The sequence below is a fragment of the Sorex araneus genome, chromosome X (genome assembly GCF_027595985.1).
Source record: "Sorex araneus isolate mSorAra2 chromosome X, mSorAra2.pri, whole genome shotgun sequence".
In the NCBI taxonomy this organism is placed as follows: Eukaryota; Metazoa; Chordata; class Mammalia; order Eulipotyphla; family Soricidae; genus Sorex; species Sorex araneus.
The window spans coordinates 240,565,020-240,709,198 of NC_073313.1; the positions used below are offsets into that span (position 1 = coordinate 240,565,020).

General features: G+C 41.9%; 2 protein-coding genes across 8 annotated transcripts; one reads left to right on the plus strand and one right to left on the minus strand.

Moving 5' to 3' along the window:
* Positions 1-32,482: 32,482 nt before the first annotated feature.
* CREB1 (cAMP responsive element binding protein 1) lies at positions 32,483-95,211 on the plus strand. Of its 4 annotated transcripts, XR_008627200.1 has the most exons (10): positions 32,520-32,688; positions 56,589-56,710; positions 65,207-65,353; positions 66,174-66,215; positions 72,939-73,039; positions 75,547-75,689; positions 80,209-80,391; positions 82,274-82,424; positions 89,009-89,578; positions 90,827-95,211. XR_008627200.1 is itself a non-coding variant. In XM_055119984.1 (9 exons), exons 2-9 carry the CDS (start codon positions 56,597-56,599, stop codon positions 89,151-89,153), a joined length of 1,026 nt encoding a protein of 341 aa, XP_054975959.1. In that variant the 5' UTR covers positions 32,483-32,572; positions 56,589-56,596; the 3' UTR covers positions 89,154-95,211. The 4 variants fall into 4 exon arrangements, 3 of the variants coding, with proteins under 3 accessions (XP_054975959.1, XP_004601367.1, XP_004601368.1); XM_055119984.1 differs by having other exon boundaries at positions 32,483-32,572; positions 89,009-95,211; XM_004601310.2 differs by having other exon boundaries at positions 89,009-95,211.
* On the minus strand, positions 82,435-106,465 carry METTL21A (methyltransferase 21A, HSPA lysine). 4 transcript variants are annotated; one of them, XM_055119987.1, is made up of 4 exons: positions 106,349-106,465; positions 105,530-105,714; positions 104,027-104,138; positions 82,435-84,126 (listed from the first exon to the last, which is right to left on the minus strand). In XM_055119987.1, exons 2-4 carry the CDS (start codon positions 105,674-105,676, stop codon positions 84,059-84,061), a joined length of 327 nt encoding a protein of 108 aa, XP_054975962.1. In that variant the 5' UTR covers positions 105,677-105,714; positions 106,349-106,465; the 3' UTR covers positions 82,435-84,058. The 4 variants fall into 4 exon arrangements, with proteins under 4 accessions (XP_054975962.1, XP_004601369.2, XP_054975961.1 ...); XM_004601312.2 differs by lacking the exon at positions 82,435-84,126 and adding an exon at positions 100,286-100,885; XM_055119986.1 differs by lacking the exon at positions 82,435-84,126 and adding an exon at positions 100,286-100,885 and having other exon boundaries at positions 106,344-106,436.
* Positions 106,466-144,179: the final 37,714 nt, after the last annotated feature.

The window sequence follows — 144,179 nt, forward strand, 5'->3', positions numbered from 1 at the left end:
ACTGACCCTTACAAAACTGTTCATGATTAGGTTTCAGCCATACAGTGTTCCGACACCCATCCCTACATCAGTGTACATTTCTCTCTCTCTCTTTTCTCTTTCTCTCATTTTGGGCATTGTGGTTTACAATACAAATACTGAAAGGTTCTTGTGTAAATCTTTTTACTTATTTTTAACACTCAGCTCTTGTCCAGCATTATTATTTACAATTATTATTGTCATAGTGGTTCTTTCTCTATCTTTCCTCACACGCAGTTATGGTAGGTTCTAATCACTGACCAGTCCTACTAGCCCTTGTTTTCCCTGGCCTTTAATATTAGTCTTCTACTATATATTTTATATACCACAAATGAATGCAGTCATTTAATATCTCTCCCTCTCCTTCTGACTCATTTCACTCAGCATTATACTCTCCATGTTCATCAATTTACAAGCAAACTTTATTACTTCATTTTCCCTAACAGCTGCATAGTATTCCATTGCATAGATGTACCATAGTTTTTTTTATCCCTTTGTCTCTTCTCAAGCGGGCTGGAGTGATAGCACAGTGGGTAGGGCATTTGCCTTGCACTCGGCCAACCTGTGTTCAATTCCTCCATCCCTCTCTGAGAGCCCGGCAAGCTACTGAGAGTATCCTGCCTGCATGGCAGAGCCTGGCAAGCTCCCCATGGCATATGCAATATGCCACAAACAGTAACAAATCTCACAATGGAGACTGGTGCCCGCTCGAGCAAATTGATGAGCTACAGTGCTCTTCTCAAGCATTCAAGTTATTTCCAGATTCTGGCTACTGTGAATCATACTGCACTGAACATAGAAGTGCAGATGCTGTTTCTATTGGGCATTTTTGGGGCCCCAGGGTATATCCCCAAAGTGATATTGCTGGGTCAAATAGGAGCTTAATTTCTATTTTTTTGAGCTATGTCTATATTGTTTCCAAAAAAGGCTCAATCAGTCAGCATTCCCACCAACAATGAAGGAAAGTACCTTTCTCCCCACATTCGAGCCAGTACTGGTTGCTCTTGTTCTTTTGGATATGTGCCAGTGTCTGTGGTTTGAGATGATATCTCATTTACATTTTGATTTGCATCTCCTTAATGATTCATTATGAAAGGCATTTCTTCATGTGCCTTTTGGCCACTTGAATTCCTTCTTTGAGGAAGTCCTGTTCATTTCTTTTCCCCATTTTTGGATGGGGTTGGATGTTTTTTTCTTGTAAAGTTCTACCAGTGCCTTGCATATCTTTGATATTAACCCCTTATCAGAAGGGTATTAGATGAATAACCTTTCCCATTCCATAGGCTGTCTTTGTATCTTGGTCACTGTTTCTTTTGAGGAGCTGAAGCTTCTTCTTAGTTTAATGCAGTCCCATTTGCTTATCTTTGATTCCACTTGCTTGGTCAGTGGTATTTCATCTTTGAAGATAACCTTTAGCTACAATATCATGGAGGGTTTTACCTACATTTTCTTCCATGTACCTTATGGATTAGGGTCTGATGTTGAGGTCTTTAATTAATTTTGATCTGACTTGTACATGTCGTTAGATAGAAATCTGAGTCCTTTTTTTTTTTTTTGCATGAAGCTGTCCAGTTTTCCCAGGACCACTTGTTAAAGAGCCTTTACTTGCTCCACTTCACGTTTCTTTCTCCCTTATAAAAGATTAAATGATCCTATATTTGAGGGTGTGTGTCAAGATATTCAACTCTATTTTATTGGTCTGTGGGTCTGTTTCTACTCCAATACTATGTTGTTTTAAGTACTACTGTTTTGTAATACAGTTTGAAGTTGGGAAAGCTAATGCCTCCCATATATTTTTTTCAAGCATTCTTTATTTATTTGTGGGGGTTTATTCTTCCATATGAATTTCAGGAGTCTTCTGTCTATTTCTTTGAAAAATGTCATAGGTATTCTTACAGGGACCGCATTGAATCTGTATAATACTTTGGGGACTATTGCTGTTTTGACAAAGTTCATGTTCCCAATCCATAAGCAGGGGATGTGTCTCTATTTTCTCATGTCCTCTTTTATTTCACGAAGCAGCATTTTGTAGTTTTCTTTATACAAGTGCTTTGGCTCTTTAGCTAAGCTGATTCTGTGGTATTTGATTTTTTGAGGCATGATTGTGATTGAGACTTTTTTTTAGTATCCCTTTCTTTTCTTTCATTATCTGCGTATAGGAAAGCCATGGACTTTTTGGTATTGATTCTGTAAGATGCCACTCTACTATACAAACCTATTGTTTCTAGGAGCTTTTTAATAGAGGCTTTACAGTTCTCTAAGCATAGCATTATGTCATCTGCAAATAGTGAGAGCTTGACTAGGAGCTTTAATGGTAGGTCCTGGAGACAGAACTTCCTGGCAGAAGAAAAAGCTAGAACTCATAAGCAGGAGCATGCCTGGATTGGAAATACACCAGGAGAGTAAGGAGCTTGGAGCAAAAAATTCCTGAAGAGAATGGGAGGGGAAGAAAGCAGTGAAGTAGGAAGCTAGAATCAACTATTTAAGTCCTGGAGGTCAGTACCAACATATTTGGCTGTTCCTCTGACTGGAATGGGTGCTAGGACCTGTATTTGATAGACCAGAAATATGATTTGGCTTATTTGTGCAAGATTCACACAGGCCATTAAGTTGAGAATAGATTTGCAATGGGCCCCGTGATAGAAGTTGAAAAACCTGTTAGGAGGTAATTATAGGTGAGAGATGATGAGGCCTCAGGCTAGAGAGCAGCTGTGGAGACGAGCAGCCAGAGTCAAGTCTGGATTTGGAATTTTGGCTCCCTGGACATGTGGGGTATAAGAGACAGCAGAGCATCAAGGGAGGTGTCAGGGATTCTGTCCTGAACGGCGGTGTTAGCACGCTTTAATGAGGCAAGACCATAAAATAAGCAGGTTGGGATGTAAAGAGGGGGAATTCAGGAAAGAATAAGAATTGGGCTATTGCCTGAAAATATTCTCTTGACACTTTCTGTTAAGATAGAACAAGCACAAGGCGAGTGGGTGTCTGTGGTTTGAAAGAAAATCTGGGATCCAGCAGAGGGGCACAGTTTGGAAGTGCTGCATTTCTGATTTCCAACACTTGATATCACAGACAGTATTGTGAGAAGGAGGGGGAAAAAAAAACCACCACACAGAAATCAATATCTCTGAGTCCAAAGGTGGTTCTGGAGAATAGGACTGAACATTAAAACATTTTTGGAATACCAACCATCTGTTTACATTTACCTTTGCACATATGGGCTGAGAATAAAACAAGACTTTTTAAAATCCTTCAAATAAAATCTAAACATTTTCATCTAAATAAGTTTGGTGAAGAAATCATCGTGTAATAGTTCTGTGGTCAAATTATTACTGAGTTATACAAACTCATCTTTTGACTAGTTGCAATGAAATATAATGATGCTACCTAACACTTCCTGATCACTGTGTGGAAAAATACACATGCATCTTTTTCTTTCACTGTCACAACAATCCTATGAAGCTGTCACACCTCTTTTTGGAGAAAGCTCAAAACAGCAAGGAAAACTTTTGTCTCTTCTCTATGTCTCACATAATTTTGGTACTTGTCTGTTTTCCCCCCTTGGGATAAAAAGGCATCATCCTCTTCTTTACTAATTCTCATCTTTATGAGTTTTAAGAGGATACAGGGAGATAGTGAAGGAGGTCAGATACTTACCTTTGCATGTGGCTATAAGCCCTGAGCATAGGGACAAAAGTGTCCCCTGAGCATTGTCAGTGTGGCCCAGTCCTCACTTTCCCTTTTCCTCAAAAAACAAATTTTTTGTTTTGTTTTTGGTTTGTGGGGGGAGAGAAGGGGCAGTGGTTACTCTTAGCTCTGCACTCAGGAATTACTCCTGACAGTGCTCAGGGGACCATATGGGATGCTGAGGATTGAACCCAGGTTGGTTGCATGCAAGGTAGTTGTACTATCGCTCAGGGCCCACAAAAAAAAGAGTTTTAAGATCAATTGGCAGGACCCGAGCTATAGTAAAACAGACAGGGCACTTGCCTTGTACACAACCAACGCAGGTTTGATCATCCCATATAGTCCCTGGAGCACCACCAGGATTTATTCCTGAATGCAGAACCAGAAGTAACCCTTGAGTATTGCCAGATGTGGCCCCCCAAACAGAACAAACAAAAAGAACGATTGACCTGAGCTATCCATGCCTGCTCCGTATATTGCTCCATGCATAGCTGCTTTCCTGCTCCACCTAGCCCTCTTCTTTCAGTCTCTCCCGTACTGAGTTAGGTTCCCCTGCTCAGGTCAAACAAAGGTGGAGAAGGCTGTGCTAGGCTCAAGGCATGACTCAAGCTTTGGTTTTGGCCAGGAGGCACCAAGAGTCCTCTGGGTCAGGAAAAAATGCTTATAATAGAGCACAGGCTCTCTCCTGTGTGTACTGCAAGCTCTGACAGTGAGGGACAACTTAGGGCAAGCCCTAATGGAAAGAGAGGGTGTTTGAGTCACGCTGGTATGGCTGTTCCAATAAACAGTCCTGTGCTACAGCAGCTACTTTGGGAGTGTTTCCGCTGAAACCCATTTACACCTTATATCATGTAACCCTCAAGAGCAAACAGTATCTGCTTAGTCTTGGACTAAAACTGAGAAGCTCAGTTATATAAAAGTCCTGAAAATGATTCAGTTCCAGCTTTCTGGAAGAAGTACAAGAAATTCTGACACACAATTACAAAAGCATTCTGCCAGCTCTGCTCAAAAACTAGTCACAAAAACTATTCAGCACTGTGCCCTACAGTAGATTTTGGACAGAAACACTCATGAAGGTTCAGAGAGTAACATTTGGATATTAACATTTCCACAGTCGGGGGGGGGGGGGCGGTGGGGGAAGGATGGTGTGTTCTCTTCCGGAAGACCAGTCTGGTTGAGAGACCCCCTAACAAGGCTCAAATAAGAAGTGAATAAAAAATAATAAACCTCAAGAATAAGCCACCCGATCAAATTCTAGCAAATCTAGCTTCATTTTACTGACATTATCACCCCCATGTACAATTTGAGATTAATGTATGAAGGGAACCGCTTTGGAGAACTGTAAAGAACTGTATGAATCAGTGCATTAAGATTGTTCTGATCTTAAAGATACGAATAATAAACTGTCTGGCAAGGTAGCCCGAGGCAAGGGAATGTGCCTCCTCTAGGTGCTGTTGGCAAAAAGATGGTTCCTGGAGGAATCCACACTGCAGCTGCCGCAGCAGACAAAAACACACACCAAGACACTGTCGTTTTGACAGACCCCTCTGAAGAAAAAAAAAAGACCACCCAACATGTCAGATACCAAAATGGAAGATTTCTAGCTGACAGGGCTAGATTGCTTGCTAAGAAAAGTCTACATAGAAAAGAGACATTTGCTATCACGACAGTGAACATTTTTAAAGCATTATATTAATTCTCTTTTGCAGTCTAGGATGCATGGAGATGAAAAGATTTACTCCCACTTTCTCCAGCGTTCTGATATATCAATCCAGAGGGGAAGGAGAGGAAGTCTTGGTAGAAGAGTTTCCTTTTTTTTAATTTAAACATCTAGTCTCTCCGCCCAAATCCATTTGTGGATGCTATTGATGGGATGTATTGCGTGCGTGCGGAGAGAGGAAAAAAAAATCTGAGACCCTTTCATTAAGTATCTGAACACACAAGTCAGGTTCTTGGAGGGAGTTCATTTTAGTGACACACTTAAGTTCTACCTCATAAGTGAAGCCATGTTTTGATCCCTTTCTCTACCCCAACATGGAATGTTTCCTAGGGCGTGGGTTGCCAAACTGTAACCCACAACTGAGCTTAAGTGGTGATGATTCCCGTTAGGGCATGAGTCAGTTGCATTGTTTGCCACTATCACCACGACAACATTCATGGCAGAACCACAATTAACACTGAGGCCAGAAAATATTTTTTTCCAGGTTTATGGGAATGGCATTCAGATGAACCAGATCACTGAATTCTTCATCCTCATTACTCTCAAACTGAAAGATAGAATTCTGGAGAAGAAATATGCTTTGATACTTTTGAAATACATCCTCCTATTAGATATAGCTGCTAACTTTAACACAGTAAAGCATTTATCCTGAGGCCCCCCAAAAACATTTAATATTGAATGCTTTCTTTGCTGTCCTTTAATAAGTATCTAATAGTAGATATATAAAGTTTGAAAGGAAAGAATCTAATAAGACAGTTTAAAAGGCAAGATAATCCTTATCTCTTTATATTATTATGATGATGACTTTCCAATTATTTGGCTATTAACACTAGTAAGAGAGTAGTACCTTCAAAAATGCAAAACTTGCAAAAACAATAACCAGCTATCCTTAGAAAGCCAAATGTCTCTGTCTTCGCAGGGTTACTAATGCTGCTTTTCCCATGGCTTCTTGGAATACACCACTGTTTTCTTTGGGTTCCTTCCAAAAGCTTTATTGAAGGGGCAAGATGGAGGAAGAGAAGAATGTCGTAAACAACTTTATTAAGGAAGGACAGAGAGTGCTGACCTCAATATGCTTCTGTTCTTTCTATACAAAAGCTCACAAATGTAATTGTGGAGGGAAAAAGGATAGACAGGAAACGTAGCATTGGCTGATTGCTGATTGGTGTAGTACAATAGCTCTCAAGTATTTTCACCCTTTACCTTAATTTTATTCCCTTAATTGATTGCTTCTAAAACTCTGGTGAAGGAGCAAATTTTCTTCCGTTTGTTTGCTTTTTGGTTTTGGCAGGGCTAAGGGGTTACTCTTTACTCAGGGCTCTGTATTCAGGAATTACTCCTGGCTGTGCTCAGGGGACCATGTGTGGTGCCAGGGGGAAAATCCAGGTTGGCTGTGAGGAAGTCAAGCACTTTACCCACTCTACTATCTCTCCAGAACTGCATTTCTTTTAAATGTTCCATCTCCAGCAGTCTTTTATACAATACAGCAAAAATGGAATGACTACAAACTTTAAAAACAAAATACAAAATTTAAGAGCACAACATTTGAATTCTTGATTTCAACAGATAGAAAATATTCTGGAGAATCACATTGAAAGTGTGTAAACATTTTTTTTCCCTTTTGTTTTAACTTAACCTCATGGTAAAAGGGAAACAAATCAAATTCCCAGCTAGTTCAAGAAGAACCACACTAATCACACATGTATACACAAACCCAGGATACATAACAGTAGCACATTCACAAACACATCAAGGCACAGCTCAATTTCTCTTTGTTTAAGAGCCATGCATGGCTTGGTGACAAAAGCACCTGCCTTTGCAAGTGTGAGTCCATCAGTTTGATCTCCGCTGCTACCCATGAGTGCCCAATGTGGTCCACGAAGCTCCATTACCTGTGCTCTCTGTGAGCTCAACATCTATAGCATCACAGCTACAGAAGTGCAAGTGCTATTATTGGTTGGCCAGGGGGCAAGCATCCTTGGGCCCATGCACGCACATACTGCAGGGAGTCCCAGAAAACCTGATAGTGAGGATGTGAGCAAAGGTAACCAAAAGAGAGCAAGCCTTGGGCCGGAGTGACAGCACAGTGGGTAGGGTGTTTTGCCTTGCACACAGCACATCCCATAAAGTCTCTCCAGCCTGCCAGGAGTGATCACTGAGCACAGAGCCAATAGTAACCCTTGAGCACTTCTGGCTGTGGCCCGAAAACCAAAAAGAGAAACAGAGAAAGAAAGGAAAAAAGAGAGCAAGCCTGGGCCAATATAACACTGACCAGAGGATAATAAGAGGGTGTAACAACAAAGGAAGAGAAAAACAAAATAAATTTACATGTATATCAAATTATTATATTAAAAAAAACTCATTTTGTACCTAAAAAGCTAGTTTGTGGTCCAGAGAGATAGCAGAGGGGTTCAGATGCTTGATGTGTATGTGGCTGACCCTGACTCAATCCCCAGGACCAAATATAGTCCCTTGAGCACCACTAGGAGTGATCCCTGAGCAAAGTCAGGAGTAAGTCCTCAGCAATACCAGGTGTGCTCCCCTAAACAAACAAAAATAAAAGCTGATATAAAAATAGCAAACTTCTACCCACAACCCTCACCTTTTCAGTGCCCACCGATGGAGGTAAGAAAAACTAGCCACCTAAGGAACTTTCAGTTAGGAATATCAACCTCTACTCTCCAAATCAACCTTCCTCCAGGAACTGTCCTCTTCTTTCTCAAAACTGCTCTCCTAGGATCCCTTTATAGATAGTGTTGTTGTTCCCATGTTCTCTGCTCCTGCATTGGGATCGATTGAACCTCCTCATCCCACCAACATGAAGCTTGGGTATGACTTCTGATGGCCTATTCCCTGGAAAGATTTTACATCTCTGCAAGGTTAAACTCAGATGCAACAACTATGGTGACTTGCTTTGGCCAATGACAGTTCCACTTCGAAGGGGGAAATATGAGCCCCATTTATCAGCATTCTCTTTTCTCACTGCCATGAAGACTAGCAGTGTGATAGAGGCCACTCCCGGGTCTTTTACAGAGGTGAAAAGGAGCAGAACTTCCTGGCAGACATCCAGGGCAAACAATACTGTTATGAATTGAGGAGAGCGTGGTGACTGTGTCATAGCCTAAGCTGACGAACACACCCTGGTTCCCTTTTTCTTCTTTTAATCTTTAACCTTTTTTAATTAAAGAACTGTGATTTTGAAAGTTATTGATAATTGATCTTTAGGCATTATAATATTTCAACACCAATCCCACCACCAGTGTCAACTTCCCTCCAAAATTGTTCCCATATTCTCTTCCCACCCCAATCCCACCCGTCAACTTGACAGGTACATTGCAAAGTCTCGTGGTTGCAGCTTAGATCTCATGTTTTCAGTTTTGTTGAGTCTGTTTTGGATATACAGCTATACCACGCACTCATATTATGAGTATAACTGATGCCTGTTCACTCATAACTTTGCATTTTCTTCTTCCCCTCTTGATTTCTTTCCTTTTCTGTCCTTCTTTTCTCTAAACACTGGGGTAAATAGTGATCTAGGCATCCCCCTTTTATTACAATGCATGTCCTCAAGTAATATTTTATATACCATGGATAATTAAGATCATCCTGCATTTGTCTTTCTTCATCTGATTTACTTCACTCAACATGTTATATTCCAGTTTCGACCATGATGCAGCAAATTATATGGTTCCATCATTCCTTGCAGCTGTATAATATTCATTGTGTATCTATACCAGATCTTCATAAGCCATTTATCTGTCATTAGATACCTAGGTTGATTCTGTTCTTACCCATTATACTGAGTGTAGCAATGAGTAATGCTGTGCATCTGTCCTTTTGAGAGTCTTTTCATGCCCTGGAGGTAGATACCCAAAAGTGGAGTTGCCGGGTCATATGCAATTCAATTCTAAATTTATTGAAAACTCTCCATACTGTTTTCCACAGTAGTTATACCAGACAACATTTTCACCAGAAGTGGGTGAGAGTTCTTTTTTTCACCACATCCCTGACAACACAGATAGTTCTTACTATCTTTGATATATGCTATTCTCACTGGTGTGATATGTCATCCCTGAGTTTTTTTTTTCTTTGGTGCTCAGGGATTACTCCTGGCTCAGGTGTTACTCCAGTGGCTCTTGAGGGACCCTGTAGTGCTGGTGGTTGAAACTGGGTCTCCCATGTGCAAAGCATGTCCTCATCCTATTGAGCTATGTCTTCAGTCTTATGGATATTTTTTCTGCACGGATGTTCTGATTCTAGTAATGAGTATCTTCAGGAGTTTCCTGAGAAAGTACTCATGACAAAGTCCTTGCAAGACTGAAAAATAATATAATATTGAATTTGAAATATTTCCACCTCAAAATTAGAGACCACTGGGGCTGGAGTGATAGCACAGCGGGTAGGGCGTTTGCCTTGCACGCGGCCGACCCGGGTTCGAATCCCAGCATCCCATATGGTCCCCTGAGCACCGCCAGGGGTGATTCCTGAGTGCATGAGCCAGGAGTGACCCCTGTGCATCGCCAGGTGTGACCCAAAAAGCAAAAAAAAAAAAAAATTAGAGACCACTGCTATGCCTTTTTATCCTAGGCTCTAGTTTCCAATGATACTGTTGACAGGTCCGTGTTACTAATTATTTGTGTGCCTTCAATCCTTCCCAGAAGTTCCCCAACTCCCAGCCACTTCCCTTTATTGCTGTAGCAATAAATGGTGCTTATACACTTAGTCACGTGCATACCACATTTCTTCAGTTGTGCTGCTTACACACATTCTGGTTTGGGGGCTCACTGGCAGCTGCTATGGTGCTCACACACCAGCTCTCCAGGGGTCACAGTCCTGGTAACACCCACACCTGCATGAAGAGCAGCAGATCCTGAACATGCTGTTGTAGGCCTGGGGGTCCCAGACCGGAGCAACTGGAGCTCCTGGCACATGGGGACATGTGCCAGGGATCAGATCTGTGATTTCAGGCTTACAAAGCAGGCACATTTAGTTGCCAAGTCACACCCACCATTCTTCCCAGATGCTTTTAACTCATCTAACAGGTATATTAGATATTCATGGTCACATTCTTTTATAGAGGCTCTTTTCAAGAGATTTGAACAGCTCACCGAAATTTCATACTTCCTTTTTTTGTTGTTGTTGCTGTTGTTGCAATGACTGGAGAGTAGGAGAGTCACACAGAACTTGGCTGGGATCCTCCCACTGGTTGAGGCACTCCCTGGAGTTCATGTACTTTAACTGTAGTACTTGCACGCATACTCACCAGTTATCAGACCCCTTTAGCAGAGATGCATATTCTGGTTGTAGTACTTGCTGGGCACACTGGAGCGCCCACATATATGCTGTCCAGGAGGCATACTCCAGATTGCGACATGAATGCAGCTTTTTTGTTGTTGTTCTTGGGGAACTAGAGTGATAGCACAGTGGGTAGGGCATTTGCCTTGCACATGGCCAACACAGGTTCGATTCCTCCATCCCTCTCAGAGAGCCCAGCAAGCTACTGAGAGTATCCCGCCCACATGGCAGAGCCTGGCAGGCTACCTATGGCGTATTTGATATGCCAAAAACAGTAACAACAAGTCTCACAATGGAGACGTTACTAGTGCCTGCTCGAGCAACTCGATGATCAACGGCACAACAGTGTTATAGTGCTACAGTGATTCTTGGGCCACACCCGGCCAGTGCTCAGGGTCAGCTTTCACCTAGCCTGGCTCTGCACTCAGGAAATCCTAATGGTGGTGCTCAAAGGATCATAAGGGATGCTGGAGATTAAAACCAGGTAGGCCACATGCAAAGCCAGTGCCCTACTCCCTGTGCTATCACTCCAGCCCTTTGTGTGGTTTTAGAAGTGGTAATCACACATGCCTCAATGAAGTGCATCGGAGATCACATACTCTCTTATGGTGCCAGGGGTCCAGATAGCAGAGCATAAATGGCGGCCACTGAGAATCAAATTCATGGCCTTAGGCTTGTGGGGCAGGCAAATGTAGTCACCAAGTCATACCTCCTCTTTCTTTTTTTTCTTTAATTTTGCTTTTTGGGTCACACCCAGCAATACACAGGGGTTACTCCTGGCTCTGCACTCAGGAATCACTCCTGGCAGTGCTAGGGGACCATATGGGATGCTGGGAATCGAACCCAGGTTGGCTGTGTGCAAGACAAACACCCTACCAACTGTGCTATCACTCCAGCCCCTATACCTTCTCTTTAATTATGAACACTCATGCTTTTTAAATACATAAAAGTTTATTCCCAACCCCCTTTTCTATGATATTTTTTATTTTTTTCAAAAAAACCCCAGAATTTAGTTTTTTGTTTGGGATCATACCTGGTGGTACTCATGGCATACTCCTGGCTCTGTGCTCAGGGATCACTACTGGTGAGCTTGGGGGACCATATACGCTTCTGGGAGATAAAACCCAGGTCTAATGCACACAAGGCAAGCTTCCTAACCACTGCCCTATCTCTCTGACCACCCCCAAGTACCAACATCTGAGTACAGAGTCAGGAATGGCTCCCAAACACCACTGGATATGGCCCAACCCTCTCCTTGCTTCCATAAATGAATTTAGTTTTCATCAAGATTAAACAGACCCAGGTGAAGAATCCGGGCCGGCAGGCACCGCAAGCTGGAGAATGCTCTGGACCCCAGACGGAGCCAATAACACTGGAGTGCCATACAGAGAAGGTACAGCGTCCCTGCCTTCTCCAGATGGAGTACCGGTGACACTGAGCTTCTACTAACATGGCTCCAGTATGTGGGACTGGGATATTTCTCCAAACTGCGGGGCCACTTATGCGGCCACGCGACCTTTTCTGATATTTAAAAAATAAAATAAAATAAAACGCTCAGGAATGGCTCCGCCACCCCTGAGCGGCCATTATCCTAGAGGCACAGAAACCAATCTTGGAACGCAGCGGCTGCTGGCAGATATACTCCTAGACTGTGTACTAAGCTACGGCCCTGTGCCGCCCCAGGAGGGAAAGAGTTTCCATCCCTCGGCCTTTTCCCCTTTGCGGCAGCATGGCGACCGCCACCGTTCAGAGCCAATTGGACAGAGAGGTAGGAGCTTGCAGTGATGGGATGCATGGGGGAATCTCGAGATGGGGACACATAACCGGCCCTGCCACCTGCCCAAATGAGACCTCAAGTGGCCACCCATGAACAGCTCCTCTGTTCCTGAACAGCCATGATCCCAGAGGCACACAAACCAATCTCAGAATGCAGCGGCTACTGGCAGAAATACCTCTGGATTTAATACCAGGATCCCAAAACTGGCCAGCTGCTTTCGCGACTGTGCAACATCATATGCTCTTTGTTATCGACAATAGAATAATGATGCCATTCTGACAGGTCTGACTGTTGGGGGAAAAACTCCAAATAATGATAGTGAGTTTTCTGTCGAAAATTGAATGTAATCAAAGTAAGCAGAGAGTAAAGTGAAAAATCATCTGCCACACAGGCAGAGGGGGACCGGGGCAGGGGGTCAGTGTATGCTGGGATTCTTGGTGGTGGAACATGTGCACTGGTGAAGGGATGGGTGTTTGGTCATAAAATGACTGAGACTTGATCCTGAAAAAAAAAATATTAAACAAACCTACAGCTTAAGCTTTGTTTGTTTGGGGGAGGGGCACACCCAGCAATACTCAGGGTCTACTCCTGGTTCTGGGTTCAGGATTCAGTTCTGTCACTTCTGCCAGTGCTCAGGCCATATGGGGTGCTGGTGCTTGAGGGGCTCAAACCCAGGAAGGCTGCATGCAAGGCAAGTTATTTACCCACTCTACTGTTTCTCTGGACCATCAGGCTCATAGTTTGAAAAGCCAACTGCCGTCCCAGTGGATATTTACTTTCTTGGGAATAGCCTCTGTGAATTTCTTAGCGGAGTCTTTGGAAGTGATCTCCATGTCCCTATATAACATGTTTTAAGTGTGATTAACCTTATATTTGATGTTTCTGCGTTAGGCCCTGTTAGATAGATTTGGGCTGTATAATAACAATGATCACTTTTTCTTTTTTCTCTAGCTTTTTGTTTTCCCTGGAATGAATAACTGTATTGTTCTTTTCACTTACTTGGTTTTCTAAGCACATATCACTAATTAGAATCTCTCCACCAATGGTTTAAATATCATCTCAATACATGCACACACATCAGACTTTCTGTGTGGTTGGTTGGCCAGATTATTGGTTGCTCTCTTTTTCATACTCAGTAATATTCTTAATATTCTTATGTGGAGCACCCCAAATAGAGGTCAGGTCTCAAGATTGAAAGAGAGAGGCTATTTTGTTAACATTTGGCTTGCAGCATTCTAAACAGAGGATCTGTCCAGTGATCTCTAGGTTTCCCCTTGGACTCTTTCCCTGGACTTTGCATATGGGATGAAGCAAGACCTTCTAATTTATGAATCTTTTCTCTGGAGGACAAAATATTTTCTTTCTTATAGGTATCCTTCCTACAGGCACCCAAGTTTCTGTTTCTCTAACTCTGCTAAGTCCTTTCTTCCATCCATCCTGTCTTCTAAACATGAGTTGAATTCTGCCAACTGCTACTCTCCCTTTCCTGTTCTTTTTGTCTTTGGCAGGGATAGTGAGGGTTGCAGTTGCTTCTTACTATTGCGTCTTACAATTTGTTATTGCTGTAACAAATGATCACAAATGTCACAGTTTTATACAGTACAATCTTACTACCTTTATGTTCTGGAGGTCTGAATTCCAAAATCAGCCTCAGTAAGCAAACATCAAGATGTTGGTAGGATTTAATTGCTGCCGGAATTTCTAGAAGAGAATATGTTCCTTTGCCTTTTCTTGTTACTGGAGGCTGTTTGTATTCTGTGGTTCATGACCTTTTCTTCTATCTCAAAAGGCCAGCAGAGCATCCACTGATTCCTCCCTTTTCCCTCCCTTCCTCCCTAGCTGCCAGTTCTCCACCTCTGCCTCCTGTCTCTGTCTGCCCATTATAGAGAAATTTGCAGTGACATTAGGCCACCCAAATTATGCACAACAATATCCTCAACTCAAAGCCCTTAATTTAATCATATCTTTAAAGTCCTTTTGCTGTGTAGGTAATAAACTAATAGGTTCTAGGACATGAATATCCATGGTGGAGGCAGGGTGGTGGTGTCATTATTCTGTCTAACATTAGGATTTAATGTTTTTCTCACTTTATTGTATATATCAAAAAAAAAAGAGCAAAAGCATGTGTTCAATCACCTTGATTGATCAGGAGTATAAAGATATATATGTACCCTACATCAGATTCTCGGGACTCTTCTCACATCTATTTTTGAAACAGATATAATGACAGGATAGGAAAAGGAACAATAATCAAGTATCATGAAGTCTGTTCATAAACAGATTTTAGGATATTAGGACAGGCTCCAGAAATACTGTAGGGGAGAAAAATTGGTTGTTCCTGGTGGAAATGGGAAGAAAACAAATACAAATGGGAAAAGAGAACCCAGGTGTAGGGTAGAGGTGTGGGTGGGGTTTAAAGGAAATGCACATGGTGAGAACTGCTTTTCACTCAGTATTAGAATGCTACCCATGGACTAGTAGACAAGATTCAGGAAAATGAGAAAGAAGAAAATATTGTATGTAGTAAAAAAGAAAATTCAATTTAAAAACTGACAATTCTGAATTCAATCCCCAATTCTCCAACCGATGACTGGCCTTGCACAAGTTAGTAAGGGAGCTTGATTATGTAGCTGTGGCTGCATGAACTTAGAGCAGAGATCTCAACTTAAATAGGCACATCTCCATGAAAGAGCCTAGTCAGATATCACATAGGTATGAACAGGTAGTTGAATCTGAGGACAAGACTCTGACTGAGAACTACTAGCACTGTGACTCAGACAATACGATGAAAACTGTACAGGTGAAGGCAGATTAAAAGAAAATTACCTTCCATAGCTAAAAAAGATGCTCAAGCCTGACCACAATAAATTTCACCTTAATGCATGGACATGATTACAGATTTTGATTGCTCATTGATTTGCCCGAGCGGGCACCAGTAACGTCTCTCATTGAGAGACTTATTGTTACTGTTTTTGGCATATCCAATACGTACGGGTAGCTTGCCAGGCTCTGCCGTGCAGGCTCCATACTCTTGGTAGCTTGCCGGGCTCTCCGAGAGGGCCAGAGGAACCGAACACGGGTCGGCCGCATGAAAGGCGAACACCCAACCGCTGTGCTATCGCTCCAGTCCATGATTACAGATAGTCTAAATAAATGCCACTTCTCTTCACTGAAAAATGCCTAAGTGGCTGAAGAGGATAGTACAATGTACTGTACAGCCTTGCAGGCAGTCTCTCTGGGTTTGACCACTGGCACTGAATATGGTCCTCCTGCGTAACGCAAAGAGTGATCCCAAATTCAGAGCCAGCAGTAAGTACTCAGCACAGCTGGGTGTGGCCCCCAAATTAAAACCAAAACCAAACTGAGGGACCAGAGATAGTACAGCTGGTAGGATGCTGTTTGTATTCCATTGACCTGTGTTTGGTTTTCAGCACCCTATATGCTCCCCCAAGCCCTGGCAGGCATGGTCCCTGAGCACAGAGCCAGGAGGAAGCATTAAGCACACATGGGGATGCCCAATCCCTGCTCTAAGGGAAAAAAAAACATCAAAACAAAACCAAATCCTGAACTCCCTGAACTATTGAATGTGTAAAACAATATATAAAGCATGTAGTAAATATATGGCAATGAATAAAGCATATGCAATCTCTGTCTCCCAGAGATTTTAGACTAGTGGGTAACTAAATCTTCAAACAATGGCAACCAAGTATGACAGCAACCCAGAGGAAAGCAAAATCAGAGTTCAGGCACCTATCCCAGACTAGGTTTTTGGTATGAGGAAGTTGGGTAGACACTCAGAGTCAATGGCATCTGATATGCTTTCAGAATTTAAAGAACAGCGATGCAAAGCTGGAGTGGAGAGATTACACGGATTTTCAAGGAGCCTTACTTCTCTGTTTAAGAATGCTAGTGAGTCTGGTTGTTATATCATGCCTGAAATGGCAATAGCACTGAGGCCAGAAGAAAGTGCCTGGGTTACTCTGGTGCTTTCAGAGTGACAGTTATACTGATTAAATTATAATGACTGCTTTCTTTTTCATGCAATGTTACATCCTCTTTTCATTCTACAGCCAGGCAATAGGGTTACAATTGTTAACCAAGCAGGCTATGGGGAGTGCTGACTCGGGCAGTACTGTTTATCAGTGCTAAGTCCTTAGAGACATTTCCTTTATCCCCTGTGTATTATCTTACTAATCTATAAATTTTTCCTGATATTATTATTTCTCTCATTGAGTTTCTATGAGCATTAAATTAGTTACACATCAAAACAGTATCTGACACAAGGGAAGTCACAGTAAATCATCAGCTGCTACTACTACTAGTTTTAATTGCTGGTCACTGGTTATTTTGCAATTTCCGAAAAGAAATGGAGGGACTGTAGAGATAGTACAATGGATAAGGCCCTTTCTTTGCACACAGTCAACCCAGGTTGATCCCTGGAATCCTATACCTAACCCTGAGCACTCCCAGAAGTAATTTCTGAGTGCAGAGCAAGAAGTAATCCCTGAGCACTGCCTGTATGGCCCAAAAACAAAAAGAAAAAAAAAGAGAAAAATAAAGACATCAGACTCTGACTTCAAACCATATTACACACACATAAAAATAACTAAAACAGTATAGTACTGCAATAAAACGGGCACACAGACCAGTGTAATAAAATATAGAGCTTGGAAAGAAATCCATATAATGTATCTGATCTACAATATAGGAGGCAAAACTACATAGTGGAAAAAGGAAAGTCTCTTCAATATATTGTGCTGTGAAAATGAAACTAGATCACTGACACTATACACTAATATTAACTCAAAGTGAATTAAAGACTTGTACTTATTACTCTACATTATAAAATACATAGAAAAATACGTAAGTGATAAGATTCTAGAACCTTGGAATCAGGGATGTGTTTGGAAACTCAATTGGAAAGAGAGATGAAAGTGAGAATAAATAAATAAGACTCTATCAAATTAAAAGGTTTTACACAGCAAAATAAATTACCACAAAGGCGAGAAGGAAAAAACTGTGGATGAGCTTTTGATTGAACAGCTTCATTTCCAGTGATTACTTAGTCTCGCTAATTTTAACTTGATACTGTTAATTTCATGTCTCTACTTCTCCCCCACAAGCTGGCCCATTTTCAAAATTTAATCCTGAGTTACATATTACAATGCAAAAAATCTTGCCACAGGCTGAAATTCATGGCATCTACTTTCAGCTCATTAATCTCAGTGCCTCAAAATGAATAAAATGAAAGCACACAGGCAAACCCCCCCCAAAAAAAAAGAAAATGGGGGCTGGAGCAATAGCATAGCGGGTAGGGCATTTGCCTTGCACGCAGCCAACCCAGGTTCGATTCCCAGCTTCCCATATGGTCCCCTGAGCATCGCCAGGGGTAATTCCTGAGTGCAGAGCCAGGAGTAACCCCTGTGCATCGCCGGGTGTGACCCAAAAAGCAAAACAGAAAAAAAAAAGAAAATGGAGCAATTGGTAGAAGACAACTGCACATCATACATCTGGAAAAGAGTTAAGATACAAAAAATATAAAGAATTCACACAGCAGAATAGCAAGCTAGCAAACAATGGGCAAGAGCTAGAGGTAGAGTTCAGCAGTAGAGCACTCCCTTGTCTCACACGTGTGAGGCTTTGGGTTTGGTTTCTAGCCTAGGGGTGAAGTATGAAAAAGAGGGTTGGGGGAGAGGGGCAAAACCACTAAATAAAATTCCTCCAACAAAGAAAGATCAATCACATAAAAAAAAATGTTCAACAGTTTATACTGCTGAAAAAATGCCAATCAAAGCCACAATGAGGTTCTACTTCATATCTGTGAGAATGTCCTATATTTAAAAAAAACATCAGGAACTACCAGTATTGGTTAGGATTTGGAGTAAAAGAAACTCTGCTATATAGTGAAGGGGCTATGAGCTGGAGCTCCTTTGGGAATTAAAATGGGAGGGGCAAGGATGTAGAACAACAAGAGCACACTTGCCTGGCATATGTCAGGTCCTGCGTTTGATCCATGCCTCCATAAAATAAAACAAACAAAACAAAACACATAAGGAATTTTTTTAAAAAAAGGAAATCCTGCATGTCATAATACTACTCCTTTAGGTGTCAAAGAAGACACAAATTTGAAAGTATATTTGCACCTCTAAGTAAACAGCAGTATTACTAATAACAGCTCAAACACTGACTCCACCTAAATGTCCATCAAGAGATGATTAGAAGGCCGGAGGGATAGTACAGCAGCAAAGGCAGCTGCTTGCATGCAGATAACTTTGGTTCGGCCCCTTGCACCTCATACAGTTCCCTGAGGACCTCCAGGAATGATCCCTGAACACAAACTCAGAACTAAGCCCTGAGCACAACTGGGTGTGGCCCCAAATCCCCCTCTCAAAAAGGATCAAATTGTGCCCATTGGGACAAAATGGATGTATCTTGATGTGATTATGGTACTCAAATGAGCAAGGAAGACAATTAATTTTTGGCTTTATTTACACGTGCGAGATGAATTACTAATGTAAGTAAACTGATAAAACCTAGCAAAATGAACAACTAACTTGGTGAAAACTATGGTCTCTACTAGAGGAAAAGGGTAAAGGAGTAGGATGAAACTGACTGTTACTGATATGGTAAGTACCAGATACACAGAGCAGTATGAAGCAAAAATCCTCAACTTCTGTAATGTTGTGAACCACTGATAAATCAATAAGAAAATAAAGGATAAGAGACTATTTGATTTTGTTTATGTAGCATTGCTTTTGGTCACAAGGAAGATGAGAATGCAGCTATATGATGCTTGCCATTTGTTACTCAAAATAGAAATGAAAGCAAACAGAATTTTGCTGATCAGCTCTTCAGTCCTGACTCAGTGAGCATGGGAAGATCTGAAAGCTTCAAAGAAGCCTGTGTCTCTTTCATGTCACCCGAAACCAAGCAGACAAGACAGTAGAGATCGTGGCCATGCTGAAATCAGACTCCAGCAGAAGGCAGTATCTTAGTGGAACCACCATTGCTCAGACTGTAATACACAAACTCAATATGGATTTAGAGTAACAAGGCTTAGGGGAATCTGTTCATGCTAACCAAAAATTAGATAATAAAAATCACTGGTGATATGGGCTATTTCTCCACACAGGTTTTGAGAGTCCTTTGAACCTTTCCAAACCCCAGAGTACCAAGGAACCAAGGTTGAAATGAAGTTTCCTATCAGTCAGATGAGAGATTCAAATAAAAAACAAAGCTGAGACAAAGTAAAATTAAAATTGCTATATCCCCAAGTTTGTGAATGGAAAACCACATCCTCTGGGAAATAAGAAAAAACTAGTGTATTAAAGTGGCAGAATCAGATAAACCAAGCCACTCTAAAACACAGTGTAAGAATCAGAAATGAATGATGGCTAATTTAAAATCAAAAGTTGGGGGCAGTAACGGTGCTGCTCTCTGCCCAGATGTGATTCGAGCGGCCACACATATGCGGCCCCTCCATTGCTGAACACCCATGATCTCAGAGGCCATCTTGGCACCAGCAGCTTCTTGCAGAAATGCCTCTAGACTGTGAACTAAGCCATGGCCCCATGCCACCCCAGGAGGGGAAAGGTTTTTCTCTCTCGGCTTTTCCTTCCTGGGGGGGGGGCGGCGTGGTGACCGCCATCTTATAAGGCCCACTAAACAGAGATATGAGCTTGCAATGATGCAATTTATGGCAGAAATTTCCCTGGACTTAGTTACTAAAATACAGAAATCCAAAACTGCACGGCCGCGATAGACCTCATATCTCTTCATTCTCAGCAAGGGAAAACAAATTATCAAATGCTGCCTTTTCAGCAGGTTTGATTTTGGGGGGGAAATTCCAAATAATGATAGTGAGTTTTATGCTGAAATATTGAATATAATCAAAGTGAAAAGAAAGTAAAGTGAAAATTATCAGCTACACAGGTGGGGGGGGCGGTGGGAGGTATACTGGGGTTCTTGGTGGTGGAACATGGGCACTGGTGAAGGGATGGGTGTTTGAGACTTAAGTCTGAAATCTTTGTAACTTTTCACATGATGATTCAATAAAAAAAATTTAAGAAAAATAAAATCAAATCAAAAGTCATTGAATGTCTATTTAAAACTACAATACAAGGAGCTGGAGCAATAGCACAGCGGGTAGGGCATTTGCCTTGCACTCGGCCGACCCAGTTCGATTCCCAGCATCCCATATGGTCCCCTGAGCACCACTAGAAGTAATTCCTGAGTGCAGAGCCAGGAGTAACCCCTGAGCATCACCGGGTGTCACCCAAAAAGCAATAAATAAATAAATAAAAATACAATACAAAGCAAACAATGTCAATTGAATGATAACTTTTTCAAAATGGTGCCAGGGAACAAACCAGAGCTTTATGCATGCAAAGCATTTACCATGAGCCACAACTCTGTTTCTGAAAGGATAGCTTTTTAATTACAAATATATTTTTTACAAAGTTGTTAGAGGAAGAACACTCTGCAATAGAAATATGACTTACAGCATAAAACAACAGTGTATAGCAAAAGAAATAAAGTTCTAAAATCTATGTTTAGTATGGCTGAAATTAATGAAGTAGAATTTGAAACACCTGAAAAATTAGTTTTTCCTTGTTCAAGTAATACTGACAATAATATTTTAGTCGAAAGAATCATGATAATGTTCATTAAAAATTTACTGAGCTTTTCCTAGTCACCAGATACTATTCCAAGTATTTTACATGAATCAATTTACTTAACCATCACAAAATTCTTGGGGTTAATTTTTAATTACTACCCTCTGTGGCTTAACATTAATGAATGCAGATATATTTGTCCATGCACTGCTGGATTTAAGTACTTAGAACAGTGCCTAGCTAACAGAGTATCTATATTCTGCTATATACTGAGTATACAAACTTTTATTGATTGAATACTTTTTAATTTTATCTAGAAGAAAATGAAGTACAGGGAAATTAGGAGTACTGCTTCAAAGAAACTTAGCTAACAGTGGCTGAGTTGGCCGTAAGTATCAAAATAATCTTTTAACTTACCAGTAATGCAACAGACATACTTAGGAACACAAAGATGTACCTGGGATTATATACTCATGTGTTATATGTGTTGACAAAAAAAAAAATGAACAAATGTAAGTGTTCATCCATGGGCTGAATAAATTAAGATACTCTGCTATATTGTACTGTTTTTCAATTTAAAAAATTGATGATAAATTAAATGATAAATATGAAATCTAGAATTTGGGACTCGATATGTGTATTTACATATTTATATACTGCTGTAGCGATAGCACAGCAGTTGGGCGTTCGCCTTTCACACGGCCAACCCGTGTTCGATTTCTCCGCCCCTCTCGGAGAGCCCGGCAAGCTATCGAGAGTACCGAGCCCAAGCGGCAGAGCCTGGAAAGATACCTGTGCGTATTGGATATGCCAAAAACCATAACAATAAGTCTCTCAATAAGAGACGTTACTGGTTCCCGCTCGAACAAATCAATGAGCAACGGGATGACAGTGACAGTGATGTATTCACTATAGAGTACATACCTCTCATGCTGAGGGCCCTGGATCTGGCACTACAAAATAAATAAGTTATAAATTTTTTATAATTTTGACTACTTGTGCAACACACATTTTATTGTAAAGCACCGTTGTAGATTTTAATACAGAAATCAAAAGAGACAGAAGTTTCTGCCCTAGAGTAGTCAGACAGTAAACTAAGTAGAACAGAGAGTTAATCAGCTGAATAAGGGTAACTTCCCCTCAATCAGTGCTGAAGAAACTCCAAACATTCATTCATTCTTTCAATCAGGAACCATTATTGATTACCTATTATATATCAGTCAGCAAAACACAACTGTGCTGTAAGGAATTTATGGTTCAATAAAGGATCCAATAAATGGTGAAAATATACTAAGTGTTAAAAGAGACAATGCACATATATGAGGCAAATTAAATAGTAAATTAGGATCTTCTGTTGTTGTTACAGAGAAACAAAGAATTTCAATTGCTTCCTGATCCAGAAATTTTTGATGATATCTTTTGAGATTACAATACATCTTACCAAATAAGGACACTCGTTATGTAACTCATTTGCACTAAAAATAAATAAACCAATATAATAAACTGGAATAGTAACCACCTAATACTGAAGTCAGGCAAGTTGAAAATTTACTCGTCAAGAGTAAATTTTCTCTTGGAGAGCTGGAGAGATAGTACAACAAGACCCAGATTCCATCCTCAGTGCTGTATATAGTGTCCCAAGTTCAGCCAAGAATGATCTCTGGGGGCTAGAGCTATAGTACAGTGGGTAGGGCATTTGCCTTGCACACTGCCGACCAGGGTTCAATCTTCAGCATCCCATATCATTCCCTGAGAACCACCAGAAGTAATTCCTGAGTGAGTGCAGAGCCAGGAGTAACCCCTGTGCAACGCCTGGTGTGATGCAAAAAGGAAAAAAAAAAGATCTCTGAACATAGCCAAGAATTAAGCCCTGAGCATGGCCAGGTATGGCCCAAAAACCAAAGGATAAGAGGAAAAGCATATCAAGAGATCTGGGAAATAGTTCAAAGGACCGAAGTACATTCTTTGCATGCAGGGTGTCCAAGTTCAATCCCCAGAAACACAATTCTCTAAGTATCACAATGTGTGACCAATGCACCCCCACCCCCCACCAACAAATGAAAAAATAAATATTTATTGAGCACCTATTGAATGTGAGAGAATAGTTGAAGACGTATGAATAAACAACAACAAAAAAAAAGATACAGGGTTTTTATTTTTATTTATTTTTTGTTTTCTAATATTGTGTTGGAGAAGGAAGCCAGTCCACAAAAATAGTAAAATAGAGACTATCCTTAAAAGTAAAAATTGGCATAAAAAATAACTATAAAGATAAGAAAATTTGGGGCTAGAGGGAAGGCACAGCGGGTAAGGTGGCCGACCCAGGTTCGATTCCCAGCATCCCATATGGTCCCCCCAGCACTGCCAGTAGTAATTCCTTAGGGCAGAGCCAGGAGTAATCCCTTGTGTATTGCCAGGTGTGACCCAAAAAGCACTTGTATCACTTGTCACTTGTCATCCCATTGGTCTTTGATTTGCTCTAGTGGTGCCAGTAACATCTCCATTTGTCCCTATTGCGTGCTAGTGTAGCCCAATGATATCTGCTCGCTCCAGGAACAGGAAGAGCCTCAAATCGTTCATTCAGGGGTTTGAAGATGTCTGACCATTTTGTTGGTGGGCGGCCACGTAGTCTTTTGATGTCCCGTGGAATCCAGTCAGTAACAGCTCTAGTCCAGTGGTCATCTCTGAATCGCATTATGTGTCCAGCCCATCTGATTTTTAATGCCTTGGCAAACTAGACAGCTTTCCTGATTCTTGACCATCGACAGAGGTCAGAACTCCAGGTTCCTTCTTTCACTTGAGAGAAACGTGATACTCCTAGCATGGCTCTTTCGATTCCTCTTCCTGTTTGCATAGGGCTGAGGTCTCTGAGCCATATGTTGGTGCAGGAAGAACGGTGGAGTCGAAAAGATGTGCCCAAAGCCGGAGTTTCTTCATCCTCTTAACCACTTCTTCGATGCTCTTGAAGGTGATCCATGCTGCGCTCTTCCTCCTGCACATGTCTAGCACCAGGTCATTCCTCATGTTGAGTTCTCAACCCAGGTACACATAGCTGCTGCATTCAGAGATGTTCATTCCATTGAGAGCAAATGGAACGTCAGGAACTAGTTTGTTTTTCATGAACATTGTTTTGCTGAGATTCAGCTGCAGTCCAACCTTTCCACACTCACAGTCAAAGTCGGCCAGCATTTGTGACGCTTGGCTAATGTTTGGTGTTCTAAGAACAATGTCGTCAGCGAAGCAGAGGTAGTGTAGTTGCCAACCGTCTATCTTCACTCCCATTCCTTCCCATTCCAGTCGTCGCATGATGTTCTTGAGAGTGACACTGAAGAGTTTTGGTGAAATGGTATCACTCTTTACATCAATGATCACTTCCTTGTAGAATAGTGAGATCCTGGTGGTGAATCTGCAATACAGCTTGCGGAGGATCTTGATGTACTGAGTTTGAACACCCTGTTTGGCTAGGGCTTCGATGACCGCTTCAGTCTCAACAGAATCGAAGGCCTTCTTTAAATCGATGAACAGCAGACAGAGCGGCATCTTGAACTCTCGAGAAACTTCAATGAGTTTGTTCACTGTGTGGATATGATCGGTCGTGCTGAATCCTTTTCGAAACCCGGCTTGCTCGCATGGTTGTCCTTCGTCTGGTGTTCTGCCTATTCTATTCAGGATGACTCAAGTGAACAACTTGTAGACGACAAATAACAGGCAGATTCAGCGATAGTTGCCGATATCATGGATGTCTCCCTTCTTGTACAACAGAATGGTCCTTCTGGTTTTCCAATGGGATGAAAACTTGCATTTAGACAGGTAGCATATGAAGAGCCGAGCCAGTATATTGACGAGTACTGGTGGCAGATTCTCCAGGTGTTCCAGTCTGACCTTGTCTGGACCGGGTGCTCTACCCATCTTTACCAAAGAAATGGAGTGTCAGATTTCGAAAGGGAGGACGTTGGGAACGACATATCCATCCTGCGGAATTTGGTATGTGGGCAGGTGCACGTGGCTGTTGAAGAGATCTGAGTAGAAGTCATGAATAATCCTCTCCATTGACCTTCTGGAAGATGTGATAGATCCATCAGGATGTCAGAGGGTAGTCATCTTGGTCTTGTAGTTGGTGAAGGACAGGCGAATGTTGCGAATACTTTTTCTGGCTTCTGCCACATCAGCCAACACTGCTGCTCTTCTCTCTTTGAGGTCTTTCTTCCTTTATCGCTTCTCTGCACAGCGTTGTGAGCTCGGACGTTAGCTTGTGATTGCCTGAGGTTGGTGCCAAACCACGTTGGCGAATGAGCTCAAGAGTTTGATTGCGAGAAAAATGCTGAGAGTGGGAAAGCCACAAACACACCTATCTTCAGAAACTTTTGAGCTCATTCGCCAATGTGGTTTGACCCAAAGAGCAAAAATATAAATAAATAAATAAATAAATAAAATAAGGAAAATTCCAGGAGATTGGGATGTATATTGGGTGGCTGAGGTGGGTATCACACTACAATTGTGTGTGAGTGTGTGTATTTGTATGTAGTGTCAGCGATGGAGCCCAGGGTTTCACATTGGCCAGACATATGTTCTACCATGAGCTATTTACAGGATCTCATGTTGTCAAGTTAAATAGTAGCTAAGGTCTCATTGAGAAAGTGACATTTCCCTTTCTGTGTCTACCCTCATTTCCTCAGGATTGGAGTCCCTAATGAGATGAGAGAATAGCACTTCTGCCTCATATCCTCCTTTCTAGGAAAAATAGAAGACAATCCAAATGCAATAGTGAGTATGGTATTGTTTAAATGGGCCTCAAGTTCAGGAGAGTGATTTGGGGAGAAAATCTAGTCTTGAGAATTGTCAGCACAGTACTTTCAACCACAAGACTGGAGCACAATGGAATGAACAAAAAAGAGAAAGGGAGAGGGGAGACTGAAGAATTTTAGCATATTTGAGAGCAGAAACAATGCATTGCTACATCCCCCATTTCTAGAAGAGCACATGGCACAAAGTAGGTGTCTAAGAGCTATTTTTACAATAAATGTCACAAATACGTCACAATGAATGTCACACGTACTTTTACAAACATGCCATATTGACTTTAGGTTAGGTAGCACTGCACTGTAGCACTGTCGTCCCGTTATTCATTAATTTGCTCCAGCAAGTACCAGTAACGTCTCCATTGTGAGACTTGTTGTTACTGTTTTTGGCATATCGAATATGCCAGCGGTAGCTTGCCAGGCTCTGCAGAGTGGGCAGGATGCTCTCGGTAGCTTGCTGGGCTTTCTGTGTCTCTCAGAATCGAAACCGGGTTGGCTGTGTGCATAGCAAATGCCCTACCCGTTGTGCTATCGCTCCCGTCCCTGGGGTTAGGTGAAAAGGAAAATCAAGGTTTTGTTTCGTTTTGTTTGCTTTTTTGGGTCACACTGGTGATGCACAGGGGTTACTCCTGGCTTTGCGCTCAGGAATTACTCCTGGCAGTGCTTGGGGGGACCATATGTGATGCTGGGAATCCAACACAGGTGGCCACGTGCAAGGCAAATGCCCTACCTGCTGTACTATCACTCCATCCCCAAGGAAAATCAAGTTCTAAGGGGTAATGAACTAGCAAGGTTTATGGATCCTAAATTTGCATTGATGGTGAAAATTAGATTCAAGAGCAGAGGAGGAAAAAAATAACAGGAAAAGGAAGCTGTGGTTAGAGAAAAGCTCTCAGATATCACTTACTTATTGAAACCTTTTCTAACCTTCTCTTGAGATCTTCCTTTCCTGGACCTCTCTCAAGACACCTATCTCCCTGTCTTATGTATCTTATATACTTGTCATTATAGCCACGTATTTTCCTCTATTTTCATTTCCCTAATATTGACCACACTCTCTAACTGAAAACTTGAATCCAAATGGGGGTGATTTTAAAACTCCACAAGCAAACGAAAAGATGCTTTAAGATTGATATTTCTTGTTCATGATGAAGATGCTAAAGCAGAATATATAGAATTGGGGGCCCAGATTTTCAAGTCTAGAGTATATCTGGAGTATAATAAACTAGTAAAATAACTATACTCAGATGAGTGGATGAGTGAGTGAGTGAACCAATTGAGGTGTGAAGAGAGGCCTGGAAAGCAGAAGTCAAGGAGAATATGTGACTTAATGACTTGAGGTCACTGGCCTGACAGTAGATGAGAAGGCATTGAACCAGAAAGCCCAGTAACTGGTAAAACAATATAAGTCAGTGTATTTATGCTTTCTATTGATAAAGGAAGGCCATTAGGAATTTTTTAAATTAAAAACATTAATTAGGGGCTGGAGCAATAGCACAGCGGGTAGGGCGCTTGCCTTGCACGCGGCCAACCCAGGCTGACCCAGGTTCGAATCCCAGCATCCCATATGGTCCCCTGAGCACCGCCAGGGGTAATTCCTGAGTGTAGAACCAGGAGTAACCCCTGTGCATTGCTGGGTGTGACCCAAAAAGCAAAAAAAAAAAAAAAAAAAAAAAAAAAAAAAAAAACATTAATTAGGGGGGTGATAAATGCAGACTATGAATAAATAATTCTAAACGTTTGGTATCATATATAGGGTCAGGATAAGAAGATGAGCAAGAGGGGCTGGAGTGATAGCACAGCGGGCAGGGTGCTTGCCTTGCATGCGGCCGGCCCGGGTTTGATTCCCAGCATCCCATATGGTCCCCTGAGTACCGCCGCCAGGGGTAATTCCTGAGTGCAGAGCCAGGAGTGACCCCTGTGCATCGCTGGGTGTGACCCAAAAAGCAAAAAAAAAAAAAAAAAAAAAAAGAAGATGAGCAAGAAGCAGATGAACTCAGTTTTGAAAATGCATTTTACACAAAGATGGAAAAGACTCATGCAACAAGATGAGATTTTAGGGCCAGAGAAGTAGTTCTAGGGTAGTGCACATACAATGCCTGTGGAAGGCCCTGGGTTTGATTCCTGGCAACATATGTGCGCCTGCCCCAAGCACTATTGGGTGTGGTCCCCCCATAAGTAACAATAACAGCAACAAAAACATAAGATCTAAGTGAAATCTAGGCAACTTTTATTCACTGTATCACTGTTATCACTGTCATCCCATTGATCATCGATTTGCTAGAGCAGGCCCAGTAACATCTCCATTCATCCTAGTCCTGAGATTTTAGCAGCCTCTCTTTAACTCGTCCTTCCCAATGGTGTCGCATTAGAGGTTCTTCAGGATCAGAGGAATGAGACCCATTTTTGTTACTGTATTTGGTATGTGAATATGCCATGGGGAGCTTGCGAGGCTCTCCAACATGCGGACAGTAAACTCTTGGTAGCTTGTCAGATTCTCTAAGACGGAGAACTAGGCTATCAGATGTCTGGGAGCTTGGTTTTATAGTCTCTGGATGTTGGCCGTTTTCATGGGACCGGGGGCAGTTTCTGGGTGTGACTGCCTAGCTACTGGAAAATGGGGAATCTGAGTGGAAGAGGCCTATTTCTCATCCGAGCAGCCTTGAAGATCTCAGCCCTGGCTCCCGCACACCTGGATTCTTGTATTAATGTATTAATAAAAGACAACTTTTATTAATACCCATTATATGCTAAATACAGCTCCAAGGACACTTTGCAAGAAAGGTCTTATTTTTAATATTTAAATTTTTGGTGAGCCAAACATGCAGTGCTCAGTACTTACTCCTGGCTCTGTGCTCAGGGATGCCATCCCCAGGAAGCTGGGGATGGAACCTGGATAGTCCTTACGCCTGACAACTGCCCTGCCCACTATACTACCTCTCTCAGGTGCTACCTTGATTTTACAGATGGGAAAACAGAAGCACAAGAGTCAACAGTTGGCCTAGTCATATAGCTGAGTCAGAATTCAAACTCCCAATTATTAAGAAACTATATTTAGGACCACGCAGATAATATTTAGCCAATAAAGATGTGGTCAGAAACTCTATATTCATTGTTCCGGTTACTAGGGACAGGAAGGGAGCGGAATATCTGATGACAAACAAGATAGTCACTGAAACTCTACATTGACCTTATATGGACATTAAATAATTAGTTGGCTTTCCATATCCTAGAATTCAATCACCCTAAGATTGAAAATATAAGCTAGGTAGATAGGCCTGCTGTGGTTGCATCTATACTGAATGAATGAATAAACATAAACCTATATTTTTGTCAGGATTACCTAGACAATACACTGTAACAATTATTTACAAAGCATTTCCGATGTATTAAGTATTATAAACAATAGATGTGATTTAATGTGGGAGGAGATGCCTAGATTTATGAAAATACTACACAATTTATGAGACTGAAGCATGCTTAGATTTGGTTCTATGACTGGGTCCAATTCCCTTAGTAACAGCAGGAATCACAGGTTTAATGATGAATCAGAAAAGAACCAAGATTCAGTTAGATATGAAGAACAGAACCTACAAAAGGACTTCAGGGAAGGGAATGGCAGGTGAAAATGCTTTTGAGAATCTAGTGTAACAGGGGGAAACGAAAGAAAAAGGAGGCATGAAGAAAATATAGGTTTTTTTTTTTTTTTTTTTTTGGACCACATTCAGCAGTGCTCAAGATCTTACTTCTGGCTTGGAGCTCAAGGATCACTCCTGGTGGTATTCAGGGGACTATATGGGGTGCTGGGGATTGAACAGAGTGAGCCACGTGCAGGGCAAATGCCCTACCTCCTGTATTATAGCTTTGCTCCTGAAATAAAAAGTTTTATATAGTTGGAGTGCAATGAACTAGAAGCACATTGGGGAGGGTGAGAAGAAAGACAAGCCTATAATGATGCAAGTCCTGCTGTCTGTGATAAGGAGCTTTCACTGTGTTCCCAGAGGGAAACCACTGAAAGAATTCAAGTAGGCAGTGACTTCATCAGATTTGTACTGTTAAAAGATTGCTCCGGTTACAATTTGCTACAGTGTAGCAAACGGGGCCAAGAGTCATTTTAGAGGACAGGTTGGTGGTTGTAACAGGACTTGAAGCAAACGGTGAAGACAGCTTAAATCAGGGAGAGGTGATGGAAGATGGAAGGGTGATCACAGGAACTAGGGCAGGTCCACTGTGCATTGTAAAATATGTAAGAGGTGGTAAGGCCCTTATTTAGCTAGAGGCTGTACCAGGTTTTAGAGGAAATATAATACACAGTTTGAGTGTGATATGCCCCCATCATGCAAATAAAAGGGTAGCGAAGATAGTTGAAAATGAGGGAAGGAGAGGTAGTACAGCGGGTAGGGCACTTGCCTCGCACGCAGCAGACGTGGGTTTGATCTCTGGCAACCCGTATGGTCCCCTGAGCACTGCTAGGTGGTAATTCAGGACCAGGAGCAATGTAAATGCAGAGCCAGGAGCAATTGAGTATCCCCAGGTGTGACCCCCCCCAAACAAAACAAAACAAAGAAAATAGATGATGAACCTTGAGTGCAAGAGCAAGCTCTAAACTTGAGGTAGGCAGAGGAAGTTTTGGAGAGCGGGCCTCCAAAGAAGCAGGAGGACGATGAGACAATGTTGCAAGTGTGAGGGGCTCAAGGGTCAGGGGCGTTCAGCTCAGCCGGAAGCTAATATTTAAGAGTCGAAGAAAAGGGGAGTATAGCGGGTAGGGTGCTTGCTTTTTTGAGGCTGACCTAGGTTTGATATCTGGCACTCCCTTGAGTTTCACTAAGCAAGACCCCTGAGCACAGAGCCAGGAGCAAGTCCTGAGCACGGATGGGTGTGGCCTACAACAAAAGAAAACAACAACAAAACGAGGAAGAAGTAAAAGAAAAAAAGGAGTTGAATAAAGAATAAAGGCAGTTAGCGAGCAACTGGAGCAGCGGTTAAGAGGAAATCTTTGCTGAGCAAAGCAAAGAAAATAGTGTCAAATGCTGGTATGCGCTCTTCAAAGACAAGGACTGGAGCTGACGGTGCCAGGGCGGAGGTTCTTCAGGCCGGTGGCAGGGGCAGCAGCTGCTGGACCAGAGAGTTGAGGAATGGGGAATGAGCACGAAAACACGGGATAGCGACACAAGGGGTCGGATTCAAGTGGTTAGCGAGGGACCCAAGGAAAACAGCAATTGTATTCTCTTTCTTTCTTTCTTAAAGCAAGGAGACCGTGACCGTGTTTAGACACTCGAAGGAAGAAGGAGAGATGGAGCTCGATCAAAGGACTGGATGTGCGTTTCAGCCCCCCCCCTCCCCCGAGCTCAAGGCGGGAGATTTAGAGTACCAGGCTAGAGCAGCTGCTATCTGGCAGGGCAGAGGCGGAGCTCACATTGCAGCCCCGGGGCTGCTTCCTAAAGGTGAGCTTTGCACCGCGGGGACCGACTGCCTGAGTCTGGCAGTCCCGGGGGACTTCTGCTGAGCTCGGCAGAAGTGAAGCAAGCAGAGACAGTCTCGAGGCGCCCCTGAGCTCGGTTTCCGCAGTTTGGAGGCGAGGAAGCCACAGCGTGCGGGCGGGAGTGGGCGGTCACGCAGTGCAAACCCCGCAGAAAGCAGAGAAATCGAGACGGGATGGGGCAAGGGGAAAAAAAAAAAAAAAGGGCGGGCGGATGGAGGGGTGGGGGTGGGGGTGAGGGTTATTGAGAGGGCCCCAGAGCAACCTCAGCCAAGTGCTCGGAAGCCTACCCTCCCCCACCGCCGAGGCTTTAAGATGCAACGCACCGGCTGCCCGCGCTGCAGGGCTGCTGAATCCCACGTGGTGTCCCAAGTCCCCAGAGCTCTGCCCCCGAAATAGCAGCGCTCCGCCGGCGGCAGGCGGGCGTCTCCTGGCTTCTCAGGAGCCCCGAACGGTCGCAAGCTGCACGCACAGTTCCCTCGACCATCCCGCGATTACCATCCCCTGACCCCCAGACCATCCCCCGGGTGGGGTGGGGTAGGGGGAAGCGCCGCCGCCCCGCGCGCGCCCCGCCCAAACCCTCGAGGCGGCGACAGGGGTCGCGGCCGCCTTTCCCCACCGGCTTCCAGAATTCTAAGTCCCACAGCCCGCGACGCGGCTCTGCAAGTCCTGGCAACGTTTGAAAAGTTGCGGAGCCCCGTTCCTTTACCGCCGCAAGGGCAGGCCGGCCCGGGGTGGGGGTGGGGGCGGGGGTTTCCAGCCAAGTCGTCGTCCCCCACGACCTCGGGACTTCCCCACTGGGCTACACACCAACCCCGCTTCCTCCTCCTAGTTTCCGCTGCCGAGTCTGCACCGCCAGGACGCGCGGTGGGACTTAACACCAACTCCTCCCCGAGCCCCAGTTCGGTCCAGTCCCCGCTCCGCCGGCCGGGGATCCTCCCCCTGGCTGAAGCCCGGGTGCCGCGCCCGAAGGCGTCCGAAAGCCCTTCGGCAAGTTCCGTCTGGGGCGCGGGCGGGGGGGGCGGGGTGTCCCGAGCGCCTCCGAAGCGGCGCTCGGCTGTTTCCGTACGCGGCCGCTGCGCACTCGGCACTGGGCGGCGCTGGCTGGCTCCCTGGCTGCGGCTCCTCAGTCGGCGGCGGCTGCTGCTGCCTGTGGCCCGGGCGGCTGGGAGAAGCGGAGTGTTGGTGAGTGACGCGGCGGAGGTGTAGTTTGACGCGGTGTGTTACGTGGGGGAGAGAATAAAACTCCAGCGAGATCCGGGCCGCGAACGAAAGCAGTGACGGAGGAGCTGGTACCACCGGTAAGAGGAGCAAGGAGGAGGAGGCAGGAGCCCGAGAGAGCCGTGGGGGGGACGAAGGGGGGACCAGGGAGGCGCCGGACAGCCGCGCTCGGGGCCTTCCCCCTCACAGGAGGGGCCGCGGCAAAGATGGAGCCTCCGCCCGAGCCCCACAACATCGCCGCCGCTCGCAGCGAACAAAGAATAATGGCGGCGGACTGGAGCCAGCGGCGGCCGGGGCGGCAGCGACTCTGCCTGCAGCCAGCGGCGGCGCTCATGGCGGGGGGCGGCGGGCGGGGTGGGAGCCGGCGGCCGGGGGTGTGCGCGCGTGTGTGTGTGTGTGCGTGTGTGTGTGTGTGTTTGTGTGTGTGTTTGTGCGCGCGCGCGCGCGTGTTTGTGTGTGTGTTTGTGTGTGCGCGGCCGGCCGCGGAGAGCTGGCGCCCGCCTTCCCGCCACCGGGGCCGGGACCGGGGCCGGGGCCGGAGCCGGAGCCGGAGCCGGGGAGCCGGGAGCCGGGAGCGCGGAGCCGCCCCGGGGGAGGCCGCCCGCTCCCCGCCGCCCGCCGCCCCGGCCCGGGCTCAGCTCCCCGCGCCGCCCGCCTCCTCGCCTCTCCCACCCGGCCGCGCCGGGGCCGTGGTCCCGGGCCGCGGCGCCCGGGTGCCCCGCGGGGGGTGGAGGAGGAAGAAGGAGACGGTCGAGGGCAGAGGAGGTGAAGGTGCCTGCTGCCGCTGCTGTCGCTGCCGCCGCTGCCGCCTTGCCGGCCGCCTGGGTGTCTGCCGTGCCCGCTTGGCGCGGGGGAAGCGCTGCAACGTCCCGGCCGCTCGGCGCTCCGTTCTCTCTTTTGTGCAATAAAGTTCGAACCCCAAGGTTTCCTCTCGTACTGGTATTTTATTCCTTAACCCCGGGTCCCGCGGCGGCTCCCACATCCCACCGGGGGAGGGAGGTGGGGGTGGAAGGGGGGAAAAAAAAAACAAAGCTCTCTTTTCGGTTCTTTTCGACTAAGTGGAAATAATGGTTTGAGCTCCTGCTTCTCTCTACCCCCCCCCCCTTAGTCTCTTTCTCTTGCCCTCTTTTTTTATTTTTAAAAAGTCAGTTGAGTATGGCAGTGCAGTGGGAGAAAGCAAAGGGGTGCTAAAGGAAAAACATACTCGTAATAACTTTTTGAAAAAAAAATACTGTTGGGATCTTGTAAAAGGGAAGCTGGTGTTTGAAGACGGTTTCGGTTTTTAACCCCTTTTTGTAAGGTAATAATAATCACTTTAAGTCTATTCGAAACACTCCGTTAGGACTAAAATTTGCTGATATACTTTCGTTTTTACATCACTTTTTTTTCTTTGCTACCCGTGTCAACGGCGTTTGGGTTTTATGGTTTTTCCTCTTACTGCTTCACCCCATCCACTACTATCTTCCCCCCAATTTCTGTTTAAACCTAAATGAAATATTTGAAAATAGGCATTTAGGAGGATCCATTATTTGTCTTGAATGCATTAGGCAACCCCATCTGAGAGTGACAGTAATTTAAGCCACAGGTTTAAATTGGCACATTAAAGACTGTAAGGCAGGTTTTTAAGGACCTAGAATATGACCTCTGAGGTTTATCGTAGCTTTTTTTTTCTTCTAAGAAGTCAGAATTGAAATTCTAGCCGCAGATCTGCCTTGTAAAGGGTTAGTATGAAAGGTACCTTTTGCATTGAAATTGTTAACATGCAAGCTCATTTCCTGATGTAAATGTAAAACCAAAAACAGTTATTGTAGGTGGTGCAAACGATGAACGTATTTAGAAATACTTTTTGTCAGTTTGATAGTTGTAATGGATATGTACAAGATTCTTCTTAGAAATAAATGGTAACAGAAACATTATCTTCTGGCCTTTCTGTGTTTAAGTCACTTTTCGAAATCTACTTTGCTGCGTGTTTTTCAAGCCTTTGTCATTACTGAGAGGCTTAGTAAAACCATGTAATAGCATTTTCCCATAAGAATTAGAGAAACGCAAAATAAAATTTTAGAAAGAGTTGGAGAAATAATTTTATTTCCAAACACTGGAAATTATGGTATTGATGGAAAATTACTGTTTTTTTCTTAAAGATTTTCCTTAAGTCAGCAGCAGTTGAATAGGATTTTTTTTTCTCCTTATTATGAGTGACTGAAAATTTTTAAAAAATCATAATGGGCTCTTCAGTTTTATCCAAAAGATCTTTGAAGCTTTGTTTTATTTATAGATTCATAAACTGTGGTTCTTAGTAGTCTCAAGGGAGGACTTTCAACTTTTTAAAATTAATGCTTGAATATTTAAATATTGGGAGCCTACTAAATTTATACTTCCTTCATGAGGATCAATAAAAATGAGATCTACTTGACCTTTTTCTTTTTTAACAGACCTGTATTTAGAAAGGAAATAAATCATTGATACAAATAGGCTGGAAAATTTTTAAAGGACACTTCTTAAATCCTGATATTTTGAATGATATTTTCCCCCCAGATAACAGCCTAAGAAGAATGATGTGATTAATAAATGACATCTTTATCTGCTTTCTGAAAATTTTCTTGGTTAGAAATAGAAACTTTCATTTCTTCACAACTTTCTTTTGTCTCATTTTAAGAGGACTTTATTATGTATCTTCAGCCATTTAAAAAAACTTGCCTTTTAACCACAGTGAAAGTTACTGTAAATGCTACATTGTATCAAAATTCTTATCTTTATTTACTTCTAGATGTAAAGTCAGCTTGCTACAGTTTTGTAAACAAACTTTCTTGATGTTACTTTCACTAATGGCTTCTTTATTGAAAAGTTTGAACCTGTGCTGAAAGATATAGCCAGATTAGCAGCAGGGGGTAAAAGAATGCAAGGATTTCCCCCCCCTTAAGTGTGAGCTCACAGCTACTGCATCATCACTTTAGACAACATTTGCAGTAATTGAAACAATTCAGTTACTACTAACCCACAGAATGCAGTTGGAGGACAGAGCATTTGGGTTTTGTTATGGACCTAGATTCCTGCAGTTGCTCCTACTGTCATGTGCCCTTCAGAGAATTTTGTGCCTACCGGAAGTTTTTAGTCTCTAGGCTTCACTTTCCATTACTATAGAATAATATCATCTATTTTATAGGGCTGTGAGATAATGGAGTCTCCCTGTGGATTCAGTTAGTGGTAGTTATTCATGTGAAACTTCATTTAGACTTCCTAGCTAGGGAGCTTGGAAAAATTTCTTCTCCCTATCTCTTATTTCTTTGGTCATAAATGTATAACGCATAACTCAGTATTGTGGGGATCATATAAATTCAGCTTCTTAAATAAGTACATAAAAATTACATGCATTTCACAAGTTCTGACAAATGTTTACTATTCAAAGAATTATTTATTTTACTGTGTTTAAAACACTGGGTTAGAAGTTTCAGTGGTAGGGTGTTTGCTTTGCACTTGGCCAACCCCCGACCCGGGTTCGATTCCCAGCATCCCATATGGTCCCCTGAGCACTGCCAGGGCTAATTCCTGAGTGCAGAGCCAGGACTAGCCCCTGTGCATCGCCGGGTGTGACCCAAAAAGCAAAAAAAAGTTTCAGTGGTTCAGATATGATTTATGCTGTTATTTTTATCCTCAAGAATACTTCTGGGGACACAACAAATAGCAGAATTTATGTCATAAGACAGCAGTTAAGGGAAAGAGTTCCCATACTTGACCAATGGAAAGATTACTTTTTTCAGTTTTATTTCTGATTGTCATTGTCCATAATTTATTTTTAATAAATTATTAGGGGTTGGGCTGCAATGGTTATGGTTAGGGCTTGCTCCTGGCTGTGTGCTCAGGGGTCACTCTTAGAGGTTGGGGGTGGACATGGGGGTGCGAGAAGCGTGCATATGTAGTGCCAGTGGTAGTGCCAGGGGTAGATCCAAGTTGGCTACATTCCAAGCAAGTCCCTTGCATCCTGTAGTTATCACTCTGGCTCACATTGATAATTTAAAATAAAACGTACTATAGCAAAAATTACTGTTTTCCCTTCAGTCACAAAAGTGTTAGCAGTTTCTTACTTTCCTTTGTGTATAAATGAGCACATATGCATATGCATGAGTCATACTCTGCCCTTCTTTTTTGCTGGGAGGGTGATGGTGGCAGATCCTTCAGTACTCTTGAGTTCTACTCTCAGCTCAGTTTTGGGGAAGAGGTGAAGTTGCTGGAGGTGCTTGGGGAAATCTCACTTGGGACTCCTGCTCTAGCCAGTTGAACAAGCTCCCCAGTATTCCCCCTCTTTTTAATGTAGCTGATAGCATGCTGTATACATGATCCTATATCTTTCTTTTCCCCTTTTATAGCACTGTCTCACTGTCATCCCGTTGTTCATCAGTTGTTCATCGATTTGTTTGAGCGGGTGCCAATAACGTCTTCATTTGTCCCTGTCATGTGCTAGTGTAGCCCAGTGGCGACTTCTCACTCCAGGACCATGAAGAGCACCTTGTTACTGTTTTTGGCATGTCAAATACACTGAGGATAGCTTGCCAGGCTCTGCCATCCCCTTTTATATAGTTTACCAACTGTATCGGGTTCTGAAAAAACTTTGAAAAAATTATAAAGCATTTCATCATATGACTGTACCTATGTTTACCAATTAGTTCTATTTTGTTATATCTTTTTTTCTTTTAGCCACACCTAACTCCAGGCGTTATGCTCAGGAATTAATCCTGTTGTTGCTTAGGTGCTTAGGGACTATACAGGATGCTAGGGATTGAACTTGGGTTTCTTGTGCAATGCAAATGCCTTATCTGCTGTACTTTTGCTCTGGCCCCAGTTTTGTTTTATTTTATTTAAAAAAGAAAATTTGTGCCAAACCTGTCTTTGCTCAGGGGCATACTTCTGGCTTTGTGCTTAGGAATAACTCCTGGAAGAGCTCAGGAGACTATATGTGGTACTGGAGATTGGACAAGGGTCAGCAGTATATAAGGAGCGCTACTGGCTGTACTGTCTCTCTGACTCCAAATTTTAAATCTTATATGACTTATTTTTATGCTTGGATTTTGGGCCACACCTGATCATGCTGAAAGGTTACTCCTGGTTCTGCACTTGGGAATTACTCCTGTCAGTGGTGAGAAATCAGAGGGATGTGGGGGATCCAGCCCTGGTAGACTGTAAGACAGCTATTGCTCTGGCCCCTGATCTTCTAACTAAGGTCATCTACATTTCTTTAAGTGCATCCCAGACTTCATTTAAATGAGAAATACCAGTTTTTAACTGGAAGTTAGGTACTTGAACTGCCTCATTATCTTTTTAGCTCTGGTTTTAAAGTTCTTCAAACAATCTTGTGCTTGAAAAGGCTGGTAAACTGTGAAAGAATGAACATATAAAGTGATGTATTATTCAACCCTTTTGTTGATTGCCATCCATATATGAAACCCTGAACACAGTACTTACTTCCGTTATTGTATTTCGACCAGAAAGCTTACTTTGGCTTTTGGCCATTTTTTTCTGCAGTGCTGGGGGGGGGGGGGGGTGGTTGTGCTGCTCCCTGCCAGGTGCTCACTCCCTGCCTTACTCAGAGAATCTTGCAGTATTGGGCATTGAACCAGTGACTTCCTACTTGCAAAACATGCTTTCCAGCTTTTGGGGCCATTTCTCTAGCGCCCTTAAGTTCACTTTCTGGAGGATCTGTTATAGTTAAGTGCTTGGTGGGGGAGGGGAAGGGTGTTGCAAAGTATTTCTCAGGTGACCCAGGAGCCAGTTCCAGTGATCTTCAGGGACTGGGTCTGATGGGTCAGTGCCTGTGCTGGGAGCTACCAAGACCACACCCTGCAGTGTTGGGGAAGAGGGACAGTTGATGCTGGGATGGAATTCAAACTATACTGCTGAGCTATCAATTAGGGCCCCCAATTCTTTATTAAAAAGCAAACAAAACTGACAAGTCTCATGAAATAGTAACAAAATATTGAGATTGTTGAGATTATAGATGTAGATAGACTTTATTGTGAAATTTCTTGGTCCATTTGGGCTAAGTATTCAACTAGGGCTTAAAACAAATTTCAGTTCTCCCCTCCCTTTTTATTTTGCTTTTCTAAGCATCAATTAACTAACGTATATTTTTGGGGTGAGAGTGGGGGGCACACATGGCAGTGCTCAGGTCTTACTCCTGGCTCTGAGGTCAGGAATATAGTGCCACTGGTGGGGCGTTGGGGACTATATCGGATTTTGGAGCTCAAACCTGTGCCAGCTGCGTGCAAGGCAAGCACCCTATTTGCTGTACTAACTCGTGCCCCAATTGGATTACATTTTAAATATACACTGTATCTTTTAGATATGTATGATTTACTTTTTAAAGTTGATTAAATTTGGAAACTGATCACACTAATCCAGCCAGAGAGACACATAAATCTAGTATACCCTGGTGGTGCTCAGGGGTTATTCCTGGATCTGTTCAGGAATAGCCCCTGGTGCTGCTCTGGGGACCACATGTGCCAGGTTTCAAACTGAAGTTGGTGGATTTGCACGGCATGCAGTTTAACCCTTGTATTCTTTCTCTTGCCCAAGTTTTCAAAAAGCAAATCACCAAATGAAGCTTTTGTGCTATACCTCATGAGTATAGTCTAACTCATGTAAGCGAAAGTTTCAAAATATAATAATGTATTTTGAGGATTTTCTGGTATTTCATATAAAATATTAATGTTACTTTTACCCGCTCAATGACAAAATATTTGCAAAGCAACCTTTACAGATTTGGTAGGATAGAGATAAATAATTAAATCTATTAAGACAAGAAATTTTCCTTCTAGAACATACTGATGAGCTATCAGGGAGTTAAGTGATTTCTCAGATATGATGGATTCTAAATTACCTTTTTGGGTAGAGGTAAAGATGACAGCATGAACAAAAACACCAATCTCATAATGTAAGTGTGACTACTTGCTTTCATTGGTAACACACATTTGGTCCTTATGAGGCTCTCCCTGGGCTTAAGAGATGGTTCGGTGAACTGAAGCACATGCTTTCTCCAGGTAGCCAGGATTTGATCTCTGGCACGGCATGGCTCCTTGAGCACTGCCAAGAGTAACCTCTCACCCCCAGCACTCCCAGAACCAGGAGTAGCCTCTGGGCACTGCCAGGCATGCCCCTCCCCTCAAGTCTAAAATAAGAGACTATCCCAGTTAACTTACTGAAGTTAGGAGGAAAAAAGTGATTAAATTTACCCTCTACATTTTGATTGCTTTGTTTGTTATATTCAGGGGTTACTCATGGCCCTGCACTAGTAATCACTCTTGGCAGTGTTCAGGGGCCATATGGGATGTGAGAGTTTGAACCCGGGTTGGCCAGGTGCAAGGCAAGTGCCTTACCTGCTGTACTATCACTCAGGCCCAATAATTGCATTTTGAAACATTTGTACATTGGATAAGAATATAAGAATAGCTACTTGTTTATCTTGTTTAGGATATTTCTGTTCTCAGTGTGTATACACACTTGTCTTGTGGTCCTGGGTCCCTTTTTTGTTTGTTGGTCTTTTTCCTTAGTTCCGCTATATGAGACCAAAAAAATGATTTTGTTATATTTCACCTAGTTTTGCTCACCTGTCTTCCAAGCTACAAAAAAGGGGGGAAGTGTTCAGTTTTATTCTGGATTTTAGTCCAATAGGTAAGTGGAGGACTATAATTTACCTTTAGTTATTATCTTTAGTTTACCTTTAGTTATTATTTGTGTATCTAGTACACAAATCTTACCGTGTGTATGTGTGTGTGTGTGTGTGTGTGTGTGTGTGTGTGTGTGTGTGTGTTTGTTACTGTTGTTTGAGGGGAGAGCACCAGACCTAATACTCGCTAGTATCGGGTGTGGGTGGGATACAGTGCCAACAACTGAGCTGCTGACTATGTGCAGCTATGCACTCCAGCCCTTTTAGCCTCTTTCTGACCTATCAGTATCAGTGCTCAAGTTGCTTCCATCCCCACTCTCCATCCCATGAGGTAAGGTAAAAAAAAGGAGATTAACATAAATGAGATGGGTTGCCTCTTTTCAAAAATGCGACACATATTTCAGTTTTCTTCCTGTTTTTAGTTTTGATCTCTGAGGGCAAGCACTAAGATTTGGTAAGGAAGAGGGCTGAAATGTAGTGTTTTCTTTATTTTTCTCTAAAGATAAGTATAGTTGGAGAAGAGAAAAGTAGGTTAAAATACCAACTAATGAATGACCTTGGTGTAGAAGTGGAGGATGAATCAAAAGTTGAGCTTTATCAGCAAAATAAAAGTCATAAAAATGTTTAAAACATAATTAAAAAATGTGTTCCTGAAAGAATGAATTTTCTCAGAAACTAAGAGTGTTGTCAATTTAAGTGTATCAATCTGTGTTTCTGTTTATAAATGTAACTCAAAATTTTTAATTGTAATTTATTTTGGTTTGGGGGCCACACCCAGCAGTTACCAGTGCTAACTCCTGGCCCTGTGCTTAGGGAATCACTCTTGAGATGGGGGGACCATGTAGGGTGCTGGGGATTGAACAGGGGTCAGCTGCATGCAAGGGAAGTGCCCTACCCATTGTACTACTTCTCTGGCCCCTCAGATGTTTCTAATTTGGTTATGGTTTAATAACCATGACTTTTCAGAACTGTTACTTATGTTCGTATAAGTAATCAGCAATAGCAAATCCAGAAGTATCTTTTAATTTTTTAATTTTTTTTTAGAAGTATCTTTTTAAACCTCCATTATAGTGAAAGTTACTGCTTGTTCTGAAATATGTATTCTAAAAGAAATATTTTGGTTAAACATACTATTATTTTCTCATCTATTCAGTTAATGTGAATAATGTACATCAACTTATTTTTTTTTTGATGGCTGCTCACTTTATTGCCAAATACACATATATTTTATAGAGGGTCTCAACTTAAGAGGATGGTCCAGTTACATAAAGTTTAACATTACTGAGCTATCGCCTTTCCAACTCTGCTTTACCCCAGCTCAATCCGCATTAGGGCTAGATGCTGCAGTTAGGAATGACTCTTGAGGGGGTGGTGACAATTCTTGGGTGGTTGGGTAAGACTCGGGCCAGATACCTGGTACTTGTAAAATATGCCCAGACACTTCCTACTGGGTGCTATGCAGGAACAGGTCTTATTTGCTGGATCAACTTATTTTTGTATAATCAAAAAGTAAGAAATTGAATATAGATATAATTGTTAAAGATTTAAATAAATGATTTTAGTTGCTATTTAAAAAATGAGGCTTGGGGCTGGAGCCATAGAACTGTGGGTAGGGCACTTGCCTGCAAGTGACTGACACGGGTTCAGTTCCTCTTATCCGATATGGTCACTGGAGTGATCCCTGAGCACTGTTGCCTGTGGTTCAAATACCAATATAAATAAAGCTTGAGGGGCGAGGGTATGATTCAGAGAGGTAGAATACAGGTCCTAAGGCTGATCCCTGACACCACAAGACCCCCACACCACAGCATCCTTGATGTGGTCCTAGCGCTCCCATCATGGAACACAGAGGTGAGGAAGCAAGTAGGGAGCTAGAACCATCTGGCTCTTGGGCAGTAATGCCCCCCCCACCCCATCTTCCATGGCAGTGCTGGATGTGGGCCCTGTATAAAAAAAATTAAGCCTGAAGAGCCAGAGAAATATTACTGTGGGTGATAAGGCACTCTTCCTTGCTTAGGGCTCACTCACTGTTCCCCAGGAATGTCCCTAGGATCAATTCCTATGCAGTCAGGAGTAGCCATTGATCGAGCTGACTCCTAAACCCAAAAATGGATGACTCAAACTTTAGTACGTGACTTCTGCTCTCCACTTTATAGTTGAAATTATGAAAATAGTATAAGAATAACATACAGCATAAGGTTGGTTTTTCATGACTGTCTTTAAAAGACTAGCGTTTAAAAGAAGATTTTAGTGAAGAAATGCACCTAGCACCACACAAGGGCTACTCCCAGCTTAGGGCTCAGGGGTCACTGCTGGCTCTACTGGGGACCATGTAGTTAGTGCTGGATAGGATCCAAGCCCGCTGCATGCAAATCATGTGCTCTAGTCTTTTGAGCTATCTTCCTAGCTCTTGGCAGATTCATGGTTTGAAATCAACTCTATTGAAATGCAATTCACATACCATACACACAGTACACTCACTGCAAGTACACAGTTCAGTGGTTTTAACGTCACAGACGGGCCTCTGTCACCATCATCAGTTTTTGGTCTTTGTCCTTACCCTAACAAGACACTTCTGCCGTTTCGGCAGCATCCCTATTCTCTCTATTCTCTCCCATCACCCAGCTCTCGGCAGCTCCTCTTCTTTATCTAGATTTGCTTGGCTCTGAACAGTGAACTCATTCATACAGTATGTTTGTTCCTCTGGTGAGCTTTTAAAGTTTTCAGAGTTCACCAGAATATCAGTATTTTGTTCTTTTTTCATTGCTACATTATATTCCATTTTGTGGCTATAAATTATTTTGTGTGTATTTATAGACTTTGGGACTTTTATGAATAGAACATTCATTTATTGGACATGTTTTTATTTCTCTTGGTTTTATGCCTAAGAGTGGAGTTACTGAGTTGACTATAGTTACTGTTAAAGATAACTATTTGAGGCTGCCAGACTGCCAAAGCTGTTTTACCTTCTACAGTGTATGAGGGCACTTATTTCTCTTAATCTTCACCAACAGTTGCTATTATTTTTTTCATTATGACTATCTTAGTAGTTGGGAAGTGGTACCTATTTTGTGACTTCAGTTTGTGTTTCCTCTATAGCTAATGATAATCTAACTTTTTTTTTAATGTACTTAAAAGACCATTGCATATTTTTGAAGTATCATTTCAGATCCTTTGTACAAGCCCATTTGTACTTGTATTTGGGTTGAGAAAGGTAGGGTTGGATGAAGGGTGCATGTGGACCATGCCTGCTAGTGCTTGGAGCCACTCCCTGACTGCTGATTGGCCTGCTGAGGGTGGGTGCCCTTTGTGGCTGGGATCAAGTCTAGGTCTCTTGTCCTGAGTCCTTCAATTGAGCTGTATATCCTAACCATTTCTTTTTCATCTTTCTTTAGGAGTATTTATGAACCACACACCAGGCAGTGCTACGGTTTATTCCTGGTAGTGCTCAGGGAACTATATATGTGCCAGGGACCAAATTGGGCTTGGCCACATACAAGGCAAGCACCTTGTGCTATTTCTCTGGCTTATCTAGCTCCATGTAAATCAGTTATATATCTTTGTATTCTTAAATTGTAATAGTTCTTTACCCAGAGAAATTATTTGCAGTTGTCTTTTACTCTGGATTGCATTTTCACTTTCTTGGTACCTTCAAAAGAACAAAAGGTTTTAATTTTAATGATATTTCTCAGTTCGTCTCTGTTTTATTTTAATTCTTGATTTTTAATTAACATTTGCTAACTATATGAAAGCTAAAAGGGAATATTTTAGTTACAATAATATATTTAATATAAAATATTAAATACTAAAATACAAGTGCCTATTTAGATTTACATGTCACCTCCTGCTCTTTTTTGCTTTTTGGGTCACATCCAGCAATGCACAGGGATTACTCCTGGCTCATGCACTCAGGAATTACTCCTGGCAGTGCTCAGGGGACCATCTGGGATGCTGGGAATCGAACCTGGGTTGGCCACGTGCAAGGCAGATGCCCTACCTGCTGTGCTATAGATCCAGCCCCACCTTCTGTTCTTTATTCTGTGTCCAGATCCTTTAGTGGGAGTGATTGATGGAAAGAAGTGAAGGTAAAAAACAAGTATTAGGGGCTGGAGTGATAGCACAGCGGGTAGGGCGTTTGCCTTGCATGCGGCTGACCCAGGTTCAAATCCCTGCATCCCATATGGTCCTCTGAGCACCTCCAGGGGTAATTCCTGAGTGCATGAGCCAGGAGTGACCCCTGTGCATTGCCAGATGTGACCAAAAAGCAAAAAAAAAATTTTTTTAAAAACCCAAGTATTAGTTAATACATTTTAATTCGAAATGCTATATTTTGTTTGATTGTGTGGGTATAGTGCATTACTTTTAAACACTACTGAATTGGGGAAATTCACACTTAAAAATTTTTTTTACCATGTAAGAAATAGTAATTCCTACTTTTTCACAAATGACCAAATTGAACTATAGAGTATTTAATGATTTCCTTGTTGGTAAAATCTTTTCACTGGACAAGAAGTTAAGTAGAGCATAGTCTTTATAACTTGCTTTTACTTGTTTGGTTTGATTTTTTTTGGGGGGGGTCATACCCAGTGAGGCTCAGGGGTTACTCCAGGCTCTACACTCAGGAATTCTTACTGGTAAACTTTTTAATATTTATAGGAGTCCATTTCTAGGAAGGTGAGGAAATGATCTGCCTCCTCCAGGTTTCATAATCTTCTTTATCAGGTCTGCTTCAGTAGACAGATAACCATGAATAACCAGCTTATGTTTCCCTTTTTCCCATAATTCATTCTTTTAATATCATTTCAAAGAAACTTGTGGGTGTAGATCACCATTATTAAATACTTGTTTGGATGTAATTTTAGGTAAACTTATCATAAGACTTACTTCATTCTTGCCCAACTCTTGTTTTTTGACTTGTAGGTTTAAATGCAGATTTTGTTTTTTGAAAGCCAAGGAAATTCAGTTTCAAGGCTTAAAAAGGAGTTTCTGCTTGAGTTTTCGTGATCTTCAGCAGTTTACTATTATTATACTCCCCTCCCCCATCTCTGCAACATGAGAAACAGCTTGAGAGAGTGTATTAATTCATCAAAACTACCACACTAGAAATCACTACCAACTTGGTTGAAAAAAGAAAAGTAGTATGGTTTACTTTAGAGCTTGGGCTTAATTGTTTCTTTTTGGATTAAAGACCTGAACACGAGTCTTTTATTGAAATTGTATATAAAATCTTTTCTGTTTTCTACATGTATCAGATTGTAAAATAACCATGGCCAGTTTCTAAATATAGTTAGTTCTGTGTAATCATTGGTGTGTTGAGTGCTTGGGCTTTTTCTATTAAGTTAAATATATGATTAGCTTGTTGACTAATAATACATGTAATTCCATTGCTTACAAATATTTTTTTACTCTTTATAACATTGGAGACTATAATAGAACCTAGAACAATCTTTTAATTGTTTTTAATACAAATTTCTTAATGTCTTTTGTTCTCCATCTGTGAAGTCAGCTAAAACCAGAATTCCTATCTTATGACTTCTACTATAACGTGCTGTCTCACTTCAGAAAAACAAATTTTCACTGGTTACTCTGTAAATAAGGAGCCAAGTACAGCATTTCAAGATGAAGTTCAAAACATAATTATAAAATTGTTGTTACAAACTTATTTTTAAAAGGACTGACATTTATTTTCCATTTGAAGGTTCTATTTCCACATAGTTCCTTTGAGTGAGTGAATTAGTAAGCTATAAATATTAATTTCAGGGAATAATTTTTTTTTTTTTGGGGTCACACCCGGCGATGCACAGTGGTTACTCCTGGCTCTGCACTCAGGAATTACCCCTGGCGGTGCTCAGGAGACCATATGGGATGCTGGGAATCGAACCCGGGTCGGCCGCGTGCAAGGCAAACGCCCTACCCGCTGTACTATCTCTCCAGCCCCCAGGGAATAATTTTTTGAGTGGAGGTGAGGCTTTGGGCCCACACCCTGCTCTGGACCCACAAATCACGCCTAGTGAGCTTGGGGAACCATATGGGATGCCAGAGTTCAAACCCGGGTTGGCTACATGCAAGGCAATTGACTACTTTCTGTACTATCTCTCTAGCCCCACGAGAATAATTTTTATTTTATTTTTTTGGCTTTTTGGGTCACACCAGCAATGCTCAGGGGTTCCTCCTGGCTTTAGCACTTAGGAATCATTCCTGACGGTGCTTGGGGGACCATATGGGATGCTGGGAATTGAACCCGGGTCAGTCACATGCAATGCAAATGCCCTACCTGCTGTACTATTGCTCCAGCCCCCCAAGGGAATAATTTTTATGGGTTTCTTATGGGTGTTTTATATTAAGCAGAACTTAAAATTTGAAGAGAACTTCACTCTAGTCAACATACAAATTGCATTCCTAAAAAGTGTCTGCCAGAGATAGATAATCCTTTTTTTCTTAAAAAAAATTCAGTTTCAAAAATCTATTTGGAGATGGGGCTGGAGTGATAGTACGGCAGGTAGGGCACCTGCCTTGCATGCAGCCAGCCTTGGTTTGATCCCCAGCATCCTATTTGGTCCTGCAAGCTGCGCAGGTGCGATTGCTGAGATCAGAGACAGGAATCGTGTGGCCCCAGACTGCGTGTGGCCCCAGAACCAAATCCATGCAAACAAACAAAAAATACATTTGGTGGACTTCAGTTAGAACTTGAGACAGGAGACTAGGATGAGATGGGTGTAATGCTGTTACTGGAAATAATGCTTGGTCATAGTTTGCTACTTTGCTAAGCAACAGTGTCTCTTGGTGACCAGACACATGAAGACTTGTTTCAGAACCTGAATTTTCTTACCTAAAGGAAAACAAAACAAGTACATTTTGCCAGTGCTTTCTTTTTTTTAATTTTAAAAATTATTATTTTTTTAATTGAATCACAATGAGATACAGTTACAAAGTTGATTATGATTGGGTTTCAGCCATACAATGTTCCAACACCCATCCCTTCACCAGGGTTTATTTCCCCCATCACACTTTGCAACCCTTCCCTCATGTCCTCCTCCCCCATTCCCACCTGTCTCTGTGGCATGCACTTCTCCCTACCTCCCTCCCTTCCTCCCTCCCCTCACTCTCTCCCCTCTCTCTTTCCTTCTCTCCCTAGTCCCCATTCTGGGCCTTATGCTTTGCAATACAGATACTGAAAGGTTATCAGGATATCCCTTTACTTACTTTCAACACTCAGTTCCTATCCAAAATGATCATTCCCAACTATTATTTTTGTACTGGTCCCTTCTCAATCCTAACTTCCCTTTGCCCCCTAGACACTCTTTGGCAAGCTTCTAGCCATTGATCAGTCCTCTTTTGCCAGTGCTTTTAAATGAAAAACCACTAATGCTTTCTTATTGGGAGATATTACAGAATCAGTCACATATTTGGGAATGCCTGTCATAAACCATGCAATAAATTTCTATAAATCAGATAGCTGTTTACTTCATTTCTGTTTATTTTTTGTTGTTTTGGTTTTTGGGCCACACCTGGTGGGGCTTGGGGACCCTATGGGGTGTTGGGGATTGAACCTGGGTCTGCTGTGTGTGCAAGGCAAGTGCCTTAGCAGCGGTACTACCTTTCCAGCTCTTAATCACTTTATTTTTATTCTGGAGCCAAACCCAGCAGAACTCAAAGACTGCTCCCAACTCTGTGCTGGGTGTTGCTCCTTGGGTGCTTGGGGCCCTTTTAGTACTAAGGATAGAGCTCTCTCTGCCACATTCAAGTCAGGTGCCTTATGGCCAGTCCTGTTCTCCAACTCCTTAAGTTGATTTTTAAAAAGTAATTCAAAACTCCATTTTCTTTTTTTTTTCCCTGGGTCACACCTGGCGATGCACAGGGGTTACTCCTGGCTCATGCACTCAGGAATCGCTCCTGGCGGTGCTCAGGGGACCATATGGGATGCTGGGAATCGAACCCGGGTTGACAGCATGCAAGGCAAACGCCCTACCAGCCATGCTATTGCTCGCCCTTCCCCCCCCCCCATTTTCATTTGAGATGTGTTGATTTACAGTATTGTTCTCTAGGGTTTTAAGCATACAACATTCTAGTACCATACTACTAGCTTCCCTTCATCATTGGCTCAAGGTTACCCCATCACCCTTCCGGATTCTTCCCTTAGTAAGCTCAGTTCTGTAGCCAGTTCTCAGATTCGGCTGCCTTTCACCGTTTGTTACTCCCTCACTGTTTTTTATATTCTACATATGCGAGAGATCATTTTGTATCTGTCCCCCCCCTTCTCATAGAAGCCAGCCAAATAGTTTTTTAAAATTCATTCTTGTTACTTTCCTTAGGATAGTATTTCACAGGATATGCTTTCCTTTAGTACTAAGGATAGAGCTCTCTCTGCTCTATCAGTATACTTTCTAAAATACTCTTACTGAAAATAGCCCTCAGATACCCTGTCATTACAAAACTGTAATAAATTGTAAGAATTAACTTAAAATTTTCCAAAATTAGGAAATTATATTGAAAATAGCTTTATAATGTCTATTGGTAGACATAGTTGAGTTATGGTGGTATTTACTATTAACAAAGAATTTATAAAAGTACATGATCAAATTTTCATGCTTTCTGTTTTGTCTTATGAGTAATTCTCATCAAATTCAGAGCACAGGGTGTTATTATCATATACATCATTTTAATTTTCTCTAATATAGAGACTAGTGTCTGCAGTATGAATTTGCTCTCTGATTAAGGGAGAGAAACCTTTACAGAAGCACAGAAAACACTTTCTGAAAACTGTCAGAATTCACTTTGCCCGGTATTTTAGCTCATTACATTGCCTGTTCACTCTGCTTAAAAATATGTGAATCTCATTTTGTCAAGGTGTGATCAGTCCAAGATTTGTTGGCTTGTTTAGTTTTTGGACCACACCTGGCAATGTTCAGGCCTGACTTCTTGCTCTGCACTCAGGGATCACATCTGGCAGGATCTTGGACCCTGTGGGAGGCTGAGATCAATGCTCAGATCGAACCCAGTTCAGCAGTGTGTAAGGCAAGCACCCTACCTGTTGTACTATTTTCTCTGGCCCATGATCAATCTAAGATTTTACAGTTGAAGTTGATATGTGTGTTGAGGGTATAGATGTACATTTGTAGGTATAAGTTTGTATACCCATACAACATTTGAATGTGCTATTTTCCTATCAGGTTTTAGTGAAGATAATGCTGTATTTACACTGAGAGTTGTATTTTTTTTTATTAGCATCAGAAACCTGAAGCATTGCTAAATATTCAATATTGAGTGCATACATATCAGTCCTGCCAGAGTGGATATATGATAGACATAAATGACAAGTACTTCAGGATTAACAGTCAAGGAAAAATTAGAGGAAAAGAAGCAGTGCAATATAGTTATAGATTCCTGCAAAGTTACAATTAGAGTTAACTTTTGTGAACATTTTGTTAATCTTTTTAGTAAATTAGTAACACTTAAGAAAATGAAATCAAGACATTTTGAGGGTGCAAAAATGTGTTAACAAGACTTTCAAACACACATAATAGCCCTAAAAAGTAACAGTAGATAGTAACTAAACAATATTATGTACTGCCCATAAATATTATAGGACAAATATTCACCTAAATATTTTGGGTGGGTTGGGTTACACCTGGTGATGTTAGGAGACCATGAAGTGCTGGGGTCGAACCAAGGTCACCTGTGTTAGGTAAGAATCTTAACTTTCCGAAAATAAGTCTTTTAAAAATAAATATCTTCTTGTATATATGTTTTGATAGTTAAGGTAAGCTATGCAGATACAGACCTTCAAAATATTTTTCATAAATATATGAAAGCTGGAGCGATAGCACAGCAGTAGGGCTTTAGCTTTGCACGCGGCCAGTCCGGGGTTCGATTCCTCCACCCCTCTTGGAGAGCCTGGCAAGCTACTGAGAATGTCTCGCCCACACGGCAGAGCCTGGCAATCTACCCGTGGCCAAACACAGTAAACAAATCTCACAGTGGAGACGTTGCTGGTGCCCGCTCAAGCAAATCAATGAGCAGCAGGATGACAATGACAGTGAAATATGACTGTGATGACAAAATGGTCATTAAATAAACTTCCATGTGCCCAAATATGTCCTTTGGTATGGTTACACTGAAGATTAGAAGACTTGGGCATTTCTTAAATCTGACTTATTTGATTGGTGAAAGTTCAGTAGGAGTTACCACTTAATAATTAGGTCATAGAAACTGTCTTCTTGACAATAATTAATGTTGTTGCATTTTTAAAACTCATGGTACATATTTATATTTTCTTTATGGATATGTTCTCAGACAAAATTCATGGTTTACTTTTCATTTTAGACTGGATTAAAATATGTCATAGATTTACAGGATTAAGAATAAAATTAGATGTTGAGAAGTGGGTTTATTTTTTCTATAAATTTGTATTAGAATATTTAGAATGATAAGGATAGGGGTTTGCTGCCTCCCCCACGCCCCCCCAATTACACACACACACACACACACACACACACACACATTTTCTCCTTTTTTCTCTCATTTTTGGACTATACTGGATATACTCAGGAACTTTCCCTGGCTCATTACTGAAGAGTTACTTCTGATACTGCTCTCAGAAATTGCAGTGCTAGGGATTAAACTCAGTTTTAGCATACAAAGCACGTGTTCCAGCCCTCTGACTGGAACCCAGGAATAGGGCATTTCTTCAAAGTCAAAAACATTTCCAGGAAGGGGCTGGAGATGTCAAAAACATTTCCAGGAAGGGGCTGTATAGAGAGTACAGTGGGTAGGGTGCTTGGCTTATGTGCCACCAACCTGGATTTGGTCCCTGACATCCATATGGTTCCCAAGTACCAGCAGGAGTGATTCCTGAGTGTAGAGACAGGAGTAACCCCCAAGCATCGCCAGGTGTGGCCCCAGAACAAAAAAATTTAGGGAAATGAACTGGATGAAACCTAGAATTTAATTTCCAATTTTATTTTTTTTTTGCTTAAAGTTTTTTTCTCTTTTGGTGTTGTGGGTTGGACCAAGGGCCTCACACGAGAGCTATTTGCTCTTCCACTACATCCTCGAAGAATGGGTTCAGTTCCATACAGATGCTGAGTTGGTAAATCAAATGCTACCCTATCAGAGAGGATTTCACTAGTGAGCTTTAAATAAAACTTCAAATCTCTCCAACAATTCTTCCTAGCTTACTTCTAAAACAACATTTCTAGCCATTTAACTTGCTTACTTTCTCTGTGTTCCATTGTACTTGGTTCACAAATGCAGTTTCATTGCTTTTTTATCCCCAGGTGCATCTTCAAAGTATAAACAGCGTTTGCATGTGTGCTTAAATATGATGCTTTAATGTAATTATAACATATAAAGTGTAAATTATGTTTCTGGAGAGATAGTACAGTGGGTAGGATGCTTGCCTTGTGTCCAGCCTACCTGCTCTCAATCCTTAGCACCCCATGTCGTCCCCTGAAGACTGCCTGGAGTGATTCCTGAGCACAGAGCCAGAAGTAACCTCTGAGCATCACTAGGTGTGGCCCAAAAACTTTTTTAAAAGTTAGTTGTTAAAATTAAAGGTATTTTCAGTTTTGGTAAAGTAATTTTTTTTACTTGTGAAATCCCATAGGTTAATGATGTGTAGTATAATAATATAAAATGCTAAAACAATTTATTTTAAGAGATTTTTGTTTGCTGGAGCGATAGCACAGAGGGTAGGGCGTTTACCTTGCAAGCGACCAACCCGGGTTCAATTTCTTCGTCCCTCTCGGAGAGCCCGGCAAGCTACCGAGAGTATCTCGCCCGAACGGCAGAGTCAGGTAAGCTACCCGTGGCATATGCGATATGCCAAAAACAGTAACAATAAGTCTCACAATGGAGATGTTACTGGCACCCGCATGAGCAAATCGATGAACAATGGAAAGACAGTGCTACAGTTCTTAGTTGCCACAGTGCTCAAGGCTTACTCCTGTCTCTGCTCGTGGGGATCATTCCTGGCAGGCTAAGTGGACCATATCAAGTGCCAGGGGATAAACCCGGGTAAGCAGTATGCAAGGCCGGTGCTCTACCTGCTGCATTATCTTTCTGGCCCAAGAGACATCATTCCTCTCATTTTACTTTAGTAGTTCCTCACGGTTTACTTTTTATAACATTTTTTGTCTTTTTTCCTTCTATACAAAATCTTACACTGCCCACAATAACACTCTGCTTTCTAGAGGCGTACTATAGTTTTAAGTCTTTGCTCAGACCGTTTGTTTTCTTAAGAGAAAAGTTTTTAAAAATTACCTTGGTTTTTGGGCCACACCAGGCAGAGCTCAGAGCTTAACTTCTGGCTCTGTGTTCAGGGGTCATTCCTGATAGAATGTTGGGGACCATATGGAGTGATAGAAATTGAAATCTGGTCATTTGTACTAGGACAGGCACCCTATTCACTGTACTCTCTCTCCAGCTCCCCAAAATTATCTTTGCACAGCAGTGTGCTTGCCTTGCACATGGCTGATGTGGGCTCGATCCATGGCACTCCGTATGGCTTCCAGACTGCTCCAGGACTGACCTATGTGCAGAGCCAGGAGCAAACCTCGAGCACTGCCGGCTGTAGTGCAAAAACAAACAATTATTTTTCCTCAAATTTATCAAAATCTAATTTATTCTCAGGGCAGTTTTGGAATTCTACCTTTCTCCTATTTGTTGGCCCTTTTATTTTGCTTCAAATGTCACTGAAACACTCATTCAACAATTGCTGGGATGTTTATATGAACATTAAAAATATCTATTGTCTTATTGTATACTATTGAAGCATTTATTGTTCTACATACAACTTTAACTGGCAATTTTTGCAAGTTTTCTAAGCTGGAAAGGTAAAATGGCTATACTCTTTGAAAACTAAGTAAAAAAATGATTAAGCATACAATTTATAGCAGTTATGACCACAACAGTATAAATGAATAAAAGACACCTTCCACCATGTGAAAGAATATTGAATAATAATGTGGTTTGTAGTATTCTAGTTAACTGAAGTTGTATTATGTTCTTTGTTTGGGGGCTACAGCCATTGGGTTTATGCCTCTCTGTGCTCAAGGATCACACCTCATGATGTTCGGAGTACCATATGCATTGCCAGGGGAAAAACTGGGGTTAGCCACATGGCAAGTGCCTTATCCAGTGCACTATACTCTGGCTCCGTGTACTTCTTTTTAGAAGTATATATCTATAATATATATAACATGCCATTATAATAATTATATAGTTATATTATATCTATATAATATATGGCCAGAAAGATAGCATGTGGGGTGGAGGGTAAGGTGCTTGCCTTGCATGTGGACAGCCCTGGTTCTATCCCTGACACTACATTTGATTCCCCAAACACTGCCTGGGGTCACTCCTGGGCACAGTGCTGGGAGTAGCCCTGAAACCACTGTCACCCAAACTACCCTCCCCTCCTTAACATTTTTGGTTGTTGTTTGTTTTGGGGGCACACATAGGGCTTATTCTTGTCTCTGTGCTCAGGGATCACTCCTGGTATTGCTGGGGGCCGTATTTGTTGCTGGGATCAAACCTAGGTTGGTTGTGTGCAAGGCACACTGTGCTCTCTCTGTCCCTCAAAAATATTTAAAGGAGTGTAATAGTAAATATGAAATACATGCATATAATGGCAGTATCTTTGTATTTCCCCAAGATCAAGAGTCTTAAGAGACCCAATTTATTCAGTTATGTGCATGTCCAAGCATGTAATAGGGATTTGAAGTTTTTGTTAGTCTCAAATTCATGCAGTTTCACGATGTTATCCATGACTTAGAATATTAAGGTTTTTTGAGACTGTAGTATGTAAAGAGTAAAAGGTGAAAGTTATCATCCTACACAATTCTGTCATATCTTCCTCTTTTCATAGTTATTGCAGTTTAGTGTATAAATAGACTTTGACTATTTTTTCCTTTTTTTTAACCTTGGTTTGTTTCCTTCCCCTCTCTCTCTCTCTCTCTCTCTCTCTCTCTCTCTCTCTCTCTCTTTCTCTCTTCCTCTTTCCCCCACCTCTCTCTAATGTTGTTCAGAATGGGGGTTCAGGCATACACTGTTGCAACACCACTTTTGTGACATTCCACCAGTGTCTTCTGGATTCCTCCCAGCCCTTAGCCTGCCTCCTTACCAGGCACATTTGTAAGTTCAGGTCTCCTGCTTGCAGTGTTGTGAGCTCTGTGGTTTAGACATACACACATACCTCACCTCTAAACCACCCATGTACTAGGGGCCCACTATGTTACTTCCCATCCCCTCCTCTTTCCTTCTAGATTTCTTTCCTTTCCTGTCCTCATTTCTATAATCTAGGGCTCAGGGTAACCTAGGTAATTGCCCCTTTGATACCTTGGGGTTTTTGGAGCCACACTTGATTATTATTAACCACTTGGGGTTAATCTTGGCTCTGCGCTCAGGAATCACTCTTAACAATACTCTGGGAATGATATGGGATGTGAGAGATAGAAAGCAGGTTGACCATGTGCAAAGCCAGTACCTTGCCGGCTGTAGTATCTCTCTGGCCCCACACTCTGGTCCCACACTCTCTGGTTCTATTTTTTTTCTTTTACTTAAATGCCTTGGTATTCTACAATATATTCTGTAGCTCATCATCTTACTGTTTGTCTTTTATCAGAGATAAGCTTTAATTTTTTGCTGTGGTTTTATTTTAATTTGCCTAAATGATATTTGTATCCATTAATTTGATTTTGTAAAAAAGTTCTAGGTTTTGTAAAAAAAATATACTCAAATGTATATTTGTGAATTAGCAAATAATGAAAGTTTGACTAGTAGTTTCTTTGTTTTGTAGATGTTAATGATGCTAATTGTATGTGGTATTTTTTTAACTCATATTTTGGTGGCTTTGTCATATGAATGTTTTAAATTATTTTGTATTTGAATTTTCTAATATTTCCCTTTGTCATCTCTTTTGTGATTTTTATTGCTAAATTATTTGTCCTCATTTAGATGCTTTATTTTTAACTGTCAGTTGTAACACACGTTCTTTTTATAGAATCCTGTGAAAGATGGCAAAATATGTTAGAATGTGACACATTTTGGTGGCATGTAATAATTAAAATGAGCAATGACAACTTTGACTGCCAATTTCAGAATTACAAAATAAATAACAAATTTTGGAAAAGCATTGAGGTTATTGTATTATTTCTGGAATGTAGTTGTCCCATCACTATTAATTCCTTTTCTTAATTGGTGATAACTAGTACACAAACAAGAATTCCTTTTGTTGTGAATACTTTAAACATGATCATTTTCCCAATTTTCCGAAATGTCTTCAACCTCTGTAGCTCCTGATACTAGGAATTATTGTCCACTTAACTTGTTGCTGTCCAGTGACAGATTATCAATAGATATACTAAGTTCTTAGCAAAGAAGAGTTCAAATTAAAAAGTCCATCCTTTGTTAACTAAATAAAATTTGCAATTATAAAATTTTCAAGGTTTGTGTTTTATGGGTGATTATGTTTGTGTAGTGTTGCACAGTACACATGGGGTGAAAACTAATTTTGTTAGTGTATGGAACCTCTAATAAGGCCCGGTGGCTGCGTAGCTCGTCTTTCAAGCTTGAGACCCACAACGTGGACTTTTAACGTGGGCTGATTTTTGTGTTGCCCATCAGTAACATTCAGTGAAAGTATCTTAATGTTTTTGTTTCTTCACCTGCAGGAGGGTGCATCCTGACAGGGGTAGCCATACTGTATAAAGCCAGCTTCTCATAAAACCTGTCATCAGCTCAGTTCTGTTCTTTGCCCTCCCTGCATACCTGATTAATAATAAATTGAAGTATAACTTCACTGCTGTTTTTCCTCTTAATTGTTAGTAAGAGAGGTTAATAGAAGAGAATAGTCCTTAACTCTAGATGGAGTAATGGCAAGGGAAGAGGGAAAAAAAATTTTTTTTATGAAGGGACTGCATAAAAGAGCCTGTCCTGCATGGCAGAGCCTGGCAAGCTACCCGTGGAGTACTCAGTAAGCCAAAACCAGTAACGACAGTCCTCATTCCCCTGACCCTGAAAGGGCCCCCAATATGCCATTGGGCTACACTAGCACGCAACAGGAACGAATGGAGACATTACTGGCACCCGCTCGAGCAAATCGATGAATGACAGGATGATGGTGATACAGTGATGAAGGGATGGAAACTTCACAGCAGCAAATTTGGACAAATTTGTAAATAATTTAAGCTATATTCTAACTAGATACCTGAGTGCATTTGCTAACTAACCACCACATACACCTATTTATGACTGAAACTTGCCTTTATAATTACAAACCGGGAAGCACTGTAGTGCATGTAACACTCTTCCATATTGTTATAGGTGACTAAATGACCATGGAATCTGGAGCAGAAAACCAGCAGAGTGGAGATGCAGCTGTAACAGAAGCTGAAAACCAGCAAATGACAGTTCAAGCCCAGCCACAGATCGCCACCTTAGCCCAGGTATCAAATAATCTGTGGAGCGATTACAATTTTTTGTCTCTTCTAAGAAAAATATTTTTTATTTTTCGTGTGGGGGGATATGGGCCATACTTAGCTGTGCTCAGGCTTTACTCCTGGCTCTGTGTGCAGAGGTCACTTTTGGTGGTGTTTAGGGGACCCTATGTGATGCTGGGTTCAAACTGCAGTTGGCTATGTGCAAAGCACATGCCTTAACCTCTGTACTGCCTCTCTGGCCCCAAGGAATTTATTTTAGACAAGGTTCACTTTTATTACAGAGGTATACATAGAATGAGAGATATATTCTTAGAATATAAAAGTTCATTTTTCTCTCCCCCCCTCTCTCTTTCTTTCTCTTCCTCTCACCCTCTCTTCTCCTGTAAAAAATACAAAAGCGCGTGTGCATGTGGAAGGGGTGATATGTGTGTGTTGTTCATGGGCTCTCGGGATGGCGCTCTCTCTCTCTCTCTCACCGCTCGATGAGAATGCTTGATTGGTGCTCTTGAGCCGCTGTGTATGGACCAGATCGGGATGGCTCCTCCTTGTGCTCTGCTTCTGTGTGTGCCGCTGTGCTCTCTTCTCTCTGTCTCTCTATCTCTGACTCTGTCTCTGTAGTCTCTCCTCTGGTCTCTTCCAACCTCTCTGTCTCTGTTGTCTTTCCTATGGTCTCTTCCAACCTCTCTTCTTCCAGTCTCCCTCTGAGCCCTTCTGCTTCAATCTCTGGGCCCTTCTGCTTCTCTCTCTGGAGCCGCACTCGCTCTCACTTTGACTCTCTCACTCGATTTGTGCTCTTTCTTTCTTCTGCTTCTGGTTCCAGTGACTCCCTGATTCTCTTGCCTTTCGCTTTGCTTCTGTGTCTTCTCTTCCTTTTTCTGTGTCTTCTCCTCTGCTTCTGTGTCTTCTCCCTTACTTCTTTTACGGTCTTAGTTTATATAGCAATCACATAGAGTGGTGACACAAAGGTGGGTTGAACATTAACAAATCAACAAAGAGGGGTAAGACCACTCCTCCAGGAGATTAACAAGATATCTTCTAAAGAGATTACTCCAGATTACTAGGAGATCTCATCCAGGGTGTGTTGCTTTCTTCTTTCCTCAGCTAGTAATCCACTTAAATAGTTGTAGTAAATCTACTTCTAATATTTCTAGCAATGTCATTCTGTATGAGCACAATAAGGGATACATCAAACTTAAAATTTGGTTTGTCCTGAGCACATTCATATATTCCAGACCACAGTCCTCAGGCCAGGTTAGCCTTCCTAACCCCAGTAGGGTCCTAGTCTCGTTGTTACTTTTGGATCATGACAGCATTTGTCTATGGCCATGCTCTCAACTTATAGTTGAGTATTGTGGCGCTTTGGCCTTGCCCATTTTGATGCCAGGGTAGTTCCCAGCTTGCCCTGGATCCATTCCATCCCTCATTGGGACCCTGCTTTTTGGGGTACTAGGAACTAAGGGCAGCTGAGTTGAAAGCAGATGCTCAGGAGTAAATACTCATTGGAGTCAATCAGCTCCCAAGTTACAAAGCATAATATTAACTGTCTTCCTGTGTCCATACAGAAAGGACATTGCTTTAAGGTAAACTAAGTTCCCTGTAGCAAGGCTGAAAGGACAAACCCAATGTTATCCTCTCTCCTCTTATTTATCTCTCCTCTCTCCTCACTTTCTCCTCTCTCTTCTTTTCTCTTTCCTCTCTCCTCTGTGTTTTTGGGCCACAACTGGTGATGCTCAGGAGTTATTCCTGGCTCTGTACTTGGGAATCACTCCTAGTGGCTCAGGTGACCATATGGGGTGCCAGGGATTGGATCTGTCTGGGTTGGCTGTGTGCAAGGCAAGCACTCTACCCACTGTAGTATTTCTCCAGCTTAAAACTTCATTTTATATTCATATATTAGCCTAGTTTTAGAAGTGTTAATATTAATTCAATATTATAATGAGTACATTTTACATTACAATGTCTGTAGTGACATGATTAAAAATTAAAAACCTTATAAATGATGGATATATTTTCTTAAGGGTAAAAACCCTCAATTGATTTAAAGAATTAATTTTAAAACCTTTAAATACCTTAAATTCATACAGATTTTTCGAGCGGTATAGATACATGAAAGGGTAAGTTTAAGGAATGCAACATGTTGATAAGTTAATATCAAGATTTTTTTTTCCACCCCCAAGATTATTTTTTATTTCCAGTATATTTTATTTATGCTGCTTCCAATATATTTTAACTATTTCATTTTTATTCACAATTCTTTGATTTTTGTTTTTATTTTAAGCATTGAGTCTCTGAGGTTATTTGTTTTCTTTTGTTATTCATGAGCTTTCCCTCAAACATTTCACTTAATTGACAGCTAATTACATATAGTTGGTAACTATGAACCCATCAGTTGGAGTTCAATAATATTACTTTGAAAAGAAGACTTCTATGAGAAAACAATCCTGGCATAGGCTCTATAATATTTAGCACCAACTTTCCAAGAATTTAAGAGCCTTTTTAGCGGAGTCACTGAGTAGGAGTGGGTTTTGAAGAGTAACCACTGGTGATTACTATGTAGAACTGAAATGTAGGCCATAGACTGGATCTCCAGCAGAATTAGTGTACAGTATGTAAATTGCAATGTTTTTTGTCTTAAGGTCACCAGCTTCATCTCCAGCTCTCATGAGTAAGGCAAAGCTGAGATCTTTGGGGATGAATTACAGATGACGCAGGAATAGAACAAAGGGAAAGAGCCAAGATTTTATTAATATGTGGTCAAGTTAAGCATATACAGAGAGGAGAAACTTAACTCATCCAAGCAACAAGCTATGGTGAAAAGAAGTTTTAATTCCATTAGATGTTTGGGTGACAACAACCCTAATAATATCTTTTTTTGAGGTGGAAGGAGGGCACACCCAGAGGTACACTCAGGGGTTACTCCTGACTCTGCACTCTGGAATCACTCCTGGCAGTGTTCAGGGGACCGTATAGAATGCTGGGGATTAAATCGGGGAAGGCTGCATGCAAAGCAAGTGCCCTACCTACTGTACTATCTTTCCAACCCCAACTGTCTTATTATCATGGGTCACACCGTTCTTTCTGTCTGGTCTGTTGTGTAGCATCATTGTGGAAAATTCTTTCACCTTTCATTTGTGAACTTTGCATCCTTGGTATAATATAGCGTGTTTTTCAGTAAATCCTTGAGACTGTGTTGAGTCTTACTTAGGTACAGAATTTGTCAACAAGAAATCATTTTGCTTTCAAATTGTGAAGTTTTCATACACAGTTAACTTCTTGTATTATTGAAAGACAGTCTTTTTCTTAATTTTTATACCAGGTATCTAATAAATCTCCCATGTTTATGATGCTTCAGTATTTCATTATTTAGATTGGTTTGGGTCAGTTTTCTTCCATTGGGCAGTGTATTCAGTTAGCTGTTCTACAGTAGAAAAATCTTCTCATGAATTCTGGGCAACTTCTTTAAATTATTTGGTGACAGTGCTTTTTTTCTCTTTTAGTAGGATTCTTAAGATGCAGTTATTTTAAGTTTAGGACAATTTACATTTTGTATTTTTGTTTTGCTTTTTGGAAGATTTACTCAGTTCCCATTCTATAGCACTCTATAAATTGTTGAACTTTATTTCTCTTTTCATGTTTCCAGGATCATTCTTTTTTCCTGAATAGCGCTTTTTGGTTTTAGTAGTATCTATATTTCACAAAAGCACTATTTTCTCTTTATCTTTGAGAATACTGGTGAGATTTGAGTTTTCTTTTTGCAGATATTCTCTATTGTTTCGTGTATACTCCCTTGTGTTTCATTTGATCTCTATCTTTTATATTAGAGACTTTCCTCAAATATTTGCTAGTTTGTGGCTTTCTGCTCAGGTTTGAAAGTAAGGGACAAACTGCTGTATTGAAAGTTCCCACCAACTCCAAGCTGTGAGAATTGCCCTCTAGTTGTGTGTGGTGGGCACAAGGTCAGTATCTTTTAAGTTGTCTTTCACTTGTGGTTGGTCAGGTTCCCCAAGTAAGCTTTACTCAGGCTCTGCTTGTAGGTGAGAGGCCAGGAAGCCAAGTGAAAGAAGAGGGCTGAGATTTAGGAAATCCCCTTGCCCCCTCCCTGCCACCTTCAGTGATGCCTGGTACTGGGTAGTTAAGAGGCCCCTCAATCCAGAAAATAAGTCTTCTGTCAGGGTGGGGATTAGCTTGTTCCTCTATAGATGGTTATGAAGAGTATCTGATTGCTTCTCACAGCTCCGACCAGCCTATTTTGGACTTCTCCTTCACTTCACGTTCCAGGGTGCCCATATGTCTTGAGCCTCCGGAGGATTTTGTGTTGCAAATCAAACTTTGTCTTTGCCTCGTGAATCAGCCTTCTGAGGTGTTCAAATTCATTACCGTTCAACCATCTGCTTTCCAGTCTCTCAAACTATTTTTTTTACATTCTTTTATGATCATATGATTATGCCTATAAAAACAAAATCAAGTTCATAAAGTTTAATTAGTGATTCAGGAGGGAGCATAATTATATGCATATGTTCATTTTGCCATCTTTATCAGACCACCCTCTGGCACTGGGAATTTTTAAGGATGGAGCAACATAAAGGAATATTAGTACCCATTTGCTTTTTTTTTTTATTTCTAATTACATACTTTTGTCACTTGTTCATTCCATCCTTAACATATACAACATGTGCTGTGTTTTTCTTTTTTTCTCTCTTCCTTTTAATTGTTTGTTTGTTTGGGGGGCCACACCTGGTGATGCTCAGGGGGTACTCCTGACTCTGCACTCAGGAATGCACTCAGGGATGACTCCTGGATGTGCTCAAAGGACCAGATGCAGGGCAAGGAATCCAACCAGGTCAGCTGCAAGGCAAGCGCCGGGCCACTATACTTTTTCTCTGGTCCATGCTTTTGAAGTAAAAAATTTTTATTGCAACTCTTTAACACTAAAAATAAAATTGACAAATTTTAAAATTGTAATTTAGTCAATAAACAGAGAAAAACAGATTTATCCTGCTCTGTAAAGGAAGATATGTAAAACTAATGAGATGATTCATTTTATGTGTTTTTTACAGGACTTTATAGCAATATAGAGACTCTTTTTCTTAAAAAGTGGAGGTTTTGATAGAGGTGTATTTTTCTTAATGGGTTTAATAATGACAAGTGAACCATTCTAATAGGCAAATAAAAAAGTAAACATCAGTAATATGTACTTATTAAGAACAAAATTTTTACTATTATACAGTCATTACAACTACTAAAGAACATTATTAGTATGGAATAACGTAAGTGGATTTGAAAGAGAAAATGTCTTATACTGTGTTTTAAAAATTAAGTGTACGGCCAGAATCTGGAAAAAACCCGAGTGCCCTAGAACAGATGACTGGTTGAAGAAACTCTGGTACATCTATACAATGGAATACTATGCAGCTGTTAGAAAAAATGAGGTCATGACGTTTGCATATAAGTGGATCAACATGGAAAGTATCATGCTAAGTGAAATGAGTCAGAAAGAGACAGACATAGAAAGATTGCACTCATCTGTGGAATATAGAATAATAGACTATAAGACTAACGCCCAAGAATAGTAGAAATAAGTACCAGGAGGTTGTCTCCATGGCTTGGAGGCTGGTCTCTCATTCTGGGTAACTCAGGGAAGGGACCACCAAGTAAAATGTGGTCGGAGGTCATGTGGGGGAAGGGTGATGCGGGCCTAATACAGACTAGAGACTGAACACAATGGCCACTCAACACCTTTATTGCATAACCACAACACCTAATCAGAGAGAGAGAACAAAAGGGAATACCCTGCCATAGTGGCAGGGTGGGGTGGGGGGAGACGGGACTGGGGAGCGGGGGAGGGATGTTGGGTTTACTGGTGGTGGAGAATGGGCACTGGTGAAGGGATGGGTTATCGAACTTTGTATGGGGGAAACATGAGCACAAAGATGTATGGATCTGTAACTACCCTCACGATGACTCTCTAATTAAAAATAAACTAATAAAAAAAAAAGAATGAGAGAAGAAAAGTGTACGTATATATCCTTAAAAGGGCTACATTTAAAGCAAAAATAGTAACAGATGAGCTCAGAGGGGTAGTAAATCAGTAATTTTTGTCTCATTTTTGTGCCTGTACTTTATAAACTTATAATCAGTTGCTATTAGGGAGAGTGATTAGGGTAGAAAAAGGATTATTCATTGTATTCGCTTGTTATATCCACCCTAGAGGATGTTCAGAACACATAATAATTATATTAGACATTAGGGGAGCTTTTCTATGAAATTTATTTGAAATGCTCTGAGTAACTTAAGGTTATGCTTCTCTAATTTTAATGTAGGAAAAAGAATATCCTTGGGTTCACCAGAGATTTTAGGTTTTATAAACAGATACCCTATATAACTTCAGTAGAGGTTTTATGGGCCGCACTTACAGAATTAGGTGAAAGCAACACTTACAAGTGTTTCATCTGAAAGTAATTAATAAGAAAGAATTTCCAGACTCAAGGATGAAAGTTCATGGTTTTAACCTCTATTTTGAAAAAAGGTCTTTGCTCTAAGCTTCAGAATCACATATTTAACTGCCTGGTAAACATAGATGTCACATCAATCCATCTTCTACCACTACCGTAAGCTTCTGGAAGCTTTTCCTTCTTGTTCTCTCTGTTTCATTCTCAAACACAAAATATGGTTCACTCTTGATTCCTCTCTCATCTCTTCACCAGGTCATTCATAAAGCCCTTTCTGGTCTCCTGAATTTTCATTAAATCACTTCTCATTCCCACCCCTATCAAAATTAGTACTTTATTTCTGTATTTTTTCTTAACATCCTAATTAATTACATAGACTTTCTCAGTTTGTTTCCTTCCTCAATTTTTCTACTTTCACACTACCACTAGTTTATATTAAAATGCAAATCTCACCATATTTTCAGGAGTTGAGATGTCCTTTGTTGTCTTTCCCAATCACCTTTAGAATAAAATGCAAGTTCTTTAATGCGACATAATATGATTTTTTTTTCATGACTACCCCAGCCAGCCACTCACTACTTTTGTTACTTGATCTCTCCCCAGATCAAGTACTTTATAGAGTGACACACTTATTTGCTCCAGTGGATTTGAACTATTGCACATCCCTCTTTATCTTGGGACCTGTCTTTCTCATTTTTATAGTTTCAGTTTTGTAATTTTAGTTTCAACTAAAATTCTTGGCACATAAGTCTCCAGTCACTGTTTATAGAGTGAACAAATTAAGTTTCTATTCTAAAATGTATTCAAGCATAGGAATAATAAATAGTGCTTGATATACATGTTTAGTTTAAGAGGTCTTTTAATTAGACAATGATTCATAAAACTTGCCTGTATTGTGTCTCACGGGAAAACCGTGTTTATTTTTATTTTTGTTTCGGGGCCACACCCAGCAGTACTCAGGGTTATTCTTGGCTCTGTGCTCAGGAATCACTCCTGGAGGGACTTGGGGGAGCCATTTTCGGTGCTAGGGATTGAACCCAGGTCAACCATGTGTAAAGCATGCCCCTTACCTGCCACACTATGGCTCTGGTCCTGCAAATTGGTCTATCTTATACTTTCAGTTCTCCTTTTTCCCTTTCAGAGGAAAATAAGTTATTAAACTATCAATTGTTCAATTTTTTAAAGAAATGCTAGAAAGTTTCCATTTATAATAACCATTGAGACTGTTTCAATGAAAAGTCTTACTAGTTTAGCTTTAAAAATTTTGCTGTATATTACAAGTTACAGGTTAGTTTTTAGGAGGTCATGCATAGGAGGTCAATTTGGTAAAATTGAGAGCAACTAGGTTTTAGAAAATGTCTGAAATACATATAATGTTATAAAGAAAGGCTACCTAGCATATTTCCTGACTTTGGGCAAGTGTCTTAATTTCTTTGAGTGCTTATTATTTCTGTTTCTGAAATGAAGATAATTCTTACTATACTGACTTGATTTCTTCAGTAAGAGCATGACAAATTGGCTATGAACAAAATATAGGTGGGAACACTTAAAACTCAATTCAGTAATGTACCCTTAGTGTTCAAAGGAATGAGCTAGTATTACATTATTTTGATAACATACTAAAATAATTTTTTCTTTTGCATTTGTGAGAAATTAAAAGTTATGTGTGTTATGGGGAGGATAGTTTAGGGTAGGTCTGTAGCTCTTTTAAAAAGAATGTTTAATCACTAGTTTAATACCAATGAATTTTATTTTTCCTCATTTTTGGATTTTTTTGGGCCACTCTAGATGTGCTCAGGACTTATTTTTGACGTGTGCTCAGGGATCACTCCTGGTAGTGCGATATGTAGTACCAGGTATTGAACCCTTTGAGTTGACTACATATATGGCAAGTGTCCTACCTGCTGTATTATCTCTCTGGCCCACTAGTGGATATTTATTTTGTGAAAAAAAATCATCCCATTACTGCTTTAAATAATTACTTCCTACTGAATGTGAGTAGTCTTGGGGGAGTTCAGGATGGTAATTTTTTTCCCTGTGTCTAACACCGCAGGTATCTATGCCAGCTGCTCATGCAACATCATCTGCTCCCACGGTAACCTTAGTACAGCTGCCCAATGGGCAAACAGTTCAAGTCCATGGAGTTATTCAGGCGGCCCAGCCATCAGTTATTCAGTCTCCACAAGTCCAGACAGTTCAGGTATGTATATAAAAAGTTCTTCTATAATTATTGTTTATAACTATATGTTTCACTAATTAATGAAAATAGGGACCCTAGCTGAGAGTTTATTTTGAATGCCTGTGTCTGTATAGTTCATCTTACACATAGGAACATATGTACACAAGAAGAGATACTTATTTTTAAAGTACTTTTTTTGGAGAGAGGACTGCTCCCTGGCAGTGCTTGGGAGCCTAGGGATCATTTCCAGCTGTTTTTGGCCCAGCTGAACTTAGTGATCACATAAAGCATTTGTAAAATTATGTTTTTAGTTTTTAAATTAAATTATACAATTTCAAAATAATGATATATTTGGAAAGTACATGATGAAGTTCAAGGGCTCTGTTACACATGGTCTCTTATTCTTTGGCAAGATTGTTCATTTGGGTTGGATTCTCATGGGAATAAAGGTACTATAGCTTTCTCTTTATTTTATTTTATTTTTTGTTTTGTTTTTGGCTCATACCTAGTACTGCTCAGAGTTACTCCTGGTTCTGCACTCAGGAATTACAAAATTACTCCTGGCTCAGGGGCTAAGGGGACCATATGGGTTGCCAGGGATTGAACTCGAATCAGCTGTGTGCAAAGCAAGCACTGTGCCTGCTGTACTGTCACATGCTACATACTGTACTATTACTCCGGCCCAGTACTGTAGCTTTCTGAAGTTTCCTGCATAACGTGTAGGAAACCTAGCATTTAATACATCTTTGCACTGAACTTATTGACAGAAAGGGGGAAAAAACACCTTGAATAGTAAGTAGGCCATAACCCCAGCCTCCGTTTCATATTTTTTGCTTCACAGTCTTCCTGTAAGGACTTAAAAAGAATTTTCTCTGGAACTCAGGTGAGTCCTAGGTCCTAGATATGGAGAGGACTATTTTTTTTTTCTTGAAAGGAAGCTGAGAAATTACTCTTTGTGTCTTTGTCTTTCTGTATGAAAATGAAGTTTCAAGATTTGAAAGTCTTCTTACAGATCTTCTAAGTCTAGATCAAGCTTACTATTTACCCAGCCCCTTATTCTATTAATTTTATTCTATTAATTTCTTTCCTGCTATATTACTCTCTTCTCTACATAGTAGTCTAGCATTACTCAAACACTTCCAGAGAAAGGAAGCTTTGTTATAGCCGGAGAAATAGTACAGTTAATGGGTAGGGTGTTTGCTTTGCACTCCTCAAACTTGGGTGTAATTCCCAGCATCCCATGTGGTCCCCTGAGCACTGCCAGGAATAATTCCTGAGTGCAGAGCTAGGAGTAATACCTGTGCATCTACTAGTATGACAGGAAAGGGAAATCATGAAAAGGGAAGGGAAAGGGAAAGGAAAAGGTATTCTTCCCTGTGGTGAACAGTTTTCTAAAACTGTTTATCTTGTCCCAGTTCTGCCATTGAAAAGTAGAAAAGCAAGGTTTTTTTTGTTTTGTTTTGTTGTTGCTGTTGGTTTATTTTTTGGCTTTTTGGGTCACACCCAGCAATGCACAGGGGGCTATTCCAGGCTTTTGCACTCAGGAATTACTCCTGGCGGTATCCAGGGGATCATATGGGATGCTGGGAATCAAACCCAGGTCATCCGTGTGCAAGACAAACGTCCTACACTCTGTGCTATCACTGCAGCCCCAGAAAAGCAAGTTTTCACAAATTTTCTGTTGGATTGCTTCCTCCTCCTTGTCTCTTCATTTCTCTTAATTAAGAAAAAAAAAATCCAGACCCAAAAAACTCCCATTTTTCTTCAGCCATTTATTGAATGCTATAGTTTTTCTCCCTCTTCCTCTTGTCTGTGGTGGTTTTGTTTTTGCAGTCTGACTAAAGAAGTGCCTCTTGTGTCTGAAAACGTTTATTAATGTCATCTAATGACATGTTAGATTTTGTCAGCCTTACTATACTGTTGAGATATTGTAACCCACTTCTGCTTTATTCTGTCTTTGTAGCTTTGATTTGCTTAGATGCTTAAAACAAAAAAAAGTTTTCACATGAAATTGTCAAATTGAATTTCTGTACTGCAGTTGGTTGGGAATGGGCCGGTGTTGTCCAGATAAAGACCTGGGAATTTGAAATTTCCCTGGAATCATGCTGACTATGATAATAATCTCCATCCTTTGTGTCAGTTTCTATTTCATTCATTGAATATTCGCTTACTGTGCTCCTTAACCATATGTATTACTAAATCCCATTCTTATCTTCCTCATAATAATTGTTGAAAGAACTTAACCTACAAATTAGGAGACCTAAATTCCAGAAACAGTTTAGTCATTAATAAGCCAAATGACCTCACATTACCCTTTACTTTTTCTTTTTTATTTATAGTTAGAGGTCCTTTTATACAAACATAAAACTTACTAGCCACAAAATTTGTGGACATTATAATTTTTGGTTATAACATGTGACATTTATTGATTATATTCTTAATTTGAATATTAATATATGGCCAAATAGCTCGGACCTGAAGTTCTAAGGCCATTTATAGAAATACATATTGATCTTTTCAGGCATAAGCTTTCCTGTGACAGTTACCTATGCTTTTAAAATGAATGCTTGAATTCTATAAATACTATAATAAATTCTTTAAAGGAATTTAAACCTGTAAATTTAAACCATGGAAACCTGTAAACTTTAATGCTTATGTCATTTGATTAACAGTGATTAGCATTAGTAACTAAGAAATAGTTTATAATGAACAGATGCAAGAAAATTCTTCTGGATGCAAGAAAATAAATAATCTAGATCATTTCTAAGAAGATCTCAGGACTTTTGCTTATATTTTCTAATGTTGAGTATTAAACTAAGTTGTGTTAATATTTCATGTATGGTTTTTCATTAATCATATATCACAGGTTATGTGAGTCACAAGAATAATGGGAGTTAAAGCATAAAGTATGGAAGTTCATATCATCCTTGGCTTTTCTCATTGTTAATCTGGCCTCATTTTAATATAATGTAATTTAACATGTGAAACAGGATTTATGGATTATTTTATCTTGAAGTATTGTATCTGCCCTTTCCTGGTTTGGCGGGGGTTAGGTCACACACAGCTGTGCACAAGTTTACTCCTGGCAGTACTCAGGAGACACCATTTGGGATGCTGGGTATCAAACCCAGGTTAGCTGTGTGCAAGGCAAAATACCCTGCCTGCTGTACTTTCACTCTGGCCCCACTTCAGTAAATTTTTGTTGATCATATGCTATGTGCTGGTCGTTGTTCTAGGTGCCATGAAAGACAGCAGTGAACAAATAATACTTCCGTATTCTCATGAAGCTCACATTTCGTTGAAGAGAGACAATGAGAAAGTAAAATAAGTGCTGGGAAGATCATTGATGTACGAGAAAAGGATAGGGTGTTACTCTTTATTTAGGGTAATAAAGAAAACAGACTAGAAGGCAGTGAAACCAAGTCACACAAATATTAAAACTACATCTAAGGGCCCAGAAGTGAGAATGTTTTGTGCATCAAGAAAAACAAGAAGATTTAGCTCAAATAGTTAACAAGAGGAAGCGAGGCTGGGTATGAAATGGTGGAAACAATGATAAAAATCTTAGCAGCATAGAAACTCAGTGGTAATTATGTGTATAGCAAAGCATTTAGAAGTGATTTGACTTAAAGATGAGATGCTTTTTACGAAGACAGTTGAACACTGATATTTCTGATATATGGTATGACAAATACAAAAGATATATTTCCAAATAAATTTTTGGGGAAAAAAATGCATTTCAACTACCCTTTCAAGGAGAAAGTGACATTAACAATGCTGGGGAGTGTAATGGTTTTGAAAGTAACTTAAGATGTAGGGAGAACATTTTGAAAAGAAATTTAGAAAAGTTTTATTTTTTCATTTGTAAGAAAACATTAATTGCCTATAAACTCAGAAATTTTCTAAAATACAAAATGTTAGCATTTTCTATTACATAAATAATGATTTAGAACCAGAAAAATAAATACCCTAGATCAGTCTTATCAAAACCTGGTATAATTGGTTGAGAAAAGTATGTTTCATTTAGTAGACTCAGCCAAAAATGCACTTAATTTTATTTCTACGTAATATTCTCTTTTTTCCACTGAAACATACTTTGAATCTCATTTTATAAAGCTGAAGCTTAAAATCAGGTTTTTAAATAACCTGCAAAATATTAAATGTTTAAATGCCACATATTTAATCCTGTAATACTACTATGGAAAAGTAAATGTTTGATCATTCGGTATCTTTGGTGTGTAGGACGTACATAACAGTGCCACCCTCTGTTCTGTGCTCAGGGCTTGCTTCCAACGGTGCTTGGGAGACCATGTATCCAAAGCATATGCTCAGCCCTTTTGAGCCCTCTCTCTAGCCCTACATGACTTATCTTTAAGAAATTTTTTAATGGAGCCTGAAAAATATAGTACATCAGGTAAGGCCCTTGCAACCAGCAACCCCTATGGGCAATCCCTGAGCAAGGCTAGGAGTAATTCCTGAGTACAGAGCCAAGAGTAACCCCTGATCATTGCTGGGTGTTACCCAAGAACTTTTAAAAAGTAGTTTATAATTATATTTTATTATGTGTACCTTGCTTAAAAATTATCAGCAAATATATGCTTATGTAAACTCTTATTCACAAGGTCTGTCGAACAAAAATCTTTGGAGATCTTTTTTATATAGATTTATTCATCAATGAGTTAAAAAATAAGTCTCCCTATGTTATAAATCTGATCTCACAAGGATGGTACCTATGAGTACTTATAAGTACAACTCTTTATACTGTCAGAAAATATTTAATGTTTGAAGAGCTGAACACCAGAGAAGGGGGCTCTCCCAGTAGATTGTGATGATAATCTGCGAGACTACAGCTGGGTTATAATTTTTCATATGTTTATTTGGGGCAAAAGGGACCTTTCCAGGTGATGTTCAGGAGGTCTGGGGACTCCCCTGGTAGTTCTTGTCCATTCAGGCTATCAGTTCAGCACCAGGGCCCAAGGGTGCAGTGGTGCTAGAGGCCTCCAGGGCGGCACCCAGTCCTGCTTGCAAGACCATGTGATATAGGGAGTCAAACCTGGGTTCAGTTCACACCAAGCATGTTCTGTATTATCTCCCACCATATGCTTATCTTTAATGATCTATTAAGTATAAAACTATGATTCTTATTTACCAGAATTTCATTATTTGTTTTGTGGTCATAACTAGCAGTCCATGCTCTCTCTGCAGAGGACCATGTGGTGTTAGGGTCACACCCACCTCCTGCATGTAAGCCTGTGTTTAATCTGTTGGCCTCCCTCTCCTGCCATGCCAAAAGTATTTCGACTTGATATCTATTGTCTGAGGAGGGGGAAAAAACAGTAATTTTTTTTTTTTAGTCCTAGGAATTGATTTTACAGTTCTCAGTTCTTTTTTTGTTTGTTTGTTTGTTTTGGCTTTTTGGGTCACACCTGGCGATGCACAGGGGTTACTCCTGGCTCTGCACTCAGGAATTACCCCTGGCCGTGCTCAGGGGACCATATGGGATGCTGGGATTTGAACCTGGGTCAGCTGCGTGCAAGGCAAAGGCCCTACCCGCTGTGCTATCTCTCCAGCCCCAGTTCTCAGTTCTTGCTGAATAGCACTCCCAAAGAGGAAATGTTGAATTGATCATGTGATACTGAGTAGTTCTGAATTTCCTTTTCATTTAAAAAGTTACTTTTTTTTTTTTTTTTTTGCTTTTTGGGTCACACCCAGCGATGCTCAGAGCTTACTACTCTGCATTCAGGAATTACTCCTGGCGGTGCTTGGGGGACCATATGGGACACCGGGGATCGAACCTGGGTCGGCCGCATGCGAGGCAAACTCCCTACCTGCTGTACTATCGCTCCAGCCCCTAAAAAGTTACTTTTGTCTGTATATCTTGAACTTTAGAGTGTTTTGAATGGAGTAGATTATTATAGGTATATTTTATGAAGCATTCTTGGAATTAGATCACAAAATTGGTCAAATGTGTGCCTGGGCTCCAGAGCCTCGGAGAGAGTATGTTTGGAATTGCTTGTGTAACTCTGAATATGATGTTTTTTTTTTTTCTTTTTTGCTATTGCAAAAAAGAAAAAAGTTTTAACTTGAAACTATCCTACACAGACCCTTTTACCTTGCTTAAATCTAATTCTCACTTTAACAGAATTAAGTGTATTTAGTTCAGAAAAGAGCAGGGGGCTACATTAGAAAAATTTTGCAGTATAAATTTGACAGATATGTTTGCTATGGGAGTTAACTTGTAGCCAAGAAATAGTCTAAAACTACACCTGGGTTGCTCTATCTAACCAGACTGGTTTGAGATTGGAACCAACAGAATTTTGATTTACTGGTAAGAATGTCTAAAACTGATGCCAAATATTGACAATGACTCCATTATTTCCTAGCTTTGAGACTTGGTAAGTTACTTAATCTCTTTGTGACTTAGTTCTTCCATCTAAAAATGAATCATATTAATTATACTTATTTAGACCCTGATGTTACTGTATTAGCAGTATTGAGTGATGTAATATAGACGTGTACTTTAGTACAAAGCCTAGCAGCACATGGTAAGTTTTCAATACTAGTGGCTATTATTATTCCATGTCAAATCTTTATTCAGCTTATCTTCCCATCACCTCACCCCCATCCCCCCTTCCCTTTTGGGTCATACTCTGGTGCTCTGGGCTTACTCCTGATCCTGCACTTGGATCCTCCTGGCTGTGCTCAGGGGACTACATAGGGTGCCAGGTCAAATCTGGGTTGGGTGCATGCAAAGAAAATGCTTTAGCTGCTGTGCTATCTCTCCTGCCCATATCTTCATTATTTTTTAGTCATGAGATTTTGCCTAGTTAAATTGTAGAAGTAAACTGAAATATGTTTGTGTGTGGCAGAGGTCTTTTCTCTAATTTGTTAGGAACAAAGAGCTTGAACATGGTAGGGGTTTACAGATCTCTTTTGTATAGTTGTAGATGTGACAAGGGTTTACACATAATTAGTAGAAAATATTATATATATTAGGTTCAAATATGTAATCTTCTTTCATGTCAAAAATCACCTTTGAGCTGGAAGTTTGATTCTAACAATGTCAGACAGTAGTGATACATTCAGATTTACTTAGATGAAGTTCTAAAGAAGATTTAGATGGATTTATTATTACGAAAGTTTGGTTTTAAAAAAGCTTGGGACTCTTATTGGATAAGAGGGAAAGACAAGTGATTGGTATGATTATCTCCAATTGTATCACTGTCATCCCGTTGCTCATCGATTTGCTCAATTGGACACCAGTAATATCTCTGTTGTAAGACTTGTTACTGTTTTTGGCATATCGAATACACCACGGGTAGCTTGCCAGGCTCTACCCTGTGGGTGAGATACTCTCGGTAGCTTCCTGGGCTCTCCGAGAGGGGCGGAGGAATTGAACCCGGGTTAGCCAGCATGCAAGGCAAACGCCCTACCCACTGTGCTATTGCTCTAGCCCATTATCTTCTGTAAGGACCAATTTTTTCCAATGAATATACAGCAACATACCAATTCCTTTTGTTTTTTACATTTTCTTAAAATTTAAGAAAATGAAAGTATTTGCAGATGAAATTTGATAATTAATATTAAAGTTCCTGTTTATTTTCAGATTTCAACTATTGCAGAAAGTGAAGATTCACAGGAGTCGGTGGATAGTGTAACAGATTCCCAAAAAAGAAGAGAAATTCTTTCAAGAAGGCCTTCCTACAGGTGTGTAATTTAATACTTATATGTTAAGAAACATGACTTGTAAAATCTAGGCAAATATTTGGTATAAGACATAAAATATTTTATGTGGAAAAAGTTACTTGCCTTAATTGGTTTATTATAACCTGTCCTATAACACCAGCAAAAGTCATTTTAGTAATCACACACGAGTGCCTGAGAAATGGAAGAATTAAATAGAAAATGTAGAGAAAGGGCATAAAAGACCATGATAATCCTCCATTATAATCAGACCTCCTCCTTTTACATTGTTATGAATTCTTGAAACCTAGTCTCTTTTGTCTTGATTATATATAACAAGATCTTTTCATTGTTTTCCTTGTGAGATGTTTGTGAAGTTGGAGAAGTGGAGTTTGGTAATGATAATGATAATTGATTATGCAAGATGGATTCTTACTGGGGTAATCCAGCTGTAGAGTGATTCAAGTATACCCACAGGAATCAAGTGTACCCACAAGAAGTCCTTTAAGCACTCTACCACTTGGTTTCATTGGCTTGGTACATTTACCAGTTCTTTATCAGAAAAACTTAGAAACCATGATTTGCAAATGATAAAACTTGAAAGAAAAGTATCCCAGTGAATTGGTCAGGAGCTGGTGGTGGGAAAAAATAGATGTATACATTAAAATATCATCGCAGCCAAGGGAAAAAATAAAAACAAATAGGATGAAATGTTGATAAGCAAGCTTATTTTAAACCAGTTGTTAAGTATAGGACTTGGGATTGATTCAGAATCAATTTGAAAAAAATAATGATGTTTTTTATCATTGATGAAATATAGTATACATAAAGCAATTATTATGTGCCTACATTAGTTAAAATATGGAAGGGAATTAATTTTGCTTCTCAGAACACATTTGGAATATTCTTTAAGCTAAGGGAATAACCATGATGGTCTAGAGCAAGGAAACTAAGAGGTGGCTGTGGATGTGGATCAGTGCTAGCTTACATGCATGAAACACGGACTCAACCCCCAGCATTGCTCCCCACCTGTGGGGCTGGAGAGATAGTACAGTGAGGAAGACACTTGGCTTGCACACAACTGATCTGGGCTTGTTTCCCCAAACCCTGCCAGGAGTGGTCCCTAAGCACAGAACCTGAAGAAAGCCCGAGTACAGCCACATGTGGCCCAAAGCCAGTAAAACAAAATGATCATGGGCTTTATGAATAGGAGTACATTTATGTGCAGATCAGTTTGTAAGATCTTGTTTGGTTGGTTGGGTCAGACCCAGCAGTGCTCTCAAGCTGCTCCCAGTTTGGTGCTTGGAGGTTGCTGCTGCCAGTGGAGGACCATCTGGTACTGGGGATAGAAACTGGGCCACCAGGATGCAGAGCATCTACACAGCCCTTTGAACCATCTCCCTTGCATGAAAAATATCTTTAGAACATTTTTAAAACCATAGTCTATATCCTGAGTTCTTTATATGGCTCTATAATTGTTTGTGTGTGTGTGTGTGTGTGTGTATGTGTGTGTGTAGATATAGGTATATTGTTACATAAATAGGCATCTGAAGCAAAGCCAACACAAAGATGATCATCCCTTATGAGTGGTGATCAGCCTTTTTTGTATCATACACTATGGTTCACAGGGGCTGCTGCACATTGCTAAGGGTTGCTCTGATTCACCAGGTGGTGCTGGGAATAAGACCTGGGCTGCTTCCATGCAGAGCAAATATACTGCAACCAACATAAAATAACAAATAGCTATAAAGGCAGGAGATACAATATATTGTAAATATATTGTAAGGTAAATTCTGAAACGTAGAGATTACTTGCTCTTCTGTAGGTGTGTTCACAGTTCTTCAGTAAGGGTTGGTCCAACTTTATGTTTCCAACAGCAGTATATGGAGTATCTGATTCTTAACCATGTATAATATTCTGCATTTTAACTGTTCAGTTAAAAATAAAATTCTGAGATGTGAAGCTAAAAATTGGATTTTGGGTTTTTGTTTTCACCCCTCAGTTTAAAAAAGGTGTATTTGTTGATTTGGGGACTACACTTGGTGGTGCTCAGGGGACCATGCTGTTCTTGGGATCAAACCCAAATGTCCTCAGCCCTGTTGATCTCTCTCTCTCTGCTTCTCCCTCAATGTGGTGAGGAAAAGGAGAGGAAGGAGATAGGGAGGAAGAGAAGATATGAACTTTTCCAGAAAGGAAAAAGCCTAGAGTACGTATCTCAGGTTGAAATGTGGGCCAGTCTTCAGGGTGGAAAATGATTGCTGGTTACAGCTATTTACAGTTGGGTTAAGTAAAATGTTATTTGGTGTTTTTTGTTTTTTGTTTTTTGTTTTTACCTTGTGTGGTGTCATTTTGATATATATATATATATATTCCTGATTTATTTTCATTTTTAGTTTGTTTTTGTAAGTTCTTGTACTTTTAACCTCTGGACTAAAAACTACCAACTTTCTGCCAGTTTTCTGTTTTTCCCCCAAAATTGTATTTAACCACTAAATGTTACATTTCACTAACACCATTTTCTATTTTTCCAGGAAAATTTTAAATGATTTGTCTTCTGATGCGCCAGGGGTGCCAAGGATTGAAGAAGAGAAGTCTGAAGAGGAGACTTCAGCACCTGCCATCACCACAGTAACGGTGCCAACTCCGATTTACCAAACTAGCAGTGGACAGTATAGTGAGTAATAGATATTTTTGTTTTGAAAACCAGGAAGAAAAATAAGTGACCATGTCCCACTCCAAAGAAATTAAATACCAACTTTCCTTAGTTCTGGCTAACAGTCTTACATCTCCTTAGTAGTTCAGTATGCAAAGGTCTGTAATGGACTTTTTTCTTAAGTGTTTTAGTTAGGATTAAGTATTTAAATATATATATATATATGGCCCAAACACTCTTAACATTCTAGGTTTCAATCCTCACAGAAGGTGTTAATAGGAAACATAAGTTTTTTTTTAACATAAGTTTTTATCTTTATCTATAGATAAAGAAAAGTCATCTTTTGATTGTGTTTAAGATCCAAAACGGCCTCATTCATCTTTGTCAGTAATTCAGCTTCCCTTCCAAAGGCCGCATTTTAAAATCCCGTGAAGTGTTATTGTTGAAGGCTTGGATTGAAGGATTGAAAGCTTGGTTGCTGTCTTTACCAGCATGTTCATTTATTATTCCTCTTAATAGAAAAGGTAGTGTAGCAAATTATGATAATGTAAGCAGGACTGCTAAATTAAGAAGATACTTAGCTTTCTGACTTTCAGAAGGAAAATTTCTTTTGCAAAATTATTGTAGTTTCATTTCCATGACATTTTAATCTGACAGGTTTTCTTACCTTTCACCTAGGTCTGTTTAAAAGTGATTCTGAGTTTGCTTTTGTTTGAACAAAGACATTTTTGTGAATTGTATCTTTTTTATCTAACACATAGGTCTCTCTCTTTATTTTGATTTATTGATCAATTCCAGTGCTGCTGATTATATAGTATCCCCTTCCTTATTTATGAACTTAAGTATATCTTAAAATTTTCTTCTGCATTATTATTTTTTAACTATATTATTACTCTGATTACATTATTATATACCCTGATATAGTGGGTATCAAAAATGTAAAAGTTTATAGTTTTTCAGTTAGTTACAGCTCAGCCTTGAATTGTATTATTTTAATTTACACTAACAGAATCTCAAGTAGTAGATGTTTTAGCTGTGAAAGTAGAACATTTGGATAGAAATATAAGGAAAGCACTTAAAAAAATTTTTTTAATTAAATCACTGTGAGATAAGTAGTTAATAAAGTTATCCATAATGTTTTTTTTTTCCTTTTCGGGTCACACCCAGCGATGCACAGGAGTTACTCCTGGCTCTGCACTCAGGAATTACTCCTGACAATGCTAGGGGACCATATGGGATGCTGGGAATCGAGCCCGGGTCGGCTGCGTGCAAGGCAAACACCCTACCCGCTGTGCTATCCTATCACTCCTGCCTCCATAATGGGTATCAACAGTACAATGTTCAAACACTCATTTCTTCACCAGTGTACATTTCCCACCACCAATGTCCCCAATTTTCCTCTTTCCACACCTCTCCAACCCCCAGTCTCCCCTCCCTCTACACAGATTCTCTCTCTCTCTCTCTCTCTCCCCTCTCTCCTTTCTCCTTCCTCTCTCTCTCTCTCTCTCTCTCTCTCACCCCCCCCCCTCTCTCTCTCTCTCCCCCCTCTCTCCTCTCTCCTCTCTCTCTACTACAGTTTGTAGTGCAGGTACTGTAAGGTTAAAGGGAGGCACTTTTTTTTCCTTTTTGGGTCACACCCGGCGATGCTCAGCGGTTACTCCTGGCTCTGCACTCAGGAATTACTCCTGGCAGTGCTCGGGGGACCATATGGGATGCTGGGAATCGAACCAGGCTTGGCCTCGTGCAAGGCAAATGCCCTACCCGCTGTGCTATCGCAAGGGAGGCACTTTTGACTAATCTGCTCTTACATTCTGTAAGCTTACCTGAGTTCAGTCATCATCTTCCTACTCCTATTGTTTATTGTCAGAGATGACCAGGTATATTGTGTGTGTGTGTGTGTGTGTGTGTGTGTGTGTGTGTGTGTGTGTGTGTGTGTATGGGGGGGGGGGTTAGGTATTAACCAGATAATTTTAATTATTTCACATATGTGTTCTAAGACATTGAAACATGAACTTTGTTTTCCTACTTCAGCATACTTGAGGGATGCAGCAAACTCCATAGTAGCAGTGATTAACTACTACATGATTCTCATTTGAAATAAAAATGCTCTTTAGGAAAGAAGATACCAGATAAATAGGGAAGTGAGATTTAGAAAAGTAGATTTTTAATTTGGCACATGGCTCTCTTCCAGCAACTGAGGGGGCCTGTGCAGCCGAGCACTGCTGGTGGACAACTCCAAAGTGTTGGTTGGGGCAGAGCCTCTCAGAGTAGTGTTTGGGACTATGCAGTGCCAGGGAGGAATCTAGTCTTCCCACATGCAAATTGTGTATTCCACCCCTCTGAGCTAGCTCTCTAGCCCAGATTTTCAAAGTTTGATTCGTTATGTTTATCTTTCATTCTCTGTAGATACATGGACCAGGTTAAACTGATTCAACATACTGTGACTTCAACATTCATACTGTCATTGAGAATCAATATTGGGGGGTGGAGAGATTATACAGCGTGCCAGGAAGTGGCCATGTATACATCCTCCCTAGATTTGTTCACTTGGCAGTACTCAGGGGACCATTTTTCTTATGAAATGAATATAGGTTTGTGAAAATTCAAATGGCAGAAGTTTATAGTACTAATAAAAAGTGAAAATTGAGATCAGAGAGATATGATAGGGGTTAAAGTACTTGCCTTGCAAGGATGCCAAACCTGGTTCAATTCTAAATACTATCTATGTTCCCCTGAACACCACCAGAAGTGATCCTTGAGCAGTAGTGGCCCCGAACACTGTGGATATGGCCTCCAAAGCAAAAGAAAAAAAAAAAAGTGAAAATCCTTTTCATTCCTCCCTCTGTAAGAGTTTGGTATAAATACTCTCATTTTCGTTTTGCTTATACATAAATGTATAACCCTTTTATGCAAATGAGAGATTTATATACCACATTCATAGTTACATATATTTCTTTAGCAATTATATTTCATTGGATAGATACATTTATTTAAACATAATACTCCTTAGCACATTCTTTATGTCTAGCATTGTTGAAAAGCTATATTGTTTAATCAGGGAATTTTCTTTCCCATACCTCTTCTGAGTAGCTATAAATGTGATCTTTCCATAAATTTTCTTTTGGGCTATACCCAGTAGCTCAGGGGTCACTCTTGGCAGTGCTCAGATGACAATATAGGATGTCAGGGATTGACCAAGATGGGTCACATGCAAAGTAAGTAAGTACCTTATCCCCTGAGCTATCTTTCTGGCCCTCATAAACGTTTTAAAAAATATTAGTACTGTTATCAGTTACTCATCCCTTATCCTATTGATAGGTTTTTTTTTGGGGGGGGGGGAGGGCCACACCTAGTGGTGCTCAGGGCTTATTCCTAGCTCTGTGCTCAGGGTTCACTCCTGGTGGGATCAGGGAACTTGCACAGGGTGTCAGGGATTATCCTTCTGCGTGCAAAGGCTAACACTCTGGTCTGGCCCCAGCCACTGGTAGTCTTATTACAAAGTTCTATTTTTAGTCTGAAAAACAAGTTTTAGCTGCAGATGTTGCTCAGTTGTAAAGTACATGTTTATGTATGAGTCCCTCAATTGGATTTTCCAGCTAAACAATCAAAAAAATTGGATATGATTTTGAACTTGGTTATTTAGGTTAGATTTGTTTTTTTTTTACTAAAATTATAGCCCATGTTTTTCTTTATATTGGCTATACAGAATTTACCTTAATTTTATGCTTCCAAATTAGCACTTAAAGACTTTTTTAGTTATTTGATTTCTGTCTTTTTTACCCTGTTTATTTTCTTTAAAGCCCTCTAAAATCTCTTTGTCATATATATAAATATTACAAAGAAAAACACATTTGATAGGATCAGACTGCTGTTTCCAGAGATTTTACATAGTAAATGATTTCATTTGATGTTTAAAGCAGTTGCATTTGGTACCTAGAATCAGATTTTTTTATTTTTACAAAAGAAATAATAAGGTAAAATAAATTCAGTGATAAATCTTGGATTGATACCTAGTTTCCTACTTACCTCTAGACCTGAGTTTATTGGTTCATAGCCAGAAGAAAGCCCTGTGCATTAAGTACAGTGAAGCTTGCTTACATTTCTCTTTTCATGTTCCTTATATTTCTTACTCTGAAGAAATTTATTAACCAATAAGGCAACCAATATAACAGTGTTAAAAGTAATGAGCTAGAATAAAGAAAATAAGGATCACAAAGTGATATCTTCTCAGAACCAATTACGTAAAGGAATTTAGCATTTTCTCATTTATCTACTTTTTGAAACAGTTTAAAGATATCAGTAAATTTTATTTAGATGTATTTAGTTGTATTTGGATGTATTTAATTAGTTGTATTTAGATGTGAATTTTCTGAGCAGAAGTTATCTTGAATATACCAGATCCTTTTTGTCAATGTTACTTGCTATTGAATTTCTCCTGTATTATGTCCTGAAAATTGTTCTGCAGTGAATTAAAATTTACATTGCATAGTTGTATATGATATTAATTAAATTTGTAACAGTAAAATCTATTGGGTTTTAGTTGCCATTACGCAGGGAGGAGCAATACAGCTGGCTAACAATGGTACCGATGGGGTACAGGGCCTACAAACGTTAACCATGACCAATGCAGCTGCCACACAACCGGGTACTACCATTCTACAATATGCACAGACAACTGACGGACAACAAATCTTAGTACCCAGCAACCAAGTTGTCGTTCAAGGTAAGAGAATTCAGAATTCACAGGTGTGGTACATTCTTTGAAAGATTAAAATTTTTATAAACACTGAGAAAAAGTAAGTATGTTACTGCAAATCACTATTAAAATATAGTTACTTTTTCTTCATTTTAGATACGATTTTCCATGAACTCTCCCATTATCCCAGTTGGACCAAAATGTCATGGCATAAAAACAACTATTTTCAGTTTTCAAAATACAATGTCTGACCTTAAGACCTTTAACATTTGGAGACAGGAGAAATGATAGGTTAGAGAGAAGATCAGGAGTTAGACTCTAGATCACACTGCATAGGTATGTTGTGTAAGCCTGCAGTAAGATCCAGACTCTTGACTTCATTTTTCCCCCCGGTATGTCAAAGGAGATTTGTACTAAGTCACTGATAAGAATTTTTGGAGGTTCAGAATTCTGTTTCTCTGCCTTTTGATATAAAATAATTTGATATCTTACAAGGCTGTTAGTTTTTATTTTAAATGAAAACATCGTCATTTGAGAAAAGTCACACCAGTATGTAAGTCTGCTGGTCTGTAGCTGAAAAGGTAGTAGTTTACTCATTGGTCAGTAATACAAATTGTTTTTGTTCTGTTTTGTTTTCATTTTTAAATTTCTTTTTCTGCTTTAGGAATATCTGTAGAGAGGAATTAAATATTTTTCTTTGAATTCACTTGAATTATTTTAAAGATATGATTTAAGGTAGATTGGAATTTTGCATATTTAGAAAGTAAAATTGTTTCTAAAAATATTTACATTAATAATAGCATGTTTGCCCCTGGTGTAATGACAGTTGTATCCCTTCACTGTGAATAAAAATTTTTTAATAATTTTAAAACATCAACTAAAGAAAGTCGTAATTTATCTAAAGGGACCTGTATAGTTACAGAATATATTCTGTTACTAAACAAATACTATTTGAAAAAGGTAATATTTTGCTTATTAATGGGAGTAAAACACCTTTTTCACTTTACATGCAGGTACTCAAAAATTGTAAAGCAGGATGTCAGTGAATTTGAATTCTGAACGTCAGTTTGAAGATGGTAACATGTTTAGTATATGAATCTTTTACATTCAACCACACATTTCAACAATATAAAAAAATGGATGATTTTATAAAGAATTTCAAATTATTTCAAATACTTTAGGTTCCTTATTCTAAGAGGGTCATTGTTAAATCTTTACTAGAAGAAATTTTGACAGATAATAGTGATTGTGGTTTTTTTTTTTCCCCAAATGATGGATCATTTAATTAAAGAATATAGAACTTTAATTCAGAGAAAATTAGTTTAGAGGGAAAAAAAGTTTATTATCATTTATATTAAAACAGTGTTTCAAATAATATAATTGGCATCAACAGCCTTACTTTCATACTTAGGTTTTATTTCGATGGGAAACAAAGTAGTTGATGGTAATGATCTATTTTCTCTTCCATTTTGCTATTTTATGAAAAATCATGGTCGTTTTTATGTCGTGGCAAGAGTCTACTTGAAATTTTTTTATATGAATTTACCAATAAAGGAAGACATTGAGGACTATGTTCTATCTAGGAAGATCATCCAAGCTGTGCCCTACTTTCCTTTTAGACTTAAGGTTGGTAAGCATGTTAGCAGAATAGAACTGCATTCCAATGAAAGATAATTATAAGACCCAGCATCAGTTAAAACCTCTCTCATCCAGTGACTCTATATGAACATATTAAGTTGGGCGTTATTTTTCAGTAATGACCAAAAGAGGGCCGATTCTTTCAGCGTCTAAGTTAGGCTCATCTATTCCTTCACCCTGCCCTATATTTCAAATGACGTTGCTATGCATTGTTGAAACAAGTTGCAGTATTTCAGTGTTTTACCCCCGTGCTGACTGTTTTTCTTTCCAGCTGCCTCTGGAGATGTACAAACATACCAGATCCGCACGGCCCCCACGAGCACCATTGCCCCCGGAGTTGTCATGGCCTCCTCCCCAGCACTTCCTACACAGCCTGCTGAAGAAGCCGCACGGAAGAGAGAAGTCCGCCTAATGAAAAACAGGTACCGGAACTATTTCACTTAGATTTTTATAGGACAAATACATCTAAATATTCCAAACTCGTTTTACCGTCTCCTAAAAATAGTTTCTGTGCATTTTTGTTTTCCCCTGGTAAAATTGATAAGCCTTATTGGGGCAGGAGCTACAGTGGATAGGGCATTTGTCCAGCACAGGGATGACCCAGATTTGATCCCCAGCACTCTATATGGTCCCCCAAGCCTGCCCTGCCAGGAGTGATTCCTGAGCACCACCGGGTGTGGCACAAAAGCCCCTAAAATAAAAATATGTAAAATTATTTTCCTTAGTAACAGTGATAAACCTTGTTAAAACTTAGTAAGTTACCCTTAGGAGATAAATAATCGGGATCATGGATCACTAACAAATCAAAGAGTAGTTTTCTTTTATATAATTTCCCTGTAAGAGGGGTTTTTTTTTGTTTTTTTTTTTTGGTCACACCCGGTGATGCACAGGGATTACTCCTGGCTCATGCACTCAGGAATTATTCCTGGCAGTGCTCGGGAGACCATATGGGATGCTGGGAACTTAACCCGGGTCGGCCACGTGCAAGGCAAATGCAGTAGTAGTACAGCAGGCAGGGCATTTGACTTGTACATGCTGACCTGAGTTGATCCTGGTATCCCTTCAATAACGCAAACAAAGATTTTTTTAAAACTAGATTAAGTCTAGTAATAACTTGTTACTGATAAAATTTCATAACATTCTACAGTAATGGGAATACCATGTATCACTATATAAAATGTAGTCAAAGTAATTCTTGTTTTGTTTGGGGGTCAAACTTGGGGTGTTCAGGGATATTCCTGTCTCTGTGCTCAGGGATCAGAGCTGGCAGGTTTAGGGGAGACCATTTGGGATAACCTAGGTCTGCCATTGCCAGGCAGATGCTCTACCTGCTGTCCTATTCTCTGGCTCCAAGCTTAGAATTCTTTTTTTTATTGTTATTATTATTGAATCACTATGAGATACAGTTACAAAGCTTTCGTGTTTGAGTTTCAGTCATACAATGATCGAACACCCATTCCTCCACCAGTGCACATCTTCTACCACCAATCTCTCCCCAGTATCCCCTCCATCCTAGCCCTCACCCTTCTTCTATGGCAGACAGTTTTCCCCATACTCTTTCTCTCTACTTGGTGGCATTATAGTTTGCTCGAATTTTCCCACCATCATTCAAGTTTGCCTGCCAGGGGCAGATGCTAGATAATTTATTTTCTATTGCTTATTATCAATATCATGAGAGGTTTTGAGGCTGCATGCTTCTGGAATTCTAAAACTAAATGGTTGGGGTCCAGAGACATCTCTGTGGGGAGCTAATCCATTTTGAGGTTCATTTGGGAGTTTGTGGATGGCGTCCAGAGGCAGATCATAGGTGTGACAGCCACGACCCCAAGCGGGCTGGGAGACAGGGAAGACCTGTTCAATCTCCGCTGCCGTCATGTGACCTGGAGCCTTAGTCTGGAGCCCACATATCTGGGTTTTGCTTCTGGAAGCTCGTGGCCACCAGGGTTTCATCTGGAGTAGGCAGAGAGGGCATAGCTGCTCTATCTGAGGTGTCCCGGTAGAGTTGGCTCGGTACAGGGTCCGAAGAGATCTCCGGCAAGCTGCTTTTTTCCGGGATTCACTGCTGTGTCTCTGGATCAAGGCTGCTAGTGTGCTCCGCGCTTGGAATTTTTAAATGGAAATAACCTAAGACAAAAGTGAAAATAAGGTATATAAAGATAGAAGGTTTTGAAAATAGTGAAATTATTCTTCTGATTTTCATAACAAGTTTTTTTTTTTCAAATACTGATAAAGTGGAAAGAAAAGGTAATAAACCAGAATAGCTGAATTCAAATCCTGGGTCTGTCTCCTTTTGCTATGACTTCGGAAGAACATACTCATCTGTTTTAATAGAGTCACGTGCTGTGGTGCCTGGGAGAAGAGGAGTGTTCCCAGTGATGTGGCGCAGGCTCAGCCCAGGCCCAGCCATGGGGTGCTAGGGCTCAAACCCAAGACCTTCATCATGCCGGGCATGTTCTTGACTGCTGAGCTACCTCCCCCGGCTCCATAGTAACCTCTGTGTGCGGAGCAGTGAGCACACCTGACAGTGCTCAGAGGGCAAGCCTTCTATACCAGGGATGGAGTCTGGGTCTCCTACATGCAGATCATCAGCTTTAGTCACCCAACCATCTCCCAACCAGCTTCCACATTAATGTTAATCCTGTTTTCTCCTTTGTAAAACAGGATCCTGACACTTAGCCAGAGAGTCAGACAAACGCTCCAGAAGCACTTTGTAACTCCAGAGTGCACAGGGGTTGAGGTACTTAACTTTGACACTGGTGGCCTTTGTTTGATCCTCCACACCGCTATGGTTCCCCAAGCACCGCCAGGATTTTTCTCTGAATATAGAACCAGGAATAAGCCCTGAGCACTGTCCAGGTTGGCCCAGAATCCAAAAGGAAGGGGGAAAAAAAAAAAACAGTTACTGAGTTTCAGGTATGAGCAGGCAGATTATCACAGAAAATAAATTAGAAATGAGTAAAAAATGCTTTTTAATAAAGTGCATAATATAAATTGAAATATACCCATTTACTTTTTTTTTAAAATCTTTTTATTTTGGAAGAGTTTTCTACTCTACAAGTTCCATATTCATTACTCTGCATTCCCTTTGCATATTTTATAATCCTTGCATATTTTATAACCAGGCTACATTTATCAGAAACTAAGAAGTTGGACGAGAGATAGCTCATCAGGCTAAAGGGCATGCTTTGCTTGCAGGAGGCCCGCATTTGATCCCTGGCACCGAATGGTCCCCGAGCACTGCTGGTTGTGGTCCACAACTCAAAAGAATAAATTTATTTGTACATGTCAAGCATCTGTTCAGCTGCTTGGAGCAATTTGAATTGCTGTCTTCCTGGCCTCATGACCTTGTTATTCTCATTTGCTTGGTTTTTTTGGGTTGTTGGGGAGGCCACACCAGGCAGTGCTCAGGGCTTACTCCTGGCCTTGCGCTAAGGGATCAATCCAGGTGAACTTGTTGGGGTTGTGGGGGGTATATGCTATGCTGGGGAGCATGCCTGGGTTGGCCTTGTGGAAGGCAAGCACCATACCCACTGTACTATTCCTCCAGTGCTTCAGGCAGCTGCAAACACCCTCACTAACCCCCTTCCCTCCGCCCACTCCCCACACGCACACAGAACACCATTGTTAACTTTTTAAAGAGGGGTAACCAGGTGTTTTTTGTTTTTTTTTTTCCCCCTGGGAATGACTTTCAGTTTAGGTTTGTGGATAGGTACGGGTGAAGATGCTCAGGGCTATTCCTGTATCTGTCCTCAGAAGAGAGTCCCCGGTGGCGCTTGAGGGGATCAGATGCAGAAACCAAGGATTAAACTGGGCCAGCCACATGCAAGGCAAGCAGGGGTACTTCAGAGCCTTAAGCCTGTCTTTTTTTAATGATAGATTGACATGACAGGTTGTGGAGAAGAACAGCATAAGGGTGTAGGTGTGGTGTGCCCTGCTCATCAGAGAAGGAACACGTTACCAGTATGACTCATACTGGTGATGGTGTTCATTTCGATAGCTTGATTAAAGTTGATGTTCCACTGCAACTTTGGAGTTGCCCTTTTACTTTTTATACTCTGTTCCTTTGAAAGGAATTCCAATCTATTTATTTCACTTTGTTGCTTAGAAGTGAGTCTCTAAGTTCAACCCTCATTCAGAAGAAGGAGGAGTTATAAAAGAGTTAATATTCATAAATGGAAAATCACCTAGTATTTAGTATTTTGGGAGGAGATTATGCTGATACCCTTTTTGCACCTTTGGGCATTTTTTGGTTCCACTTCTCAGCATTTGTTTTTTCTCATAGACTCTGGAATTCACTATTTCTTCGTTTAATCCTTCTCCGTTTCATTGAACAGTGATATTTATAAATCAAGCAGAAATTGTTATACTCTGATTTTGGAGTTTTATACTTACTAGACCACCTTGAAAGATAGAGCTAGAAGGAAGTACATTAGGTGTTCTGACCTCGTGATGTATCTTTACGTTACTATAATATCAGTTCATGCTAATATTTCTGCCTCTGTAACCAGAGATCATTTTAGCTTTTCCTTTCTCTTATTTGTAATTTTTTAAAGTAGAAAGTTGTCTTCCCGTTAAGTAGTTAATTTATATACTTGCTTAGCTATAGTATGCGTAACTCTCGTATGCATAGCAATTTCCTAATTGCTGATTTGTACCATATGAAAAACAGTTTTATCAATGCTAGTATAACCTTTGTGTATAGTTCATGTACAGTAAAGCATCATTCGAGGAAAAAAAATTTTTTTCTGAACTCAGGTGGGCTATACACAGTCTGGTAACTAAGCTTTAGTAATTAGTCTGTGGTTACATTACAGGTAAGGGGTTCTAGAGCCATTTAAATCTGAGTCTGACGCTGAAGGCTCCTCCTTTTCGGTAGTCTGTTGCTTCAGTTGCCAGTGAAAAATTTCACGCAATTACTTTTTTGTTATGTTTTGTTCTTGGCAGTGCTCAGGACTTATTCCTGATTCAGGACTCACTCTGTAGTGGGCCTTTGGGGACCATATTGGTGCTGGGGAATCAAACCTGGGTTGGCTGCTTGCTAGGCAAGTACCCTTCCCACCTACAGCCCCTCTGCTTTGTTTTTTGTCTTTTTTTTTTTTTTTATGTTTTAGAGGCTTAGGATCTTTTTATAATCTGCTGGATTTTCTAAATAACTACTTTTAGTTTTGGGTTAAAAAAAAAAACACCTTTTTAAAAATTTTTTTGTCCTGGAAAACTGAAACTATTAAGTAACTTGCATCTCCTCCCTCAGTCCTCGGTAGTCATCATTCTTTTTGTTCTGTGAGTTTTACTAGTTGAGATAACTCATGTTTCTTTTTTTGTATCTTTTAATACAATTAGTGTAATAGCCTCGAGTCTCATCAATATTGTAGGCTATAATGGAATTTCCTTTCTTAAAAAACTGGTGTCACTTCCTATGGTTCTCAGTGGTGTGGGCTCACTGCAGTGCACATGCTTGTCAGGTAGGGCCAGACACAGAGTGATGCTGGTGCTAAGGATGGGGTAGAAGGACGAAGGGTAGGAAGTGCTGGGATCACACCCAGGGCCCTGCACATACTAGGCTTCTGCTCTTGAGCTATCTCAAGCCATGCCCAGAAATAAATTTTTTTTTTTTCAGCTGAATAATGGCCTATTGTGTTGACAAACCACAGTTTGCTTATCTATTCATCTGTTGATTTTTTTTTCCCCCTCCTATTGGCTCAAGTAAAAAATACTGCAATAAACATAAGTATATAAGTATCTCTAGGTGGTAATTATTTGTGGAATTGTGACACGTTTTCTATACCACTTGTTTCATTTTACCAAGGGTGAACATACCACCAAAAATAAACCAAGGTTCAGATTTTTTCACACACTTGCCAACATTAAAAAAAATTTTTTTGGTTCTTTGGGTTTGTTTGGGGTGTTTTGATAGTGCTATCCTAATGATATAAAGTGATGGGTCATTGTGGTTTTTATTTATACTTCTCCAATCATTAGTGATGTTAAATATCTTTTTATGTGCTTGTTGATCACTATCTCTCTTTGAAAAACTGTTCTAATTAAGTCCTTTGCTTATTATGCAAACAGTTTAACGTGTTAGGTTTTATTCTAGAGACTGATTTTTTTTTTCTTTTAATGCTGTGGGGACCACTTTTGGTGGTACTTAGCAGGCCATGCCATGTTGGGCGTTGAAACCAATGTCTCAAGCATGGTTATTAATGTTTGTTATATTAAAACCTTATCAGGTTTATGATTTGAAGATATTTTCTTCTACTTTTTTAGGTGGCCTTTTCACTTTTCGTATCCTTTGGTTTGAAATCTTACTTAGTTCGATTAATTTTTGCTTTACTTGCTTATACTTTTGGTTGTATATACAAGAAATCACTGCCAAATTTATTGTCTTAAAGATTTTCCCAAGTTACCACTTAGAAGTTATTTTTGGACTCGAGCCTCCCAAGCAGTTCTCAGGCTGGCCAGAGACCATTCCTGGTATACCCAGTCAATTAGACCAAGTTTCTGATTGAAGCATCAGTCAGAAGCTTCACTGTTGCGGCCCCCCAGAACGGAGTGCTTGGGGGACATCTCAGTGCCAGAGATCATACTTGGTCTCACTCATGCAGAAGTACTCGCCCCTAACCCATGTTTCTCCCAGACCGTTCTAAAAGTTTAAATCTTAGATTTAAGTCTTTTTTAAGTTCATTTTTGTAACATGGTATAAGGACCTATTTTTATAGTTGTTCTCATAGATATTCATGTTTTCCCAAAATTATTTGTTGAAGAGACTAAGTTAGATGTTTTTTTTTAGTGATCTGGAGATGAGTTTGTGAGCTCTTTTGTTTGACTGTGTTTATTCTTTAAAACTAATCCTCTATGCTATATGAAAATTAAAGTTTTGTGTAAGGCAATTTATAAGTAGCCATTCAGTATGTTTTTTCAAATGTCTATTATACTAAAAGATTGTTACTTTTAGCAAATTCTCTAAAAGAAACTATTGTGACATGTTTTTTTCTTATTTTACTTCTAGAGAAGCAGCAAGAGAGTGTCGAAGAAAGAAGAAAGAATATGTGAAATGTTTAGAAAACAGAGTGGCAGTGCTTGAAAACCAAAACAAGACACTGATTGAGGAGCTAAAAGCACTTAAGGACCTTTACTGCCACAAATCAGATTAATTTGGGATTTAAATTTTCACCTGTACGGTGGAAAAGAGACTGGCTTGGCCACAAACAAAAAGACAAAATAAACATCTTATTTTCTAAACATTTCTTTTTTTCTATGCGCAAAACTGCCTGAAAGCAACTACAGAATTTCATTCATTTGTGCTTTTGCATTAAACTGTGAATGTTCCAACACCTGCCTCCACTTCTCCCCTCAAGAAATTTTCAGCGCCAGGAATCATGAAGAGACTTCTGCTTTTCATCCCCCCCTACCCTCTTCAAGAAGTAATCATTTGTTTACCCATAAATTGATGGGGGAAATGAGGAAAAGAAATTTTTTTTAAGTGATATCAAGGTTTGTGCTGAGCTCCTTGATTGCCTTAGGGACAGAATTACCCCAGCCTCTTGCGCTGAAGTAATGTGTGGGCCGCATGCATAAAGTAAGTAAGGTGCAATGAAGAAGTGTTGATTGCCAAATTGACATGTTTTCATATTTGCATTGTGAATTATGTAAAACTGTTACGATACATACCCTCTAAAAAAGGATTTTAGTGTGGTGTTGAAGAAATTAAGAATGAATTCAGAGTGCTTTTTATGTATATTCCCTTCAATACTGAAAACGTGTCCTTGGTTCTCAAAAACATTCTGTATTAACACAGGTCTTCCATACAGCAGTTGTTGCTTCTTAATTCAGTTTTGTGTGTTCAACATTTCTGAATACATTAGAAGTAACTAACTGAATAAAAAGCATGGTATTTGAATTTTTAATTAATTGAAGTCAATAAAAAGACAAAGCTTGTTTTAGTTTAGTACTAAATTCTTAGTTTAAAAAAAATATATGCTCACTAGTAAACCAACCCCTTGAATTTTATAACAAGGCTTTAAAATAAATGTCATTGTCATCACCTTCAAAAACACTTATAGTTGTCACTCATTACTTAAAAACATATTCTGAACCCCATTGCACTTATATTATATCACCAACAAAAAAGTCTTCAAGATGTTAAATAAAGAAAGTGATATATTTGTTTATAAAATGTGTTATAGAGTAATACTGATTTAAATTTTTTCCATATTAACATACTTTAACAGTAGATTTTTTTTTAATGAAAGAAGTTGTAAGGATATAGTTTAAAAAGTACAGTAGTAGTTATGCACAACTACTAAATTTTCTTTAGACATTTGAGTGACTGCTGTACTATAGTGTTTGGGTTGTCATTCTTACAAAACAATTTTGTCTTTTTTTCTTCTAAAAAGAATAGTTATGCTTTAGCATTTTTGTATGCTATATATAGCCTTCATTTTAAAGGAGCAGCTTGTTTTACCTATAACAATCTGTATTTGTATGTATTATACATTGTTTTCCATATTACTTCCTATTGTTACTCCTTTTGTTCACTAAGCCTCATAAATTTTAAAGTTACCTTTTACAAGACTAAGGTGAATTTTAAAAATTGGAGACAGATATAATTTAAGTTATAATTTCTCATTTGAGAAGGATATTCCTTTTAATGAGTCTAGAAGAGTGATGTTTTATATTTAGTCATGGGTTGCTTTTAAAAGTTGTTAGTGTGTTAACAAAGTATGCAGATATGGGTGTTAATTTTGGGTCTGTTTTGAAGATATTTTTAATTAATGTTTGTAAATGGTATATTTTTGTTTGTAACAAACCATTGTCTTTTTTCAAGGATGAACAGAGTTTATGAAGGAGCTTCATTCTAAGAATTGAGTGATGTAGTCTTATATTTGGACAATTCACCAGTCTCAAGAAGGCTTTCAAACGACTGTAAAGTTTGATGTTTATCCTGCTGAGCTAATGGGGAAAGTTATATAGCATAAAAATTATTTGTATACCAGCATATAGATACATCATTTTTCAAAACTGGTTTGATAGAAACCAAGCAAAAATCTCAATCTTTTCACAAACTACAATTCTTTTTAATGAGTCAAAATGTCATAGTTGAACATTTTGAATGTCGTCGGCTTTTTATAAATGGAAATCACCCTATATTTAGCAAGTTGTACTCTCTAAAAGTTCAATGTTTTACATAAGTTCAGACTATATTTTATAAGAAAATCAGTGGTCCTTGTAGTCCCTGATAAGTCTCAAGGCAATCACACTCATATTAGCTGGTTGGGTTTGTAAGTTATAAAGAACTTATATAAGTTATATAAGTTACAAAAGATTTCTTGTGAGGATGATTTCACTGGTTTGAAGTCAGTTACTTAATGACGAGGTAAGCAATGTATACTGTGGCTAAATCTGTTTTAGACCAGTAAGACTTGAAGATTTCAGTTTATACAGATAGAAATTAAGCATCTTTTGTGCAGAATTTTTTTATGAGAATTGGGAAAAGGTGTTTGTTTTTACGCATGCAATTTTGCGAATCTTTATTAAGAAAATAACATAATAAAAAAAAATCTTGTAGCCAAGAACATGCGGCCGTGTTACCTGTAAAAATGTTTTTCTTTATTGGCCAAAAGAGATGAAAATGTCATCATAGGAATCTGTACATATGCTACTGATTTGCCTAGAAAATAGCAAGTTTGGTATTGCTCACTTTGCAAATATAGGGCCATGTGGCACTTTTATCTATAGGACAGATTAACTCTAATTAAAATGAAGTGGGAGGGGTTTATTTTTGATATATTACTATTATGAGTTTTCAAGTTTTGATAGTGTTTGAAAGTGATTTAGAAAGGGCTAGATTCAATGTGTTCACATTATTAAAAAAAATGGTGTGGGATATAATTTTACATTCTTTCTTTTTAAACTAAGTACCATATTGGCAACCGTAACATTGTCAAAGGTGCTCTGTTCATTTAGATACTCTTGTGGGTTGGGGGCGGGAATAGCATTTGTATATGTGTACATATTATATATATATACATATATATATATATATACATACAGTATATAATCTGAAGCTCTGAGAGCTCTTAAGTCAGGAATGCTGAGTATTATAGTATATTGAGGTCAGATGAAATTTTACATTTTTGTGTGTTCTGTTGCATCCTTTCTATAGTTTATTGGACTGCATTACTCCAGCACTCATGATTCATTTTTTAAACCTAATTTTCTTCCAAAAATTTCTTTTTATTGTTGTTTTTCTTTGGTTACTAGTCACTTGAAAACTCCCCTACTCCACTCCCCTCCAAAGTATTTGGTTTATATGTTTTGTCTCTGGCAGCTATAACAGTGGTAAAAACATTTTGAAGATAGCTTCTAAAAGGTACCACTGGGGTTATTTGGGGTTTTTTGATGGGTTTTTTTGTTTTGTTTTGTTTTTTCCAAAAATCATCCTGGGGGAGGAATTTTGATATTTTCATTTGAGCAGGGATTTTGTCCGAAACCGTGTTTGGGTGGTAGGTCAGCGGCAGTGCTAGAATCTGGAAGCACAATACCAGTCAGGCAGGCTGTCCCATCAGGAGTCATCTGGCTGAAGTTATCTCTGTCTCTCAGGCCTGATCCCCACTATCATTCTGACCATTTGGGGTGACATGTGGAACCATACAAAGGCTTAGGAGGAAACAAAGTTTAAACCAGGATGCTTTTATTTATTTAAGGTGACTTCAATCTAGATTTTAGTTTTATGTTTTTCTGTGATCAGCTATCGTTAGCTACTAGCATTAAGTATCATCTCTTTTTTGGAAAGCAAAAAAGCTGCTTCATTTTGCAGGATTGAGTAAGGTTAAAATCTTAAGATTTTTTTTTTTTTTAAATTAAAATGGCTTTTAGAATTAGTGGTTACATACCTTTTCAGTTGTTTTCAAGAGCCTTCATTTCATTGCTTGGAAACTACAGGTATATTGTTTCCCATTAATCTAATACAAAAGTTGTATATTTATTTGAATTATATTTACATTATATTTTTTGTAAATGTTTGGTGTAACTTGCACTTTTAAAAATGACCCAGTTTGGGGTATAAGCAACTTGAGACTCCCTTAGTTATCAATTTTTTATGTCTTTCTCCGCCCTTTAAATCATGTGACCTTTGTCATGGAAATTTTTTCTTGATTGAAATATTCAGCACCTAAGGGCTAACCTTAGTTAGCCTCAGTAGCTGTAAATGAAAAATACCAGGAAATTAGATTTGACTTGCCCATCTCAAAATGAAGAATGGGTTTAGACCCTATTTTACTCTTTTTCACCATAGAAGGAAAAGCAACTCCAGTGAATAAATAACTAATTTTAAATAAGACTATCCTTCCCCTAACATGAATACTGTTTATTGAATGCCAAGACATTCATTTGTCCATAAACAGTAAAATGTTTTTTGAAGTCATTTTGGAGATCATATGTAATCATTTGATTAATTTTTATACCTAAAATTGCTTTTTAAAATCAAAGAAATTGGTAAGTTTGATTTCCAATGAGGAGGGGTAAAGTGAGGTGTGCTTGGTAAGCCCATAGGTGATGAGTTAGGAGATAATTTGCTCACTCGTACAAAGCACAACTAGACTTTGTTGGACGGCTTACTCGGCATCTTGAATACTTTTTAAGTTGATTTTTAGTTGACTGCACAGTCACAGTATGTACTAGGAACTGGTTTCCTTGACAGTCTAGAATCATGGCAAAGAGAGGCACTAATCCCCAAGGGGTTGAACATATCATGAAGCTGAGTCAGGATGGAAGAATTTCAAATAAACAGGGTGCTGAAGTTCCATCTGTCTCGTCTGCTTATGATAAGTTCTTACTGATTAGTGAATGTAGCTTAAGCCTTTGTATGTGTCCTCAGGGGGCAAACAAACTTTAAGAGGGACCAGATAACATTTGGAGGGATTATATATTTCAGGTGTTTTAGCTTGAAATTTATTTTTTAAAAAAAAATAAAAATTAAAAAAAAAAAGAACATAGCCTGTGAAGCAAGTTGATATTATAAACAGGCAGAGCTGTTTAGCACAGAGAAAAATATTGACCTGTCTGCATTCTGGTACTGTGGGTGCAGGTCCTAGCTGGGTGTATACATAATACATTTTGAATTTTTTTTCTCACCAGCATGTAAAAGAAAAATGAACAATCTTCAGGAAATGCCTTTGCAAAGGATCAAACAGTAGGAAATTCAAATTTTACCTACATTTATGTGGCATTATTTAATACTTGCATACAGAGGTATGGCATATTTCCATACTTCTGGTCTAAGGAACATCTCAGAGATGGGAGAGGAAATCTGAGATAGTTAAACATTGCTAGGGAAGGAAGAAAATCCCTGCAGATAATGATCTTGTGTTGGTTGGCCAAGTGAATGATCTATCATTGTCTTTGGGAGGCTTTATTTTCTTAACGTTTTTTAAAAATTGGTAAGTGCTTTATAGAAGTATTTTTATCCAGGTGCCACTCCAATTTGTGTATGTAAAATTATTTATATTAAGAGTGGGAAATAATTTGTTGACATTTTTATTTGAATATAGTTTAGGGGTGGCAAAGAGTGCTAGTTTGCAGTTTTCCATGTAAAGTTGTCCCCAACCAATTGTCCATTGTCAGTTGTCATTCCCTCCCAAAAAAAATTTCAAACCTAGATATATCACTTGAAACTTTTTAGAAACAAAATAATCAGGGAAGTTTCTAGAGAGAAAAAAGGTGTTTTTTTTTTCTTTTTTTGGGGTGATATTTTCGCTTTGCTTTTTCCTTTAGATTGGGGTAAAGAATACCTCCCCCAAAAAACTATCAGCACAAAACAGGGTATTGATTTTTTTTTAAACTCCAATGTTGCTATTGGAGTTGAATACTAAATAAATAACTATATGAGGGAAATACATTTCTAATAAACTTCCCTACATTCTAAAAACATCCCTGTTTTATTTTTTTTTAACCTAAATCTTTGTGCTTTATCTGTGTAAAGAGAAAAATGTACTGAGTTATAATGCATTTTATTAACACTATGTACATATTAGCTGCTTTATGTTCAGAATGGTAGCAGTTGCTTTGTATATTAAAGTGATCCGTGTGAATTTGTGAAATATTGTCATAAAGTGCTTTTTCTTACTGTTATCTTTGTGGTATCACCTGTCATAATGCCCTTTTTTACACAAACATTTATGTGCAGTCACATAAACATGCTTTTAAAAACTCTGTAAGTCTCTTTTTTGGGGATGGGATCTCTTTTTCTTTTGTTGAAGTGTTAAGCTGTATTTCTTGAGAGTAGGTATGTTACTTTGTTAAATGAGTACAATCTGTGTTAGAATATATCACAAGTTTGTGTTATCCAGCAACAAAATGAACTCAAGCAATAAGATCTTTTCTTCTTATATACTACAGTTACTTAATTTTACTGTATTTCTGTTTGCAGCACACTTTTCTCAGTAGGACTGAATAGTGCCTCCTTTGGGACTTGGGGATATTGCCAGTCTCCTATTGAGATAGCCAATGGGCCATATAACCTGCTTTCTCTTGACATTCAATACATGTTTGCACTAGAAGAATTTCTCAGGTCCTCCCTGTAATTCTTAAGTTCTGTGATCATATCAAACAGAAGGGAAAGGGAGGAGGTATGCTCTTTGCTTAATGCATAATAAAAGTCTCATATACTATTGATTCAATTTCTGAAAATAAGCAATTGCATTTATTTTACAGTAACTTTTTGCCATGTTTATTAAATCTGTTGTACTTGCCATTGTTGAACAAAATACATAATTTTTTTTTCCTTCTACCAAGAGTGCCCACATAATTTATTGTCCAGACAGACATTTTGGAAAGTAAGGGTGATTCCATTAATCCCATAGGGACTGGAGATATAAAACTGGATTATATTGTGCAAAAAATCAGATTTGTGGACACCTTACTTATAAACTGTTCATGTGCTTTTCAGCCTCCAGCAGCACAGAGTACCTTTCTTTTCACCCAAGCCTTTGCTTCCACTCTGTTTTCACAAATAATTGGTGAATAACTCGGGGCACTGAAAGGTTTGTCCTCAAGATAGATACCTATGGAAACAATACCAGTGCTTACATTTTTAGGCTTGAATTCCAGGCTCATTTATATTTCCATTCAGGTTGTCAATTTAAAAATAAAACTTTCATTTTCTCTCTCAAGCTGGTGTTCGTCTCACCCGCCTCCCCACCCCCATCGTGTAGATGATAGCATTAACCACTAAAACACATTTTAAATAAATAAATCACATTTAAAAACCCAGAAAATGGTTGCTCGAGATAGTGCAATGAGTGGCACTGTGTGTGGTGCCAGGGACCAGGTGAGGTCTGCCACCAGCAAGCCAAGTGCCTAACTCACTGGATTCTTCTCCAGCACAAGGAAAACAAGATGAAAGCTGTTTCTAGGGGTTTGGATGTTATTATTGTCCTTAGAGGTGCAAGTAAAGTTCATGATCATTTCTTTTTCTTTTTCTTTTTTTTTAATTTTGCTTTGGGGCCACATCTAGCAATGGTCAGGGGAAACCAATGCTCAGGGGACATACGGAATGCCAGGGATCAAACCCAGGTCAGCCGCTTGCAAAGTTACGTGCCCTCTCGGAGTAATAACTCTGGCCTGCCCACCTTCCCTCCCTTTGTGTTTGGGCTATACCCAGCTAAGCTCAGGGACTTAGCTTGGTTCTGCACTCAAGAATGACTCCTGGCAGTGCTTGGAGGGTCACACGCTCAGCTATCTCTCAGCAAGTGTTTTGGTTTTGGGGCCAAATTCTGGTGCTCAGGGTTTCCCCTGGCTCTGAGCTCTGTGATCACACCTTGTTGGGGCTCAAGGGACCATATGGAGTGCTGGGGTTGAATCCAGGATGGCCGCATGCAAAGGAAGGGCCTTAGCTGCTATACTGTCTCACAATAATTTTGTTACTGAAAGTGTGCTTTATGCTTCGTTGTCTCTTGAGTATTCATTTGCCTCCTTTTATGAAGAGGGCACTGAGCTAATTTTTGAAATAAAAATGTGAGCTTCAGTCCATGTCTCTAGGAGCACACATGTAGCTTGTAAGATAAAACATTACGAACCCTGTTCATACAATGTCTGTCTGACTCTCCACTAGGATAGCAGATTCTGTAACTATTTTCATTATTGCATTTTTCCAACATGTAAAAGCCCAGAATAAAACACAGTAAATGGGTGCTGACGGACAGGCCAATGTTATTCTGCCTAAAAGAGTTGCCAGTGATCGAGTAGTATGAGGCTAATTTGGATAAATTTATTCTAAACAGACAAATTTAGGTAATTTAGACCTTGATCTGTCTGTGAAAGAGTATTCTACTGGAAATGATTTCAAATGGAACTATGGTTCAGACTGCTCTCATGAAAATAGAGTAAAATACCTTTGAGAGAGAATTTGCTGAGAAAACAACGGATGGCCTTCATAATTGCCATTCTAAGAACCTGATAATGTACATATATTCTAACATGAGCATCTTGGCAGCAGCATTTGATTTTGGCTGGGATAAAGGTAAGAATAACTTAGCCTGAAAAAAGAAACTTGCTGTGAGAAAGCTTAGTGAAGTAGGGTTAGACTTAAGTTTCTATTAGGGACAAAAGCACTGAAAATTCAACAAAACTGAAAAATTGAAGCGATGTTATTGTCATTTTTAATGAGCATATATACCATCATATACCAGTTTCTCCCATACCCTCTCGCCCCGTAACACACACACACACACACGCACAGATAAACAACTAAAGCTTCAATGAATGTTGGTGATTCAGCCGAGTCCCCTCTCCAGGAACTGAAACTTGGAACTTCTTTTTTGTGAGCTTTTTGGGGTCACACCTGGCGATGCTCAGGGATTACTCCTGGCTCTGCACTTAGGAACTACTACTGGCCGTGCTCACGGAACCACATGGGATACTGGAGATTGAACCTGGGTGAGCCATGAGCAAGGCCTTACTTGCCTTACTGTACTATCGTTCTGGCCCAGAAACTTGGAACTTTCTGCCCAAGGGCCATGCACTGACCCCAGGGATGGTCCTCACAAATATGTCCCTGTCCTCAGCATGACCAGTGCAAGGCCAACTTGGCTCCCAAGAGAGAGCTGAGAAGTTTTCTGATTGCACCCTGATTCAACTCCCCCCTTTTCTAATCCCTCCAAGATCTTAAAAAATATCCCCATTTGAACAACCTGTGCCCCAACCTAAATTTGTTTGATTTTGGTTTTGGTGCCCACAGGCTATTCCCAGCTATGTGCTTGGGAGTCGCTCCTGGCAGGGCTGGGACACTGAGCCTCCAACATGCAAAGCCTGCATTCAACCATCCTACATTCTGGAGCCCCTGTGACACTTAAACCCATTTTCACCTAGACAATCTCCACCACTGGACTTTTAGCCTATTTGAGGGACAAGAAAAAAAATTACCTTAAACCATTTATGATCTTAGCTAATAATTTATCAATCAAATCCCTGCTGACGGTATTTAGCAGAACACCCAGGATCTTATTATGAATTCCCCACCCTGACTCCAAACCACTTCAATACCTATCCCCAAGTTACAATGTTAAAGAAGCTAAACTGCAATATTCATTTCTTCCACACATCTATAGGATTTGGGCTTTCATTATCATTGTTGATAATACAGGACTTTTACTTGTTTCAGAAAACTTTCTTCTGAATTTCAATATCTGTAATGCAGTAACAAACTGGATTCTGGATTTGGTAAAGGAGAATTCATTTCTGAAGCATATTATTAGAATTGTGTTGAGCTGATACATCACAGAATGCTTGCAACTTTTCATTCAACTTTATCAAAGCTTCTATTTGAACCTATGCAGAAAATAAAGTATTCGGTATTTTTATATCCAGAACATTCATTTAAAGATTCCAGAAATGAAAATCTGTCTAGTTCCAAATAGCATATTGCATTGTTAATGTTCTTGTGGCCTAAATGTGTGCTGTCATTTAAGTTTTTACATTTCCTAAAATAAAAGGTGTATATAACTTCAGAGAAGTCTACCAAAGATGATCATTAAACAGTGTAGCAATCACTTAACCCAAAGATCATCACCTTTATAGTCTAGAAGAAATGTGGGTTTTTTTTTTTTAAGGAACACTTATGACATGAGATCCGAAGTGGCAACAATGAAAGACTCCAGACATTCCTAGCCCCTAAGAAAGAGTCCTAGGGAATAGGGATACTGCATAAGCCATAAAAGTACAATAAGGAGAGAGTTTATGCTTAAGGATAATTTCTCACAGAAGTTAAAATGGAAAACTTCTTATATTTTATCCTATTAAAAGGATGCAGGGAAACCTACAAAGAAAAAATTACACAGCAGGGATGTGGCTCAAGTGGCAAAGCAGAAGCCTTGCAAACCCTTGGGTTCAACCTCCTGCCACTGCACAGCCTCCACGCACTGCTAGGAGTGGCCCTTCCAGCACCAGCAGCTGTGTGCACACAGAGGAACTGAACCAGCCTTATGCAAGTTTACCCCAATGGGAGCTGCGTCTTCCCCAACTCACTTCTGTGCAAAACATTTGAGTAAAGGTAAAGCAGAAAAGGAAAGATTACAAGATAACATGTTCAAAACAGCATGTGGAAATCCAAGATGTTGGATATTTGGAAAAAGTAATCAGGGGGCTGGAGAGATAGTACAGTGGTAAGATGTTTGCCTTGCACATGGCCAACCCCAGTTTGATCCTCAGTATCATATATGGTCCCCTGAGAAACACCGGGAGTAATTCCTGAGCACCCCCTGAATGTGGACCCAACAACAAAAAAGGTAATCAAAATGTGCTCGGGAGGGATCAAAAAGGGCTGAAGCATGTGGGAGCCCCAGGTTCAATCCCTTGTACACATGGCCCCGTGCACTGCTGGGAACAGCACCCCCACTTCTCTAAAAAATAGACGGGGGGAAAGTTATCATGATTTTTCTTTTATTTATAAAGCTGCATCTAAAATTAAGCCAGAAAAACAGGACTCAGAAAACTCACATCCTGATCGGACAGAACCAAAATGATTTTTAGACCTAAGTGACTGGAAGACCTAAGAGATTTGCGAGTATTCTAACAACCCAAAAAATGTATGTTCAACCTACTGTTGGAAAGCCAGAAAGTGAGGAAACTGACCTGACCATCTCTCTCACAATGTGTTCTAAACCGCTCGCATACAGCCTCGCCCAAACAAGATCGAGGCTTTGCAGATGCCCTCATATCAGACACTGCGTCATTCATGAACTCTGTGCCGGCAAGGAGCAGGATGGCACGCAGCAATGAGACAAACAGAAATCTTGCACCTGCTTTAATAGCTGATTTTCTGACTGGGGAAATACAGCCAAAACGTCACAGCAATTGGACACAGTGCAGCTTTGTTTTCAAACTTCCCATGTGCTTTGTCTCTTGAGAACCTTTGGTGATGCTACTTTTCTATTCAGTTCGGGTCCGAGACTTCAACGCCCCTCAACAACTGTCTTCCAAATTACAGCCGACTACAAGTCTTCCCTCTCAGTTCTCTTCTCGGCTTTGTAAATATGGACATCTTTTTCAGGGTCATAGTGAACCTTACTCACAGTAAACTGCCTCTCCAGCATCGCTAAGAAGTTGTTGTCGCGCTCGTAGCGGATCCGGCAAGCTAAGAGAATCACAGAGCGCTGGCTACAGAGATGTTCCAATGTTTGAAGAAGATCAGTGAATGTTTCTTCTAAATATATGATATCAGCTCCAAGTATCAGATCAAATTCTCCTGGTGGAAAACTCCCCAAATTCTGTCCCCAGGTCAGCTCCTTAACAACAGCTCGGGCTTGAATAGGAGGAGGTAAGTTGGCTTGAACATTTGATTTGAGGAACTCTAAGGCTACTTTTCGGTCCGTGATTGTCACATGAGCACCTAGAAGGTGAGACAAGAGATCAAGTAATGTCCACATCAGTTAAACTTGACTAGACAGAGTGAGCACCTCTTGGCAGTCAAAGGGTCATGCACAAGAGCCCACTTCAAGGAGGGCTGCAAGAGATCAAAATAGTGATCAAGCACATTCGTTGGTACTTCCTCCTGGTAAAAGTGAGCCTCGACTTGTCTAGGTGACAAACCTACTCTTTGCTGAAGAGGTGCTCACAGAAGGGGTCACAGATCCCCAAGTGACCATGAGTGGATGCTTCTGAGTTCTTGACCCCCATATCCACACCCCTCCCCTCATACTCCCTAGCTATCTACCACTGAAGTCTCGATCTATTTTTTTAATTGAATCATCATGAGATACAGTTACAAGCTTTCATGTTTGAGTTACAATCATCACTGTCATTATCACTGTCATTATCAGTAGTTACAATCACACAATGATCAAACACCCATTCATCCACCAGTGCACATTCCCCACCACCAATCTCCCTAGTATACCCCCCACTTTCCCACCCTCCCTCTGCCTCCATGGCAGACAATTTCCCCCATATTCTCTTCTCTACCTTGGGGCATTATGGTCTGCAACACAGATACTGAGGTTATCATGTTTGGTCCTTTATCTACTTTCAGCACACATCTCCCATCCAGACCAATTCCTCCAACCATCATTTTCTTAGTGATCCCTTCTCTATTCCAGCTGCCTTCTCCCCCCGCTCATCAAGCAGGCTTTCAACTATGGAGCAATCTTTCTGGCCCTTGTGTCTACTGTCCTTGGGTGTCAGTCTCATGTGATGTTATTTTACACTCTACAAATGAGTGCAGTCCTTCTATGGGTCACACCTAGCAATGCACAAGGGTTATTCCTGACTCTACACTCTGGAATTACTCCTGGCAGTGCTCAGGGGACCATATGGGATGCTTGGAACTGAACCTGGATCAGACGTGTGCAAGGCAAACGCCCTACCCGCTGTGCTATCGCTCCAGCCCCTGTCCCTCTCTTTCTGACTCATTTCACTGAGCATGATACTCTCCATGTCTATCCACTTATAAGCAAGTTTCATGTAAGGTCTCAATCTTCAATTCAGTAGGCCTCAGGTTAACATGAAGCTCAAGAAGAAAAAAATCTGAAAGCAAATCAGTCATCCTTCATCCCTTCCTACTTCCCTTACTACCTGGCATGACATGACACTCTGGACCACCCTCTTCCTGCCAGCCACCCAGAATTAGGCCTGAGAACAGCCGCCCTTCCCGCCCCCCACCCCCATCCCTTGGTTGGTGCCACTGCTGTGATGCTTGGGGCCACTTACCCCCACTGCCATGTTCTCCAATCATGCACTGGAGGGAAATGCTCACACTCCCCCACTACAGTGCTCCATAGATGCCAGAGGGAGGTGTTCACACACATCTGCTACAGTACTCCCCAGTCACAGTGAAGTGTGGTGTTCACAACCCCCCCCCCCACTACGATGCTCCAGGGTCACACACCAGAGGGAGGTGCTCACAGTCCTGGGAGCTCACTCTGGTGTGGCCCCCAGGACACTAAACTGACAAACAAAAAAACAAAAAACCTGTAGATCAGTTCAAAACTGTCTATTGCTTAGGTCCAGGGCAATGGCCTGGAAGAACAGGGAGCACATTCTGCACACGGTAGGCCTGGGTTCAATGCCTAGTACCACATGGTCTGTCTGGCACTACTCAGAGCGACTGCCAAGCACCAAGGGAGGAGTAGCTCCGGAGTACCTGAGCTACCCAAAACCAAAGCTGAAACTGTATACGACTTAATGTGTCAGTGACAGTGGGACAGCTGTCCCTAGAGGGAAAAGCTCTGCAAAGTTTCTTAGCACTGCAAGAGAAAATAGCTGCGGTGCCTGTCTCTCAGGGTTCAATCCAATAATGCATGGGAAAGCACATAGGCTGACAGCAACTACGGATATGAATGAGGAATTCTCTTCAAATTCAAAATTGCCTTAAGGTGACAGAACCATAGAGAAGGGATCACTAAGTCAATGATAGTTGGAGGGATCACTCAGGATGGGAGATGCGTGCTATAAGTAGATAAAGGACCAAACGTGATAGCTTCTCAGTATCTACATTGCAAACAATGTTGCCCAAAAGAAGAGAGAAAGAGAATACGAGGAAAATCGTCTGCCATAGAGGCAGAGGGAGGGTTGGAGGGGGGGGGAGGGAAATACAGGGGACATTGGTGGTAGGAAATGTGCACTGGTGGAGGGATACATGTTCGATCATTGTATGACTGAAACTCAAACATGAAAGCTTTCTAACTATCTCACAGTGATTCGATTAAAAAAAAAAAAAGATGACAGTACCCATACAGAGGGCCAGTGGGCACATGAAAAATGCTCATCGCTTCCTATCAAAAGAATGCCAACCAAAACCACAATGGGAAAGCATCTCACACCTGTGCAAATGGCAGCAGCCAAGTGCTAGTGAGAGGGAGAAGAAAAGGAACCCTGGGAGACGGGTGGGAAGAATGTAAGCTGGTGCCATCATGCTGAAAAACAATATGTTGTGTACCATTCCTCAAAACCCTCAAAACAGAACTGACATGAGATCCAACAATCCCACTTCTAGATATTGATCCAAAACACATGAAATCATTAACTCCAAGAATTAAATGCACCCCAGGCTGACTGCAGGACTATTTACAGTAACTAAGACAAGGACAAAACCCTAAGGCTCTTTGACAGATTAAAAAAGGTGTGATATATATATATGCAATGCCATGCTATTCAAACACAAAAAAGACAAAATGTTGCCACAGGTAGCAAGGGAGGGAAAGGGAAGAGGGAAGAGGTCCCGGTGCAAGAGAATGAGGAGACGGGAGAGAAAGAATGAACCAGTCCAACCGAGGCAAAAGCACCAGTAGGTGGTCCATAATGAAAAATGCAGGGGAAAGGGAAATAACACAAACAATGGGTCTTGCCTCCCCAAACAGCAAACAGAGGGGACACAGACACGGCTTGACAATAGAGCACTTGCCGTGCACGCTGAGGCCCTGGGCTTGACTGCTGGCACCACACGGCTGAGTACTGAGCTGCAGCACGACCAAGTGTGCCACCCGCCTCCCTGCCCACATAGAAAACATCCAAGACACTTCGACAAGGAACTCACCCAGCAGTGCAGCCACGATGCCCACGAGGCCGGTGCCAGCACCCAGCTCCACGGCAGAGCGGCCCTGCAGCTCCACGGCGCCTGTCTCCAGGTAGGTGGCAAGGACGACGGCCTGTGGCAGAACACAAACAGGGCATGGTGATCAAGGGCCACAGAGCAATGCAGGCTGCTGGGACTCCCCAAAGGCAGCAGAACAGGGTTCCAGCCCCCAGCTCCGACAGCAAGCGGATATTCACCGGGCCCCACCAAGTTTCTGAAGGGGACAGCTGTGGTCAGTGACACTACCCACACGGGAGAGCACCAAGCTGGCACAAACAGGCTCTGTGATTTACGACTTCACCCAGAGGGAGACTCTCACCGGCCCGCCAGCCGCGTTCAGCTCTGCTCCCTACTGCACCTGCCCCCCAAAACGTAAAGTCTTGACTTGCTGACTTGGTGTGTACATATACTCTATTAACGCACAGGAAGTGGGAATACAACATTTCATGGCCACTATCAATAAAACTGCCATGTCCGAGAGCTAAAGATGGCTCAGAGGGCTGCATGTATGGGGGACCCGGGTTGATCCCCTGAACCACACGGTCCCCAAAGCACCACTGGGAACAGGAGCAGCCCCCACACAAAAGCAATTCCGTTTTCCGAAATGATCCCAAATGAGCATTTAGGAAGTTCATCTGTTCCACACTGTTACTCTGTTTGTTTCACAAACACCGTACGTGTAGCTACTTCAGACTACACCCCTAATAGTGGTGTTGCCAGGTTAATATATACGAGCCTTTTTATTCCTGTTTCCCTAACATCCTTACAAAAATGATTAAGATTGCAGAGCTGGATCTCTGCCTTGTCCCCAGCAGGAAGTGAGCTCCCACTGAGGGGTGCTTAGAGGCCACTGCCACGATGCAGATGACAAGGGCACTGGTAGTGGAAGAAGTGGATAAGCCAGCAGAAGGCCTGACCCCAGCCGACCTGGGATGATCCACCAGTATGATCCCTTAGCCCTGCCCCGAGTGATCCCTGAGCCAGGAGCACCAGAAGGTGTGACAAAAACTAACACACCCACCCGTCTTGCAATCTTTAGTGAGAACTTCCCCACTTTACCACAGATGATATTTTAGCTTAAAAGTTCACGGAAATGAATATCCAAAGTGTCCTCCATGTACCCCAGAATGATTTGCAGGTTCTTCCACTCTCTCTCTTCTCTCACCCTTCAATTTCTTGTGGGTTGGGGAGCAGGGGTGGTGGGTGGGGGAGGCAGCTGGGCAGTCAAGTGGGTAGGAATTTTTTAGAGGAGGCTAACGAAGATGTTCTAAGTAATCTCAGTGGTTGCATTACGTTGATTTTACCTCCACTCCTCCCAGTCCCCGCCCCATCTCAACTAGTTTTAAAAGGTGAAATGGGAGGCGGCACACAAGCTGTATCAACCATGTGATGGCATGCATGTACATCATCCAGACCATCTCCAGGGACCCACGTTTTCCAGGGCCTCCCCCACGCCGGACTTACCGCGTCCCAGACCACCGCGGCGACCCCCAGCTGCCTCCAGTCCTGCCGGATCTGGATCGCGCGGTTGGCAAAGGAGAAGGTGGCCAGTGGCTTGTGGAATTTCTGCAGCCCCGTCCCCGCGCTCTCCTCATAGGGCACCAGGGCCATGTCGGGTCGGCTCCCGGCTCTCGGCCTGTCCCGCAGACCTGTCGGTTCGAGAGAATCAAGCGCGGTACTCGGAGATGCAGGCTGCAGCCCCGCACCCAAGCAGCGCCCCGACCGGTCCCCGAGGGACGCGGTGGGGTGGGGTGGGGGGCGCCTCTGTCCCACTGCCTCCTTCCTGTCCCGTGGCGCGCCTCCTGGGAAGGGAGGTGGGGCTTCTAGTTCAAATCAAAGGGCGCGGGATGGGGAGAAAAGTGGGAGGCGAAAGGTCCCCGGGAGGGCTCGAGGCCCTGCGGGGCGCGCTCGGCAGTTAGCTGCGGCGTTCGGGAGGCCCGAGAGGGCGGCGACTTCCACTCTTCGGCCCGCAGCGCACCTTCCGCGCGAGGGCGTGGGCCCTTCCCTGCACCCCCGCTAAATCGTGGACCCCCCCACACCTGCCCGTGCACCCAGAGGCGAAGGGCCAGTGCACCTAGCCCTTGCCCGCGACTGGGAAATGAGAGACACGCGGAAAGCCCTCCCAAACCTGCGCCCGCGCGCCCCTCCAAAGGTCCCCAAAGACACAGCCCCGCGTGGCACACGCCGCCAAGGATGGGAGGGGAGGGGGCTGAAGGGGAAAGGGCCTCCCGACGTCCCCCGGCCGGTCCCAGGCCACTCCGAGGAGGGGGCCCCAGACTCTACCGAGAAGAATCGTCCGGGTTCATTCGGAGGCCCGACCCCTCTCCGCTGTCCCCGCCCCGCTCCGCTCTCCGCGCACCACGCTCCACGCCACTGGCCACGCCCCGCTCAGATGGCCCCGCCCTTAGTTCTGCGCCCCGCCCCTCTCGCTTTACCGGCCCTGCTCGCCCCGCCCTTCTCCGCTGGTCCCGCCCCATTCCGCTGGTCCCGCCCCGCCCCTCTGCACTGACTCCATTCCTCTCGCCCCGTCCCGCTCTGTGAGTCCAGTCTCGTTCGCCCCGCCCCTCTCGGCGGGACCCACTCCGCTCGCCCCGCCCCACCCCGCTGTCCCCGCCCCTCGCTCCGCTTAGCTTTCCGGGCCCGGCTCTCCTCGCCCTGCCCCGCTCCTCTCTACTGGCCCCGCTCCGCTCGCCCCGCCCCTCGCCACTGGCCCCGCCCCCTCCTGTCGCCCCTCCTCGCTCCTTTCGCCCCGCCCCGAGGGCGGCGCCGGAAACCACCGCCCTGAAAGGTGGCGCGCTTCCGGTAGTCGCGACCTTCCTCCGCGCCGGTGTTCCTGCAAGGCGGGCAGTGGCCGTGCGCTAACGGAGGGCGTTCAGGAACCCTGGCTGGGTCTAGCGTCCCCGACTTCGGGCACGTTCCCGGGCTGTAGAGCCGGCAGCTCCGTTGCTCCTGGAGCCGCGGGTGCGAGGTTGCGCAGAGGGCAGGAAGGGGAATCCGGCGAGAGGGGGCGCCAACCGACCCGGCGCCGGCCGCTGCTGTGCTTTTCTGTGTGCGTTCGTGTGCGTAGTGTTTCGTGTGCATCAGAGGTGCCCTTGCGGGTCGAAATGATAGTGCTGCTACTTCAGCGGGTCAGGGCGCTTCGCCGGGAGTCATCCCAGGAGCGTAGCGCCAGGGCTACGTCCTGAGCCCAGCAGGGTGTGGCCCAAACTACACAAACTGCCCGGCGTGGTAGGTGTGGTGGAAAAGGTCATTCCGATACAAGTGTCGCCGGCCGGCCTTCCCCCGCGACTCCCAAACGTGGTCTGGGCCGGGCTGATTTGTCCTTTTGGTGGCCCCAGAGTTAGCACGTGCTCTCCGGGCCGTGAGCTGGGCCGGGAGGGGGGGGGCTCGGGATCGGTTACTGGGTCGCTGCAGACACGCAGTCTCCTCCCCGGGAGGATTCCGCTTTGGGACGGCTGGATGTGGGTGCTGACCACCACGTGGCGCCCCGAGCCACGTGTCCAGGGGATGCGCTGCCTGGGGCGCGAGCACAGGTGCGCGGGTACGCACAGCTTCGCGTTCCAGGACTCTGGTCCCGCCGCCAGGGCTGCCCAGGCGGGAAGCTATTGGCCGGGGGAAGGGTGTGCTGCGCTTTGCTACTCCCTGAGGGCCACTTGGCCACCGGAAAGCAGGTCTCTAGGCGGCGGCTCCCGAGCGTCCCAGAACTTCCCGACCATTATTGCCAGGCGGAAACCACCCCCTTTCCTGCCTCTTCCATCCTGCAGGTCCCGCCAGACCTCCTGGACAGTCCAAGACGGGAACCAGCCCACCGCAATAGCCACTTAAAGCACAACTCGGAGGTCACCTGTGAAAGGACTTTTTTTTTCAGTATTTAAGATGTGTATGTGATACAATTCTTTCATTTATTTGTTTTGAAGGCCACGCCCAGTGGCTCAAGGGATCACTTGGGGGGTGCTGGGGATGGAACCTGGGTAAGCCTCATGCAAGGCAAATGCCTACCTGTTGTACTATCTCTCCAGCCCCACAAGTACATTTTTTTTAAAAAGCATTTCCGAGTGCGCAGCAAAATTTGAAGAAGACAAATGGTTCCTGCTTCCACAGATGCATAGAGCTCACCCGATGCAGCCTTTGTGGTCACTAATGAACCTGGGTTGAATCATCATCAGACCAAGACTATAATTTGTTTTTTCTGATTGGTGATTGGGGTGGTAGATGTTAGGAAGGTGGGCCAATGCATGATGACCATTGTGTATCATCCCCTAAATTCTCTTGCTATACCTCTTCATGCTTCTCTCAAATCCTTCACAGTCCTTTGGGTAGATAGCAAGGAATGTGATTATCAGTGCTCTCTTAGTTACCTGAAATTTTCTAAAAATAAATAAAAATCGGTTTTTGTTTGTTTTGGAGCCACACCCATTGATGTTCAGAGATTACTCCTGGCTCTGCACTCAGGACTTATTCCTGGCAGTGCCCAGGGACTATATGGGATGCTAGACTGAACTGGCATGCAAGTTCAACACCCCTGCATGCAAGGCAGGCTCCCAACCTGCTGTACTTAATCTCTCTGGCCCTAACAGTTTTTTTAGTGAAGCTCAGGTTACCAATTTCTCTCAATAGATGGAGACTTTTGTGTTACAGCTTAAAAAAAAAAAAAGTCACCCCAAATCCTGGTTGCCTTCTGCTATCTTTTAGGAATTTAACTGATGTCTGATGCACTGTAAATGAGTTTTTGTGAAGTGAAAGGTCTTATGTCAAGATTCTGGGTTTTTTGCGTGTGGCTGCCCTGCTATTCCAGCACTGAGAAGACTCTTCCCCATGGTTCTGCTTTGCTACTTTCTCAGACATTTGTCTGCAGACCTCAGCACCATCGTCTCTGTTAGTGTGGCTTGAGATGAAGCCTTGAAGTCCTCCGTCTTTGTGCTTCTCCTTCAGTATTTCTTTACCTTTCCTTCTCTCCCTCCCCCTTTTATTCCTTGTAGTCTTTCTTTTGCTGCTCATTCTTGTTTACCTTTCCTTATTTTAAAGCCTCTCAACTTGTTTACCTTTCCTTATTTTAAAGCCTCTCTTCCTTCACCTTGTGTTCACCTTCCCTTCTCTATTCTCATTCCTTTGGTTAACCAAAGGGCATCATTGGGCACAAGAAGAGAAACAAGCCAGGCAAAACAGGCAAAACATTGGGACCCTAGGGAACCGCAAGGAATGCTGTCCTCCTTGACCTTTTAATTGGGATGACCCTGTGTAATTCCTAAAGCTCCTGAAGCTCCCTAGATCCCGGGTCCTCCTCCCACTTACTTCCATTGGAATTCTGCCTCTGCCCCATTCTTCTCCCTGGAGATCCTGTGATTTTGCTGCTGAGATAACACACAGGACCTTGCAATAGAAAACAGAACCATCCCATCCTCACCAGCACTTTAGTAACCTAGGACTCACTGCATCATTATTCCACTCTCAGTTGTAGATGTCACTCTTTCCCAAGGGAACAGACCAGAAAGTTGAAGCTGACCAGTGTTCTCCTGGGTGCTGATGCACTCAGAAGGGGGCTTCAGGAGATGCTCAAGATGCTGCCTGGCATGGCATGCCCTACCCCACCAGCAAGGCCAGGCTTAGCCCTGGAGAACCCCCTCTGCACCCCTAAGTGTGATCCCTTAAAAAAAGTGACTTTTATGACTTAGCTCAGGAAGCTCTGAAAGCAGTATTTAGAAATGTGCAGCTTGTATTGGTAGGTATTCAGGCAGGGACCTCTTTTTATAGAAAGAAACCCAAACCAGAACAAACAAACAACACCCAGGTCCTAAAATAAAACCAAACAGGACCCCATGGAAATATGTGAAAATAAATTTCATCCTCAAAAATTTGTAAAAAGACAAATCTTCAGTAGGTCTTGGTACATATACAAGACAGACACCTTGGGCCAGACAACACAGCAGGTAGGGCATTTGCCTGGCACTGGGCGACCTGGGTTCAAACCCCAATATGGTCCTCGAAAACCATCAGGAGTGTTCCCAGAGTCAGAGCAGGAGTAAGCCTTGAGCACTGCTGGGTATGACCCCTCACAAAAACAAACAAAACTAAGAATAAAAGTACCCAGGACCCCTGCACCTACACCTCTTGTTCCTTCCCTAAGAAGTGGTGGGTCAGAGGTCAGCTTGGTGAGGTTCCTGGCTTTGGGCAGTGAAATGTGGGGGAAATGACCTTTGCCCTCTGGGAGGGAGGGGTTGAGGGTTTTCCCCCCTGCATGAAATGATTCGGCCCAGCCCTGGGAGGCCCATGCACCAGAAAGAAACTGAGCCAGGAATAAATTTCAGTTAAGATTCAGGTGTCATAGCGGGGGACAGCAGAAGCTGATGGCAGGAATCCAAGTGGGAAGAAGGTCATTTCTGATGAGGACAGCTAAGCATGGCCTCTCTAGAGTAGATGCTCTTCCAGTCTTCCTGGACACCCTCACTCTCCCGTTGCCCTCCCCTGGGCTCCACACATTCTCCTGGTCCGCCTCTTGGGAAAGTGCAGAAAGGTCGACTCACTGCAGTTTTAGGCTGGAGATAGTACAGAACATAGGGCACTTGCCTTGTATGCCCAAGACCTAGTTCCATCAGCACCCCATATGATGTCCTGAGCCTGACCTGCAGTGATCCCTGAGCAGTGCCAGGAATGAGCTCTGAGTACAGCCAGGTGTGGCCCAGAAAACCAAACCGAACCCCAAAAGCCAACAAGAAACTTTCTGACACTGCAACAATTGGTCTGCAATCTGCCTTCTGCTAACCAGGCCTCAGCTGGTTGCCAGGGCTACACCTAGGCTCAGGGTCTGAAAGGGGATTGAGCCTGGGGTTCCGGGTGCAGTGGGCTCCCTGCGCACTTCCAGCCCTATGCAGACCCACTCGGCCCCTCAAAACTGTGGGGAGATGATGTGGTGGCAAGAATATATGTAAGTATATCCAGAGGTCTTTGCTTGATCCTTTTTTTTTTGTCCCCGTGGCTAGAATGGTCCTTCCCCCCCACAACTCCTCCCCAGAGAGCCAAGTTGGTAAGGGGATTGATTCTCCTGTCCCTTTTATTTTCTGGAAAGAGTTTCTGAGCTAGCCCAGGTGGCAGCAGTTTTCTGAGCCTGGAGTCAGGGTGGGTGCAAGGCCCAGAAAGGGTCACTGCAATCTGCAGAGCAAGGATCTCGATGAGGACCATTGCCTTTCAGTTTATCTGCCCACTTCTTCCACCGGCAGGTTTCCGCTGTCCGTGGTCAGGAGAGCTGCTTCTGGGGCCCCAAAATCTAGGTCAAATCCCAGTTCTGCAATTCTCTGGCTATGAGACCTTGTGTTAGATGTGTACCTGTGCCTCGGTGTAACCATCTATAAAAGGGCAAGAATGTGCTGGTTAAAATGAACAAAGAAGGGGCTGGAGTGATAGCACAGCGGTAGGGTAGGGCATTTGCCTTGCTTGCAGCCGACCCAGGTTCAATTCCCAGCATTCCGTATGGTCCCCCAAGCACTGCCAGGAGTAATTCCTGAGTGCATGAGTCAGGAGTAACCCCTGTGCAATGCCGGGTGTGATCCCCCCCCCCCAAAAAAAAAAGAGAACAAAGAAGGTTGCAGGACCAGGGCAATGACTCAAATCATGAAAGCACTAGAGGAGCCCCGAGTTCAATCCCTGACACCAACTGTCTCCCCAAGCAACACCAGGAGGGACGATCCTATCTTGTGCATCGCCAGGTTGCAGCCCAAAACCAAAATAAGAAGCTAGCAAATACTACCATGTTTTAACTGATCTAAACTACCGAAGATGCTGCCCAACAAACGGTAAGTAAACATGAGCAGCCTGTGCTTTCCTGGTGTGTCGGGTGGAACTGACCCGAGACGCGCTCTAGGACACGCTGGCCAGGCCTTCTCGGCTATTGGAGTTGCTAAATTCCTCAGCGAGCTTAAGCCACCTTGAACGGCTTGTTCTGTTCCCTGCAGAGGAAAAACAACCCTGCTAGCCTCAATCTGGGCTGGTCCATTGAGCAAAGACATAGAACATTGCATGTTTTGTGGGCCCAACCTAGGCCGTGGGGAGGGTGCAGAAACAGGCCCCAGGAGCTTGGGGGGGGGGGCGGGGGAGGAAGAGGGCTTCCCAAGGCGTTCCTGCCCTGAGCCTTTCCTAGCTGCACCTGGACTCTCGGGGCCCATGGAACACCAGTGTAATCTGATAGTGTTTCCTCTCTTGCTAATGCTGGCTTGAATGCAGCTGCGTGTAAGACGGATTCCAATAAATAGTGTTTTCTGTTGTTCATTATTTGGAGGGAGTATAGAAAGACTACACACATTCTGTATGGTCTTCACAGGTACAGTTGAACCTTGAACGACACAGATTGGGACTGATGTCTCCTCTGACAGAATGTTTCCTAGGGTGGGGTGGGAGTGTGGGAGGCTCTACTCATGGATCCTGTCAATCAGTGCAGGCCGTTGGTATGGAAGCTGACTTTGAGGGGCTTGAGCAGATTCAGGGTGGGGGGGGTTCTCAAGCCCCCCCCTTAAGGGACCACTGTAGTTTCATATCAAGAGTCAAAAGTTGTATTTGAATTTTCCACCTTTTGCAGGGATAGGTACCTCCCAACCCAAAATTGTTCCAGGTCAGTGGTGGATTTGGTGGGGTAACACTGTCTGATTTGCCTCCTATCACCTTTGCCCTCTATTGTATTTCCCACGTGGTCACACATTTGGAGGACTAGAGTATCGGAGAGGTTGTTCCAAGGGGAGGTAGTCATGCCCTGTATGCAGCAGCTCCAGCCTGGATCCCCATGTCATCTTGACTTATATTCCCTGATAATAAGTGATGAGCACTCTTTAACATGCCTATATTCTCTCTACTGTCAGAGAATTTGTAATTAAAAATACCTGGGGTTTTTTGGTGGGGTTTTAAATACCAAATATAAATACCTCATTGGCTAGAAGTAACAAGGACAGGGATGGAAAAACTTGGACACTGGTGATGGTGAATATGCAGCAACTGTGTAATATCAAAAATTATCAATGTTAACATGATTTTAACCTGGCTACCTAAAATATGATAATAATGATAATCACTGTATCACTGTCATCCTGTTATTTGTCAATTTACTCGAGCGGGCACCAGTAACATCTTTATTCCTCTCAGCCCTGAGATTTTAGCGGCCTCTCCTTACTCATCTTTCCCAACAACTGGAGGCTTGCTCAGGGTCAGGGGAATGAGATCTGTCGTTACTGTTTTTCATTCCCCTGACCGTGAAAGAGCCTGGCAAGCTACCCATGGCATATTTGATATGCCAAAAAAGTAATAATGATAATAAAACTGAAAAATTAATTTAACTTGAAAAGTAACCTTCAGATTATAAAAATAAAATAATTCCAATATAAATAAATAAATGCATCGTTAATATGTTCTCCCTTTCCTTATTATCTCTAACACGGAAGCAATGCAGGCCATATAGAGTTTGTGCTCTGAATGGACTCGGGGTGCTGGGCACCGGGGAGGGGCAGTGGGCTTCCATCCCAGCTCCAATCTTTACCTCTGAGGCCTTCAGTGGGCCTCAAAATTTTGTCTGTAAAGTGGGCAGACTGTGCCAATTTGGGCATGCCCTGGAGATTACCTAACATAACCTCTGCCGAGGAAGGCTGTCTTTCAGCCCCTTTCAGGTAACTCAAGGTCAAATACCTGGCTCCTGGCCACTGGGATGCAGGCCCAGGGACCGTAGCCCGGAAGTCCTCTCCTGCCCTGCCCATCTTCACATCCGCACAGGTGGACAGGCAGGAGGATCAAGGAAACCCAAGTCTCTGGGCTGTGACCTGGAGCAAGCAATACACCTTCATAGGGTAAGCCTAAGGTTTGGAGTTCACTCACATATTGAAAATCACCTGACCTGTCTTCCCTAATACCCAGGACCAGATTCTGGAGCAATGGAGAGAGAGAGAGAGAGAGAGAGAGAGAGAGAGAGAGAGAGAGAGAGAGAGAGAGTGTGTGTGTGTGTGTGTGTGTGTGTGTGTGTGTGTGTGTGTTTTGTGGGGTGGTAGTGGAGGAGGGCTCTAAGGAATCATTTTTGGAAATTTTAATGGAAATTCAAAAGATTGAAAGCACGGTTGGAAGTGCTTCCACTCCCCTCCAGTGCTGTGGGGAGAAGGCAGGTAGGATAGAGAAGGAACCACAATGACAATGATAGTTGGAAATGATCGCTCTGGGTAAGAACTGCATGCTAAAAGTAGGTAAAGGAACAAACACAATAATATCTCAGTACCTGCATTACAAACCATAATGCCCAAAAGGAGAGAGAAGGGAGGGGAGGGGAGGGGAGGGGAGGGGAGGGGAGGGGAGGGGAGGGGAGGGGAGGGGAGGGGAGGGGAGGGAAGGGAAGGGAGGGGAAGGGAAGGGAAGGGAGGGGAAGGGAAGGGAAAAGTGCCTGCCATAGAGGCAGGCTGGGAGTAGTGGTGGGTGGTGGGAGGGAAACTGGAGACATGATACACTGGGTGGGAATAATACAGTGGTAGAAGGATGGGTGTTGGAACATTGTATGACTGAATCCAACCATGAACAGCGTTGTGACAATGTATCTCATGGTGATTCAATTTTAAAAAAAAAAAGCATAGAAGATTAGAAGGTTGGCGTGGAAAGGTGAGAAAGCCTTTGAAGCCGGGGAATAGAAAATGCAGGTGTTCCACAAGCAGAAGACAGAAACCAGAGACCAAACCCTCGCCTGGAGCTAGGGGTGGTGGCAGATGAGTCTGAGATGTCAAACCCAGGTCTGAAACTTGTCGGGCCCCAGCGTACAAGATGCCTACTTAGGCGAGGCATTGATTGCTTCCTGATCTCGCCCTGCATCAAGGGATGATGCCTGGGAAATTCAGACCAGCCTTGACGGCGCTGATTCATAGCCAGAGAGTTTTGAGGTCTTCAGCAGAATGCTGAAGGGTATTTCCATTAAAAAAAAAAAAAAGACAAACATGTAACTATAGAGATTGAAGATTAAAGTTGAGATATTTTTGTAAGTGCTCAGAATACCTACATTAGAAATATTTTGGTTCTTTTGTTTACTTTTGGTTATTCCTAGCTCTGTGCTCAGGAGTGACCTCTTGTGATGCTTGGGGGACCATATGCTGTGCCTGGAAAGTAAACTGAAGTTGGTTACAGGCAAGGCTTAACCCTTGTATAACTCTCTCTCTCTCTCTCTGGTCGGAAATATATTTTTAAATTTTATACTTTTAAATTTAGGCACTGTGGTTTATAAAGCTTCTAAGAATAGTCTTGTGTTATAAAAGTCTTGTGTGGAACACATTCGGTGTTCCGACTCCAAAGCCACCACCAGTGTCTGCATCTCTCGGTGCTGACCAAGGGGTCCCTCCTTCTCCTCACTCCACCTTCTTAGCAGACTCATTTTAAATGTTTTTTCTTTTTTCTTTTATTTTTATTATTTTTAATTACTTTTTTATTGAATCACTGTGAGATAGTTACAAAGCTTTCATGTTTGAGTTTCAGTCATACAATGATCAAACACCCATCCATCCCTCCACCAGTGTACATTTTCCATCACCAATGTCCGCAGTATCCCCCCTTCCATCCAACCCTCCCCCTCCCTCTAGGGCAGATAATTTCCCCCATACTCTCTCTCTACTTTTGGGCATTATGGTTCAAATATAGATGCTGAGAGCCTGTCACGTTTGGTCCTTTATCTACTTTCAGCACACAGTGTCCCATCTCAAATGATTCCTCCAACCACCCTTGTCTTAGTGATATCTTCTCTATTCTAGCTGCCTTCTCCCCCAGGCTTCCAAATATGGGGCAATATTCCTGGCCTTTGTGTCCACTGTCCTTAGGTGTCAGTCTCATATTATGAGCAAACTCATTTTTTAAAGAGTTTCTTATTGCAGGGCCGAAGAGTTAATACAGCAGGTAAAGTGTTTGCCTTGCACGTGGCTGACCTGGGTCTGATCCCCAGCATCCCATATGCTGGGGATCCCATATCCCCCGAGCACCTTCAGGAGTGATTCCTGAGCTCAGAGTCAGGAGTAACCCCTGGGCATGACCCCCCACAAAAAAAAAGTTACTTACTGGGACTTAGGAGATAGTACAGCGGTTAGGATGTTTGCCCTACACACCACTGACCTGGCTTCAGTCTCCGGCACCTTATATGGTTCCCTGAGTACTGTGCGATGAAACAAAAAAAAAAAATTCTGTTATTTGTGTCACCTGCTTACAATAGTGTTATAGTAATAGTGTTATGATAGTGCAGTAGTGCAATAACCTCAACACAACTGAAATATTCAGGACCATTGACCTATGCTCCTTTGTTATTACCAGTTGCCTCCATCATACTAACTGGGAAAAAGCAACAAACCTAAGGAATAAGTTCAAATTGATGACATAAAAAGGTCGCTCGTGCAGAGTTCTCATGTTATCATATTTACCATCATTTATCGACCTACCTCTCTAGGCAGAGTCTCTTGCCCGCACGCCTGGCTGTCTTCCCCGAGGCCCCTCGGAGGGGATGGGCTCCAGCTTCCCTCCCCGCCCCGAGCAGAGCTCCTGGCGGCTGAAGACCACCGGAACCTAGCCACAGCCATGCTCGAGGCCCCTCTCCACACGTTCGGACAGGCCTCATGCATGAAGGTACTGGCAGAAGAACCCACATGTGTGTAATTCCATCAACGGCCAACATCCAGAGACTTAAAAGCAAGCTCCCAGAAGTGCGCAGCCGCTTTGCGGCCCTGCGATATCTTAGCACCTACTTCTCCCTCTGGGAGAAACTAGCAAGCTACTGAAGTTTACTGCCCACATGGGACAGCCTAGCAAGCTTCCCATGGTGTATTCATATGCTAAAGCCAGTAACAAGCCGGGTCTCATTTCCCTGACCCTGAGAGAGCCTCCAATGTGACACGGCACCGTAAGGAAGGCCGAATGGAGAGAGCTTCTAAAATCTCAGGGATAGGATGAATGGAGAAGTTACTGAGCCTGCTCGAGAAATTGATGAACAATGGGATTTCGTGATCATGATGGTGATCGACCTACCTCTCTACCATCTATGTCTCTATCTTCTCATTCTGTCTCCATAATCCATCTACTGTCTACCTCCCACTCCCCTTTCTCTCACTACATCACACACTGTCTGTGTCCCCTCCTCCTCTGTTGTTTCAGTGACTGGGGTGGGGGCAAGGTGTCTCAACTCAGCAGAGGTCATCCACCACCACCAATTTTCTCAAGTTCTCCAGCTTCTCAATATCCGACTTCCCGTGAAACTCTGCACCTAGAGAGGGGACAGAACTGCCCGGGACCACACAGAGGCACAACATAAGTCCCAACCATTGGATTGTTTTGTTTTGCCAATGAAATCACACTCATTCACGGATGCACGGAGGCTGCCCTGAGCCTGATGTTCTCATTCAGCCGCACAATAGGAAAAAAGCAGACTGGGGAGATGTTTCCAGCCCTGAGTTTCGGGTTTGGCAATCCCAGAAGTTGGTTTTAGAGAACTGTTGACCAAATATTTGTTGAATGAATGTTATGATTCAGAGCTCTCATCACCAAAGAATTCTCTCCCCACGGCAGACACAGAGTTTTTAAGTTCGCATTCCACTTCCTTCGCACCTTTAAGCCAAGGATGCTGTATTTAGTTGTGGCTTTCCTGTGGGCCTGTGTTTCACCTGGGGTTCATTCACCTTCACCAGGGTGGGATACATTTTGACAAGAAGCTTCTGGCTCTTTTTTTTTTTTTTTTGCTTTTTGGGTCACACCTGGCGATGCACAGGGGTTACTCCTGGCTCTGCACTCAGGAATTACCCCTGCCCGTGCTCAGGGGACCATATGGGATGCTGGGATTTGAACCCGGGTCGGCCGCATGCAAGGCAAACACCCTACCCGCTGTGCTATCTCTCCAGCCCCATGGCTCTTTTTTCTTTTGGTAATTCCAAGGAAAGGGGTGGAGCCCTTTGCCTTTTCATACTTTATGCTTAATTTTTCTCTACTGTAAATGTGGGTCTATTTGTTTATTTTTTTATGGTTCTTCTGTTCTGTTTTGCCCCATGGCTGGTGGTGCCCAGGAGCTGTGAGTTCTTGGGGGTGCTCCTTTCTGTACTCAGGAGACAGTGGGGTGCTGGCCATCAATCTTAGGACCACTGGCTGCATGCAAAGCACAATGTGCTTAGCCTATTGACTTGCATCGCCTTCTTACAAGAGTGAAGATATTTTGAGTCAGACCCAAAGATATGCTCAAATGGACAGCAGTCACTGACCAAATGGAAATGCTAGTCCATAAACTCCTCTCCTTAGAATAGCGGCCTCCTTCAGAAGACACGGGTCATTTGGACCTCAAGTTTTCCCACTGGGGTGGAAGCAAGTTCTTTTTTATGTTGGCAGCTGGGGACAGGGGGTGTTTGGAACCACATGCAATGTTCTCAGGAGTTACTCTTGGCTCTGTGCTCAAGGATTACTCCTGGCAGACTCAGAGAACCACATATGGTGCTGGGGATTAAACCTGGGTCGAGCATGTACAAGGCTACCCACTGTTCTATCTCTCCAGCCCCTGGAAGCAAGTTGTTCAGCTGGGACAGTGCAAGTAGAAGTACATGCCAAGAGGACCCAGGCAGGTATGTTTGAGGCTCCCAGAATGGCATGGGCACAGCTATCCCAGTCAGCAAGCCGCCCTCAAACAGCTGAGGTTGATAGGTGTGTATGGTTGATTCTACACCAGCTCTGCCCTCCTGGTGGTTTGTTTGTTGTAGTTTTGATGTCAACACTTAAAAATAGGAAGCTGGCCAACAAAAGTCAGATGTCTGGCTTTCTTTGACATTTTTTAAATATCCTGGACCAGCAGACGTTGTTCCAAGTGTCCACAACACAGCAATGACCAAGAGCTGAGCCTGCTCTCTTTCGAGGGTAATGTTGGCCCCAGTCACCATCACTCCTTATTGTTAGCCCTAGCCAGCTTCAGTACTTTATAATGCCATGGGGATCTTTGTAGGGATCCCCACTACACAGTAGCTCTTTTGATTCTTCTCTGGGTTCTAAACCAGCTGAGAAAGAATACCTTCCAGAAGCAATAGAACCCCTTACTCTGGTGAGAAAGAAGAGGATGGAGGATGTGCAGGCAGAGCCAGGCTAACTTACCCAGCTCAGCTGTCTTCTGGGTGACACTGGATCAGGGCAAATTTCCCACGTAATTCTTGCTTGGCGTGGGAGCAGCGGCACTCAGAGCAGAGGTGTTGAGTACAACCTGTCCCCAGGGGAAAAGGCACAGATCACAGCCATGTGTTAAGAGCTTGTGGCTGGGGACAGGTGTCAAGGGCAGAGAGCCCTGCCACAAGCATCTTGCTTTCTTAGAGAGAGGAAGGAGTTCTGGTCTTCAGAGGCAAACTGAGAGGAGTTCCTAACCTGCCCCACAAAGAACACCCAACGTTTCCCCGGAGCCAGGGTGATCTTCCTGCTGGGTCTAGTTCATGGTAAGCAAGTGTAGAAACATTCCGTTGCTGGAAGGAAAAGAGCAAAGCCTGTCATCCACCAGGGTAAATGAACTGGTGGGTCAGATGTTGAAATGGTGGGCAAATGGATCATTTTTGGAGATTTTTTTTTTTTTGTCAGAGCCTGGTGCTGGGGGATGGGGGGGCATGCAGCGCCTGGGGAGGGAACTCAGTGACGCCTGCTGGCACTTCCTCCCTGGGCCCACAGACAAAAGCGTTTGCTTAAAAAAAGGGGGGGGGCAGAGAACTTGGGAGTACAAAGTTTCAGGTGCTTGCCTAGAATGTAGCTGCTGCTGAGACTTGAATCCCAGCACCACATAGGGACCCCTAAGCACTGTCAGGTGTGACCCCTGAACACAGTGAAGTGCAGCCCGAAGCATGGCCAAGTGTGCCCCCACTCCTCCAAAGGAAGAGAGAGAGAGAGAGAGAGAGAGAAAGAGAGGACTCAAAGGGAACCCAAGATGAGCTGATAATTTTCTTTTTGCTCGTTTGTTTTTTATTGAATCACCATGAGATACAATTACAAAGCTTTCATGTTTGAGTTTCAATCATACAATGATCAAACACCCATCCCTCCACCAGCGTAGATTTTCCACCACCAATGTCCCCAGTGTCCCCCACCCCCTACCCCATCCCACCCCTCCCCGAACTGAGGATTTTGATGCTGCAATCATGAAAGGTGAGACAGTAGTTGGCCCAGCCCATGACTGCCCTGTGATCACAGCATTTACTGAGGCACTCGGGACACCACACGCCATTTGAAATGGAAACCCTCTTAGATGAGGAAGCTGCGGTCCAGAATGATCCCAAAGAGCCAAAGTTCCAGGGCTGGCCTGGCTAGTTCTGAGACCCTCAACCTTGCCCACCACAGACACTGTAAGTAGATTCCTGGAACCTAAGGGCAGCCTGAGGCCACTGGGGGGACCCGCAGCAGACCCCACAAAGAGCTGTAGGTCGCCTAATCGTCACAAGCCAAAAGACCCCAGTCACCCTCAACCTCGTGTCAAGAGGATTGTCACCGCTGATAAGGGGACCCTTTCTAGCTTGGGCGCCCTGGCCTGCCCTGACCTTCCCCATTCTCCTGAAGCAGGGGAAGATAGGAAGAGCATCCAGCTCACCCCCATGGATGCACGTGGTGACTCCAGGTTAACAGCGCACACTTCCCAGAAAAGGAGTTGAGTTAGGCGTGGCAAGAGATCTCGGAGGGGCTTCCCGGCTCTTCATGTCACTCTGAGGCCTGGGGGACAAACTTAGTTGACACCTACAGTCTCGCATACCCAGCGGTTCTCCAAGAGATCAACTATTGAAACTTCCTTAGTAGGGAATGTTTTTAGAAGGAACATATGGAGAAATCAAGACGGGCTAAATATAAGCCTGTATTTACAGAACCGAATAAGGAGCAAAGAAAAGTTGAACAGAACGAGCTGGATGGAGACGTGTTCTCCTAAAACAGGTTTTCTTGGTGAGTGTGGGTGTGCTTTTTGCTGTGTGTGAGTTTCTAGAACGCTAGAGTTACCTGTGATTTTGAAAAAGAAAAGAAACACTCAGGGGATGAGGCCCAAAATAATGCTGCTGTCAGTCTTCATTAGCGAAGTACCTGGGGCTATCTCTACCGAATCTGACGGTTTTCATCAGGACTCAAGCCTTTCGGTTACATAACAGACTTAGAGATGATCAAAGAGAACATAAGACTTTTAAAATAGAAGTTTCTAATTTTAGGTAGAGCAACTCTAGGAGAAAGATTTAACTTCATTAATGCTGAAGGGGGAAATAAAAAGAGGAGAACTTGGAAGTTAGGGTATTAAGCAGGCACGAGAGAAAGTCCCTGGCCTACAAAAAAAGGTGAGGAAGGAATGAATACATTTATTGAGCAACTGCCGTGTAACAGATGGACATTCTCTTGCATTATTCTTATAATGTTGCTAGCATAACCTTCTTTAAGATCCAAGCTCTTGAGGCCGGAGTGATAGTATAGCAGGCAGGGTAGTATAGCCTTACACCTGACCAACATTGGTTCAATCCCCAGCACCCCCATATGGTCCCCTAAGCTCCTCCAGGAGTGATCTCTGAGCACAAAGCCAGGAGTAAGTCCTAAACATAGCCAGAAGTGTCCCATTAACTCCCAATAAAAGTGTCCCCAATAAAAGAACCCCAAACTCTCCATGTGAAGATACAGCAGGTACACAGTAGACTTGATATTGTGAGCTAGTTCAAACCCATTTTGTATAACTCCCAAGCCAGAATTGAAGAGTTTTTGTTTTTCTTCTATGTGGTGAATTTCTTTGAAGATTTTGCCATTGAGAGTCTCATGGAGAATTTAGAAAAGAGGGTGGTGAACATGGTTAAAGCAGGACTCTATATTGTAAGCTTTCCATGACACCAACTCAAGCTTTACTTTTTAGGCTACTTGTTCCTTTCGTCCAGTTAATATCATTAATGTATAGTACTAACTAATATCGTAATTGGAAACTTTTTTACTGGGTTTTTTTTTTTTTTGGCCACACTGGCAGTGCCCTCTCCTGGAGATGTTCTAGGACCATATGCAGTGCAGGAATTTGAACTGGAGTTGGCTGTATGCTAGGCAAATACCTTAACCTCGGTGCTATCTCTCTGGCTCTATCTTTGAAGTTTTTTTTTTCTTTTTGGATTACACCTGACGATGCACAGGGATTACTCCTGGCTCATGCACTCAGGAATCACTCCTGGCTGTGTTCAAGGGATCACATGGGATGCTGGAAATTGAACCCAGGTCGGCCACATGCAAGGCAAATGCCCTACCCACTGTGCTATCGCTCCAGCACTTATCTTTGGAGATTTTATAACGATGTTTTGCTTTTAATTTTTATCTACATGGTTAGATTTTTTCCCTTGAAATTGAAGAAGGCTTCTTGAGTATTCTTAGGACTATAACCCTTAGGCTACATATGGACATCCTTCAAAGCTGTCAGCCTCATCACCAGGATCACTTAGGTTTCTGTGACTCACCCAGGCATTGAGTGTCAATGAGGCAAAGATGCCTCTCCCATTGCTGTGAGCTGTTAGTGGATTAGGCAATACATCTTAGACACTCAGCAGACTTCTCAAGGGATCAACTCAAAGATCCCCACAGAAAAATGAATACAGTCAAACTGTCTAAACCACAGATGAGGAGAGAATCTTTTCTTGCTTGGTTTTGTCTGGGAGCCATACCAGCTGTGCTCAAGACTAATTCCTAGCTCTGCATTTAGAGATGACTTGTGAGGGACTCTGGGGACCATATAGGGTGCCAGGAATTAACCCGGATTGGCCACATGTAAGGCAAGCACCCTCTCCACTGTACTTCAATTGAAAGAAAAGAACCTTGAAAAACCCTTAGGAACTAATTTCTTCAGTGAAATTAGTAGCAGACATGTCATCTGAAACTGTGACCAGCTCTTGTCAATGAGATGGCATTTTCAAGTACTGAAAGACTAGGAAGTGCAATAAAATAGACTTCAGAAGCGGAGAGGACAATCAAATGAATAAAACTAAGTGATATTTGAGAAAAATTTGCCAGAAGAGTTATGCCCTATAAGAAATTAAGAGTCATTTGTGTTACATGATAGGACAAGAGACAATAATTGACTGCACACAAAAAGATAATGACCGTCCCATGACCGTGCTGTGTATACCAGGATTATGGAGGGAAAGGCAAAACGTACCACAAGCCTGGGCAGCTCCACTAAAGGCTTCCTCTGTTTTCCCTCTAGGACATTATCACTGAATCAGGAGGAACATTTGACTTTTCTGATTGCTTCCTCACTCAGGGATCCCCGTTTTCTAAGTCACAAAAGACTGTATGACTATATCTGTATATGACTGTGTTGTATGATGCTATTTATACAAAATACTCTGAATGGACAACAAAAAATAGAATAATGACTGATTAGGGCTAGGGAGGGTGGAATAGTATAAAATCCTTTTTTGGTGATGGTGGGGCCATATTTGGTGTTGCTCAGAGATCACTTCTAGCAGTGGTTGGGGATTATACTTGGTTCGGGGGATTGAACTGGCATGACTGCATGCAAAGCAAGATTTTAACCCTTGTGATGTCTTTCCAGACCTTGGTATAAGATTTCTTTGAGGGATGGTGAAAATATTCTAGAATTATATTGTGAATTATCACACAATTCAAATATACTAAAAGTAACTAAATTGTACATTTGGGTAAACCGTATAGTATGTGAATTAAATATCAATAAAGCTATTTTTATGAAGCATGTTAGTGTGGTATTTAAAAATAGAGCAAAAAGTAGGCATACAATGGAATTATTCATACACGGTTCTTCTACCCAGCCTTATTTGCTTAGCATGTTTATGTATTTGCTTCTTTTTACTGCATTAGCCTTAGTTTAAAGGATAGTAAATGTTTATATGTTTTAGGGGCACAATATTGCCACACTCTAGCCACCACCAACAAACTGTCAATATCTTACTATCCCAATGTCCCTCCATCCTTCCAGTCCACTTACCTCTTCTCATTCTGTGGTCAGAGTCCAAGGGTTAGTTTCCTTTGAGCATTTTATTTTCCCTTGTTCTGCTTCTTTTATCAGCCAAATATGAATGAGATCATCCAGTATTTGTCTTACTTCTGATTTATCTCGCTTAGCATGATCCTTCCAGTCCCATCCATGGTGTCACAGAAAACAAGATGTCATCATTTGTCATAGTTGAGTTGTAGTTCATTGTATACAGACACCAGATCTTCCTTATTTACTTGTTTGTTATTGGGCACCTGGGTTATTTTTCAAGAATTTCTCATTGCCAGAAGGGCTGCCTTATACATAGGTATGAATATCTCTTTTATAAAAAATTATTAGTGTTGTTGTGTTCTTCAGAAAAATCTCTTAATGTGGAAATGCTGAATCAAATGAAGTTCCTTTATATTTTTTGAGAAATTGTCCCAGTCTGTGAGGTGTCTTTTTATTCTGATTATCATTTTTTTTGCAGTTCAGGTACATTTTAATTTGATATAACTCCATTCTTAATTCTTTTTTATCTTTTTGGGTCACACCTGGCAATGCAAAAGGGTTACTCCTTGCTTTGCACTCAAGAATTACTCCTACTGGTGCTCAGGGGACCATATGGGATGCTGGGAATCGAACCCAGGTCTGCCGGGTGCAAGGCAAACACCCTACCCACTGTACTATCACTCCAGCCCAGCCATTTTTTAATTTTATTTTTGAGGGGCACACCCAGAAATATTCAGGGGTTATTCTTGGCTCTACACTCAGAAATTTCTTCTGGGGATGGTCAGGGGACCATATGGGATGCTGGGGATAGAACCCAGGTTGGCCTTTTGCAAGGCAAGTACACTACCCACCGTACAATCTCTCTAGTCTTGAAATTCCATTAAAAAAAATATTTGCCTCTGTTTGCTTGGCAAACACTACTTGATTCCTTGATTCTTTTTGATGCTATTGTAAATAGGATTGCATTCTTAATTTACTTCTCTTCCTGTTACTTTTTTGCATTAAGAGGTGCAGCAAATTTTTGTACATTGATTTTACAGCCTGCCCCTGCCCTATATTGGTCTACTGTCCCTAATAATTTTTAGTGGAGTCTTGGGATGGGCTACCTCCCCTCACTTCCCAAAAATCATGGAAGCACTGACAGTCACCCCCACGAACCAACTCCAGCATCACCCTGTAAACTCTACTATTGCCCTTACTTCAGAGACCCATGAATAAATCTCGGAAGAGATCAAAAACCGCAGTTAAGCTCAGACTTGTGCATGGCTGAACAGACCCTGGAAAATCGGAGGGGGTCAGGTTGGCCTGTGCCTGCCTAAGCAGAGCTCCTGGCAGTAACATGCTTCCACAATCAAAATCACTGCCATACCCCTGGCCTGACTCCATCATCTCAGGACAGACTTCACCAAGATATAATCTGCTGAAAATTTTGGCATGCAGGTTTTGTGACTGAAATATTCAGGCTTCCTCAGGGTCGGGATGGGCTACCTCCAGCCTTACCATCCCGATAAAAATACCTCTTAGCACCTGTATTGCAAACCTTAATGCATAAAAGGAAAAGGAGAGAGAGAGAAAGAAGGAAAGTGCCTACCAGAGAGGGAGGCTGAGAGTAGGGGGTAGGTTGGGGGGGATGGTGAAACAGGGAACATTGGTGATGGGAAATATACACTGGTGGAGGGATGGGTACTGGATCATTGTATGACAATTATGAACAGCTTTGTAATGGTCTATCTCATGGATATCCAATAAAAATTTTTTTAAAGTAATGTGGAGTTCATGCTCAATTTAATCAGCTTAATCAATGGCTGAATAGATAAATAGCAGTACTCTTACACTTAAAAAATTCTTAGTGGAGGATGAACCAAGAGCCGCGGCACGAGAAGCAGAGCCTCCCGCCTACTGACTGTGATCCTGAGGTCTCCTAACCCATTTTGGCACCAGAGCAGATTCTTGCAGCCATGCATTTTGACTGCGAACTGAACTACAACCTCGTGCAGCCCGGGGAGGGATTTTTTCCCTCTCCACCCCATTTTTCTGAGCGAAAATGGCAGCAGTGGCAGCAGCCACGCGGTGAGAGCCACCCTCTAAGACCCCTCCACCAGGAGGTAGGACTTTCTTTAGTGACGTAGCCTGTAGGTGATCCTGGGAGGGGAGGTGTTCCCGGCGCGCCTTCCGCCCAGAGATGAACCAAGAGCCGCGGCACGAGAAGCAGAGCCTCCCGCCTACTGACTGTGATCCTGAGGTCTCCTAACCCATTTTGGCACCAGAGCAGATTCTTGCAGCCATGCATTTTGACTGCGAACTGAACTACAACCTCGTGCAGCCCGGGGAGGGATTTTTTCCCTCTCCACCCCATTTTTCTGAGCGAAAATGGCGGCAGCGGCAGCAGCCACGCGGTGAGAGCCACCCTCTAAGACCCCTCCACCAGGAGGTAGGACTTTCTTTAGTGACGTAGCCTGTAGGTGATCCTGGGAGGGGAGGTGTTCCCGGCGCGCCTTCCGCCCAGAGATGAACCAAGAGCCGCGGCACGAGAAGCAGAGCCTCCCGCCTACTGACTGTGATCCTGAGGTCTCCTAACCCATTTTGGCACCAGAGCAGATTCTTGCAGCCATCTATTTTGACTGTGAACTGAGCTAAAGTATTAGAAACCCAAAACCGCGCGGCTGCTATCGCGGCCGCGCGGGCTCAAAGTCTTCACTTTTACCAAGGAAGAGAAATTATTAGATGATGCTTATTCAGCAGGCCTGATTGTTGGGGAAAATTTCCAATCAACAATAGTGAGTTCTGTATGGAAATATGAAATGTACTCTATATAGAGAGAATAATGGGAATATTATCAACTACTTAGATGGGGGTGGGGTGGGAGGGGGGTGTATTGGGGTTCTTGGTGGTGGAACGGGTGCACTGGTGAAGGGATGGTGGTTTAATCAGTATTTGACTGTGACTTAAACCTGAAAGCTTTGTATTTTTTTTTGTTTTCACGGTGGTTCAATAAAATATTTCTTTAAAAAAAAAAAAAATTCTTAGTGGAGTCTATAGATTTACCTATGTATTTCATTATGTCATCCACAAATGGTGATAGTCTTAATTATCTTTCAGTTTGAATCCTTATGACTAGCACACTAATACTATATTGAATGATAGTGGTGAAAAGACATATTTTCCTTGAGCCTGATCTTAAAGGAAACCCTTTCAGGGCCAGGAAGATAGCTCAAATACCTGCAATTCTTGTGTTGAATATAGGAGCCCTGGGTTTGATCCTTAGCACCATATGGTCCCCCAAGCATTGCTGGGACCAATCTTCTTTTCTACTTAAATCACTGTGAGACACACAGTTACAAACTTGCTCATGGCTGGGTTTTCATCATACGATGTCCCAACACTGTCTCTTCACCAGTGTACTTTTCCCACCACCAATGGCCCCATTTCCCTGCTTCCACACCCCCACCCCCAGTATGCCTCTATGGCCAATTCTTGTAAGACCAATCCTTGAGCACTGAGTCAGAAGCAGTCCACAAGTAATGCTGGGTGTGCACCAAAAACAAAATAGGAAAGTCTTTCACCATAAGTTGTCATTTTAGTGGTGGGTTTGTTATATATGGCCCTTACTATGTTGAAGTATGTTCCTCTGTCCCCATTTTGTTGAGAGGTAACTTTTTAGTGGTAGGGGAGGGAGGTTAGTCCCAGTAGTGCTGGGGTATAGGGGTAAAAACTGCTCCTGGACCATTGCATTCTGATAGTGCTAGGGGACCATGCATTGCCAGGGGTTGAACTTGAGGTGCTCACATACAAAGCATGCACTTCAGCTTTTTGTACCATATCTTCAGCTCCTGTATGATTCTTTTTTATTTTATCTTTTTTGGGTCACACCCAACGATGCACAGGGTTCACTCCTGGCTCTTCACTCAGGAATTACCCCTGGCGGTGCTCAGGGGACCATATGGGATACTGGGAATTGAACCTGGGTCTGCTGGGTGCAAGGCAAACACCCTACCCGCTGTCCTATTGCTCCAGCCCCTGTATGATTCCTTTAATATATTGTTGAATTTGGTTCATTAATATTTGGTTGAAGATTTCTGTATCTGTTTATCAAGATTATTGTTCTACGTTTTCCCTATTTTGTGATGTGTCTGTTTTTCAGGTCAGGATTATAGTGGCATCATAGAAACTAGAGAATATCTTATTTTCACTTTTGGGGAGAGAACATAAAAAGGATATGTAGTTAGTAATATTTGAAAACTTGGTAGGACTCACTAGAAAATGGCTCTTGAACAGAGATGAGTTGGTTTCCAAGGAGAAATGCTTGCTTATTGAGATGGAAGAGAAATAAAATTAAGGTGTTAAAAAATATGAAGCACTCTGATGGGAGATTAAAAGTAATTCCAAAAGAAGCTATGTGACATTTCTTATTATCTTGTCCCCTCCTTCTTACTCTTCAACAAACTCTAAAAAAAAATTGAAAGTTAATTTTATTTAAATTCTCCAAAATTATATTCAATATTTAAATTGTTTTAAATAGATATGTCATAGTTTATATAGTGGTTTTATTAGTTCATCTTTTAAAATCTCATCTTTATAAAGGTCCTTAATAGAAGCCAAAATCTTGTATTGCCCAGTTTGGAGCCTCTGACCTATTATTCTGAATTAGTTTCTTCTCTTTACTCATGGCCAACATTTGGCTTTTAAATGAGAGGCTTTTAGATTTTTCAACCACTTGCTGATTGAGTGAGACAACATTGTTATTACCCACAACCACATGACTCAACTTAGAATCAATCTTGGCTTTAAGTCCTGCGTTTCTAATAAAATTTACAATCCACCTTCTAGCTTCTTCTGGAGTCATATTCAGTTTCTTTGCCAACATGTTAATACGGAGACACTAGTAGATGCAACAAACGTCTCAAATATGAAGAGATAGGCATTTTCAATGAAACCCTCAAGACCAGCCACCAAGAAATCATTTACAAGCACTGATTCACATTCCCTCAGCTTTTTCTGAACCCCTCCAAAGCGAGACTTAGAACATTTTTTTTTGCTTTCTTGGGTCACACCTGGCATGCACAGGGGTTACTCCTGTCTCTGCACTCAGGAATTAGCCCTGGCGGTGCTCAGGGGACCATATGGGATGCTGGGAATCAAACCCGGGTCAGCCGCATGCAAGGCAAATGCCCTACCCGCTGTGCTATCACTCTAGCCCCCAGACTTAGAACATTTATATCGAAAGCAGTCACTCTAAGAAGACTATGTTAATAAGTTAAAAATGCAAGTCGACCAGAGAATTAAAGTTATGTGAACAGCCCTACTTGGTATTTAGGATAAAGGTGACTTGACTGGTTCTAGGACAAAGGAAAGCCTGTATCAGTCATCCTAGTCATAATGACTTGTAAAAACATCAAGTTTCCTGTAAGGAAATTATTCTATGAAAGTCAGTAAATCTTGGCCAGATTTCACATCTGTAACATCAGGATAAGGCTACAAGTGTCTTGAAGTCTTAACAAGATGTGAGATCAGAGAGATTCCCAGCCATAAGATAAAAAGGCTTATAAGAAGCAAAGGCTCCCTGACTCCTAGAAAGCTACATGTGCGTGATAAAGTTGTTGAAGAAGTAATTGGAATAGTTCAGCGAAATTTCCATGGTGCCATGACTTCTAAAACCCCGAGAATGGTGTAACCCATCAGGTTTTCATTATGCTCTGTGCCCTTCATTTAATATGCCCAGAGATAAAAGCAGGCATGATTGTAAGAGTAACTATAGCCACAGCTGTTGGCAGTATGTCTGCAATCTGAGAGTCCTTCAGTTCATTGACATTTTGTCCTTTAATTCCACAGATGTTATTTTCTGTGAGAACTCATTTCTGGCTATAGAACTTTCACTGTGACATTATTTTACCCATTTTAAAGAATAAAACCAACATGCCAAATACTGTTCTATGTGGCAATTGTTTGTTCAAGGGACTTGTTATGAGTGGTCGTCATAACTTCTCTAAAAGTCTGTTGGAGCAGATTTTCCCATTGATGGGAAGTATTTCATCACCAAATCTCAGACCAAGCAAAGAGGCTAGAGAATTTACCTGGACTAGCTGAACAACGATAATGTTATCTACTGATTGAAGACTGAGCCTAATTTTTCCATCTTTGTTCTTATACAAAATCACTTCACAAATCCCTTGCTTAATTTCTCCTCTACAGTTTCCAGCATCATTAAAAGTAACGTACTGGAAGGTACTACCAACTGCACCTGAGTTGGTGCTCCAGGGATCACAGCCATATTTGCACACATTTACTTTGCATTTAGATTCAGGCCTGTGCTGGATGAGGTTTAGGAGAGAGATTTCCATCTTGAGAAATGGAAACAGAAGTTTCAGACAAAATAGCTATGTTGGCAGAGTTTGCAGAAAGTGCAATTTGAGCCTGAATTACTTTGTCTACCTACAAGACTTCGAGACATTTCGCAGGATTTCTAGACTGCAGAATTTTCAAGGTTGCCCCCTCCTGTAAATATTTTTAGGTGATCCAAGGATTTCTTACCATAATCTTTTTATTTGGTGGTGGGAGATGAAGGGTGGGGTTTACACAGTGATACTCAGTCATGTTCCTGGCTTGGTGCTGGGAAATTACTTTTCAGCCATGCTTGGAAAACCCTTAGAACCCCTTAGACCCTTAGAACAATCTCTTTAGGAGGGAGGGAAGGAGGGAGGGGGGAGAGAGAGAGAGAGAGAGAGAGAGAGAGAGAGAGAGAGAGAGAGAGAGAGAGAGAGAGTATGTGTTTCCAGAAATTAAACCTAGGGGCTCACACATGTCAAGCATATACTCTACCATTGAGTGTAAACCACGATTTTTTTCTTTTTGGGTCACACCCGGTGACGCACAGCAGCTACTCCTGGCTCTTCACTCAAGAATTACTCCTTGCAGTGTGCTCAGGGGACCATATGGGATGCTGGGAATCGAATCCAGGTCGGCCACATGCAAGGCAAGTGCCCTACCTACTGTGCTATCACTCCAAGCCAAGATCTTAAAAGTAGTATTTTCTCAAATTTGGGGGGGAACGTAAATGCCTGGAACCCATGCTTTGCATGAAGGAGGCTTGGGTTCATTCCCTGGTGTTGTGTGGTCCCTCAAACACTGCCATTTATACCCTCCCCCACCAAAAGCACTATTTTCTCATTAGAAAAAAACCCCACAAATATAATTCCAAAGAAAAAAACTATCTATTGTCCCACCACTGAGAGATAACCAATAATACAATTTCCAAGGTAGTAAATCTTTAGGGGAAAAAGGGAATTTTGATGTTTCTACGTGCATATATAGAATCAAGAGAAATGGAATAGACATTCTGGGGGGAGCCCTGGACCCATATGCTCAGGGGTCAATCCCATTGGTGCTCAGGGAACCATATTTGGTGCTGGGGATCAAACCCAGGTCTCTAGTCTTCAAAATATGTGTTCCAGCCATTGAGTTATCTCACTGGCTCTGGAATAGACATTTTAATCCCTTGGGTGTTTTTTCCCCCAATTGTTTTGCAGAAAGCTTGCTCCTGTTTAAATTCAGATCACCATAAATGAGAACTGAGAGATCTCACAATACCCTCAACCAACAATTTTGCTAATTTTAGCAAAATGGAGTGAACTTATAAAAATATTTCTTTTTGTGAACATGATTGTTAATAATTAATTATGGAGAAAGAAGATTCAGTAGCTCAGCAGAGTCCTGTGCAACTCAGCTCATGCCTCGTTAGAGACTGTGTTCAATCAAGGGAACAATGGCTTACGGACAGTCGGGCACAACTGCCTGAGAGTAAATAAAATCAAAGAGTGAGAAAGAACCGTGTACAGCAGGCCAAAGCGCCTTCAGCAAGATTTCCAGAGAAAAGACTATGACTACATCTCTCTGTAATTTATTCGTATCCTTCTTTTCTACAACATTCCAAAGAGGGGGAAACAACTTATGCCTGGGCATAATGTAAAGTCATCGATTTGCTCGAGCGGGCACCAGTAACGTCTCCATGGTGAGACTTGTTGTTACTGTTTTTGGCATATTGAATACTCCATGGGTAGCTTGCCAGGCTCTGCCATGAGGGTGAGATACTCTTGGTAGCTTGCTGGGCTCTCTAAGAGGGATGGAGGAATTGAACCCGGGTCAGCCACGTGCAAGGCAAACACCCTACCTGCTTTGCTATTGCTCCAGTCAATGTAAAATCAGTATTTCTTTTTTATTTTTGCTTTTTGGGTCACATCTGGCAATGCATAGGGGTTACTCCTGGCTCTGCACTCAGGAATTACTCCTGGCAGTGCTCAGAGGACCATATGGGATGCTGGGAATCAAACCCGGGTCAGCCACGTGCAAGGCAAATGCCCTACCTGCTGTACTGTTGCTCCAGCCCCAGATCAGTGTTTCTTAAATGTGCTACTTGAGTATATTTAAAACCTACCACCAATTGGCAAGGATATTTGTCAAAGTCACAATTCACAGAACACCAAAGTTGGAAACTTAGACAACTTTGAGAAAATTCTGATTTCTAATCCAGTTAGCTCTCTGATGCTGCAATAGATGCCCCCTCTGCTTCTGAACTTCTATACACTTATGTCCAATAAGCTCCAGAAAGAGTCGTGCACTGTACCTGAACAGTGTCTCCTGGTGAAGGGAGAGAGATCCCATTTGTGGAATGTGGAGAGTTTGATCTTGATACTTAGAGCTCATGGCTCTGGGGAGGAAGATGCTCGACCCAACCAGCAGGGAAGATCACTGTTTATGATGTGAATGTGAAAGTCAACCCTGGGCATTTCTAGATCTCTCTATGAGATCACCCAGGAGAAGGAGCAGGAGGGAAGTGAAAATGTTTGGAATGTGTTTTGTGAAGATTGAGATACATGGGAACAAATGAAACGTTTCTGTAACCAGTTACAGTCCATGAATGTAATTCAATGCTGTCATTAGTGTCACCCTCTGAAACCTGAAATGCCTTCACACTGAACACATTTTTCTGGTCTGTAACTCTTACTTGTCAGTGATGAATGCTGTGATTGTTTGCGGGCCTTTGTCTAAAAAATGTGTGAAATCCTGCTCGGGAAAGCATGGAATTCAAGTACTTCCTCCTGACGTTCAAGGTTTAACTTACCAGTAACCTTCCCAAGCAACCTTTGAAGTTTCATCTTTCCCTCAGTAAAATGAGTTTCTGCACATTGCCTTCCTTTCTCCACACTTAGTGCTATTGCTCCCTTTAGAAGGTCCCTCTTACCAAAGCTGTCAATCAAGGATCATACCAACGCCACATTTTTTCTTCCAGAACTTGATTCCTTACTTCAAGTAAAGGTTTTTGAATAAAAAAGATACACCCACACAATAAAGACAGAGATCTTTGGCTTGCCCCACTGCCTCTTAAGAATAAAGTTATTACAAGGGAAGTGGCCACCAAGGACAATATTATATGCCCAGAAGGCCAAGTGACTTGTTTTTATCAGTTCAATGGAAATAGAAGTGACATTGCTTGCTCTTGGGCTGGGAATTTTAAGATGTATGTGTAGGCCAGGGAGATATCTCAAGGGGATGGAGTGAGTCTTACCTGCAGTGAGTCCTGAGTTTGATCTCCAGTAGCACATGACCTTCTAAGGACAATTGAGGGTGGCACTGGTCACCCAGCACTGCTGACCTTAGTTGCACTACTTTGCTGGACTGACTAAAATTGGGAACTGAGCTCTCAGGAAGACGTCCTTTTTACCCAAGAAAGATGCATGTCTTCTTTACTCTTCCACCTTCTGGCAGCTGGAAACAAAAGTCTCAGATGCCCTGGCGTGTGGCAGGAGCTCAAGGCAGAAAGAACCTGAATCCTTGAATTCCAGGTGGAAGGAATGTATCTGTAGACCTACAACAGTTTCCCTCAGCTGTTTAAGGGGCAGGAGGCAGACATGTGTGAGTTTAGCCACTGAAGCCACTGAAATCTGATGCTTTCTTTCTTAAAGCCATTTTCTGATGCATCTAGACTGTGAACTGAACTACAACCTCGTGCCGCTCAGGGAGGGACTTTCCCTCTCTGCCCTGTTTTTCTGAGCGGAAAATGGCAGCGGTGGCAGCATCCACATGGCTAGAGCCACCCTCTAAGACCCCCAACCCAGAGGTAGGATGTTTTAGTGACGTAGCCTGTAGGTGGTCCTGGGAGGGGGGCGTGTTACCAGCACGCCTTCCGCCCAGAAAGATCCGGAGCTGCGGCGCAAGAAATGAACCCTCTGCTCCTAAAGACTATGATCGAGAGGTCTTCTAACCCATTTTGGCACCCAGAGCAGCTTCTTGCAGAAATGCATCTAGACTGTGAACTGAGCTAAAATATCAGAAACCCAAAACCGCGCGGCCGCAAGTGCGGCCACACGAACTCAGAGTCTTCACTCTCAACAATGAAAAGAAATTATTAAATGATGCCTTTTCAGCAGGCCTGATTGTTGGGGGAAAATTCCAAACAATAATAGTGAGTTCTCTATTGAAATATTGAATGTATTCAAAGTATAGAGAGAATAAAGTGAAGATCATTAGTTACTTAGGTGGAGGAGTGGGAGGGGGGTATATTGGGGTTCTTGGTGGTGGAACATGTGCACTGGTGAAGGGATGGGGGTTTAATCAGTATATGACTGAGACTTAAACCTGAAAGCTTTGTAATTTTTTCACGGTGATTCAATAAAATAAAAACATTAAAAAAACCCAAAAACTAAAATCTTATGTGTAAAATCTAAAAAAAAAAAGCCATTTTCTGGACCAATACAATTTGGTAACTTCTTCATGCTTGATTCATCATTCCATTTCATAAGGCAGGTGCTCAGTAAAGTACTTGTCACATTTAACTGGAAACTCAGAGACAACTACAAAGGAACTAAATATTAGATGATACTCTTAGGAGATAGTTTAAGATATCTGGTGCTGGGGAGACGGTACAGGAGTTCACTGACTCCTGTTCAATCCACCACACTCCACCCCACCACTCCACCTCCACCTCCAGCTCCTTTAAGTGCATCCCTGGATGCCCTTGCCTTAGCTAGGACCTGACAGTGCCCCATCATTGGGACCTGGAAGTGAACCACTAGTAGTACCATTGTCTAGGTATCACCAGGAGTGGCCCTGGAGCTCCTTAAGTGTAGGATAACATTGGTTTGTCCCTCCTCCCTTGCCACAAGGAGTTTAGGTTTAAGTGCTCTGGAGACACTCCCACTCCTTTGTTTATTTGTAAACTCTTCTCTGCGTCCTCCTTCCCAACCAGTTAATCACCTTTTCCTAATCAGATTCTGTAAGATTAGATTCTTCTAAGGATCCTGAACTTGTATTGTAAGTTGGTGCCTTTTGCATAGTTTACCTTAAAGCAATGGCCTTTCTGTATGGACACAAGAAGACAATATTATGCTTTTGTAACTTGGGATTTAATTGGCCTCGAATATTATTCCCTCCCGGGCATCTGCTTTCTGACTTAAGCCTCAGTTGCCCTCAATTCCTAACACCCCAAAATCAGGGTCCCGGTGAGGGACAGGACGGGTCCAGGGCAAGTGGTGAGTTATGTGCTACCCTGGCATCGAGATGGACCTGGCCAAAGTGCCTAATGCTTAACTATAAGTTAAGAGCTTGATCATAGACAAATGCTGTCATGATCCAAAAGTAATGACGAGAGTAGGACCCTGCTAGGGATGGGAAAGACTGATCTGGCCTGAGCACTGTAGTCTGAGATCGAGATGGCCCCAGGAGAGCAATTCTATAAGCTTTAATGCATCTCTTATTGTGTCCATACAAAATGATTAATATTATGAATGCTTATGTTTGCTGGATGAGAAGAGGAGAAACACACTCATGGGACTCCACCCTTGGATGGATCCTCCTGCTGAAAGAGAGTCAACCCTAGGAGAAGCATCCCCTGAGGGAAAGGAACCTTACCCTATTGATTGTGACCACACCTATGTGTACGCCCCAACCCCTCATGCTGGGGGGATTTAGCTAGGCTGTAAGAGGGGTTGGGGGGCCAGATCCAGAGATCCAGAGAGAGATCCAGAACCGGGAGAGAAGTAGAGAGAGAGAATGAAATAAACTGATCGAGCAACCAGTTTGGCCTTCTTCCTTCCGTCACTGCCCTTGACCAGCAGCCACACACAGCGGTTCCAGGGCACGGAACGCAGGGCGGTGAGACAGAGCAGCCGGGAGAGCCCGCGAGTGCACACGCCCCTCGGCATGCTTTAGTTTTTTACACTTAAGTACTCCTTGGGGTCCCCCTCTATGTCTGACAAAAAAAAAATCTTGTATCACAAACATGCTTTTCCAAACCTCTATCCATTTTCCTAACCTAAGTCATTGGTGTTTCATGATAAGTTCTTAGATTTTTAGATCAGTGGTTACTTTGTTCTTGGCAAGGAGAAAAGATGTTTTGAGAATTGTCAGTCATTCTGCTTGAATAGGTGTGCCAAATTTTCTTCTGGTAATAGGATACAGATGGCATGAATGAAAAAAATACTGGCAAGATGAAAGATATTCCTCTTTGATTGTCAGATATTTGGGTCATATTTTCAAATGAGACAGAGTGAGTAGATGGGGTTTCTTGGCTAACAGCAGTTTCATTCACACTTCAACTATACTTTCATTGTGAAATGAAACACTGGTAGTATTCTTAGGTTGAGCTAAGTCATGCAAAAAGGAGGTATCTATTAGCTCAAAGCCCCAAGTCATACTAAAGTGGAGATTGGTTATCAGTCCTCCAAACCAACATAACAAGATGACTACCTATAACATTAGAAACTCAGAAGGCAACTCTATATTTAAAGTTGCTAACAGAGTTGATCTTAAAATTTTTCATCGGGCTGGAGAGATAGTACAGCAGGTACGGCAGTTGCCTTGCACACAGCCAACCCAGGTTTGATCCTTGGCATTCCATATGGTCCCCTGAGCACTACCAAGAGTAATTCCTTAGTACAGAGCCAGTTGTAACCCCTAAGCATTGCCAGGTGTGATCCAAAAAAGCCAATTTTGTTTAAAAAAAATTTTTTTTTATTTCACAAGACTCTTTACTAAATATACAGTTAACATCATATTCAACAATATAAAAAAATAACTAAAAGCCTTTCCTCTAAGATCAGGCATAAGACACTGCACACTGTGGTTCAAATCCCTCCTTCCTTATCCCCTCCAGAATTTAGAAAACAAAATGGGAATGAGTCAAAGAGACACTTCCTTGAAGAGGATATATAGATAGCAAGTAGGCATGTGAAAAAGTGTTCTTCATAAGGGAAATGAAAATCAAAACAGCAATGTGATATTATCTCACACCAATGGGATTTGTGCAGAAATAACCAATGATGACATGAATGTGGGTAAAAAGAACCCTAATCCATAGTAGGTAGAAATACTGTCTACTTCAATCTCTTTGGTAAACAGTATGGAGATTTCTCCAGAAATTAAGAACCAAACTTCTAGGGCTGAAGCGATAGCACAGCAGGTAGGCCATTAACCTTGCATGTGGCCAACCCGGGTTTGATTCCCATCATCCCCTTTGGTCCTCTGAGCACTGCCAGGAGTAATTCCTGAGTGCAGAGCCAGGAGTAACCCCTGTGCATTTCCAGGTGTGACTGAAAAAGAAAAAATAAAAAAAAAGAAAACCAAACTTCCATATGACGCAGTGATTCCACTTTTGTCATCTACCCCCAAAGTCCAAAAACAATATTTTAAAAGGTACTTGCACTTACGTATTCACCACCAAGATCTCACCATTCTACAAAGAAGTGATCATCAACGTAAAGAGAGGGGTTTGGCAGGGCAACACCATTTCACCGAAACTCTTCAGTGCCACCCTTGAGAACATCATGTGATGACTGGAATGTGAAGGATGGGAGTGAAGATCGGCAACTACACCACCTCCTCTTCGCTGATGACATCATTCTCATAACACCAAATATCAGCCAAGCAGCATGCATGCTGGCCGACTTTGACCATGAATGTGGAAAGGTCAGATTGCTGCTTAATATCATGTAGACAATGTTCATGAGAAACGGACTAGTTCCTGATGTTCCATTTGCCCTCAATGGAATGAACATCTCCGAATGCAGCAGTTATGTGTACCTAAGTCAAGAACTCAACATGACAAACAACCTGGCACCTGAACTGAGCAGGAGGAAGAGAGCAGCATGGAACGCCTTCAAGAGCATTGAAGAAGTAGTTAAAAGGATGAAGAACCTTTGGGTCCGGGCACATCTTTTCGACCCCACCATTCTTCCTGCACTAACATATGCCTCAGAGACCTGGGCCCTACGAAAACAGGATGAGAATAGTATTCAGGTCTCCAAAAGAGGAATCGAAAGAGCTATGCTTGGAGTATCACGTTTCACTCAAGTGAGAGAAGGAATCTGGAGTTCAAGAATCAGGGATGCTGTCTTGTTTGCCAAGCGTCGAAAATCAGATGGGCCAGATACGTTAATGCAATTCAGAGACGACCGCTGGACTAGAGCTGTTACTGACTAGATTCCCTGGGACATCAAAAGACCGCATGGCCACCCACCTATGAGATGGTCAGACTTCTTCATCAAGACCGTGAATGAATGGTTTGAGGCTCTTCGTGTTCCTGGAGTGAGCAGATGCCATTGGGCTACACTAGCACGTTATAGGGACGAATGGAGATGTTACTGGCGCCCGCTTGAACATCGACAAACAACGTGATGACAAGTGACAAGTGACTTACACTTCTATGTTTATTGCAGCATTCTTCACAATATCTAAGATCAGGAAGCAACCCAAGTGTCCAAGAGCAGATAAGTAGATAAAGAACTGTGGTTTAATGAAATACTATTCAAGCTATAAGGAAAATTGAAATCCTGCAACTTGTTGCTACATTGTAGGAACTATTAGGTACCAAGCTGAGTGAAGTCATCAGAGGGACAAATACATACTGTTCTTTCAAAGTCTATGTGGAATATAAAGAAACAGAGCAATGGAACTGAAGACTGAGACTGCCAATGGGAACAGCTCCTGAGAGTCTGCCAGGGTGGGGAGAATGGAAAGGACCCTGGAGGCACTGGGGGAAGGAGACTGGCACTCTGGTGGTAGGTATGGTAATAGAGCATTGTGAGCCTAAAGAACATATGTTATGTAGGTGTATGTAGGTTGCAAGAGATTATTTTATCATTAAAGTTTAACTTTTAAATTAAATTTAAACTATTACCTTAATTAGGTTAAGCATCCAGAATAAAAGCCAAAATACAATTATTGCTCCTTTTAAAAAAAAAAAAAACTTCAGGGGCTAGAGTGATAGCACAGCAGGTAGGGCGTTTGCCTTGAACGTGGCTGACCCGGGTTCGATTCCCAGTATCCCATATGGTCCCCTGAGCACTGGCAGGAGTAATTCCTCAGTGCAGAGGCAGGAATAACCCCTGAGCATCGCAGGGTGTGACCCAAAAAGCAAAAAAAAAAAAAAAAACCCACAAAAAAACCCCTTCAAATGTAGTTCTATATTAAACTGAAAAAAAAAAAACAAACAGAAGTTACACTAGCTCAGAGCAACATAAAGGTATATATTCTACATTCCTGCTTAGTTTCATTTCAGATTTTTTACTCACTGTATAGTGGGAATTTCTTTCTCTTCAGAGTTACTGTTATTTTTTTTCTGACAAATAAACCCCTATGTATTTGATGGAAGAATTCTTATGTTACATAGAATAAAATTACCCTTTTCATGTGTACATTAAGTGTGTAAACACCCAATCCTGGCATTTCATTCTGAACATTATGTGACCTAGGTATTTGGGTCTTAAGAATTTGACTCAAGGGAATTTGTTCTGTTTTTCACTCCTCCCTGTAAACTAAACAGCATAATATTTAACCTGATATTCCCTCTTTTTAATTTATGTCTATCTTATTTTAATTAGATAGGTATACATCTAAATTTTAGTTAAGTTTATAATTGATTTCAAGAAAAACAATATTCGGGCTGGATCAATAGCACAGCGGGTAGGGTGTTTGCCTTGCACGCGACTAACCTGGGTTCAAATCCCAGCATCTCATATGGTTCCCCGAACACCGCCAGGAGTAATTCCTGAGTGCATGAGCCAGGAGTAACCCCTGTGTATCGCCGGGTGTGACCCAAGAACCAAAAAAAAATTTCATTGAAGAGTATCATATTGAGTATAATCAATTAATTATACAAATGCATATGTACATACAAACATATATAAGTATATAACCATTTACCTCATAACTACATCAAGTCTAAAGTTATGCCTATAGTATGTTGCTGATATTATTAGAATGTGAATTATGGATTATTTTGAATTTCCAATTTTCTTAAATTTTCAGTTTTTCAATTCTGGACTTATAATACTTTAGTATTTAAGAAAATGACACTTAAAATCAAACACAAACGCTCTATAGAATATGGTTATATCAAACATTCACTACACAGTTTACAAATCATTAGCTTCCTCATTTATAAATAACAGAGTAAACTAAATGTTCCCTGTGATATACCTTCTATCTCTAAAAGCCTCTAGGTCTATGAACCATGTAGCCAGCACCCAATATTTAAAACCAAAACGGTGGATGATGTCTCTGATAAATCTCAAAGGACCCGAATCTTGGGGTGTCATGCTACAGTTTGGCCTGAACATTTGGGACACAGTGTCCTGGCTAGATCTTATTTTCCTCTCTTGGCAAATGGGGATACTATTCCCTCTGAAAGATTTTTTTTCAAAGTGTGGAATGTGATTTTTTTTTAAAAGAAGAAGAGGTCTTTGCATGTTGGCTGGCCTGCAGTAGAAATAGAACCGTTTATGGCTGCATAAATGATGGCTTTCTCATCAGTCTGAAATCTGATCTATTTACTTGCCCAACTGCACTGGACTGCTGGTTTTAAACTGCGTTGACTTCAATTTTCATTTTGAACCCTGCTGCTGGAAGCAGAGACTCACCTGTCTCCAGGTCTCCAGGTGTCCAGGCCTCCAGGCCTCCAGGTCTTTAGGTTTCCAGGTCTCTAGGCCTCCAGGTCTCCAGGCCTCCAGGCCTCCAGGTCTTCTCTGGTCCTGTGCAGAGCGAGCAGAGCAGGCCATGGAGAAGCCCGCATGCAGCCGGTCTTTCTTTGTGCTTGCTGCTCAACCAGCCACAGCCTTCCTTCCTTCCTCTGGCCCTTCCTACAGAAAACGTTTGACAGGACAGATTATGAGCCAGGCTCCATGCTTGGCACTGGTGTTTGAATAATGGATAAGATATTGATTCTGAACTTAAGGAGCTTACAAGTCTGGATGGAGAGACAGATACAAAAGTAGCAAGCTTGTGTAATGACCCTGCACGTACAGTAAGTGCATGGCCCAGAGGAGGAGGACTCAGTTCGGTTTAGCTGTGAATGTGGGCTACAGGACTCTGTGAGGGAGATTCCTTCAAGGTAAGTTTCCTTCATCGTCTCTTCCTCCCTCCTTCCCTCCCCTCCCTCCCTCCCTCCCTCCCTCCCTCCCTCCCTTCCTTTTCCCTTCCTTCCTTCCTTCCTTCCTTCCTCCCTCCCTCCCTCCCTCCCTCCCTCCCTCCCTCCCTCCCTTCCTTTTCCCTTCCTTCCTTCCTTCCTTCCTTCCTCCCTCCCTCCCTCCCTCCCTCCCTCCCTCCCTCCCTCCCTTCCTTCCTTCCTTCCTTCCTTCCTTCCTTCCTTCCTTCCTTCCTCCCTCCCTCCCTCCCTTCCTCCCTCCCTCCCTCCCTCCCTCCCTCTATCTCTTCCCTCTCCCTCTCTCTCTTTCTGACAGAAGTAGATTGTGTCCCAACACTAAAGATGTGTTTAGAGAGGGATGGGAAGTACTTGGGGAGGTTCTTCCATTAGAAAGCTTCATAGAACTGAGTTTGCCAAAAGAAGTGTGTGAAATAGGGAGAAACCATGAAGTACATAATTCATGCTTAAAATTATTAACAAAAATTGAGAAAGTAGCCTTTGAAATTGAGAAAGTAGCCTTTGATTATAATTTACCCAAAGAAGTCATATAAATGAAGAAAAACTTGAAAGTATATTCAACTTCACTAATCATGAGGTAAATGCCAATCAAAACCTCAGTAAGAGATTGCCCCATCAGTGAGGATGAGTGCTCTGAAGCAATCCTCTTCTTCCTCTCTTCCATCTCTTTAACATATCATCATATGTTGGCTAGTGTGAAAAATGTGAAATTTCTGTACTCTATGGTTGTGAATATGAAATAGTGTAGCAACTGTAGAAAACCATAGGTCAACTACTTTAAAATTAAAAATAAAATTACAGGACTGGAGAGATAGTATAGTAGGTATTTTTATTTCTGCTTTGCCTGCACCTGACCCAAATTTGACCCTGGCACCCCATAAGTTTCCCTGAGCATCGCCAGGAAGGATCCCTGAGACCACCCAGGAGTGGGGCCTGAGCCTCACTGGGTGTGGCCTCCAAAAAGAAACAACAACAACAACAAAATAAAATTATCATTATGATCCAGCAATCCCCTTTCCTGCTGTATAAATGGAATAATTAAAAGCAGAATCTTGAAGAAATATTTGTACATCTCTGTTCATTACAGCGTTCACAAGAGCCAAGAGGCAAAGCAATCCACTGGTGAATGGGCTAAGGGAAATGTAGCATGTCCCTACCTCAATGAATAGAATTCAGCCTTTACAAGGAGATATTTCTGCCATGCTCCAACATGGGTGAACCTCGAGGACGAAGGGTTAAGTTATCTAGCCAAGAAAAGAGCAGCATGTGCTTCCATTCCATTCCAGATACTCCCATTCCAAGAGGTATCTGGACTCTTTGTTTTGTTTTGTTTTGCTTTTTGGTCACACCTGGCGATGCACAGGGGTTACTCCTGACTTTGCACTAGGGAATTACTCCTGGCAGTGCTCAGGAGACCATATGGGATGCCGGGGATTGAACCCGGGTCGGCCGCGTTCAAGGCAAATGCCCTACCCGCTGTGCTATCGCTCCGGCCCCGAGGTATCTGGACTCTTCACAGAAACTGGACCACGGACAGCCTGGGTCTGGGGACGAGGCAATGGAAAGTTGCTCAATGGGGCTACAGTTTCAGTTTTACCAGAGATAGTTCTAGAGTTCTATTGCACAACAACATTCATATGAATGGAATGGAAGCACGTGCTGCTGAATTCTTTGCAAGTAGAAGGCACAAGTGTAGGAAAAACTTAGAGATGGTCAAGATAATAAACGTCATGTGTCAATAATGGCTGGGAATGATCATGCTGGACAAGAACTAAATGTTAAAAGTAGGTAAAGGGATATTCCTGATAACCTTTCAGTATCTGTGTTGCAAACCACAAGTGCCCAGAAGGAGGGGTGGGGAGAGAAGAAAAGCATCTGCCATGGAATTGGGGATTGGAGGGGAGGTGGTGATGGGAGGGAAACTGGGGACACTGGTGCTGGGAAATGTACCCTGGCAGAGAGATGGGTGTTGGAACACTGTATGAATGAAACCTAATCATGGACAGCTTTGTGAGGGTCTAGTTCACAGTGATCCAATAAAATAAATAAATAAATAAATGTCATGTGTTTCCTTTTAACCACAATTTTTTTTAAATTTATTTATTTTTAATTAGAGAATCACCGTGAGGGTACAGTTACAGATTTATACACTTTTGTGCTTATACTTCCCTCATGCAAAGTTCGGGAACCCATCCCTTCACCAGTGCCCATTCTCCACCACCCGTAAACCCAGCGTCCCTCCCACCCTCCCCAATCCCATCTACCCCCACCCCACCCTGCCACTGTGGCAAGGCATTCCCTTCTGTTCTCTCTCTCTAATTAGCTGTTGTGGTTTGCAATAAAGGTGTTGAGTGGCCGCTGTGCTCAGTCTCTAGCCCTCATTCAGCCCGCAACTCCCTTCCCCCACATGGCCTTCGACTACAATGTAGTTGGTGATCGCTTCTCTGAGTTGCCCTTTCCCAGGAACGTGAGGCCAGCCTCGAAGCCATGGAGTCAACCTCCTGGTACTTATTTCTAGAGTTCTTGGGTGTTAACCACAATTTTTAAAAAAATCACTGTCACTGTCACCCTGTTGCTCATAGATTTGCTTGAGCGGGCACCAGTAACGTCTCCATTGTGAGACTTGTTGCTACTGTTTTTGACATATCGAGTATACCACGGGTAGCTTGCCAGGTTCTGCCATGTGGGCAAGATACTCTCGGTAGCTTGCTGGGCTCTCCAGAGGGGGGTAGGAATCAAACCCGGGTTGG

Coding starts and splice junctions, on each gene's coding strand:
- METTL21A (XM_004601312.2), bottom strand. CDS start 105,676: ATGGCCCTGGTGCCCTATGAGGAGAGCGCGGGGACGGGGCTGCAGAAA. Junction 104,139..105,529: donor CCGCGGTGGTCTGGGACGCG/GTAAGTCCGGCG, acceptor GTTCTGCCACAG/GCCGTCGTCCTTGCCACCTA. Junction 100,886..104,026: donor CATCGTGGCTGCACTGCTGG/GTGAGTTCCTTG, acceptor CTCACCTTCTAG/GTGCTCATGTGACAATCACG.
- CREB1 (XM_055119984.1), top strand. CDS start 56,597: ATGACCATGGAATCTGGAGCAGAAAACCAGCAGAGTGGAGATGCAGCT. Junction 65,354..66,173: donor CACAAGTCCAGACAGTTCAG/GTATGTATATAA, acceptor TTTGCTTCACAG/TCTTCCTGTAAGGACTTAAA. Junction 80,392..82,273: donor CAACCAAGTTGTCGTTCAAG/GTAAGAGAATTC, acceptor TTTTCTTTCCAG/CTGCCTCTGGAGATGTACAA.